This window comes from Canis lupus, chromosome 29, assembly GCF_011100685.1.
Source record: "Canis lupus familiaris isolate Mischka breed German Shepherd chromosome 29, alternate assembly UU_Cfam_GSD_1.0, whole genome shotgun sequence".
In the NCBI taxonomy this organism is placed as follows: Eukaryota; Metazoa; Chordata; class Mammalia; order Carnivora; family Canidae; genus Canis; species Canis lupus.
In genome coordinates this window covers 42,292,719-42,436,897 of record NC_049250.1, presented here as the reverse complement: position 1 = coordinate 42,436,897, position 144,179 = coordinate 42,292,719, and the positions used below count along the sequence as shown (strand labels likewise).

Genomic DNA, 144,179 nt, shown 5'->3' with positions numbered 1-144,179 from the left:
TTGAAACCCTTCATTTCGTTCTTTCGCTTAAACATTCTTCTATATCATTAATGTCTCTTTTTCTTATTAGCTGAAAGTCAGGTCTTATCTATTTTAAGCTATATAGAAAATGGCCAGTCTTCACCCATGTAACTAAATTTTAGATGTCAATAACCTTTATTGTTTCTCATATCAAAGCAAGGTAGCTGATAAATTCATACAAAAAATTCAAATTGCTGTACTATAAGAAGCCTACCTGAAACCACAAATATGAAATTTATTTTATATGTTATAAGTAAAACTGTGTATCTTAAGTAATATCTCTAAGATTTCTCCTGTCACCAAGAAAAGAAAATCTTTTGCTGTAGATTTTCCTATTTTGCCAATCATGTTTTTAAAAGGAAAACCATGGTCTATAAAGGAAAAATAAGCTACTCTGAGAAAATTCATTTTTATACTCAGATAATTTCAATTGTTAAACATGGTCTTTTCTACTGACATGAAGAAAAATGACAAAGAATCTAGAATGCTATGAGATGCAGACTTCAGAGAGTATCTTGGAAATGATGACACATGACTTATTAGCTTTCCTTTATCAGCAAATCTCCATACTGTCTTTATCTTTCCATTGACTCTTTCACAGAGGTCTTGCCTCCCTCACCCTTACTCAGGAGAGTGACTCCTGCAGGTAACATAAAAAATGTGTAACATCTGGTTCCTGTAGTCAGGGAGCCCCTCAGCAGCAATGAATCACTAAACCAAATTTTTTGTCTTAGGACAATAGTTAGGAGTCTAACTAGATGCTACTGTGGTAGCATCCATAGTCTCTCAGTGCAGACTCTTCTGGTTGCTCATAGACAAGATTCCTCCATGAGCACTCACCTGTTTCTTATCATTTTGCGTTCATGGAATGTTACACTTTTTTCAAGCAGATTTAATACAATGAAACCATGAAGGGACAGGTAAATAATCTTCTTTGATTATACATTTATCAATGGAGTAATTTGTAAAGAAATGAAACAATGAAGGTTTGTTTTTGTAAGGCTGTATCAAGTAAGCAGAAGAGCAAAAGTGAAAATCAGGAATGTGGAAAAGAATATGCAAATGTTAACTAAATGAACATATACTGTATGTGTGTGGTATATATGATAGACTGCCATGTAGGAAGACAGGATAGAGAAAGGGAAATAAGAGGGTAAAGGAAAGTTGATCCTCTTGATTGACAAAAACTTCCCTGAGGAAATTGATTCTAACATTCACATTGTCAGTAGGATGTGAAAATCCCTATAAATATTTCCAAAAAATAGTAAATGCTTAAATTGAAATATTATTTTACAGTGTTATGAAATAAAGAATTTTTTACTGCAAATGTAATTTTGGTAAGAAAAGTATGAGATATATGTTGGAGGTCATGGTTTTAGAGGCTTTGAAAAAGTATTTCTGCTCATATTTCACGCTCACACTAATATTTCAAAAATACATTTCCTTTTTTTAAAGTACTAAGCAGATTATAAATAAGCATTAATAATATTATTTTAAGTAATCCACTGATTACATAGCTGAGTGATCTATTGATTTGTAGCATTTTTAATGAGGGGCAAGTATTCCCAGTTGAGAGTAATATACAACCTGAATGAGGCAAAAGGTTGTATCATTAACCATGTTACCAGAGTCCACAATCTAATAGACTATGGCTTTCGCAAACAAATAAATGACTGAATGGATGAATAAGCAGTTGGCTCTGGCAATAATAAAAATAAACCATTTTTAGTACCATCTTTCTCTCCAGATTCCTAAGGTGCCATTCTCACTGCTATGTGCCTTGTTAGTTTCCATTTTCCAGAAGATATAGATCCACAACCATATTTATGTCTTCTGTGGTTTCACTGGCATTCCACTTCTAGAGTCTTTAATATTCTACAGTCTTTAATTGTTTAACAACAATTTACTTTGAAAATTTTCAAAAAGGACCAATGGGCAGAACTAGAGGGAGAAGCAAACTCCGCACTCACCAAGTAGCCCAATGCAGGGCTTGATCCCAGGACCCCAGGACTATGACCTGAACCAAAGACAGACACTTAACCAACTGAGCCACACAGGCACCCGATACATATTTGTATTTAAGAATATGCATATAACATATACAAATCCATACACACATATATTTGTGTTTGTGTGTATAGAATCCCAAACATTATAGAACTTGAATTAAAGCTTTATATAATATTTGAGAGCAGTATCTGTACTTGCACACATGTGTTTCTGTCAGAGTACAGCATACTTTATTGATGGTACAAGACAGGATAAGTCTCCCTGAGCCCCACTCCGTCTGCAAGGGGTCTCAATAGAAACCATGTAGGGGTCAGGAGATTCTCAGTGTGTTGGGGGATGAGTTCGGGAAAGGACTTTCCAGCAGCTGAGGGTCTATCACCTTTTCTTATGATGTCAGTGGGGCTGGTGGTCCAGGGGGTCCTTACTCTTTGGAGGCCATGTGGGCCATAATGTCCAATAGCATGTTGCTGTAGCCAAATTCACTATGGCACAAGGAAATGAGCTTGGTAAAGTCACCGTTGAGGGCAATGCCAGCCCCAGCATCAAAAGTAGAAGAGTGGGTGTCACTGTTAAAGTCACAGGAGACAACCAGGTTCTCAGTGCAGCCTAGGATATTCTTGAGGGTGCTCTGTGTTGCCTACTTCAACACTTTCCTGATGTCATAACTTTTAGCAGCTTTCTCCAGGCAGCAAGTTAGCTGCATCACTGACCCATTGAGGGTAGAGACATGAAAGACCATGCCAGTGAACTTCCCATTTGGCTAGAGATGACCCTGCCCACAGTTTTGACAGTGCCAGTAGAAGTGGGGATGATATTTTGGGCAGCTCCTCAGCTACCACACCATGTCCTCCCAGGAGGGCCGGCTATGGTTTCTGGGTGGCAATGATGACATGGATTGTGGTCGTGAGTCCCTTCATGCTGCCAAAGTGGTCATGAACGACCTTAACCAGAGGAGCCAAGTAATTGGAGGTATTTCTGACATTCTGGAGGAAATTGTCATACTTCCCATGCTTCACAACCATCACAAACACGAAGGAATCAGAAGAATGATGGGCGGAGAAGATGACACTCTTGGTGCCACGCTTCACATGAGCCCCAGCCTTCTCCATGGTAGTGAAGTGAATTCAGCAGCGTACCACCCCATTTAATGTTGGCAGGTTAGATGGAGACGGGCTTTCAATTGATTACAATTTTCTTATTCCCAGTCTTGACTGTGGCATTGCTATTGCTATGGGTGGAATCATACTGGGACATGTAGATCATGTGGTTGAGGTCAATGAAGGTGTCATTGATGGCAACGATATCCACTTGACTGTAGTTCAAAGTAGCCCTGGTGACCAAGTGCCCAATATGTCTTAGTCGGGTTACTCCAACCTTCACCATGTCTCTGAGACCTGGCACCACACAAGAAGATGTGGCTTTCTGACAGAAGAGGAGGAACAAAGACACCTTGCATTTGCATACTTTTGAAATGAATTAGGGATTTTAGTACAAAGGATGCTTCGCTTCTAAATAAGGAGAGGAACTACTCATCTGTATATTCAAAGAGTCAGTCATTGCCATGACGATAGTAAGCACAGTAATACCTTCCTCACCCCCTTGCTGAAGTTTAATATTAAAAATTACCATTCCTAATTTCAGATATAACTCCTAAAAGTATTTCCAGGCATCAGCCTGCATTTTCATCCAGTAACAAGTAGTCATAGAAGGCTTTTAGCATAGAGAAAAATAACTGCATGTGAGTAAAACCATATGAAAATTATCTTTTTTCTGATTCACTTATTTCACTCATAAGACCCTCCAGTTCCATCCATGTCGAATTAAATTGTAGGTATTCATCTTTTCTGATGGAGGAGTAATTTTCCATTGTCTCTCTCTTTCTCTCTTTCTTTCTCTCTCTTTCTCTCTCTCTCTCTCTCTCTCTCTCTCTCTCTCTCTATATATATATATATATATATATATAATATATTATGGCATATATATAACACCAAAATTCTTTATCTTTTCCTCTGTTGAAGGACATCATGGCTCCTTCCACATTTGGGCTGGTAAGGAGAGCATATGATGAGCACTGGGAGTTATACTACACCTTGGCAAATTGAATTTAATAAAAAAATAAAATTAAAAACAGAAAAACTCCTCTGGTTGCAATGCATACAATATGTTAAAGGGAAATCAGGGTTTGCAAGTTTGCATCAGACAAACAAAAAATAACAAGATCCCTTCAGTAGATGTATGGATAAATAAACTTTGATTTATTTGGTACATCTAGACAAGAAATAATTATGAATATTAGAGCAAAGGAAGAAATCATTTGAGGGGAAAATACAAAAACACTGGAAGAAAAAAAATATCTGAAAACTAATTATCGAGGAGGGGCAAGATGGCTGAAGAGTAGGGTCCCCAAGTCACCTGTCCCCACCAGATTGCCTAGATAACCTTCAAATCATCCTGAAAATCTACGAATTCGGCCTGAGATTTAAAGAGAGACCAGCTGGAACGCTACAGGGAGAAGAGTTTGCGCTTCTATCAAGGTAGGAAGATGGGGAAAAAGAAAGACACAAAAGGCCTCCAAGGGGGAGGGGCCCCGCGAGGAGCCGGGCTGAGGCCGGGGCGAGTGTCCCCAGGACAGGAGAGCCCCGTCCCGGAGGAGCAGGAGCTGCACCAACCTTCCCGGGGGAAAGGGGCTCCAGGGAGGTGGAGCAGGACCCAGGAGGGCGGGGATGCCCTCGGGCTCCCGGGGACACTAACAGGCACCTGCGCCCCGGGAGAGTGCGCCGAGCTCCCTAAGGGCTGCAGCGCGCACGGGGGGACCCGGAGCAGCTCGGGGGGGCTCGGGGGCGGCTCCGCGGAGGGGGCTGCGGGGCGGGAGCAGCTCGGGGGGGCCTCGGGGGCGACTCCGCGGAGGGGGCTGCGGGGCGGGAGCGCGAATCCAACAGCGCAGGCCCAGGAGCACAGGGCGCCTGGACACAGCCCAGGATCCGGCCTCCCCCGGGACAGGCAGAGGCCGGGAGGGCCCAGGACAGCGAGGACGCTCCTGCCCCAGCTGAGCAGATCAGCGGCCCCGCCCCGGAGCCTCCAGGCCCTGCAGACGGAGAGCTCCGGAGTTCCTGCAGGAGCTGACTCCAGGGCTGCAGAGCTGGCCCCGCCACTGCGGTTGTTCCTCCTGGGGCCTCACGGGGTGAACAGCCCCCACTGAGCCCTGCACCAGGCAGGGGCAGAGCAGCTCCCCCAAGTGCTGACACCTGAAAATCAGCAGAACAGGCCCCTCCCCCAGAAGACCAGCTAGAGGGACAAGTTCCAGGGGAAGTCAAGGGACTTAAAGTATACAGAAACAGAAGATACTCCCCCGTGGCTTTTTTTTTTATTTGTTTGCTTCCCCCACCCTTTTCTTTCCTTTCTTTCTTTTCTTTCTCTTTTTCTTCTCTTTTTTTCTTCCTTTTTTCTTTTTTCTTTTTCTCTTTTCTTTCCTTCTTTCTCTCCTTTTCCCAATACAACTCGTTTTTGGCCACTCTGCACTGAGCAAAATGACTAGAAGGAAAACTTCACCTCAAAAGAAAGAATCACGAATGGTCCTCTCTTCCACAGAGTTACAAAATGTAGATTACAATTCAATGTCAGAAAGCCAATTCAGAAGCACTATTATAAAGTGACTGGTGGCTCTAGAAAAAAGCAAAAAGGACTCAAGAAACTTCAAGACTGCAAAATTTAGATCTAATCAGGCAGAAATTAAAGATCAATTGAATGAGATGCAATCCAAACTAGAAGTCCTAACGATGAGGGTTAACGAGGTGGAAGAACGAGTGAGTGACATAGAAGACAAGTTGATAGCAAAGAGGGAAACGGAGGAAAAAAGAGACAAACAATTAAAAGGCCATGAGGATAGATTAAGGGAAATAAGTGACAGCCCGAGGAAGAAAAACCTACGTTTAATTGGGGTTCCCGAGGGTGCCCAAAGGGACAGAGGGTCAGAATATGTATTTGAACAAATCCTAGCTGAAAACTTTCCTAATCTGGGAAGGGAAACAGGCATTCAGATCCAGGAAATAGAGAGATCCCCCCAGAAAATCAATAAAAACCGTTCAACACCTCGACATTTAATAGTGAAGCTTGCAAATTCCAAAGATAAAGAGAAGATCCTTAAAGCAGCAAGAGACAAGAAAGCCCTGACTTTTATGGGGAGGAATATTAGGGTAACAGCAGACCTCTCCACAGAGACCTGGCAGGCCAGAAAGGGCTGGCAGGATACATTCAGGGTCCCAAATGAGAAGAACATGCAACCAAGAATACTTTATCCAGCAAGGCTCTCATTCACAATGGAAGGAGAGATAAAGAGCTTCCAAGACAGGCAGGAACTGAAAGAATATGTGACCTCCAAACCAGCTCTGCAAGAAATTTTAAGGGGAACTCTTAAAATTCCCCTTTAAGAAGAAGTTCAGTGCAACAATCCACAAAAACAAGGACTGAATAGATATCATGATGACACTAAACTCATATCTGTCAATAGTAACTCTGAATGTGAACGGGCTTAATGACCCCATCAAAAGACGCAGGATTTCAGACTGGATAAAAAAACAGGACCCATCTATTTGCTGTCTACAAGAGACTCATTTTAGACAGAAGGACATCTACAACCTGAAAATAAAAGGTTGGAGAACCATTTACCATTCAAATGGTCCTCAAAAGAAAGCAGGGGTAGTCATCCTTATATCAGATCAACTAAAATTTACCCCGAAGACTGTAGTGAGAGATGAAGAGGGACACTATCTCATACTTAAAGGATCTATCCAACAAGAGGACTTAACAATCCTCAATGTATATGCCCCGAATGTGGGAGCTGCCAAATATATCAATCATTTAATAACCAAAGTTAAGACATACTTAGACAATAATACATTTATACTTGGTGACTTCAATCTAGCACTTTCTACCCTCAAGAGGTTTTAAAACACAACATCTCCAAAGAAACGAGAGCTTTAAATGATACCCTGGATCAGATGGATTTCACAGATATTTACAGAACTTTACATCCAAACTCAAAGGAATACACATTCTTCCTCGAGTGCACATGGACTTTCTCCAGAATAGACCACATACTGGGTCACAAATCGGGTCTGAACTGATACCAAAAGATTGGGATCATCCCCTGCATATTCTCAGACCATAATGCCTTGAAATTAGAACTAAATCACAACAAGAAGTTTGGAAGGACCTCAAACACGTGGAGGTTAAGGACCATCCTGCTAAAAGATAAAAGGGTCAACCAGGAAATTAAGGAAGAATTAAAAAGATTCATGGAAACTAATGAGAATGAAGATACAACCGTTCAAAATCTTTGGGAAGCAGCAAAAGCAGTCCTAAGGGGGAAATACATCACAATACAAGCATCCATTCAAAAACTGGAAACAACTCAAATACAAAAGCTAACCTTACACATAAAGGAGCTAGAGAAAAAACAGCAGATTGACCCCACGCCCAGCAGAAGAAGAGAGTTAATTAAAATATGAGCAGAACTCAACGAAATCGAGACCAGAAGAACTGTGGAACAGATCAACAGAACCAGGAGTTGGTTCTTTGAAAGAATTAATAAGATAGATAAACCATTAGCCAACCTTATTAAAAAGAAGAGAGAGGAGACTCAAATTAATAAAATCATGAATGAGAAAGGAGAGATCACTACCAACACCAAGGAAATACAAACGATTTTAAAAACATATTATGAACAGCTAGCTATACGCCAATAAATTAGGCAATCTAGAAGAAATGGACGCATTCCTGGAAAGCCACAACCTACCAAAACTGGAACAGGAAGAAATAGAAAATCTGAACAGGCCAATAACCAGGGAGGAAATTGAAGCAGTCATCAAAAACCTCCCAAGACACAAGAGTCCAGGGCCAGATGGCTTCCCAGGGGAATTCTATCAAACGTTTAAAGAAGAAATCATACCTATTCTACTAAAGCTGTTGGAAGGATAGAAAAAGATGGAGTACTTCCAAATTTGTTCTATGAGGCCAGCATCACCTTAATTCCAAAACCAGACAAAGACCCCACCAAAAAGGAGAATTACAGCCCAATATCCCTGATGAACATGGATGCAAAAATTCTCAACAAGATACTAGCCAATAGGATCCAATAGCACATTAAGAAAATTATTCACCACGACCAAGTAGGATTTATCCCCGGGACACAAGGCTGGTTCAACACCCGTAAAACAATCAATGTGATTCATCATATCAGCAAGAGAAAAACCAAGAACCATAGGATCCTCTCATTAGATGCAGAGAAAGCATTTGACAAAATACAGCATCCATTCCTGATCAAAACTCTTCAGAGTGTAGGTATAGAGGGAACTTTCCTCGACATCTTAAAAGCCATCTACGAAAAGCCCACAGTAAATATCATTCTCAATGGGGAAGCACTGGGAGCCTTTCCCCTAAGATCAGGAACAAGACAGGGATGTCCACTCTCACCACTGCTATTCAACATAGTACTGGAAGTCCTATCCTCAGCAATCAAACAACAAAAAGACATTAAAGGCATTCAAATTGGTAAAGAAGAAGTCAAACTCTCCCTCTTCACCGATGACATGGTACTCTACATAGAAAACCCAAAAGCCTCCACCCCAAGATTGCTAGAACTCATACAGCAATTCGGTAGCATGGCAGGATACAAAATCAATGCCCAGAAATCAATGGCATTTCTATAACACTAACAATGAGACTGAAGAAAGAGAAATTAAGGAGTCAATCCCATTTACAATTGCACCCAAAAGCATAAGATACCTAGGAATAAACCTCACCAAAGAGGTAAAGGATCTCTACCCTAAAAACTACAGAACACTTCTGAAAGAAATTGAGGAAGACACAAAGAGATGGAAAAATATTCCATGCTCATGGATTGGCAGAATTAATATCGTGAAAATGTCAATGTTACCCAGGGCAATGTACACGTTTAATGCAATCCCTATCAAAATACCATGGACTTTCTTCAGAGAGTTAGAACAAATTATTTTAAGATTTGTGTGGAATCAGAAAAGACCCCGAATAACCAGGGGAATTTTAAAAAAGAAAACCATATCTGGGGGCATCACAATGCCAGATTTCAGGTTGTACTACAAAGCTGTGGTCATCAAGACAGTGTGGTCCTGGCACAAAAACAGACACATAGATCAATGGAACAGAATAGAGAACCCAGAAGTGGACCCTCAACTTTATGGCCAACTAATATTCTATAAAGGGGGAAAGACTATCCATTGGAAGAAAGACAGTCTCTTCAATAGATGGTGCTGGGAACATTGGACATCCACATGCAGAAGAATGAAACTAGACCACTCTCTTGCACCAGACACAAAGATAAACTCAAAATGGATGAAAGATCTTAATGTGAGACAAGATTCCATCAAAATCCTAGAGGAGAACACAGGCAACACCCTTTTTGAACTCGGCCACAGTAACTTCTTACAAGATACATCCACGAAGGCAAAAGAAACAAAAGCAAAAATGAACTATTGGGACTTCATCAAGATAAGAAGCTTTTGCACAGCAAAGGATACAGTCAACAAAACTAATGACCTGTGCAAATGCAAATGACCTATCAGATAAAGGGCTAGTTTCCAAGATCTATAAAGAACTTATGAAACTCAACACCAAAGAAACAAACAATCCAATCATGAAATGGGCAAAAGACATGAAGAGAAATCTCACAGAGGAAGACATAGACCTGGCCAACATGCACATGAGAACATGCTCTGCATCACTTGCCATCAGGGAAATATGAATCAAAACCACAATGAGATCCCACCTCACAACAGTGAGAATGGGGAAAATTAACAAGGCAGGAAAGCACAAATGCTGGAGAGGATGCGGAGAAAAGGGAACCCTCTTACACTGTTGGTGGGAATGTGAACTGGTGCAGCCACTCTGGAAAACTGTGGGAGGTTCCTCAAAGAGTTACAAATAGACCTGTCCTACGACCCAGCAATTGCACTGTTGGGGATTTACCCCAAAGATACAGATGCGATGAAACGCCGGGACACCTGCACCCCGATGTGTATAGCAGCAATGTCCACAATAGTCAATCTGTGGAAGGAGCCTCGGTGTCCATTGAAAGATGAATGGAAAAAGAGGATGTGGTCTATGTATACAATGGAATATTCCTCAGCCATTAGAAATGACAAATACCCACCATTTGCTTCAACGTGGATGGAACTGGAGGGTATTATGCTGAGTGAAGTAAGTCAATCAGAGAAGGACAAACAGTGTATGTTCTCATTCATTTGGGGAATATAAATAATAGTGAAAGGGAATATAAGGGAAGGGAGAAGAAATGTGTGGGAAATATCAGAAAGGGAGACAGAACATAAAGACTCCTAACTCTGGGAATCGAATTAGGGGTGGTGGAAGGGGAGGAGGGCGGGGGGTGGGGGTGAATGGGTGACGGGCTCTGAGGGGGACACTTGAAGGGATGAGCACTGGGTGTTATTCTGTATGTTGGTAAATTGAACACCAATAAAAATTATTTTATTTAAAAAAAGGCACTTTCCGGGGCTCCTGGGTGATTGACTCTTGGTTTCAGTTCAGGTCATGGTCTCAGGGTCTTGGGATTGAGGTCATACTCTGCCCTCAGCAGGGAGTCTGCTTGTCCTTCTCCATGCCCTTCCCCATGCTCTCTCTTGCTCGCTCGCTCGCTCTGGCTGTCTCTCAAATAAATTCTTTTAAGAGAAAAAACATTTTCTTACTTGTGGCAGTTTTACACCTATGAAAATTCACCATGATTTCTTTTTTTTAAAGATTTATTTATTTATTTGTTTATTTATTTATGATAGACATAGAGAGAGAGAGAGAAAGAGGCAGAGACACAGGAGGAGGGAGAAACAGGCTCCATGCCGGGAGCCCGACGCGGGACTCAATCCCAGGACTCCTGGATCGTGCCCTGGGCCAAAGGCAGGCGCTAAACTGCTGAGCCACCCAGGGATCCCCTCACCATGATTTCTTAACGTCAGTTTGTGCCTATTTCAAATTTAAACTTGCCATTTCTGAAAAAGAAAATGTTCTTCCACAGTTTTTTTTTTTAGTTTATTTATTCATGAGAGATATTGAGAGAGAAGCAGAGACATAGGCAGAGGGAGAGGCAGGCTTCCTGCGGGGAACCTGGACCCTGGGACCCTGGGATCATGTGCTCAGCCAAAGGCAGATGCTCAACTACTAAGCTACCCAGGGGTCCCTTGACGGTTGGTTTTATTCCCATCAAGACTCAAACGTGGTGCACACGCTGTATTTTGTTCCTGTGCCTCCTAGACCTCTCTCTCAGCCCACCCTCTCCGAGTGGAGACAGGATCTGTGCTGTCACTGCCACAAGTGACTGAGTGGTGTATCCATCCCCCAGAATTCCCCAGTTGGGACCTGGCGTCTGTGGACTGCTGTTTCACTAGACCTTCTACCTGTAGAGTAGAAGTTAGCTCTAAATGTTTGACTAGATGCAGGATCCTTTTTGTTCAAGAATATTTTTAAAACTAAATATATATATATATTTTAATGAATGACACTTGTGATGGTTAATGTTGTGCCAACTTGGCTAGGCCTATTTAGTCAAACATTGTTCTAGATTTCTCTGTGAAGGTATGTTCTAGATGTGATTAACATTTAGATCATTAGACTTTGAGTAAAGCAGATGAGGCTCTCCAGTGTGATGAGCCTCGTGCAGTCGGTTGAAGGTCTTGGTAGAGATGAGACTGACCTCTCTGAGAAAGGGGATTCTGATGGCAGACGACCTTGACCTTCGGACTCAAGCTGCAGCATGACGTCTCCTGGGTCTCCAGCCTGCGGGAGAGAGGCACGATCCACATATACAGATAGTGATGAAGGATAAATATAGAGACGCTGTAGATTGAGAGAGATGACATGGGTAGCGCAAGTAAATCCTATTGGTTCTGCTTCTCGGGAGAACCCTGACAAGACAGTACTTCTTAAGGGAGAATATTTCAGGAAATACAGTTCCCCAGAATATAAAAAGGGCAATGTGAAATGTCAAATTAACAAAAAGTAATGCTGAAAATATTGAAGTTATGCTTGCCTTCAGTTTCTCTCTTTTGTGTTCAAACTGAACTTTGATGAATTTCAGAGGTGAGCTGTTGCTCTTGGATGGAAAAGAGTAGATTGTGGCCGGCTACAGCCACGTTTTCCTAGTTAGTTTACACGTCATTTAATATTAATTATGTTCTGGCACATTAAAAACAAACACATTTATTCCTGATATGGCCCCCACTCAACCTCCACTTTTATGTATTTTTTAATATGTAGCCCATTTCTTTTTTGTAAAATTGGCACTAATACCTATTTTGGGATGCTGCATAAAGTCTGGCCCAAAATAGCAATAAATGTCAATGGTCATTATCACCAGCATCACCACCGTTTGCTTTGCTCTGAGTCCACGTGGAGCTCCCGGCATGGCAGAGAATGCATTTGCTTCCAGGGTGAGTTTATGAAATGATATTTTTAAAATGGGACTCATTTCCCAGGCCTCACTTAACAGTACTCCCAGCTGATACGGCCCGTCTCCCCCAAAAGCCGACCCTTTGCTTCCCCCAGAGGTCCCAGCTCCTCCCACATTATTCACGGCCCTCTGGGCTGTGTGCAGTGGAGCAGAACAGCTCAAATGAGGTTCGTGCATTAGGGAGAAAGCTGCAGGGCAGTGAAGAAGCCTGCCCATCCCTGCCCCTTCCCAACCCACAAGGGGCCTTCTTTTAACACACCCGAAGTCACCATCCAGTGCCTGTCACAACACATGGTCACGCCAGCACCTGCCTGGCAGCTGCATGACCTTGGGGAAACCTCTTAACCTCTTCAAGTTCCATTTATTAGTCTGTAAAAGAGGGACACTGTGATTTCAGGGCTCTGTGAGCATCTGCATGCGTGAGCGTGAATGGAAGCTCAATAAAGGCAATAAATAGACAAACAGATGGATGGATGGACAGATGGCTGGCTGGCTGGAGTGTGTCTCTTACAGATCCCAACACAGTTCCATATACCTGATCCTCGCCACATCCTTGTGATGTGAGCAGGGAAAGTAAAGTCTCCTTGAAATGAGGCAAACGACGCAAGACCCTGGCAGGATGGAAGTGGGTGTCGGTTTTCACAGTAAAGTGCAGTTTATCCTGGTTACCTCTCACCACGATGTGAAGTTGAGGACAGGTGTCTTGTGTCAGGTCACTATTTCTCGCATGAATAATGTATGGACAATTTCTAAAGAAAAAATTTCTATCCCACTATGTCAACCTAAATTATCATACACCTTAAATATAGGTTAGTGTAAACTCCAAGCAAATGCATAAACTGACTATCAATAGAGCCCTTTGCCGGTGCCTCCGGCTGCCACCAGCACCCGGGGCAGGGCTCCAGGGGGGACTCGCCCCGCCGCGGCCCCCCACCCCTTGCTCAGTCCAGGCCAGGCCCCAGGCTCCACTTGCTACTTTCCGTATTTCCTGTGGAAGCAGAGCGGCAGGGAGACCAGCTGGGGCCGGGACGCAGCAGCCATCCCAGGGGGCTTCTCTCCACGCGGGGCCATCGCAAGGCCGAGGTGCTGAGCTTCAGCTCCCCAGGGGCGGCGAGCAGACGGACCGGGGCAGCCCAGCACCCAGGCGCCCGGCGCATCCGGGCCGAGCCTTGGCTCCCTCCCGCCGTCTGCTCGCCGCCCTCCCCGCTGCTGGGACGGCGGCCCGGTGTGTGCCTGCAGGGGCGCCTGCAGGCCTCTCGGGGTGCAGCAGCAGGGACAGGGCCGGGAGGCTGCGGGGCAGCGGGCCTGGCCTAGGGCCACCCCCGCCCGGCCCCCCGCAGGCTCCCTGGGTCGCACCGGCCTCATTCCCCCTCGGTCTCCCGCTCCCGCAGCGCCTGCCACGTGCTGGACCCCGTGTTGGCCTCAGGGGGGAAGGCTGGGAACTGCTCAGAACCCGGGCTGGCCGGGCTGCGGTGGCCGGAGGCTGGAGGCTGGAGGTCAGAGGCCAGAGGCCGGAGGCTGGAGGCTGGAGGCCGGAGGCTGGAGCCTACCCTCGAGGGCCCCAAAGCTGCAGCAGGGGCAGCAGGCCGCGCTGCACGCCCACGAGTCACCCCCACCCAGTCGGCCCTGGGCGCCGCCACACATGGGCACAACACGTTTTGTAAAAAAGCAGACAGATCCAGGTCAGTCGAGGTCTTCCTGTTGCAACGATGACCTTGCCTGAGCCTCCAGGTCCACCACGGGGTCAGCTCTGGGGTGCAGAGGGCGCGGGGTTGGGCCAGGGGGTCGGCCTGGGGCTGCTCAGGGGGCTGATCCCCCCACCCCCACCCCCACAGCGGGGGCAGCCCCGGTGAGCAGATACCCCTAAAGCCACCCCACCCCGAGCACAGGCCAGCTGCCAGACCTCCAAGGGGCGCCGGGATGGGGGCTGGCAAGCTCGTGGCACTGTGAGCAGCACAGGGTGGGGCTGTGCCACAGGAGTGCCAGGAGCCCCCACAGGTGCCCCTGACATCCCCTGCCACCCCCCCATCATTCAGGTGCCCCCGACATCCCCAGAGGCCCGCTCTGCAGTGGGGGTTCCATCCCAGCACGGGGATGTCAGGGGTCACAGCAGGGCCCCGCAGTGTGACTGCGTTGCAGATCGGGGCCTTAAGGACATGGGTCAAATGAGGCCGCCGAGGTGCAGCTGTGTCCTCGGAGGCCCTGCTCCCTCCCGTGGCAGCTGCCTGAGGGGATGAGGAGGCGCAGCTGAAGCATCGGGGCCGAGCGAGCAACACGGCTGCCCGAGCCGATCCCGGCGACATGGTGGCCTCTCCATCATCCAACAGCATGACGCACATTCAAGTCCTTGTGACCTCAGGGGAGTGAGATGACTCAGGTCATCCTCTGAGCACAGTGACATTCAGCTAGAGATTAATAAGAAAAAATACCTAGAAAATTCCACCTTTGGAGATTAAGCCACAATTTCTAAATAGCCCTGGGACAGCAGAAGAACTCATAATGGGAATTAGAAAATACTTGGAACCGGAAGATACTGAAAATAAATCAAAACATGCTGTTGCCGCCGCAGCAGCTCTAGAGGAGAAAGCAAGGGTGCGCGCAGCAGGAGAGGAAAGAAGCTGCAACTCCACCGCCGGAGCAGCCACCCCTGGGGACGCGAATCCCGAGCCCGCCCAGACGGCCCGAGAGAAACCGAGGCCGGGGGCACTGAGCTGTGCGCCAGGGCGACCGACGGAGCCGTAAACGGAGAACAGATTCCTTCCACGGGACGCAGCAAGTGCATCCTTAAGGAAAATAATGTCGAATCGGACAAAATAAAACTTAAGAACTTCCGTTTATCAAAATAGAGAGAAGACTAAGCCACGGAGCAGGTGTTCGCAGAACAAGCCTATGAAGGGCTTCGAGCCGGGCCCCGCCAAGGAGCCGACACTGAGGACCCTGTGCGCACGGAAACACGCCAACACTCATTTCTTTAAAAATATTTATTGAGTATGTGCTATGCGCCAACACATAATTTACGTGGAAGACATCTCTACGACTGTACTATCCATGCAGAGTCCTGTCACATGCATCACTGCCTCCAGGCCCTGCACGGCTTTGGGGCGCCCACCTTCGCACGACAGGGAGGGGCCCGGGCAGCAAGGACACCATGACACATGATGCGTGAACAGCCACTTTCACAGGAGTACGAGGTTGATGCGCGTGTGCCCTACGAGTTGAGATCTAGACCTAGCTTAGGGACACGGTGCCACCGACTCGGCCACGAGCCAGACTGTGGACACCTGGGGACACAGCCTACTTCTAGAGCACAGACACGGGCAGTGACAGGGGTGAGGGGTCCCCGCCAAGCCCCACGCGGCGCCTGTGGAGGCCCCGGGCTCGTTCCTGCAGCACCTGCTTCCCACAACTTCAACCCTCATCTCCAGATGGGAAAGACCTTCTCTCCAACCTGAAAACAGACAAAGCAAATCAATCATAATAAACTGCTTGAGTGTGACTCACACGCAGCACCTCCTGATGACGACTCAGGATCGCACCCAAGAGCGACTTCCAGGCGGAGAAGTTTTCTTAATGACAAACATTAAGACTTTGACATAAAATTAGCACAAAGCAGGTAGGAGACCAGAGGAAAACCGTTGCATCCCCTCTGCCGTCCTGCACCACGTGTGGGAACGGCGGCCAGGCCCGCTCTCCACCGGGGCCTCCTGCACACGGGAAGGGTGGCCCTGGGCTGGGCCCCTGCCCTCAGACTCACCTTCCTGCCCCCGTTTCCTGTTCTACCAATAACAACATCCACTTCCCGTGAGGAGGGTGAGAAAGCAGCGCAGGCGCGCGAGGCCGAGGCCGTGGCACCACGACCACCAGGCCCGTCTCCCAGCACCAGCGCCCAGCACCTGCCCTGCGGCACGAGCCTTACTTTCTGCGATGTGGGGTCTTGTGTGGAAGTGACGGACCAGCTGAGTGCCACGGACATGTGCCTCCTCCACACGGGGTTTCTCTGCAACATAACCGAGCCTGTGATCACATCTCCCGAGAGCACGGACACGGGCTCGTCCATCATAAACAGCACCTGCTTCCAGTGGGTGGTTCTGCAAGACACGGGGCACGCGTCACCTCTGTGGGGCAGACCCCCAGGCTCCCCCGCGGGGCAGATGCACCAGGCCCACATGAGGCCTCTGTGGGCGCCAGGGACTGGGCCGCAGCCCAGCGAGCATGCGGCTCTAGGTGCTGCCCAGGCCCCTGCACCCTGGCACGGGGCGTCTACCGCGTCCCTGCCTGGTCCCTAGGCTGCCAACGCTGAGTTCTAGTTTCTGCAGCGCAGGAAGGCCACTGCCCCTGGGAGTCGGGCTGGAGGGGGTGTGGCAAGTGCGACATCTGGGACAAATGGTCACGCTCCGCGCTCTCCGGGTTCTGCAGGCCCTGAGGACACGGCTCCACAGCCTCGGGGTCACGCTCAGCCCTCCTGTCCCTCCGGCCCCAGGCACCGTGAGGGCCCCTGTCCCCACGTCCCAGAGCGCTGCCCGGGCTCGGCACCTGCCTGCCCCACCCCACCGTGTGCGGGCGCACGACCCCGGGGCCTGAGTTCCCACCCTCGGCGGGCGACAGCTCGCATCTGTGCGCCAGGACCGGGAAGGGCGGCCGGAGGCCTGGCCTCGCCACCTCCACGGATGCTCCGGCCAACAGCCTGGCTCCTGTGGTGCGGACGGACGCGAGGCCCCGAGGACCCCTGCTGCAGCCAGTGCTGACCTGAGCAGCGCGGCTGCCCGCCCCGGCCCGGGCACTACCGCGCAGGCCCACGGAGGCCCCATGAAGGCAGCGCTGCGCCGGGCTGCTGGGTCCAGCTCCGAGGCCGACCGCAGCGCCCGGCACGCCCGAGCAGCGAGCAGCGCCAAGATGCTACTGCACAGAAGTGTCCCAGGGGCGGCTGGGGGCTCAGTCCGGGGAGTGTCTGCCTTCGGCTCACGGATGACCCTGGGGCCTGGGATCGAGTCCCGCATCGGGCTCCCTGCTCAGCGGGGCGTCTGCCTCTCCCTCCCCTGCCCCCGCCCTCTGCTCATGTGCTCTCTCGCCCACTCTCTCCCTCAAATAAAATCTTAAAAAAAAATTTGTCTCAAGAAACACTGACCTTCCTCAAGAAAGTCTTGGGGAGTTAAAAGCCCCTACAATTCCACGGGTTGTGCTTGTATTAGACCATGGGAAGCTGAAGCAGCGTCCAGGGCAACTGAGGCAGGCAAAGTGCGCTCCGCCCGTTCATGCAGGGGTCAGAGGACAAGCAGGGCAGCCCAGGGCAGGGGCGGGTGGGGCACGGTCCCGGTCCCCTGCCCACCGCCCGCACACGCTGCTGCCTCCCCGACGGCAGCGCGGCAGGGGACCTGCACCTGCTCCTCCCGGGGCAGCGGAGCCCCTGCGGGTGCTGCACACTCACGGGTGAAACGGGCCTGTGCTCGGCACCAGCTGCGGCTCGTCCTCCTCCAGGCTCTGGAACCGGACACTGAACCAGGCCGTGAATCCATGCAGCGTGCCGGCCTTCCTGATCTCAAAGTGCAGCTCGCCTTTCACGGTCTGTTCAGGCAAACGATAAGGAAGGGACGCGGCTCCCGTGAGCGCGTGACAGCAGGCGGCGAGGGCTCCGGGGCAGGAACTAGCAGCTGTCCCCGCCAGCCCCGCTCAGATGCCGCTGCACTGCCCGGCCCCACGTCTAGTCCAGTAACTGTGGATGCAACTTGCTAGTGTCGCCAAACACAGCAAACCTGCTCCTCGGGAAAGAACTACTAAAGCTGGCAGCACAAATTCACATGCTGCAGATAATCAGAAAAGGTTTCAAGCAACGTGGGCCTCATTTGCCTCATTTTCTGGCCCCATATTTGAGTGGAATCCTTTCTTCTCAATTCTTGGCATAAAGAACCGGGCCTCTCTATACTGCGAAACTAAGTGCAGAGCCAACAGCTCAGCTCCCGGCTGAGCTCCAGGGGGTTCCAGGGACCCGCTCCCAAGCTCTGCACCTCCGAGCACACCCTTAAAATGAGACCCTCCTGAATGCACACGCGCCACCTCGTGGCAACAGGGGGAATGTAAGAGTAAGAATTAAGAATTTTGTCATCCAGGGCAGCACAACTTAGAAAAAAAATTTTTACCTTGAAATCCTTGAAGAAACTAGATATAATTTATTAGAATCTCAAGATGCTGAAAATATTAAACATAAATATAAAAATGACTGATGATATTAAAGAGGTCCGTGAAAAAATATTGTAAAAATGCAAAATCAGAGAATAAAAAAGACAAGACTCAGGGAAAATCAAAGGCAAGGTTCCTCAATCTGTGTATTCACACAGAGTCTAGTACGTGCGCCGCCCACTTAGCCTCCGGGGCTCTCACCTCCAGGTCAGCGATCTGCACGGTTCTCATGTCCAGCTGCAGGATGGTGCACGGTTCAGACAGACAGTCTTCTGGCTGCAAAATGTGGTTGTACTTGGGCTTCGAAAAAAACTCCTTAATCGCAAAAGATCTAGGGAAAAAGTCAAAGGAGTTGCTCAGAGGCGTGAACCAACAGCTCAGGTTCTGACACATGCACTCGCTTTGTCTCCAGCGTGAGCAGGAATTCCACGCCACCGTGTGCGGCACGAGGGCCCCAAGGCAGGGCCGGGGGTCCCTGGGGCGGCCCGCTGAGCGTGCACCGTGTGCGAGCACACCTACGCCCTCCTCGTGGGCGGCGCGCGGACAAATGGATAAAAATGCTCAAGCTATGGGACCACTACCTCCCCAGCGAGAAGGTGGGGCGCTGGGTGCCCCCGAGGGCTCTCCGTCCTGACGGGGCTGGGGGGCCGCCCTCAGTGTCCTCCTGCCTGGGGAGAGTCTGCTGGGAGCCCGAGCCTACCCAGGCCCTGGGACGGCGGTGAGGGAGCGTCAGGTCGCGGCCACGGTCCCTGCTCCTCGTAGGGGACGGGGCCCAGCTCCAGGGAGACCCAGCCTCTCCGCAGACACCCTGGAGCTGAAGCCGGAACCTTCTAGATGCCTCGCACCCCCTGGGCTCCAAGGGGCCGTCCTGGGCCCCTCTCACCAGCACTGCCTTCCTCCCCGCAGCTGCGACGCAGGGTCTACAAGGGGGTCCCGCCCCAGGTGCGGGGACAGGTGTGGCTGTGATTGCTGAACGTCGACCAGGTTAAGGCCAGGAATGCCGGGAAATACCAGGTGGGACCCGTCCACTCCCCGTGGACCCTCAGTCCCCTCCCTGCCCAGGGCTGACCCTCCATGTCCCCTCCCCACCCGGGCTGAACTCCTGTGTCCCCTCCCCACCAGGGCTGATCCTCCGGCACCCGCACCCCTGTGGGATTCCCGCTTTCCTCTAAGGACAGGAAGGTCTCCCAGGGGAAGGCACGCACCCTCGGCTCTGAGCCCCTGTTTGCTGTTGCAAGTTCAATAAAGTGTTGTTGTGTGAAAATGCACGGCTGGCTCGTTTCTGCGTCTCCTGGAGCTCTGTGCACGGGGTACGGAGACACCCCCAGAGAGGAGGAGGGGGCACCTCCCAGGCCCTGACCAGCCCCTGCAGGGGCGCTGCCAGGCACTCACAGCTGACATCCCCATGTGCCTTCCAGGGGTGGCCAGATGCCAGGGTCAGGACCCCACAGACTCTACTGCGACTCAGCCTGTGCCCTGGGACAGAGTGACAGCTGGGGAGCCTCAGGTCACCAGGGTCTGTGCTAAGTACCCTGGGAGGTCTGTGCCCCCTCTGTTCAGGGGGCCTGGGCTGCCCGGGCTCCGGGGCGCTTCCTCCTCTCCCTGGGGCACAGAGGGCCCATGGGGCGGTCAGCGTGGCCCCGGAGGGGATGTCAGGACAGCAGGCCCTTGCAGCTCTCACACCTGGGCCACCCTCAGCGTGCACACCTGGTGCTGCTGGATCTCTCGCACCAGAGTGTGGAGGGCACCCTGCACGCCCTAGAGAGTAGGGGCTGGGTGAGCGTGGGGCTCGGCCTGGGGGCAGGCAGCGCAGAGGACTGAAGGACCCCAGCCCCGTCCCCACCTCGACTCCCACACACAGGCAGCCCCAGGGCTCCCCCCATGGGCAGCCGGCTCCTCAGGAGCTCCCCCCAGGGCGGCCCCGAGGTCTGGATCCCCGCTGGAGAGGCATCGGGGAGAAGAGAAGCGGCCGGCGCTCGGCGGGGACCCACTGCCACCCACGGGAATGTGGCCGAGCCGGACCTTCCAGCTCAGCTGACCCTCCGGCGGGACGGCACGGCACAAGGGAGCCCGGGTCGGCCAGGAGAACCCAGCTAGCCGCCCAGCGCCAGCACCAGAAATGATGGTGTTTCAACCATTTCGGCGTCAGGACGACGCAGCCCGAGGATCAGATTGCGGCACGGCGACAGACACACACACACCCCAAACCCAACAAACGTCAGAATCCCCCATCGTTGTCAGACAGCAGCCGGACGGTTACAGACACGACGCTGGGGTCCCTGGTAGGACACACGGAGGACGCTCCAGACCACAGCTGCAGAGGCGCTGGAGGCCTGGGGATGTGCCTATGGGTGCCGACGGGGAGCGCGGGGCGGCGGGAAGCACCCTACAGAGGGGGGCCCCTCCTGGGAAAGGACGCCAGGTCCCCGCGAAGGCTCCGGATGCTGACATCTGTCCTCCTCTCCTTCGCTAGGGTGTAGAGATGACAGAAAAATAAAATCTTAAAAAGAAAATCAATCAGTCAGTCTGGGGGAGACACAGCCCCGGACCCCACAGGGGCAGGGAGCCAGCTGACGGGTCTACGCACAGTATTAGAAGCAGCAGAGCACAAAGTCAGAACTTTCAGAAGTCTGCTAGAGTGGGGGACACGCCGGCCTTGACGGTGCTCGGGAGGCGAAGTGGGGGGCGGCTCCTGGAGTGACAGGGTGGGCTCAGGGTCCCCGGGGTCCCAAGGACGGTGGCGCCAATGGTCCCCAGGCCTAGGAGTGGGGACCCCGGCCGAGAGCCGCGGGACTAGGGCCAGCTGTCTGTCCTGTGTGGCCACAAACTGCAAACCCCTGTGCAGTCACAAGGCTGCGTCCCTGGGCCGGGCCAGCAAAGGCCAGAAGTGGGAGGAGACCCTCCTGGGCGGGAGGAGCATGGGTCTCCCCCAGGGCAGCCCCTAAAATTTGGCGTTTTGAAACTCAGTCACCTGTCTGAGATCAAAAAACAAACAGAAGCTGGGACACAGGCAGGGTGAATACGGGGTCTGTAGAAGCACTGGAGGCCCGGGGCCCATGGGCTCCTCTGCGGAGGCCCCTGCAGACCGGGGAGCAGGATGCTAAGCCCCAGGCCCAGGGGACCCGGCGCCCCCGTCCGCATCCCGCCCTCAGCGCCAAGGCTCGGGTGCAGCACAGCGCCGCCCGCGGGAGGCCAGACCTCGCCTCTGACCCACGGTGCATCGCCCCCGAGGCAGGTGCATGGCTCCTGAGGCAGGTGCATCACCCTTGAGGCAGGTGCACACCTGACCATAGCGCGGCGGGCCCCGCCCCCAGAGGACCCTCACAGAGATCAAAAACTCTCAATAAGAACTAGCACAGTGAATCCAACAACATATTAAATAAATTATTCACCATGAGCAAGTGGGAGTTATTCCTGGGTTGCCAAGATGGTTCAATATTAACAAATCAATCACTGCGATATACCACTTTATCAAAAGAAAGGATAAGAACCAAGTTATCATTTCGACAGATGCAGAAAAAGCACTGACAAAACACAACATCCAGTCATGGTGAAAACCCTCAAAAGGTTAAGTTTAGAGGGGATGTATCTCAACATAAAAAAAACCTTAGATGAAAAACCCAGAATATCATCCTCAATAGGGAAAAACCAAGAACTTTTCCTCTACAGCTAGGGCCAAGACAGGGATGTCCGCCCTCATCACTCTGATTCAACACAGCCCGGAAGTCCTAGCCACAGCAATCAGACAACAAAAAGAAATCAAAGGCTTCCAAATCAGCTAGGAAGATGTCAAGCTTTCACCCTTTGACGATGAATGATTTTCTGTATAGAAAACCCACAAATCTCTGTCAAAAAACTGCAAAACTGATAAATTCAGCAAAATCACAGGACACAAATTGAACTTGCTGAAATCTGTTGTATTTCTATGCAACAATAATGAGGCAGCAGGAGGAGAAATTGAGGACTCAATCCCATTTATACTAGCACCAAAAACAATAAGATACATAGGATTAAGCCTAACCAAAGAGGTGAATGCCCTGTAAATACCATAAAACGCTGATGAAAGAAAATGAAGATGACACAAACAAAATAGGCATTTCATGCTCAAGGATTGGAAGAGCAAATATTGTTAAGAAGGTTATATACTACTCAAAGCAATCTACACATTTAATGCGATCCCTATCAACATAGCCATAGCATCTTTCACAGAGCTGGAACAAATGATCCTAAATTTGTATGGAACCACAAAACATTGAAAATAGCCAAAGTCGTGTTAAAAAAGAAAACCAAAGTTGGGCCATCGCAGTTTCAGACTTCAAGTTATATCACCGAGCTCTAGTGATCCAAAGAGTATGGTGCGGGCACAAGAAGTAGACCCTTAGATCAATAGAATAGAATGGAAAACCGGAACAAGACACACACCTGTAACTCTATGATCAATTAATCTTCAACAAAGCAGGAAAGAATACCCAATGGCAAAAAGTCTCTTCAACAAACGTGTTGGGAAAACTAGGCAGCCCCGTGCAGAAGAATGAAACAGGACCACTTTCTTACACCATATATGAAAAATAAATTAAAAATGGATTAAAGCACTGGGTGTTATTCTGTATGTTGGTAAATTGAACACCAATAAAAATTATTTTATTTAAAAAATGGATTAAAGACCTAAATGTGAGACCTGAAACCATAAAAAGAAGAAAAGATAGGCAGCAATGTCTTTGACATTGGCCATTGGATCTTCTTTCTAGATATGCCTCTGAGGCGAGGGAAACAAAAGCAAAATTAAACTATTGGGACTTCATCAAGTTGAAAAGGTTCCACACAATGAAGGAAACAACTGTAGTTAAAAGGCAACGTACAAAATGAGAGGAGATATTCGTAAACGACACATCCAATAGTTAGTGTCCAAAATATATAAAGCAAATATAAATCTCAGCATCCTAAACACAAATTGTCCAACTGAAAATGGGCAGAAGACATGAATGGACATTGTCTCTGACAGGACATCCAGATGGCCACCAGACACACGGAAAGACACTCAGCATCACCCATCAGCAGGGAAATGCAGACCCAAACCACAATGAGATGTCACCTGACAGCCGTCAGAATGGCTAAAATTAACAACATGAGAAACAACAGGTGTTGGTGAGGCTGGGGAGAAGGGGGAGCCCCTTATACTCCTGGTGGGAATGTGAACAGGTGCAGCCACTGTGTAGAACGGTGTGGAGGGGACTCAAGAAGTTAAAAATAGAACCTACCTACGATTCAGAAATTGCACAGTGAGGTATTTACCCCGAGGATACAAAAGTACAGATTCGAAGGGGGACATGCAGCCCAATGTCTGTAGCAGCGTTATCAACAGCAGCCAAACTGTGGACACAGCCCAGGTGTCCATCGACAGATGAATGGGCAGAGACGATGTGGTAAGTACACGCACTGCGACATCACTCGGTCATCAGAAGGGATGGAATGAAGCCATTTACAAGGATGTGGAGAAGCGGAAAGGAATTATGCTAAATGAACTATGTCACTCAGAGAAAGACAAATACCAGATGATTGCATTTATATGTGGATTTTAAGAAACAAGATAAACTGGCAAAGGGGGTAAATGAAAGAAGCTAACCAAGAAACACACTCTTAACCATAGAGAATAAATAAATACCAGAGGAAGGTGAGAGAGGATGGGAAACAGGTGTGGGGATGACGATGGGCACCTGTGACGAGTACCAGGCATTGTAGTCAAGGGTTGAATATGTTGTACACATGAAACTATATCATACTGTTTAACAAATGGGAATTCAAGTAAAACTTTAACAATTGCTAGTATTGATGAAATGGTGATAAAACGAGATAAAAAACGAAAGGAAACTGAAAATCCAAATGAAGAATATTTAGAGCCACAAATCCCAGCTCAGGAGATGCCTGCCATGTCTATTCAAACCCCAGCAGAAGCAAAGAGTTTGATTCTCTGAAGAGGCCTCTAAATGGATGGATGCAGGGCAAATTCCCTAACCCCAAACCTAAATAAAATACTTAAACCCATGAAGATACTGGGAGTCCCAGTGCCAAGCACACACCAGATTCAATCTCTACCTGTATACAGACAATATCCCTAACACTAACCTTAATCCTAACCTTCACCTAGCCTAACAATAGACCTATTATTAACCTATTATTTGAAAAGCAAATACTAACCACTAGCCCTTAATCCATACACCTAACCCTGGCTACAACAATAACCCTATGCTTACAACCACCCTCTAACCATAACCCTAATCCTAACCCTAACCCCTAACCCTATCCCTAACCCCTAATCCTAACCCTAAACCCTAACACCAACTGTAACCACAACCCCAACAAAAACCCTTACCATAACCCCTAAACCTAACACCTAACCCTAACCTTAACCCCTAAACCTAACCCTTAAGCCCAACTCCAACCCTAACCCTAACCCCTAACCTAACTGTAAAACTAATCCTAATCCATAACCACAACCACAACCCTAACCCCAACCCCAAACCTAACCCCTAACCCCTAACCCTAACCCCTAATCCCAAACCGAATCCTAACTCTAACCCTAACCGCTACTCCATAATCCCTAAACCTAACCCCTAACCTGAACCCGAACCTGAGCTCTAACCCAAACCCTAACCCTAAACCCGAACCCTAATCCGAACCCTAACCCAAACCCTAACCTGAACCCTCACCCAAACCAGAACCCTGACCTGAACCCTAACCCCAAACCCTAACCCGAACCCTAACCCTGAACCTTAACCCTACATCTACTCCTGTACCTAATCCAACTCTATCGTGATTCTAATCTTAACCCTACCTCAAACCTTTCCCTTCCCTACCCCTGTCCCAGGCGTACTCTACAGTCCATTTCCATTGCACCCCCTTATCTCTCATGTTCCGTTTTGCGTGAGGCTAGTTGAAAGCCTGGGTACATCCCTACTGCATATACTTGTATACCTACCCTATATACCCCACTGTAGAGATAGGATCCTCTTCCCATATGTGAGAGGAGAGATGAATGGTACCCACTGGGAGGGTTGGTTCTCAGCCTGAGGCCCACAGCCTTTCCACTGCCCAGGCTCATCCGCTGGGCTGAAAGTTTCTACTTTCCTCAGGGAAGGGGCCAGTGGAGAGCTGTACTCAAGGAGCTGAGGTGTCCCAGAGGCCCTCCAGCACTTGGTACCGCCCCTCCACACCTTCTGTGGGGATCTAACTTCCCATGTATCTAACTCCCTTATGTGAGGGGCTTGTTGAAACCCACATTCAAGAACCCCTCATTTCTCAGATTTAAGTATTTCGCATTACCATTGCGCCCCCACCCCGAGGCGTCTGAGAACATGCACAAAGCACCTACCAGAGAATCAATGTTCCATGAATTCTAGCTATTACCATGAATGAGATGTAATGTTCATGGTTATGGAATCAACTCAAAACCCATCCTACCCTGAGTAGATGTTTTGCCCAATGGCTCTTTTGTTCTAAGAACAATCGAATGTGTGGTGTACTCTTAAGGGGTCTAAATTCTAAATTGTGTGTGTGTTTTTTTTAAGATTTCTTTATTTATTTTAGAGAAAGAGAGAGAGAGCAAACACATGCGCAGGAGGTGGGAGAGGGACAGAAGGGGGACATTCTTCAATTCGACTCCTCGCTGAGCCAAAACCAAGAGTCAGCTGTTCGACCAAGTGAGCCACTCTGGGGTCCCTGAATTGTGTTTTTAAAAGTATTTTTGCTATCATCACTATTTCTCTCTGTTTCAAAATTGGTACGTGGAGGAAGTGTGATGCATTTTTCCTAAGGCAAGGTCTGGACAGTTTTAATACTACTCAAATTAACAGAGACTGGGTTAAATATTAGGAAATTCGATTTCCTATTACAAACATGCAATGAGTATAAACAACTTCCTACAACATGACATGCACTTGAGATAAGAGGAGTTGGGATATAATTAGATCGTTCTCATCCTCTGCCCAGCCCCCTTCTCAGGTGGCAAGAGGGGACTGTGAAGGGGCGTGCTCATCTTGCAGGGAGGTTGAGGAGGAACTGCCTTATGATGCTCATTGAAAGCCTCGGTGCGGGGTTTGGTCGGATGTGCTGAGTCCCATCACCTTTACCTTTGTGCTCTATGAGACAGTATGATTGGCTGAGAGCTAGTGTGTTTTGTTAGTTTGCAAAAAATACCACCACCTCACAATTTATGTGATTTATGGGACGAAATATTTTGGAGTCCACACATCCATCGATACTTTACTACACAGCATTGAAGTTAAAAGCTGTATAATATGTGATCACTAAAGTTCTCAGAAAGAGAGCTTCTTGCAAATAAAATATTTAAATTTACGATGATAATATACAGAGTAATATACCTTTTCCAGGACTCTTACACCAAACTGACTACTGTTTATATTGTTGATGTCTTCAAGCCATGTGACTCGTAATGACCTCCAGCCTCTCATCCTCATCTGGGGCTGGGGCAATGCTTTCCACCCCAGAGTCTAACATAACAGTTCAAAGATTCTCAATCATTTCTCAAGGACGTTGTTGTCAGGATCTCATCCTCTTGATTTTCATCACGGCTGTCTTAAGGATGTATTTAGTTATTACTGTGGTAAGAACACAATATGGGATCTAACCCTCTGGACAGAAGTTTTTAAGCATTTTATTTTTAAGTAATCTCTATGCCCAGTGTGAGGCTCGAACTCATGACCCCAAGGTCAAAAGCTGCTGCTCCACAGGCTGAGCCAGCCGGGCACCCCTGGACCCCTGAATGAATTTTTAAGTACACAGTGCAGTGCTGTGGAGCATGGGCGCAAGGCTGCACAGCAGACCTTGCCTCACTAAAGCTTGGTCCTCCAACAGCAACTTCTCCTTTCCCCCAGCCCCGGGCAACCACCGTCCCGCCCTTGTTTCTATGAGTTCCTGCAGGTGGGTTCAGGCGTGTTCGGGCTTCTCTGCGGGGCAGCACTGAAGCCAACAGCGCATGCACTTACCCCGAGAGGCACCTGCGTTGCTGAGCGTACCTCCTGTGCGCGCATTACCCGGACGCACTGGCCTCGCCGCAGCTCCCCGTGGGTGCGTTGGAGAGGATGCTCAGGACCTAACATTCACTTCAGTTATTCTGACTCGGTCGAACTCAGGTGATAAACCCAACCAACCGTCCGCGAGGGCATTTATGGTCTGTTAGGCATCAGCAGAATCTCATATGCAAATCAGAGCTTACCTTGGTCTAAAGCCTTACCTTGACCTAATTTACCTTAAAAAGACACATGATTTTCAGCAGAACTTGAAGTTGTTTTCGAAGAGGTCTTTATCTTGAAAGCTTTGCTTTTTGGAAATGTAAAATGGTACATCCACTTTGGAAAAAGAGTTTAGCAGTTTCTTAGTAAAACTAAGTAAGTCGTGAGCATACAATGTAGTGATTTCCTTCCAGCCGTTGTCACAGAGGGACAGAAACATGCGTCCACACAGGAAGGTGGACACAAATGCTCACTCACAGGAGCCGCAACCTGGAGAGCAAGCCCACTGCCCCTCGGCGGACGAACAGTTCAGCGGCCTTGGTGCGTGCGATCCCCGGGATGCTAGGCAGCAACAACAGTGGCAGGAAAAGGAATGAACTTTCGATACAAGAACTTGATTGATCTCAAGGGGATTATGCTCAGTGGAGAAGGCCATGCCTCGAAGGTACATACCATGTGATTCCGTTTATATAACATTTTTAAAAAAGATTTTATTTATTTATTCCTGAGAGACAGAGAGAGAGAGAGAGAGAGAGAGAGGGAGAGAGAAGCAGAGACACAGGCAGAGGGAGAAGCAGGCTCCATGCGGGGAGACGTGGGACTCGATCCCGGGATCCCAGGATCATGACCTGAGCTGAAGGCAGATGCTCAAGCACTGAGTCCCCCAGATGTCCCTATGCAATATTTTTGGAATGACAACATTATAAAGAACAGAGCACATGTTGCCATGGGGGGGCAGGGCTGGTGCCAGGAGGGCATGTGTGGTTATACAGGGCAGCGCAGGGGCCCCGTGGTGAAGGGCTGTTGCGCGCCTTCACTGCTGCTCGCTGCATGAACCTACGTGTGATAAAGTTGCACAGTAATAACCACACACAGAGGAGGGCACCTGACTCCAAGGGAATCTGAATAGTGTGGTGGATCGTATCAACATCTGTTTGCAGCTTGCAATATTGTTATCACAGTTTTGCAGGATGCTGTCTTTGAGGGAAACTGGATAAAGGGTTCTGTGTTATTTCTTACGACTGCCTGTGAACCTGGTCTGGAATGGAGTGAGTACCCTGTGAACAGGCCAGGGCCGTGAAGAGGACGCTCCGTGGCGCGTGTTAGCGATGAAGACTAAGGAGATAAGGGAAAGATTACAGGAGATGCCATTGAACTGATCTTGAAGTGATTGCCTCTGGCTCTTTAAATACAACAGAGCACAACACACCACAACACGATACGACACAATATACCATGACACGACACAACTCAACACAACACGACACGACATGACACATGATACAACACAACACAACACACCATGACACGACACAGGAGGACACAATATAAAACGACACGACATGACACGATATGACATGACACAAGACATGACATGATACGACACGACAGGACAAGACACGACACAGCATGACACAACACGAAACAATATGACAGGACACAACACGACACAAGACATGACATGACACAACACGATATGATACAAGATACGACATATGACATGACACAACACATGACACAACACATGATACGACACGACACGACACGACATGATATAAGACAATACGATAGAACTGAATTAGAAATTTAGTTCCTCACTTGCAATGGCCACATGCTAGGTCCCCGCTAACCCCGCGTGCCAGCGGCCACACAGATATAGGACATTTCTGTCACCGAGAAGGTTGTGCCGGCCTGGAAGGTGGCTCCGTGGGGATGGGGAAGACCACTCGGGGAGGAGGCAGCAAGGACCGCCGGGAGGGCCTGAGGACAGGCCAGCCGTGGGCGACACCACGGGGAAGGGAATTGGGAGAGTCTGAGGTTCAGGGGTTGGACCGCAGCACCTTTCTTTTCGTGGTTGAACGAATAGTCCCCGGTGACCCCGGGAGATCGGTGGGCAGGGGTTTCCTTCGCCTGCCCTCCAGCTGCCAGCGGGCTCTGCCCCAGGGCGTCCCGGGCCCTGGGCCGTTCCCAGTCTCACCAATACAAGCAAATGCATTAGGAATGGGGGACACACTTGGCGCTTTTGGCATCGTCCCCTGGAACCCAGCGCTTCTGGTGGTGGCCTCCTGGGGGCCAGCCTGTCACCTCCTCCAGCTCCTCCTCCCTTCGAAAATAGCAGCCGGATGGATGGGCTGGGGGTGACAGTGCTGTGTTCAAGTCACCATCTTGTGGTGGCTTCAGATTCCTCCTGAAGGTTGTCTTGTCTCTTTTCTTTCTTTTCTTTCTTTTCGTGGCTGTTGTAGTGGAGTGGAGGGGGGAGGGGGGGGTGAGGGGAGGGGAGTTGAGGGGCGGGAGCGGGTGTGGGAGGGGGGGGGCGGGGAGGTGGGTTGTGTCGGGTTGGTGAGGTGTTTCTTAGTGGGGGGCTGTTTTGGATGTTATCTTTCTTTTTTTTCTTTCGTGGCTTTCTGTTTATATTTTCTTTTTTTTTCGTTCTTTCTTTCTTTCTTTTCTTTTTTTTCTTCTTTTCTCTTTCTTTTCTTTTCCTCTTTTCCTTTCCTTTTCTTTTTTACTTTTTTCTTTTCTTTTTTAAAGGACTATTTATTTGAGAGAGAGCAAGAGAGCATGTGCGTGCACGTGAGCACAAACAAGAGGAGGGGCAAAGGGAGAGGGAGGACCGACCCCCACATCGAGTAGAGAGCTCGATGCCGGGCTGGATGCAGGGGCTCCTTCCCAGGACCCGGGACCATGACCAAAGGCAGATGCTTAACTGACTGAGCCACCCAGGGGCCTCTCCTCCTGGAAGTCTTTAAACCTGCCCCAAGGTGGGCAGCGGCAGGCAGCCGGGGCCGGAGGACCGGAGGTCAGTCAGGAGCACTTGCTGGCAAAACTGCTTGGAGTCAAGGATGCCCTCGGTACCTGCCAGCCCCATTGTCTTCTTTAGCTGTCACGTTGAATGTGACAGCCCATCTGCCACTTCCGGCCTTACCGCCGGTTGCTCCGATCTGCGTTAAGGCCCAGCCAAGGGAGCAGCATGGCCCATATTGGAGCTTAGAGTCTCAGCCAAAGTGTGTCTTTGGCTTTTCTTTCCTGCAGCATCCTCGGTTCCATTTCCCTTTGCTTCCTGCCTCAAAGGACCCATAAGATGCCCCCCTTCTAACAAGATGAGAAGACACTGTCTTGGTCCCATTCTGCAGCTCTCAGAACACTTCTGATGTCTCGTATCCCCAAAATCAATACTTATCAATACTTTGAGTTGATGGATTTGCTCATGTGATGCTATCTGTAATTTCTTTTAAAAGATGTTGAAAAGCCTTTACCTGTATCCACATTATATAGGAATTGGTCCATGTTTTCTTTAGTACTTGAACAGTTTGGTTTCTTATGTTTGGGTTACTGGTCCACTGGGGTTTATTCTGTGCCTGGGGTTTGGTTTGTCTATTTGTGTGTCGGTATCACAAATACAGACGTCTTGGCGTCTGTTACAGTACCTGGGAGGGCTAGTTTCTCTTCCTACTCTTCTTTTTCAGTGTTTTCTTATTCTTTTTTTTTTCATGCAAAATATTTTTTCATGCAAAATATTTATTTTTTGCATGAACTTCAGTATCAACTTGTCCAGCTTGTTAGGGTCACCTATAATTTTTAACTTTAAAAATGGCACCTGATTGCTCTCCTAAAGGGCTCTAGTAATATATGCTGCTAGTTGCAGTAAATGAAAACGCTATCTTCTCTGTATCCCCATTAGCAATTGGCTCTTTTTAATTCTTGCCAGTCCAATAGTTACAAAGTGAGACAGTCATTCTTACTTTAAATTTTCCTGGCATGCATTTTTGAATACGTTTGATTTTAATTTTGTATTTGCTTACTCATGAATTATATACTTATTCTTCCCCTTTGCTGCTGTTTCTTTTTTTCCTCTTTTGTCAACTGTTTTTATGTTTTATAGGTATGAGTTCATAATCTGTAAATTTTACTGCACATTTTAAAACTCCATCTGACTAGTCACTTTGTATATGCTATCTTTTACCATACAAAATTTTCTAATTTTTACATGGTTAGCCACATAGTACAGCCATTGAGCTTTGATAAAGGTACAAAAGCAATTCAGTGGAAGGATAGTCTTTTCAATAATTACTGCTGGAGCAACTGGAAATCCATAGGCAAATAAAATAATAAAATAAAAGGCACTGAGTGAATATATATGGAATTGTTGAATCACTATATTGTACACTTGAAACTAATATAACACTATAGATTAACTACACTGGGATTTAAAAAATTTCACATATTCTACAATGATTACTCAGAGTGAATTACAGATTTGAATGTAAAACATATAACTAAAAATTTTAGAAGAAAACAGGAGTCTTCAGTAGCTAGAGCTAGGCAAAGAGTTCTTAGACGTGACCCCAGAGACATGGCCCATGAAAGTCAATAAATTGGACTACATCAAAATTTAAAATGCCCACTCTTCTGTAAACAGCCCTATTAAGAAAATGAAATGACAAGCAATAGATTGCAAAAAAATATTTGCAAATCATGTACCCGGCAAAGGATTTTTCTTCTGGAAAATATGAAGGACTCTCAAAATTCGGTAGTCAAAACACACCACTGAACCAGAAAATGAGCAAAACATCAACAGACATTTCACCAAAGAAGATGCATGGGTGGCAAATGAGCAAGTGAAGAGACTATGAGCCATCAGGGAAGTGCACGTGACAACCACGCGTAGACGTGGACTTGCTGCTGCTCTCCCGGCGCTCCAGGCTTCTCCTCTTGTTCACAATTACCCGCTTACTTGTCCTCAAGGTTGGGAAGACGAGGAGCTGATTTGTCGTGGTGCTTTGTGATTTGCATCCCTGCCCCCTACGCGGAGCCTTGAACCTTGGAGGTGCTCAGACCCGGGGAGGAAAGCGCTGCTTGTTGACGGCTAACCTAGGAACACAGGCGACCCGTGTCGACACCAGGCGGTTAAGCACACCTTCTTTATAAAATGGGCGACACATTTGGCAAGGGTCCGTTGATTTATCTGCTCATCGAAAAGATGTTTTTTGAGCAGTTGAGGCTTGTAGTTCTAGGGGCCAAAGTGAGCTACACAGACACGGTGTCTACTCAGTGCTGTGTCTACAACAAATAAATCCCTGCTGGCAGATCTGAGCCTTGCTGGGCTCACCTTTTCTCCTTCAGGTGTGTTTAGTGTTATCCTTTTCATTTCTCAGGTTATTTTCTGTCCTTAAAGACTTTAGTTTTCATTTAGTCTTGTATCTTTCTTGAAATATTTATTTCTTCATACGATGCTTCTAGTTGTAATATAATTGGATTTTTCCCCATTTTTTTCTAGATTCTGATTCTAGTTCAGAAAACTCTATTAGTTTTTGTATGTCTGCTGCTTGAGTATATTCTCTTCCTAGAGATCATAGCTTTTTATTAAAAATCTCTTGAGCTTGGGACGCCTGGGTGGCTCAGCGGTTGAAGGTCTGCTCTCAGCTCAGGGTGTGACCCTTGGGGTCCTGGGATCAAGTCCCACGTTGGGGTCCCTGCACGGAGCCTGCTTCTCCCTCTGCCTGTGTCTCTTGTGAATAAATAAAATCTTAAAAAAAAAAAATCTCTTGAGCTCTGTAGGTGTACAATCAGGAAAAAATAAGTTCTCTTATGACGTTAAGCCAATTTTAAAATTTTATTATCTGTTAATATCACTCCAAAGCAATCTAGGCTAGCAGGTAACTCTGCTTTGCTCTGATTTCAATTGAGAGGACTTCAGCATTTCCCCTATTTTAAATTTTTTTGTTTAAATCTAAATTGGGAATGGCTATTGGATTTTATAAAATGTTTCTTCAGCACGGTCATGATCATAGGCCTCTTCTGCTTTAAGTTTGTGCTGACATAGGTTTTTTTTTTTTTTTTAAATTTTATTTATTTATGATAGGCACACAGTGAGAGAGAGAGAGGCAGAGACACAGGCAGAGGGAGAAGCAGGCTCCATGCACCGGGAGCCCGACGTGGGATTCGATCCCGGGTCTCCAGGATCGCGCCCTGGGACAAAGGCAGGCGCTAAACCGCTGCACCACCCAGGGATCCCCTGTGCTGACATAGGTTAATAGGTATCGGCCCACACTTGTATCTTTGTTTCACTGTTGATAAATTACCAGGTTTTGTTGGCTAATCTCAGAAATGCCCCCAGGCTTTTGGCATTTGGGTGTCCCCCTTTCTACTTCTGGCACTAAGGCAGGTTTTCTTCCGTCGCGCATTATTATGATCATTTTGATTTTGATGAGAAATGGGAATAGCTGTTAATTTCTCCAGGTGATCCTATATTTTAAAATTATTATATAGTTTCAAAGAGAAAGAAATCATTCATAATTACACTCTCTTTAAAAGTTACTCACAGCTCCTGCTGTTTGGCCACAAACCCCCTTGTTTGTCCGTCTGCAACCCCTCAACAAACTTGACAAGGAATCCTTGCCCTCAGCAGGCCACTTGCTGCTCTTCTGAATCCTGGGGCTGGGGGCGGGGATTCCCATAGGGCCTCACTACCCTCCTTCCTCACGGGAAGGCTGCCCTGTGCACTACACAGCTCTGGGGGCACCATTCACTCTCAGCCGTTGTGCCTACGTAAATTTATTACAATTTCCCAGCGGATGGCAGAGGACTGGCCCGAAGGGGGCGCCAGGAAGGCCAGGACTCCCTTCCGAGACTGGCTAAGTTACCTGGAACCCGCAGCTAGTTTGGGGCAGGGAAAAAGACCCGTGCAAGCCTGGGGGCCTGAGAGCAGCGGTCTTCATCCACGCCTTTCCCCCTTGATCCTGTTAGTGAACAACAGTGGAAGTCAGGCTCACCCCCAACATCCCCTTGGCTGATAATGTTCTATTTCTTAAGCAGAATGGTGGTTTCAGAGGCGTTCACTTTATTATGCTTTATAGTTTATGTACATGTTACATATATTCGTTCTGAATGCTTTGATACAATAAATAAAGGAAAGCACACATATACAAATAAGAATATCATTCTCATGGGGAAGATTTTGAATCTGCTGAAATTTTTCTCCAATTAGCCTTGTCACCAATCTCAGTAATGTAACTATTATGAGTTAGCAAGCATGTCACAATGCACCCCATCTTGATGCTAGAGTTAGAAATTATTCTTCCGTTAAAGCATTTAGAAAAAACAGTGATGTATTTTATTTTTAATTACTTTATACACCAGGGTAATTTTTCTATTGACACTTGTTATAGTTGCAACATAGGCATGATAGCAGGCTGCTCAGTCTCTCTCAGCCTGTCTTTGCAATTTAAAGCAGTCGAGTGGCAGGAATTTCTTACAGAAAGCTATTACATAGAAGTTTGAACATTACTAGCTACTACTCTTGAGTGGTACCCAAGAGATTTCAAAATTTTAGTTGGAAAAACTAAAACCCAACCTTAAAAGTGATGCTTGGGTGCAGGACAAACGCAGTGCACGTCCAGCCCCGTGACGGCGACTGCTAGCTGTGCTTCCTCAGTTATGAATCCTGAAATGTTAATTGGCCCGTGACAGCCGGAATAAAGACGATTATTTCCTGTTCTCTTTGTAGCTAGTGGGATCAAGTTTGAGTTGATGAGCCTATGTGGTGCTAACTTGTAAGAAGTGTTCCTAAAGGAAGAGGGCAGAAATGCTGACAGGTTTCTAGCTGTGCAGCTGCCTGCAACTTTGATGCGGAAGCCACATACTGAGTAATGGGGGGGGGACCAATGTCGAGGGAACCTGGGTTCCCGACCCCGCAGCGCTACAGCAGCCGTGGACTGCCTTCCGGACTTTTACACGCACAAGAAACAAAGTTCTATCTTGTTTAAGTCACTATTGTTTGGGGACATAGCCAAAAGTAATAAATAGTGCCAGATTTGAGTCTCAGTTCCTTAACTTAAAAACCCGATGCAAGTCATATACTGAACCTGGTGGCAGTTACAGCTACTGCTAAGATGGAAGCAGTTTCCCATAGAGAACATCATGTGTCCCAACGGCTATTTTACAGGGTGCTTAACTCCAAACATTTGACTTCCCACTAGTAAAGCCTCCAAGTGCACCCAGGCTTTTCGAAAGAAGCATCAAGAACATCAAAAAGTAATTGCCCTTAGGCTAGCTGCTTCGGATGCAAAATGACTGAAATCCCTTCCCATAAGAGAACTGTAACGAGCAATTAAACAAAAAAATGGTTTGTTTTATTTACAAAACTCAATGCATTTTACAAATAACATATTTGCATTCCCTAAGCCTTTTGGAAAGTAATTCCAGTTTGTGCAATGAGTTCACAGAAGAAAGTCTTAAGACATCTCTTAGACATCTTAAACCTAATTAATTCTCAATTTTGAAAGATATTTCACACTATGTTAATAGAGGACTGTTTTTAAATTCAGAAAACTAAACTCTGTAGTTAAATGTTGCCTTTCCATTATCTTTAACCCAAATACAAACTGGATTAGCCTGTGAAATAATTCCGTTAGATCTGGATAAATTATTTCCACTGCCCCCCACCCCCCTTCCCATGCATGCACAAAGTAAACATGGTAAATTACATTAATGACATTTTATTTCACTTTTTTTTTTTTTTTAATTTTTTTTTTTTTTTTTTTACTCTCTCAACTATTGTTTTTGCTCAATCTGGGGTACAGATAGGTAGGATTCCAGTCTGGGGAAATCCCAAGCCCCTCTACAGAATAGGGAACGACGGGTCAGGGTCGGGGGGATCTCTACATAGGAGGCCTCGTTTGCAAATCAGAACAAGGTTTCCCTTCAGGTCTCAGGACACCTAAAGGGATCAGCTACCACCCTCCTAACAGTCTGGGAAGCATCTAATCCAAGCCTCCAAAAGACAACAGGCTCCTCTCTTTCTCCTCCTCCCTGAATCACTACCTTCATTTTAGTTCCTTCTGAGGTTGATGATGGAGAACAGTTCCTGTGTTCACATTCCAGAAACTGGCAGTGCCATACAAAAATCTTCTGGAACAGGTAAAGAGCAACAAACAATGATACTTTAATTGTGCAAGAGTTTTCATCTCATGCATATGAAAGAAAATAATACTTTTATCACTCGTAGCTGCCATCTCTCAAAAACATAAAATCCACGTCCTGGCTCTTGAGCTGGAGAGGAGAGACAGAGGCATCTCCACTCCAGGTCCACCCGTTTAGCAATGCACTTCTTCATCTCCACACTAGATCTCTCCTCGAAAGACAGTGTCTCTCACGCCCGCTGTCGGTGGCTGTATGGGAGACGCTAAGCTGGAGAAATAAAGTCCAACACCTGACACGGCCAACAAAATCCTAAGCTAAAGAAATGGTGAGGTAGAGTTGAGAGAGTTCAATTTTCTGAGCATAGATCTTTTGGCACATTCTAAAAACTTATACAGACTCCTCAAATCCTCCTCTGGGACACCTTTACAAAGTGCTGGCAACTTAGGAACCCTCGGATCTATTTAAGAAACATCTATGCAAAGCTAACAGAAGAAAGTCATCTGAAGAAATGAATTCCTGGCAGGTGAGCTTATTTTACCCCAATATTGAAGCAAATAAAAACAATGCTATCCATTTGCTGAATTTATTTAAAGAAATCAATTTAGAAATATCATAGAATGAAACGAGACTTCTGACATGTAAACACACTGCCGTATTCCTGAAACAGATGTTAACACCTGATAGAAGCTAATAATCCTCGGCAGGAAAGCTGTCCGTTAGTAAGGCCGGTCTTCAGCAGTTACTAAAACCATTTTGCTTCTTCAGCTTTCCTGGTGTGACAATGCAATACTATCAAACCACAATCAGATATAATAAAGGACAAGATTGGATGGACAGGTCAGTACCATTGGTTACAGCTGTTAAACAGTTTCATTCTTGGCGCCACGTAAAAACAAGCCAATCACATCAAATAAATCATGGCTTTTTTTTTCTTTATCACAATTCACTAAGTGATGTTAATTATGGTCCTTGTCAAACACGTTTGGTAAAGGCTATTTACAGTGTACATGGCTGAGCATGCACTATTTATAGTTACAAAGATACCTGCCAGTTTATTACAATAGAATTACACAGTGCCTGAAAATGGTGAAACATCTCACACGTCATTTAAATCAATAGTCTCAAGCAGAAAACGTTCCTTATTTGACCACGATTGCAATAATTACATGAAAATTCTTATAAAAACACGAATCCCCCTCAAGAAATTGATGCATATTCTACGCACTATAGGTTAAGGCAGTAAAAAAATGTATTCCTGATAACTGGAGGTCTTGACAATGTCAATTAAAGCTGTCTGACTCTAGTTTTTCATTCTCCATCACATACTCAAAGTTCTGTCTGTATGACTAATTTGTGAGATTTCATTTTTAAAGTTGAAGTATTAGCAATGCAGAAGAGTCGATGCTGGAAAAAAGAAACTGCTAGGGGAAAGGAAAAATGTTAACGTGGATTTTGCCTGAAAGTTTTCAAATTCTAAACAAGAGCATTATTTGTGAGTCTGAACCTTACAAGTATAAAACAAATACATATAGTTTACCTTTCTTAATTTAAAATATACTGAACTTTGAACAATTCAAGTAATGTAAGACTATCAAAAATAACTTCGTAAGCCATACAAGCCATCAACTGCATGTTCAATGTTTTAATTAAGAACTTTTTAAAAACTGTAAACTAAACCAGGAGTTTAGTTAACAAATGATAAATGACCTTTATTTGCACTTGTGATTCCTTTAATACAAACGGCTACCAACATAGATGTAGGAGATGGCAGATTATGCATTTGATCAAAGCACTTGGATTTAAGCATAAACAGCCTCAGATGGTCTAAGCTCCGTGCAGAAGACTGCCCACTTGCAGACAGCCCCCTCTCCTCAGAACCCTGGATTCCTCAGCTGCAGAGGCGACAGGGACAAGCTGTTGTAAACAGGGCACTGCTGTAAAACCAGGATATATTCTTAAATTAAGATCATTCTTGTTCAGTTGAAAAGACTCTCCCCACGTGTCTTCCAGCACTGGAGTATATTCTGCTGACCTCTTGATTTCATAAATTAACTTTCCTTTGATTCCATTTTTACGGTGGTTGTGTTCACAGTTTTGTTTTAAAAATTGGTTTAAATTTATATAAAACTCTGTACATGTTCACAAATTATTGCATAAACAGCATAATCTTCCAGACAGTGTTTGCAAACACATGTCCAATTCAGGAAAAATATATTCACGTTTCCCGTCTGGCTTTTTTCTTCTTTTTTATTTGTTTGGGAGATTCCCAGTTAGTTTCAGACTTGGCTAAAGGGGGGGAAAAAAAAAGAAAAAGAAAAAGAAAAAGAAAAAAAAAGAAAGAAAAAACAGGAGTAAATACTCCAATGTCTCAAAAATACAAAAGTAGCATTAATGAAAACATGTTTTGAAATCCACTAATAATGCTTCAACCTTTAAGTTTTCAAGTTTCAGTGACAAGTTTTTAGATTATTCTATGGCTGCCTTCCTCTTTTCCTTTGAATCCCAATGTATTACTTAGTTTAATCACATGGAGGATATTTCACTGATTCTGATCTAGAAAACCCATCATTTAATATGGCTCAATCTAAGTAATAAAAGTGATAATGGGCAAAATGGACCCTGAAGGTAGCTGAAGGGACAAAAGGAGGGAAAAGGGGGCAAAGAACAATTCATAGTCCCAAGAACATGTGCACGGAAAACAAGCGGGACCAGACAGACGGACAGGCAAGCATCGAGTCCTCCGCTGTCACCGGCCACCCCTCTTGCTTGGAGTGGTGTCAGCCCACTGGCCCTCAGAGCTGAGGTCCACAAGGTTCCAAGGAGTCTAGCCTTTGCAAAGGAAGGGAGGGTTGCCCTACTAATCCATCAGACTTCTAAGATCAGAAGTCTACTATTTCAGACTTCTAAGATATTAACACTTATAAAGTGTATGAGAACATAGAAAAAAATAAAAAATGAGGATTACTTACTCTGTGAAGGAGGCACACTATTTTGCTTAGTATTGGACTTGGATTTATCTGTCTCTTGTAATATCGGTGGCACTTGGGAAGAGCTCTTGTCAGAATCACTTTTTGATAAAATAACGGATGGCTCGGTAGAAATAGCAGGTGGAAGAGTCTTGATAGGCTATTTTGGAATAAAATTATTTTAGGTTCTTTTATAAAAAGTTTCAGATAAAATTAAGTATCAGAGTAATACCAAGAGGCTGTTTAGGAATACGTAAATACACCAAGACGGTTTCCAAATAATTATCGGCAGAAACACAACTCATGCCTGCCCTCTAGCAGCATAACCAAGTAAATCTTTACCTACAATATCCATCAATAAAGGTCAAGAAAAAAAATGGATGAAAAGTATTAAAATTACAAGATGTTTACTGAAGCTCAAATAAGAGCGAATAATTCCATTTCCATGAGCTTTTATGTTCTTCTTTTGCATTACAAATATATTTTATAAGTTCTAGTGATTCAATGTTCTGTCCACTTTTCACCATCTCTCAATTCCTCAAAACTTTTTCAAATGAAAGACAAGAAGAAAATGGCTAATTTCTGAACTTCCAGTGGGTGACATTCCCTCCTCTGTTTCTTGAGAGGTAACTCAAACAGGGCAGCAAGCACTTCCGTTTCCTACCCACGGAAAAAGATGGCATCAGACAAAAGCAGACTGTAGCTACTAGTCCTATCCATTAAAGGAAGCAATAATCCAAATTTTCCAGTTCTATCCAGTCTGGTAGTGAAATTGTAAGGCTGAGGGCCTAGACTCAGACCTTGCCTCTCCTCTCCAACCTGGGAGCAGAAAGGGGGCAAGTCAACTGATTTGCCTAAGTGAGGCCTAACTGAATGGGTGGTTAGGAGAGGTAAGGATGGAAGCTCCAGTATTTGGAGTGCCCTGAGGCTGTACCAGAGGAGGAGGAGATCCATTCATCCTTTGGTGTTACTTATCAACATGATGTGAATACGGGAACAGGGCAGGTGACATCTCTCCTGCCCCTAGTTCTTCCAGGCTCTGTGGATGTTAAGAAAGCTCAACTGAGGGGCGCCTGGGAGGGGCACCTGGGCTACGTAGTTGGTTAAGCATCCGACTCTTGGCTTCAGCTCAGGTCATGGATTTGTGATTGTGGAATTGAGCCCCACATCAGGCTCTGTGCTCAGTGCACAGTCTGCTTCAGATTCTCTTTCCCTCTCATTCACTCACTCAAATAATTAATTAATTAAAATTTTAAAAAAGCTCAAAGGAAAAGGAAACCGGAGGAAGCTCTGTACATGCAGGTAATTACTTGGATTCCCTCCTATTTCACATATGCATTTGTCTTGCTCAGTTCAGCTTTCTTAATGTTCTCTATATTTACTTCATACTCAAAAGTTTTAGTATTTATTTCCAGTATTCTCCTCTCTATTGTCTCACTTAATTTATGTTAAATCCCAGAAGAACAGAAATAGTTTACCAGATGGCTTCTGAAAATGACTTCCTAATAAGTAAAACATCAAAATGTCAAATGACCCTTTGCAGCCCTACTATTAAATCTATGCTTGTACGGAGATCACATCCTTTCATCTCAAAAGGGAATTTTTCTCTTAGGGAATTAAAAGCATCAAATCCCAATAGGAAGTATTTAAGATTTTATTTTAGCACAAGACCATTACCAATTACTTCTTTTAGTGGTAACTCGGATTCTTTTCTTTTTTTTATTTTATTTTATTTTAAAATACTTTATTTTTAAGTGAGCTCTAATTCCAGTACGGGACTTCAAGTCACAACCCCAAGATCAAGAGCATATGCTTCACTGACTGGGTCAGCCGGGTGCCCCAGTAACTCAGGTTCCTATCTGAAGCTGTTTCATTAAATATGTATGCTCCACAAAGGCAGAGATGTTTTTTATCTGCTTTGCTCTTGGATATATTCTTAGAACCTCAAATAGTGGGTGGCGTGTAGTAGGTTCTCAATACATTTTTTTGAATGAGCACATAAACGAGCCATGCAACTCTAGTAGGATTTCATATATTTCTATATAATTTGCCTTTCTAGAAATCAGATTTTTAAAAACTATGACTTCTTGTGTCACTGGCCTAGACTTTTAAAATGGTCCCTTCTGACATATTAAAATTTTCTACTGAATGGCACATATTTCAAGAACCTGTCACAAGGGGGCCTGGGCGGCTCGGCTCAGTGGCTGAGAGTCTTGCCTCTGGCTCGGGTCATGATCCTGGGTGCTGGGATCAAGCTCCACACATTGGGCTCCCAGCTCAGTGAGGAGCCTGCTTTTTCCTCTGCCTGCTGTTCCCCATGCTTGTGCTCTTTCTCAAATAAATAAATTGTTTAAAAGAAAAAAGGAAAAAAAAAAAAAAAAAAAAAAACGGTCACCAAATTTTAAACAAATGTTACATTTTGAGAAGTTGGACCAGAGTCCTATTATATACTGTGTGCCTGCTTTTAGCAAGATGCAACCAGTTTCATTTCCTCTAAGCAATCTATCCTCTGTATGTTTAGATATTTAATAGGAGAAAATACATTCTTGTGATCCTGGTTTCACCACAGATAGTTATGCAGCTTGGGACAAGGTATTCAACTTCCCCAACTTCATTTATATAATAGATCTTACCTCTCTTGTGGGGCTGTGATGAGGGCTAAATTATTTAGTGTATTTAAAATGCTCAGCACTTTAGTGATTAGTGATGCTTAGCACTTAGTGCTTCAATAAAATACAAGTTATGGCACAATTCTTAAGTCATCAAAATTTTATTACTTAAATATCAAAAAATTACCTGGCTATTTTTGATGAGTGCTTCAGCTGGATCACTAGTGCTTATGGTCTTCAAAGAAAAAGCTTTTTCCTGCTTTGGACGGACTTTAGAGGTATTCACTGGAAGCTCTTCTCTAATCTCTTTTTCTAATTCTTCTGTGTCCTACAGAGAAAAGTAGTCTATTAGATGATACAAATCACTCTTTTTTTACTAATTAAAAATCTATTTGGCTTGTAATATCCAAAAGATAGTCCAAGAAAGTAATTTAACTTCAATAACTGTCCAAATAGCTTAGCAGAGCATATAAAAACAAGCATTCAAAGATTGAAAATACACAAGTTCATCTGGAACAACAGTGATCACTCCTGCTATCCCCAGGGACTTCAATCAATTGGGAATTAAAAACCAATACACTCCCATCCCCAAATGCAAACCATTCTAATTTACTAAACCAACTCAAACAAAATAAACTGTTTTTTTTTTCTTTTAAACAAAGTACACAGTGAATTAGGTGATACTTAAACCAAGACTTTAGAAATAACATTTCACTTAATGAATTGTTCAATGAACAAAATATTTGTACATATGCACATTCTGTAGATAACTGAGGCTGACATAGCAGAAAGGACATTGCGGTTTTGGCCTCCTGCAGTCTAGCTGCATATGGTCAAGGACAAATCATTTCATTCCCTGAACCTCAGTTTTCTCAACTATAAAATACAATGTGCCTAGATAATTTCTAAGGTCCTATCTAAGCTGTAACATTTCCATTCTTAGGCCTGCAGACTTTAAAAAGGAGTTCCAACAAAGTAATTCTTTTTTTTAAAATTTAATTTAATTTAATTTATGATAGTCACGGAGAGAGAGAGAGAGAGAGAGAGAGAGACAGGCAGAGGGAGAAGCAGGCTCCATGCACTGGGAGCCCGACGTGGGATTCGATCCCGGGTCTCCAAGATCGCGCCCTGGGCCAAAGGCAGGCGCCAAACTGCTGTGCCACCCAGGGATCCCCAACAAGGTAATTCTAAAGCACATTACATGCTTGGGTGTGTGAAATAAATATGAACGAGAATATATCGAACAGGACTATCACTGTTAATTGTATTGTTTTTTTAGTGTACACGTACATACAAACAACTGGCCAGGATTATCTTGAAAGTTTTCTGCCAATACTGGTAATTCATAAAACTTGTTCAGGATGGTAGTGGGTTTAGACAGCAAAACAAATTTTGTTGTGATTTTAAGTTAAATGAATAGCTTTGGAAGTATGTATGTAAGATTTGCAATCTGTACAAAATTAATGTGAACACATCAGTTAGTTCTATCCTAAGCTATACTCTTTTCTTTTTAAAAAAATATTTTATTTTGACAGAGAGAGAGAGAGCATGAGCAGGGGAAGCAAGCAGCAGGCAGAAGGAGAGGGAGTAGCAGGCTCCCCGCAGGGCAAGGAGCCCGACATGGGGCTCGATCCCAGGACCCTGGGATCATGACCTGAGCTGAAGGCAGACGTTTAACCAACTGGGCCACGCAGGTGCCCCTCTAAGCTGTACTCTAACAGTAAAGACGCCCACCAACCACGTACACACAAGTAAAATGGACAAATTCCCAAATGTATTATAGGTAGATTACTATGTTCTATATACTTGGCACAGAATTTCATGATGTCTCATTTAATTTTCAAAGCAACCTATGCAGTTAAGTCACTTTTGCAAAGTAAAACAAAAACTACTAGTTTAGTAAATGGCAAAACTGAAATTTGAATACAGATCTGACTCTAAATCCTGTATACTTACTCCTTGTGATTTATTTAAAAGATTTATTGACCTTGGGGTGGAGGGAGGGAGGGAGGGGAAGAGGGAGACAGTCTCAAGCAGACTCAGCGCACAGTGTGGAACCCCATGTGGGGCTCCATCTCACGACCCTGAGGTCATGACTCAAGCTGAAACCATGAATCGGACACCTAACCGACTGTGACACACACCTAGGTGTCCCATACTCACTATTATTTTTAAAAACAGATCAAAGGAGTATCAGAATACCAAAAGAACTTTCACAAGTTAACGACCTCTGCCAGTAAGTTGAACTTTACAGATTACATCTACTGCACAAAATTTCTTCTAAAAGGAACTCATCTAATTCACAAACCAGAAAATCACAAAAGTCCAGGAAAGTCTGGCTTAAAAGAGTTCAGACAGTATTATCAAGCTGTCAATAACATTTTTCATTAGCTCACTCAGCTAACAAGAGAAGCACCTCTATTACATAGTTTTAGTTTTTCATATCCATTGATCTCAGTTGCGTTAACCTTAATACCCAACCACTACTTGTGAGAAAAAACTAATACTGAAAATGGATTGGTGTCATTTATGATGGGCTGTGCTTCCCTTAACAAAAATGAATGCAACGCATATTTCCTTTAAAAAAGCCTTATGCAGCAACTTTTCCCAAAGAAAACAATAAACAGGAAAATTATTATGTGGGCTATCCTCTATAGAAACTCTGGCTATGTCCTACATTTATTTACTAACTTATTTTTTAAAAGATTTTATTTAGTTGACAGGGAGGGGAGAGCACAAGCAGGGAGGGGGCGGGGGAGATGCAGGCTCCCTGCTGAGCAAGAAGCCGCACATGGGCCGACTGCAGAACCGTGAAATGACCTGAGCTGAAGGCAGACACTCAAAGGACTGAGACACCCAGGTGCCCCTATCTCCTACATTTAGAGGAATAAGAACAACTAGCCGCATGTTGTAAGTAAGGAGTAAGATTTCCGTAATTTGTAATGTAATGGTTATAGAAACCCATGCATACTTCTAGTAATCTAGTATGTTTGAAATTAAAATAGCTTTGCTTTCACCCATATTATAATCTAAAAATTTTCCTAATAGGAGAGACCATGAAAAAAGAAGGAAAATGTAGGAATGACATAAACAAAGCTCCTGTCAGAAGCCAAACAAGCAGAAAATACTAAGTGAAACAGAGCAAACTCAGAGTGGATGACACTTCACTCATGATGCACACGGTTGTTCTAATTGAACTAAACTTCTAACTTGCTAATAAATTCCAGTTATTCAAAAGACATTCTGTGAGAAACACTGTTATCGCCTTTTCCATTTCACCTTAATATAAACCAAAATGTATCTTATTTTATTTTTAGTAACTTTTGGTTTTACATCTTTGGTTATGATTTTTTTAGAACAACAGTTTTTATTACAGTAGGATATAGAAGATCTTTAAAACATTCTGTGACTTTTCCAATACAAGTAAACCTGCTATCTCCTATTATGTCTTTTATTTCTACATATTCTTAGTATCTGCATATTAGCCTTTCACATTTCAGCAGTAGGTGCTTAATGAATGACGTCTGTTGTTCTGATACCCTACCTGTGCAGGAGAGTTATCTTCACTTTGCTTCTTCTTTTTCTTTTTTTTCTTTTTAGATTTTCCAGTTGGAAGAGCTCCCTCTCCCTTTTCTTTATCATCATCTGAAACCTGATGTTAAAAGCAAAATATTAAAGTGAACCAATTGGTTAAGTTTTCATTATTCAGGAATTATGGAATAATTTCATTCATTAGGCTCGGTCTTTATCTTCTAAATGCTAAGAATTAGTAATGAGTAATGAAATATATCTAAAATTACACATTAAAAAAGAACAAGTACATGGAATTTCCTTCTCCTATGTCTATGACAGACCACTTTTTCTTCTTTTTTTTTTTTTTAAAAGATTTTATTAATTTACTCATGAGAGACATAGAGAGAGAGGCAGAGGCAGAGGCAGAGGAATAAGCAGGCTCCACGCAGGGAGCCCAACGCGGGACTCAATCCCGGGACTCTGGGATCACGCCCCGAGCCCAAGGCAGACGCCTAACCACTGAGCTACCCAGGCGTCTCTCTTTTTTTTACATCTTTCATCCCCTCCACGATAAATTACTAGAGCTGTGCAAACCTTGGTTTTTAAAAACTCACTGGTTAGGTCATTCTGTTTTATTTTCATAGTTTAAATGCAGAACTATGTGCAGTAAAACAGAATCCTACCCTGTTAAAGAGAATGACAAGCTACTGAATGGGAGAAAATATTTGCAAACCATATATTCAACAAAGGACTTATGTATCTAAGACTATATAAAGAACACTCAAAATTCAATAGTAAACAATCCAATTAGAAAATGTGCAAGATATGAACAGATATTTCACGAAAGAGGACAGACAGATGGCAAAGCACATGCAGAGATAGATGTTCAATATCATTCATCATTAGGGAAATGCAATTAAAATCACAATGAGTTCACTAGACACTTATCTGCATCTAAAATAAAAAATAGTGACAAGCAAGAGCTGGCAAGGATTCAGAGAAATACGATCATTTATTTATTGTAAGTGGGAATGGGAAGTGATACAGCCACTCTGAAAAATAGTTTGACAGTTTCTTAATATGCTAAATATGTAACTATTTACAACCCAAGGATTATACTCCTAGGCATTTATCCCACAAAAATACTTATGTTCGCACAAAAACTTGTACACAAATGTATATGGCAGCTTTATTCATGGCAGCCCCAAGCTAAAAACAATCCTGATGTCCTTCACCAGGAGAATGGTTTAACAATCTGAAGCAGATCCACACTGTGACTACTCAAAAGTAAAAAAGAGCCAACTAATGAATGCATACAACGACCTGGATGAGTCTCTAGAGAATTATGCTGAGTGAAAAAAAAAAAAAAAAAAAAAACAGTATGAAAAGGTTACATGCTGTATTATTCGATTCATAGAAAATTCTTGAAATGACAGAATTATAGAGATGGAAACAGACTACTGGTTGCCAGGCATTACCATGGGGCTGGTGACAGGAGGAAGAGTGGCCGTAACAAAGGGCAACATGAGGGATTCTTGCAGGATGGGAATGTCTTCTATATCTTGATGCAGTAATGGCAACTCCCTAGTTGTGATACTGTACTGCAGTTTTTCAAGATGTTACCACTGGGGGACACTGGGTGAAGAGTCCAGGGATCTCTCTGTATCATTTCTCACAAATGCTTTTCACTCTACAGTTATCTCAAGATAAAAGGCTTAATTTAAAAAACAGAGTGAGACGGAATGTCACTGAAAATAACATCCCATATGACAAAAATAGTGACTTAGGACTTAAATTAATATTCATAGTATCCCTTCACACAAAGCATATTGTTGACTTTTCTATGACAAAGTGCTTTTTGTTTCTCCATGATAGGCAAGATTCCTACTCTACCCTTATAGGAAGAGATGATGGGGTAACTACTACTTCTCTGCTCAGCAGAACAGTCATTAGGATGATTCTGGAGGTCTCACGAACCACCAACTAGTTCACAGAAATTACTAGTAGATGGAAAAAACAAAATCCTACACAAACTTAGCTAAGAGATGTCCGGTACAAATTGGATGCCAGTTGTGGAGAAACTTCCACAGAAGTTTTTTTTAAAAGATTTTTTTTAAAGATTTCATTTCTTTATTCAGAGAGACACAGAGAGAGAAGCAGGCTCCATGCAGGGAGCCCAATGTGGGACTCGATCCCAGGACCCCGGGGTCATAAGCTGAGCTGAAGGCAGATGCTCAACCACTGAGCCAGTCAGGTGCCCCTCCACTGAAGTTTTCACATAAGCTCATAATGACTGAAATACGTGGAAAAAAAAAAAAATGCATCCTATGGGGGATATTCAGGTCACAAGGACTCTGGTCATTCTGCTTCTCAGCCAATTATAATCCAATCATAAGAGAAATTTCCTCATGGCAAAACACTATTTTTTGTTCATGGGGAAAAGGCTGAAATCAATTCCATAACATCTTTTAACTCATATCAAATTGACATTTTGCCAAATTTATTTTAGATCATTAAATGTAAAAGACATTACTCATAAAATTCCTTTACACCCCCCCTTCCCAGTCCACACCACCTTCCCTAGGGGTAAACCACTAATTACCAAGAACTTTTTTGTCTATCCAACTAAGTTTTTTAAATAAATTCTGGGGTGTCCACGCATATAAAATTTACATAAATGGTATCATACTGTATCTTTCTGCAAACCTGTCCATCATTCAGCATGTTTCTGAGTCTATTCATGTTGATATCAATGTAACTTATTTCATAAATTTCTAACTTCTAACATGTGATTGTACAAACCCATCACATTTTACTTCTCCATTCCTCCAAGGTGTCCCATTTTTTCTAAGAAAAATGAAAGACAATCTTGGAGTATACTCAGAACACGAACTGCTGTACGTGACAGTCTTTACTCCATTCAGTGGTTCTACTGTCTAATTCTGATCATCAGGCACCAGGAAGTTTCAGGTAGAGAAACAGATTTTTGGTTGCACATTCATTAAACATTCAACAAATACCAGAATGATTACTGTGTGTTACGGGACTGTACCAGGAAGCTTTTCTATCCTAACAGGGTTTATTTTTAGAGCAATTTTAGGTTCACAGCAAAGCTGAGCAGGAGGCAGAGATGTCCATGTGCTCCCCACCCCTGCCATGCTCCCTCCCCAGAGTGGTACAGGTGTTACAACTGATGAGCCTACACGGACACAGGATTATCACCCAAAGCCCCTACAGTTTACCTTAGGGTCGTACATTCTACAGCTTTGGAACAAAATGTATAATGACATCCATTCACCATGCTACAGTGTCTATATAGTTTTACTGCTCTAAAACGCCCTACGCTCTGCCCATTTATCCCTCTCTCTTCCTAACCCCTCAACCTTCGTATCACCTATTAACTGTCCCCCTCTACATTTATTTACACCTTTAGTATAAGTCCCATGGCCACCTATTCCTTTCTCTGGTCTCTATAGATCGGAGGTAATACCATCCTAACTGGATCAAAGGCCAGCCGACAATCCACTCACGCCTAAGGCTCCCCCACCTCTACTGTCAGGATCTTACTCTATGAGCCAAATCTCTCATTTATGTCTAACTTTTACTTGATTCTAGATCCCTTTTCTCTGTGTCTACAGATACATTAAATCACGGGTTGACGAACTCCAAACCTGCCCTGATGCCAGTTTTTGTAAAGAAGGTTCACTTCCTTACTGCTGATGGTTGCTTTTGCACTACCGTATGGAACTTTAAAGTTTACCCTGGGCTAAAGTCTCTATAGCAAAACTCAAACAACCCTCAACAAAACCCTTCCTGATACTACCACCTCACCTTCATTTCCATCCAAACTTAGTTAAAAGAAAAAAAACAAAACTTCTCAACCTACAGCAACATGGTTTTGAGTCTAGGATCTCTAACAAAGCTACTCTTAATCAGCAGAGCGCAAGCAGCACGCTTCTGTCACCCAGCGCTCTCTTCCTTCAGTCTTTCGTGGGCTTTCGTTTCCTCCTTAAAAGCTGGTGGTTTCCCAGATTCCATGTTCATTCCACTGCTCTTTTCAACTCTAGATTTTTCCTACATATTTCACCTACTCTCAAGGTGCTGAACCACCGTATACTAGGAACTTCCAAACAGATCTTTCTCCCTAAGCTTTAACCTGGCACAAAACCAACTTTTCTCAGGCATTTAACATATTCCAGATGGAGCCAATCATCCTTCCCCCAATTAACTAGCCTTTGGTCCTACATTTTCTCTGTTGGGAGCACCACTTCTACCTTCCCCAGTAACCCAAGCAAAAATCCTGGAAGTCATTTTGATGACTCTTCCTCCATTCAACTCTAACCACATGCTCTGTTGATTTTATTTCAACGTATTTTTCAAGTCTATTCAGTATTCCACCTACCATTCTTAGGAGTGACTGTCCTGGACTACTAAGCAACCTCTAACCTGGTCTTCCCGCCTCTATTCACATGTGCCTCTGCTCCTTTTCCTACCTACGTGGGCTGCCGGTGTAGCCCACGTCGAAAAAAACATTTTAGCTTAAAATCCTTCCATTACTTATTGGATAAAATCCAGGTTTTAAATACGTCATTCAAGAACCGCTAGCATCTGATCTCTGCCTCCTTCTCTAGTTTAATTTCTAACTGCTTTTTGCTCTACGTGCTGCCTCTATCTCTAGGATGCCTTTGCTAAAACTCCTAAGTGCTTCCCTAATACCTAATACAAACTGTAACCTTACTTTTATCTGCTGACATGCTGGTCCCCTTCCTCTCCTAACCAGACTGTAGGCTCCTTGAAGGCAGTAACTGTGTCTTATTTATCTTCTCCACTAATACCTGATTCATGGCAGATGTTCAATTAGTATTTGTTGAATACCAGTGGCTCTACTACCTTCAGAGCCTCTTTGGCTTTTCACCCTTATTCCTACAACTAGTCAAGTTTTGATCAGTAGCTTTAGGTCTCTGGTAAACACCACTTCCATTTATTTTTCGAAGCTATCAATTTAGTTCATTATCTCCTACCTGATTCATGTAATTGCCTCTTTACGACTTATCCCAAAATAGCTTCTGAAGCTTCTTGTTTTTCCACTGTATCCAGCCCAAATGTTCCTAATCCTATGAGGATTAGGTTATCCTTTGTTTAAAAGCTGTCATCAGGTTATCACTTACAGAATTTCATGAAAATGTGGCAAGGTACACATCATTCCTTTATTTACTGCATGCCAAGCATGCTGTTAGAGCTACAGACATAAACACTTCATAGTCCCTTTCTTTAAGGAATACAGCCTAATAGGGTAAGATCCTATCATCAACGGACTCCACACATGTGTACTATTTACCTCTCCACTAAACATTACCTATTTTCCTGCATCGATGTCTTTTTCATGGTGTTCTCAGTCTTGTCTGTTGCTATGAAGCCTTCCTTAATCTATCATTGGCAACTGATCTATTCTTTGCTAAACACACTCAGAGTTGATACATCACAACTATTATAATAATTCTCTTAAGAGGAAAGGAACTGTATTTCCTGATCAGTGCCTAATAATGCTTTCGACATATCTGAATCCTCAATAACTTTTGGAAAGAATAAACAGTGATATAGAGAAGGCATGCAGGCATAAGGACTGAAGCAAACAGGGTCAGAGTGGCTCAGAAGCAATTCTACCACGGGATACATTTATAATAGAGAACGTAACCCCTAATAATTCTAATGTAGTTGGGGTGCACAGAGAAACAGACATACCCGCCAATGCCTTTACTCACTTTTTGATCATCAGGAATTGGTTCCTGGGACTTTAGCAGTGAAGCTCTTTCTTCATCTACCCAATTTCCCCACTCTTCTGCTGGTGCATTCCAATCAGAGCTGGGATCAGCAGAAGACAGACCATCTAAAATTTAACAGTGTGAATTAGGTATCTATCATTTCTGCCAAAAGCTAAGATGCAAAAACTACAATTCCTTCTGTTGAACTAAGCTGCAATTTTAAACTATTGCTCTTCCTTCTTTTTCCCAAGCACATTTTAAGAGCTAGAAGAAAACCCAAAAACATGATGGTAAAAAAACCCGCTGCTCCACTTCTGCTAGGCACCTCATATGGCTGAGTAAATGGAATTTCTAAAAAAACTCCCGGAAACTTAAGAATTACCCATTTAACTCCCTAATTCCTTGGTGACCAACCTCCCGACTCAGCTCTTTGTACTGTTTATATGTCTAACTTGGTCAGGGACCTGCTCCTTTTTTTCCCTTGGTCATTCCATTTTTGTACTTGACTTTAGTTCCTAGAATTAGTTGAGCTTATTATACTCCCCCCCCCCCCCGCCACAACCCCCCGCCTGTCCCTCTACCCTCCTTAGGAGCTCCTCAAGGTTAGGGTCTTCCAATCCAAGTCATGACAGAATATTTAATGTTTTCTTTCCTCCTATTTTTTTTTAAATAATTACTTTAAGACATTTAATGGCTGTAACTTCCTCTTTAATACTTAACCTGTACTTTCTTACATTCTCCAGATTATTCAATGCTACTTTTAGAATTCCAAAATAGTCAAGTCACTTTCAGGGTTTCTATCCTCTATTCTTGAGAATCTAAGATTCCTTTCTTTCACTCTAGAAGGCCCTGAACTTTACCTCCTTTGCTCATTCTAAAAAGGAAGAAACAATCTTTGGCTTTATCCTGGTTAAGTAGCTCTCAAAGTCAATTCTCTCCTCTCCCTGGATTTCATAAATGCTTCCACATCTACTTCTGCAGCAACTACTTACAGCCAGGTTTCATTTCCAGTGGTTTAAGATGAGAAGGGTTAAGCTCTATTTCTAAATGGTTAACAAGTCATTCTACACTGCTTTGTTGAAAAATGCAATCTTTTCCCATGTCCCATTCATGCTACTTTTATTAACTAGTAAGTTCTTTCACATACACTTCAGCCTATTTCTAGAATTTCTATCCTATTTCACAAATATATTCCTGGGATGGTGCCATATATAACTGTAACTCATTTTAGTAACTAGAATGATGAATCTGCCTGCATTCTTATTTTCTTTGCTGTTCTTTTCTTGTGAACTCTCTTTTTGTTTAAAGGGGCGGTATTATTATATACCTCATGAAGGCTTTAAAACCTATGTTTTGGAAGAAAATAATCATCTGGGAAAAGGCTCACAGAAAAAAAAAAAAAAAAAGAGACAAAATTGTAAAACATGATCCCAAATTTATATGAGGAAGAGGTTGGAGAAAATAATACAGTAACGAGATATATCTTAAGAGTGGAATTACAGGAATTTCACCTTATTAAGCACTTACTATATACCAGAACTGGAGTGGGGTAGATGCTAGACATACAAAACTGAGTATAATGTACTCCCCCCGCCAACGTGGAGCTCCTGGTCTTATCTCTTCAGAGATGAAGACAGGTAAGTACAAGAGACAAGTACAGAGTGAGACAATCTGTCACAGGGGTATGTAAAGGGAGAAGAGGGGCTAAAACAGTAGAGGATGGAGAGACTGAAAACATAAGAATTTATGGTCTAGTGGGAGAAAAACATGGAACAAGTGATCACAAGTGTGAAGTCTGTTACAATAAAGGAAGTCCACTCCTAAATTTACTACCATGAGCAAGCATCCAGAGGCAGTATTAACTTAACACAGGGGTTAAGAGCATGGACCTTGGAGTCAAAACAGATCTACATCTGAATACTGATCACCTCATAACTACATGATATGGGTCAAATTTCATAATCTTAATGGGTTATACACTAACTTCACAGGACTGCTGAGAAGATTATATTAGATACATATAAAGCAGTGCACAGCAATGCAGTAAGTATTCAATGAGTGGCAGGGATTGTGTTTATGTATCACTGATGATATTAACAATAGAAAGCCCGTTTCTAAGCTATCAGGCATATATAGCTAAGAATTTATTTCTTACAAACCTGATAAATCTCTCAATAAGATACACTGAGAACCAACTGCTCATCTTATATTAAGCTTTCATTAACAACACTGTTGGGAGATCTGAATGCAGATTTGGAAAACTGCTCTCCATATGCCAGGTCTGTAAGGTCTTTTCTTATTAGAATAAAAAAGGTTAGACAAGTGGGTGGGCAATATACTGATATATAAACTATTTTCTTAATAAATATGGTGGTGTGGAGGAATAATGGGTAAAAATCTAGTATTTTAGTAACATTACTTTTTTAAAGGCTTAGATAACCAGAAAGTCTGAGGTATGACTACAGCCTATCGTTTAACTTCTGTAAGAACATTAACAGAAGCACAAAAGCTTTATGGTGATTTTTCCAGGTTTACTGATTGGAGGTTTGTTTTGTGTTAACTGAGATCAAACAGAATCACTTTATAAAACAACAGATCACCTAAACATAAAAGTTGTCACTAGGAGACTTCTCAACAATAATTCTTAAGATTTGTGGGCCTAATATGCTAACAAACCACTTTCCTTTAAGAAACTATGCAGTATAGTGTCATTCATTATATCATTTTCTCCATTTATAAACAGAGTAACTTCTCATTTCTCAAAATTCTCCCATTACTTTGCCAATATCTTTTCAAAGAGCCCTATTAGTGTCTTTTCAAAATGGTAAGGAATTTCTTTATTTACTTTGCTTAAATAATATTTTAGGTTTAAGCATCTCACAGCTAATCTCTTGTTTTACATCAGTAAAAAATTTGCTCAGATGTTTCTGGTCAGAACTTACTTTAATATTAAGTTTAATACAACAAAACAATTATGTCAGAAAGAATCTCCAGTGTTCAAACAGACAATACTAATGAACTCCACTGAGAAGGTGAATGTCGCCCCAGAAGAATATCAACAGCTCCACTGCACGTACTGGGTATTTACTGAATATATTCTTAGTGTTCTAAGTGTTCTATATGGACTTTATCATTTAATTCTCAACAACTGTGGAAGAAGAACTATTATTTTTACAGATGATGAAACTGAAGCAAACCACGCACCTGTCCAAGGGCCAAGGCTAAGATTCAAACCCAAGTAGTCTGTCCTCAAAGCTCATGCTCTCAACCCCTTTAACTATGCTGCAGCAAATTCACTCACTCTGGTATGCCAACAAGAACAGAGTTCTATTCAAAATCTGACTTTTATAGGGGTTATGATGATGTTCTTTTATGATCAAGACAATCGATAAGAGTAACATCTGTCTTAAAAAACGTTACCTTCTGTACTTTAGCATCTTAACTTTATATTCAAGTGTTTGGCTAAATCCAAGGCCTTTTGTCAGATAATGATGTTTATGCCTCAAACCAGAGGGTCGATATATTAATCATATCACACTATTAAATGTAACGCTAGTGTGTATGTATGTATCTACGTATACATACATACACACATATATACATACTCTGTGGATTAGTAATTTCAAATACTAAATCATTCATTTTGTAAATGTAGAAGGAATGATTAAGTTCATGGAGTACTAAAATAAGCCACATTAAAGATGGTAACACAAAAAATAAAAAATCACAGAAAAAAAGAGGTTAAAGAGAAACTGGATTTAACAAGACTATCAACAGCCTAATCAATGAATGATGGGGTTTCTGATACTTTAGCTTTCAGTAGAGTCCTGTGGATACATCCTTTTCCTTCAGTCTTTTATTTTAGCAGCCAATCATGTTTTCCATGTTATAAGATTCTATTCTGTGCAGAGCTGATCATTCTTCCCAAAGTACAGAGACTATATTTTCCAGCATTGTTATTTTCACATCTTGTAATACCTTGGATTTACAGGATGCTTTATAATTTGCAAAAAGCTTTCATGTTCATTTATTATCGCATTAAAACCTCACAACAATCTAGAGAAGTAATTATAAGAGATTATTTGCTCCATCTTACAGCTCAATTAATCTAGATTCCAAGATAAGTGCTGAAGTCCAAGCCATACGAGGTACTATGTTTTAAAGTGATGGCTAGAAGTAGGAAATACCTTTTCAAGTAGTACACCAATCCCACCACCCTAATCTTTAGCCAGCAATTCAAGACTTCTTATAGCCTAATCTACCTTTTCATCTCACTTCCCTTAATCTGTAAGAACTGTGCTTCAGCTAATCTACAGAGACTAAGTAGTCGACAGACTAATGTTTGTATTGCACTGCAAGTTTACCTTCATGATTACAATCATCACTAGGGTAGGACCACGTGGTGGATAAGAGCATGAACTCTGGAGCCAGACTACCATAGTTTGATACCACCACCTCCATTTAACTGGCTGTGTGATCTGAGTGAGATAACTTTCTTTGCCTCAGTTTCTTCATCTGGGAAGTGTGGGGAAAAAAAAAATCACCTACCTTTTAGAATTGTTATAGGCATTAAAATAAGTTAATAAAATGCACAAGACTTAGACTAGTGCCTGGCACATAGCCAACTGTTCGCTTTTCTTATGACTATTCCTATTGAACACCTGTATATAGTAGTGTAGTGTATAAAGCACTACACTAGGTACCCAGGATGTGAGAGTTATTGAGAGTTCCTATTTTTAGAGGGTTTCATTTCAACTCTACTTGAAGAAACAAAAGAATTTTATTTTATTTTTTGCACTGGCCAAATGGTAGAGAAGTCCACAAGGTAACATATAATTGCTAAGTAAATATTAGAAAAGGATTTCCTATGAAAATTCTGAGAAAGTAGTATAGAGGTTTGAGGTTGTGGTGGGGAAAAAAAAAAACCCTCAGGTTTTTGGATTTTTTTTTCCAAGTGAAGTATAAGTTTTCTGAACATAAAAACTGAATTCTTTTTCCCTTCCTCTTTTTTTTGCCTCCTTAAATAACTCTTGTCTTTAATTTTCCCAAGTAGATTCTACTGGGAATCAGGCTAAGAAAATGGTTTTATAATACAAAACTGGCATACCTCATAAACTGAAAGCCATTTCTATTATATTCATTCTATTATACTAAAACTAAGAAGAAAAACAGAACATTCATGTAAAACAAAAAAATTTAAAAATAAAAAATTATAGAGCAACTGTAAGAAAACAACATGTTTAAATACTGCCTGAGTCATGAAAAGTGTAAATTTAGTTAAATTCTACAGTTATTTAATAATCAGTTTACAAGTACTACACATTTGGTATTAAATTATATTATGGCCTAAGAGGTGAAAATTAGGGTTAAAATTAAAACATAAATAATGAATTTAGGGTGTTAGAAAGAAAATTCTGAAAAAACAAAACAAAAGCATAATTTTTAAAAGGACATACTTAACCCAGACCATTCATCATCGATATAGGGTTGATTACGGCTAACATCCCACTGATAATCAGAAGTGGTAGAATGAGAAACTGGCTCAGCAGTAGACCCTTAAATGAAAACGAATGCAATAAAATTAAAAATGGAATTTTCTAATGATGTTTCATAACAATAGTTCTATACTTTGCACACGGAGTCTAAATTATTTATTTCCCCTAAAAGGAAAAATGCAGACATTAGAAGAGTTAAGGAAAAGTAGAGTTGAGGGTAATTTCAGATTAAGCGTGATAATCACTTGACTGAATTCACTGATCAGAACTATATTTTGTCCTTAGTACCAATCCATTAGTGTTTGTCATTTAAAATACAGATTTGAAACTGATTATCTACAAATTTCAAGAAGTTGGAAAAAAGTCATTTTATTTTTGTTCTTAATGAAAAATAGTAAAGCACAAAAGAAATCCTGAAGGTTTCAGGATATGCCTATAACCTGAGACCCTTGAAAGAGAGCTAGAAAATGTCTGAGTTTTCTGAAACCTTCTGCCTAAGAAAAAGTTAAAAAAACATGATTATCTAGAGAGGTGAGACAGAGGGAAGCTGGTGGTTTAGAGGCCAAGTTAAGTTCAGGTGCACTTAGAGAGAAGAGACTATTATCTTCTAAGTTTCTTCTGTTTTCTTTTTTGGGGAGGAGGCGGGGGTGAGAATGGGGTCACACAGTCTTTAGGATCTGATGAAAACTGTGATGGACTATATCATCTAGAACTTACATAAAATTTTGCATATAATTTTGGTGGCACAGAAATTCATGGGTGCCAGGTCTAAAACCTCTGTTCTTTAGCTATTAATTCATTTTAGAATGTGAACATAAAGCAGGGATTCTCCATGTGGGATACATACACCCCAGACCTTCTGAATCAGAATTTCCACATGTACTAGAATCCTTGGGAGACTCTGATACTCACTCTGGACTCAGGGCCACTGATATAAAGAAATGGTTAAAAGAATCTGTTAGTGTAAAACACTTATATGCAATCAAGTCCTCTTATAAAAGTCCTTCCTAGCTTACACATTTTCACCTGGTTGTAGATGATCTTAACAGCCGTCCACTAATATAATGGCTTGATACATACTCAAAATAGTTATGTATTTTTAATATAAATTTTAACAAGTAGAATAACCCTATAAATTCACATATAATCAGCATATTAGCTGCTTATAAGCACCACAACAACACTACTGCTATTTCTTTAGCAGCCCATGCTGCTTTCTCTTTCTCTGAATATAAGAAGAGAACAGTATCTGTGTTGTACCAAGTCACCAAATAAAAGAGGCAATTAATTTCTATCTCTGGAACTGAAATGTAGTCTATGAGAGCAGGGGTTGGCAAACGACACATAGGCCAAATGCAAACACTCTCTTTTTGTATGACCTATGAGTCAAGATCACTTTTTATATTTACAAATGATTTAAAAAATCCAGAGAATAGGATTTCAAAACCAGATACAGTTATCTATGTATCCTCTCTGGCTGCCTTCTGGCTACAATGTCAGAATTACATAGTTCCACAGAGACAGTATGACCCACAAAGCCTAAAATATTTATTATTGTGCCCTTTACAGAAAAAGTCTGCTGACCTATAATTCTAGGGACTCCAGACGCTGTGGAGCTACATAATTAGTACAGTGGGTCCATGGATTCCAACGTGAAAAAAATGTTGTCAACAACACCTCCCACGTTTATGTAATATTTGTTAAGTAGATATGACTTCTATGTGATTAATAAAAGGCATATCCATTTTTAATGCTGAATTCATAATAGTTTATTAGTAATAATGTATTTTCTAAATCAACAGATACTCTTAAGTTATTATGTGATGGTCTACATAACCGAAAAGGATTAGTTGTAAACTCATGATAATGGGGGCAAATAGAAAGGAAACAGCAAACTGCAAGTAGAAGTATGGTAGAAATATGTGAGTAACAGAAAAGTATCATGAGCCTGAAGGGAAGGCCTTCTATTTGCATTTGTCTGCCTGCCAAGGAACTTTCAGTTATGTTAGGCCACAGAATCTTCTATCTTCACTACAGAAAGGAACCAAGCTACTGACAGATAAGAATTTAGGTCTTCCTTTCTCCCCTTTTATTAATGCCTCTGCTAATTTATATATCTATTATTTATGTTGATAGCAGTACTTGACTCGATTAATTTTCAAATAGCGAGAGCTAAAAAGAATTGAAACAGAAATTCTTTTGTTAACTAAATGAAAGACTGTTTTCACATACCAGAAACAGCAGAGTTAAGTGTGAGAGATGCAAAAGAAGCAGAATTCTGTTCAGAGGTATTCATTCCCCTATCCACACTAGACCAAGCAGCTGTTAAAATAAAGAACGTCACTTGGAACCTTCAATTTGCAAAAGAAAAGTTGAAAGATATGTACAGGCTTAAACTATGATAATAATATTTAAAGATAACCTTAGAGATTAGGACAATACAGCAATAGCTACTATTTATTGAATGTCTAATATAGGCCAAACTTTTCATACCAGTGCCTCTAATCCGTAGGGTAACCCTGCTAAGGCTCAATTTCAGAGTACTTAAGTGACTAGCTGACAGCCAGAAAACAGCTGGGCCTTGACTGGAACTTAAGTTTATCTTCAAAACCTTTCTCCACTTTAACAAGCTACCTTATTATTTACCATCATTCTGCTACTACTTTGGGACAGGCACTGAACTTGGTTCTTGACCTTCATTATAGCCAATCCTCATAACTACTGAAACTAGGAAATTCACACAGGTTAAAGAACTAGCCTGATTTCCACAGAAGTTAGTATGTGGGAAAATAGGGACTCATGCCAAATAGGTCTGTTTCAACTAGTCCACACTCATTCTACTATACTTACTATTTCCTCAACATTTTCAAGATATTTCTTACTTGTAAATGAGTATTTTAAAGAACATATACATCCATGAGACCAGTCACACCAGTCTCTTCTTAGTGATTTACTACAAATCCAGTTTAATATAGTTCTTTCAATTTCAACAAAGGTCCTAATCCACCTAGACAGGAACTCTAACCTGCTGCTTAATTTTATCTGCAGCAAACATTAAGCAAGTACCATCTAATTTATGTCCTAACTATAAAAATGCTACATAGTTTTTATAAGTAAATTGCAAATATCTGAAAAGGCCATAGTTTTTAACATTACTCCATAAAATTTGACTATCTTTTGTTAAATATGGAAAGATGCTTTACAGCATTTATGCTTTCTTCATTATTGAAAATGAGGCTTTCTTCTTCTTCCAAGCCAATTTTGATATTTCTACACAATTTCTTGACATTGTATGGAAGAATGAGCTTAAAAATAATTATCAGTAAATGCTACTAACTGCATTCTCGGGGACAAGAGTCAACAGGAGTTTCTAGGCTTAAAAATGATGGGAAAAGCAAATAACATTGGAAGAAAGTTTTTTTCTACTTAAACACTAAACACTCTGTAGTGTCTATTGCTCTTTCAAATAAAAGAAATAAAACAAAAGTATCTGCAACAAGCACAACAGAAAAAAGTGTATGTTTAATGTATGGAGTTACAACTTGATTAAAAAAAAAAACAACAAACAATAACAGGCCATTAGACAAATGGGCAAAGAACATAGACAATTCATAACATAGCAATGATCAAGAAAGTCGTGAAAAATACTCAACCTCATTAGTGATTTAAAAAGTTAACCAGAACACTTTATGTATTTTTTTGTTTATCAAGTTAGAAAAGATGTATAAATACCAATCTTGGTCAGCACATGATAATTGGCCCTCATACTGATGCTGACTGTATAAATTAGAACTACTCTCTTAGAAAATATCTTGACAATGTGTCACAGAGCACCGTATGTTTATACTCCCTTTAACCCAATAACCTCACTCCAAATAAGCCAAAAACAAATATATTCAATGCAATGTCATTTACAATGTTTTTTAAAAAAATTATCTTTATAATATAGGAATAGTTGAATAATTTATATGCTATGTTTATACAATATATCATAGGGTCTTCAAATAAAAATACTTACAAAGAGGAAAATGTTTATGTTACAAGTGGGGACATAAAAATGCATATCCAAATTGTATTATGTAAAAAAAACAAAACAAAAAAAAAACCAAAAACAAAAACAAAAAACAACTGTACACAGAAAAAAAATAAAAGGTCATTAAAGATTTATAAAAAACAGTGAAAAAAAAACAGTGGTTGTCATTGGGTGATGTGGTAACAGTGGCTTTTTCCTTCTCTTTTTGTAGTTTTCCATATTAAACATGGATTTCTTTTCCATCACACACACACACACACACACACACACACACCCCGGAATTAAGTTGCTTTTAATTTGATTGCTTTCAACAAGAATAAGCTTTCTCAACTACTGGTCTGTATTTTTAAAATTGAGGGGGGAAATTAATTATAAATAGTCATTTTGCGGACTGCAAAACAGCATCAAAGTAGATGCTGTAAACCGCTTTCATTATTTTTAATTAAACTCAGTAGAACTGTTGAAATTAATCAAAAAACCTACTCACATGTTACATTTATAACATCACTAAAAATACACAATTATACCCCTTAGCTACACTGATAATCAGATGTGATAAGTGTGAGAGCACTAAGAGGAAGTATTACATGCTATTATTGACTTTTTTAGTTTCCCCTTTGCTCTCCATGAAGGTTAAGATGAATTAATTATTACTATTATTTCTGTATAGCTTCACTCATTTTTCTACTTTTTCTTTTTGCATTCCTTGAAAATTCAAAATGTACCAGAAATAAACAACTGTAAGTGAACTTAAAATTTTCTAACACTTCTTACCAATGCCAGAAAATATCGAACGGTCACTCCAACTCCTTCCCCAGTCTTTTCCATTTGCATTAGCATCTCCAGTGTCTTGACCCCAGGCAGATGGCTCACTTTTCCTCTTGCCTGCGGAAGCAGGGGACACGGAGTTCCACTTCTCCTCACCTGCACTGATCTGTGAGGAGAGTTTGACAGACTTTTCATTCCAGCCTCCTCCGTTTACAGTGAGGTTTTCGTTCAATCCTGAAGAAACTTAAAGAAAAGAAAAGAAGATTAAAAACCGATACATGACTCCTTATTCTAAAACTGGGATATTTTCAAATTTCTATGACTGCTTGGTTTATACTTATCACTCATTTTCCCCCCTACTGTCCTGTCCTCTAAACAGCCTGAGCTTTAAAGATAAAAATGAAAACTCTTCAAAGTGACATGACCATCATGGATGACTTTTAATTTAAAAACTAAGGGTAGGCTTGAACTTTATATGTTAATGATGTTTTCAACAGCAGAATGACTTGCTCAAAGAAAGTACAACAGAGCAAACAGGAAAACAACACATATTCTGCTATATTCAGAATACTCACCCACTAAAAATATGAACACTTCTCTTTAGTTATATGTTTTTACACACACACACACACACGCACACACACACACATAATGTATAATAAGGCAGTGATTCTAAAACCTGGCTGCACATTAAAATCAACTGAAAAATTTCTTGAAAATAGACACTAGAGCCTCAGCCCAGACTAATTAGAATCAGAATCTCTAGGAATGCCTCACTGGCTTGTCAGTAGATCATGTGACTCTTAAATCTTGGGGTTGTGAGTTCAAGACCCACATTGGGCATAGCGATTACTTAAGAAAATAAAAATCAAATCAAATCAGAATATTTGTATGCAGGTATATGTACATATGTGTGTATGCTGTTTTTCTAAGCTTCCTAGACAACTGTAAAGTGTAGCCAGGATTAAGAACCATGGGAATGAAGGAAGCTGACAAGGTGAAAACAAACCTGAAACAAGAAAGTGCTTTTTCATTTCTCAATTTATATTTTACAACAACACTTTTAGTTTCTAGGTAAGGTATACCACTCTACTTAATTCAATCTTTACCATAAACGAGTAAATAAAGTATTTTCTAATTGTGAAGCACAGTACAACTTTAGATTGCAGTCCATTTATTGTAAAATATTTGATTTTGCTAAGGAATCAATTTAAATGATTATAGGTATTAAGGATTTTTCCCTAATAAACAGGGGTAAAGTCTTTTATCCCATATATGCCTATATTAAAACCGAGTCCTCCCCAACCCCAAATTTTTTTTTTCTGTATTGGCTTACACAATGCAAGCTAGAATAAAAATTGCGTATAAACTATTACTAAAAAAATGTTTTTACATATGGGGAGAGGGAGAAACAACTAGAACATACCAAAGACTGTTAGAAGTGGGAATGATTTTTCTTTTTATCCATTTTCCAAAATCTCTGGATTGTGATTATGTTACTTTAGTAATTAAAAATCATTTCTAAGTCTTTTTTTTCCTTCTGTATCATTCATGTGAGGAAAGAGACATGTATGTAAGTTTCTATTTTGATGGGCCTTCAATTTAAGTTACATGTAATTTCTCTCACCCTGAAGTGTAGAATCTCCTTTTCCAGACTTAAAGTTGCTAACTTGAACATTTAGATGAGAATCACCTGGTTGAAATAGAAATAAAATTTATTTAATACTAAATAGGCCACACTATGCACATTAAATTAGGAGTTAACAAACACATTAATTTTTACTTGTTAATTTTAATAACTTGCTTCTTCAAGTACTAAATTCTTACACTGGAAAAGAGTCAGTTTTACAACATATCTAACATGTCCTTAAGGAATTGAGTTCTATAGTTACCCTATTCTTAGTCAACTAAAATGGCAACATAGGACCTGGAAAACTGTTCAAGTATACATAGAGTCTGCTGTTCTGTAAGGCTTATCAAGATTCTTTTAAGTAGGAACTGGAGAACTGGGGCTCTGTAATTGGATTCAACTTTGCCACCTCTCAACAATACCAGCTGCCTTTTCAATAATCCTGGAAGCAAACACATCCAACTTAAGAACACTGCCAGTATTTGGGACCAGGACTTAGGAAATACAGCAAGAGGTACGACGTTACAAACAAAGATACCATTTCTCTGACACTAAAAAGCATAATGATTACAATGTATCAAAAAACCAGCATGACAAAGGATTGTGCTAGCAAGGAAGGCATGCACCAAGACAGTGAAAGAGGGCCACCAACAGAAAGAAGCACTAAAGCATGGCTAATATGTAACGATGAAAATGCATAAATAGAAGCCACTGCTATACCAAAGCAATAAATTCTGGCAAGTCATCAAGCAAAAAAAGTAAAAGATAACAAGGCTAAGAAAGTGGTCTGGAGACAAATGCAGGGTAGGCAATTAATAAAAAGGAGGAAGAAAAGTCCATGTGCAAGTTGAACAGTACCCTGACTGATGTCTCCAGGGTAAAAGTGATGGCAATGTAAAGAGCTACTAAGAAGCCATCAGTATTGGATAGTGTGAGCACTTTAAATACATGGGAAGAACATTAGCTCAACAACCTCTGAAGTTCCAGTCTAGTTTATCAAACACCTATGGCATTCTCAAAAAGTCAGGGTGATAAGAAGTCCAGATAGAGCCTGCACTATCCAGAACATGCTTGTTTCATCTTGGAATGAAAGCACTCAACATGCAGAACGGTGACAAATAATTTTATTTAGTAAATGTCTCATCCACTATAAGAAATGGAGATGTAAGAGAGTTGGGGCAAAGCAATGCACACAAGAAAAAAAGGCAACATCATTTTCTCATGTGACTCAAGGCAGAAAGGCAATTTTAATTTAGCAGGCCATTCATTAGGCAGTAGTAAGTAACAAGTAACACTGCTGGTTTTCAGGTAAACCAATACGTGGTCCACAGTGCTCTCACGAAGAAGGGTATATCAGCACAATCATGTAAGCAGTTCAAAATAGCCAAATTTTGACGTAATCATATTTTGTACATCTGATTAAAAGGAGCTGGATTTGATGTATGACTCTTATGTTCCACTAATATACCTTTATTCTTCTTGGAACCAACAGGAAATGATGCAGTTGTAAGTTGCTCGGTGGTAACTGTGATGGTATTTTCTATCCCAGGGATAGTTGAATCCAATGAACCAGAATCAGTCTGCACCTTATCACGTTTACGCTGCTGTCGTTTCTCTCTGTGACTAATTTTAGTTTCCCAGGCTCCTGACATAGCCCCAGAAAAAAAAGTGTTATTCAGTAAAGGGGAAGACAAAAAAAGCTGTAGTTTTGAGGAGGGAAATGGGGCGGGGCACATAAAATATCATGATAAATTTAGAGAGTAAACTAAAAGCCAAGAGTATTGATTATATTAATTTATCCTAAGAATTTATTCTAATTCCAGTATGTTGTTTTAGGCAGCTAACTGCCATTATTATTTATTCTGGTCATTTTTATCAACTCTGTCATCTATGAATTAGGAAAAATAATAGGTAGGTCATCTTGTATATCTTTTTATCCTGCTGGAGAGAACTGAAAGTGTTATAAATAGTTACTAATAAATGGGTTTACTTGGTGATGACAATAAAGGGCTTCCTCAAGAATTTTGTACACAGCCTTCTAGGGATAGTATATTTATAATAAACAAGAAGGAAAAAGTCCAAACCATATTTCTAAGAAACAAAGACAAAACAATTGCTCAAAATATTGAGCTAGACCTTAAATTTCAAGGTGGTTCCCTTCAGGAAAAACACTATTAGATCCTTAAATAATTTAGATTTTTTAAAAAAGTGTTTTCTAACAAGGTCACAGATCTACACAGTAAAATCTGTAATTATTAAAAGAAAAGCTAGATACAAGATCAAGCGACACAAATGCAGCTTTTATATAATGCACCATGGTAAAAAAGGATTTAAAATTTCACTATAGTCCTTTCACTTGCTCAAGTACCTTCATCAACTTCCTTTCCATCATGGCGTGAACTGTTTTGCACTGCTTTAGCATCTGATTTTGATTTCTTCTTATTTTTCTTTGACTGAAAGTAAAATAGAATGTTACTTAATATTTCATTATGTTTTTGAAAAGGTAGGAGTCAGTAAAATACATAATGAAATGTATGATGCTGACAACCAAAAAATTTAATGTTTGATTAAAAACCTTAACATTAAATGGCAATAATAATATGAGGTCACCATGTATTGAGTGGGTTACTCTGTGCTAAGTACTTTACACTCATTTTCTTCTTTATTCCCTAAAAAAAAAAAAAAAACAAAAAACCCACTAGAGAAGGTATTATTCCCATTTTAGAGATGAGGAAACAGAGACTTAGAGCTGTTAAAAAATATTAAACAGGCTGTCTGGGGTCACATTAAGAGTTAGTAAATGGTAGAGTCAAATTAGGAAATAGGTCTATCTGGCTCCAAAGTCTGTGCCCTTAGAAACATGCTACCCTAACATATCATAAAACAAGGTACTATAATATAATGGGTTCAGAACAATAAAATAAAAATCTACTGCTAATGTTCAAAAATAAAATGATGCACTGATTATTGGTGTTGGGATTTTATAAAACACTTGTTGGAATCCCTATGGTATAACAAATTAGCGAGTCAACTATACAAAGCAGGCAATATTTTGTCAGTTTCAGAGCAATGTGAAAATACCTAGGATTTGCATATGGTAGATATTTAATAATTCATTAAAGAAAAAAAATACCTACACGCATGCAAGATATGGATATTCTGAAATAGCCTTCCAATTCCCTTCTGCTAATATTTTCTCCTTTCAAAAGTTCATTAAAACTTTATAAAGCCATGATTTCTATACTTAGATTAGTGCTTCCTGAAGAGTATTAACATTCATAAAATAGTGATTTTATTATTTATTTATTTATTTATTTATTTATTCATTCATTCATTCATTCATTCATTCATTCATTCAACTATTTATTGAGATTGGCTACATATGTATTCTTCTACACTATCTCTAAGTTTACCACCAAAAAAATTATATCTTGATAATTAAGTCTTTTTTTATGAGTAAAGCAGTAAATGCTAGTTTGAATAAGCAATAAACGACAGCTCTGAAGAGTGATTAAAAATTCTTTGACAACAGGAGTATGTAAGAAACAATTCAAAAACAATTTTTTTTTATATTCCCCACAGTTGACTTGTACTTGTTTCTTTGCATGTTCTCATCAACACATATCATGTTTCATGTACTGCTTTATTACATCTACCACGCCAGGCTCACATTCACTTTACAAAAATTGAGATATCATCTACATACCATAGTATTTACCCTCTTTAAATTCAGTAGTTTTTGTATTCAAGGTTATTCAATAGTTGTACAACTATCACCATTATCTAATTCCAGAATGCTTTCATCATCACCAAAGAGAAACGTGGTTCCTATTATCAGTCATTCCTCACCACCTTTCTCCCAGTGGCGTCCACCACCAATCTACTTTCTGTATGTCTGTCTCTCATAACCACTCTCAAGTAAAGATAATACACTGAGCACTTTTCAATTACAGCCTAGCGTAGGGGTCAGCAAACTTTTTCAATAATGGACTAAATAGTAAATATTTTAGGCTATGCAAAGCATATATAGTTCTACACGTAGCAATTAATTGTACAACTCTGCTGCTATAGCATAGAAGTAGCTATGTGCAATATATAATTGAATGGGTATGACTTGTGTACCCACAACATTTTATTTACAAAAACAGGCACCTGGCTGGATTTCGGGAGCCAGAGTTTGCCAACCCCTGGTCTAGAACAGCACTGTCCAAAACAGAAATATAATACAAGCCATGTTTGTAACTTAAAACTTCCTAGCACACAGGTTAGAAAGTTAAAAGAAATAAGTAACATTAATTTTAATAATATATGTAAAACCAACAAGTCCAAAATACTATTCCAAAATGTAATTAATATAAAAAACTATTAAGAAGATAGTATGAGAAAGAGTGCTAAGTAGCCATGCAAGTAGCTGCTACATTGAATAGTACAGACCTATAGAAACTAACTAAAGTACCCCCTTTTTACAGATAAGAGAATTGAGACCATAAAAAGATTATATAAATTGCCTGAGATCACAGGGTTATTAAGTGGTAAAACTGGAACTAAAATTCAGTTCTGACCCTAGATCCTGCCTTCACAAATACTCTGCTATGCTGTCTCTCTATATTGAACTCTAAATACAAACTTAATCATGTATTAGCTATGTGAGATTTTAGGCCAAGTAGTTCTAAACCCTCTTTCCCAACTGCCTTATGCGACAAAAATTCCTAACCTCACATAAGGTTCTTTTAAGGATTAAATAAGATATGAAAGCAGACTGCTAACTATGAAGCAGTATACATAAATAAGACTTTTTCAAGGAGAGAGCAACTATGATAAAAGGATAGAAATTATATTCACACTGAAATACTGCCATTTGTCTCTAAAGTGAAATCTGCAGAAAAATAAAGACAACTATCTTGGTTTTAGGCTAGGTATTGTTTGATTTTTAGTTACCTTTAAAAGTCACTAATCAAAAAAATCACGCTTACTCAGATGAGACTTAAGAACGTATTATAAAAAGCGTTAAAATAAATATGCATACATGCTACTATTTGACCAAGCCATCCTACTGAGATAAAACACCTTACTACAGTTAACACTTTTGAAGAAAACTGCAAATACAAAGTCCTGGCTCCCTTGTTAAACACAGTTCTTTCCCCCCATTTTTTGTCAGACTACCATGGAGCTGGCCTTAGCCTTTCTTGATTGGGCAGCATGCAAGAAAAATTTATTAAATATCTACAATATGCAAGACATACATTCCAAAATGTTTATTTGTATATTCTGGAAGGCTATTACACATATCCTACTACAATAATGTATTTTAAGATTTTATTTATTTACTCATGAGAGACAAAGGCAGAGGGAGAAGCAGGCTTCACACAAAGGGCCTGATGCAGGACTTGATCTCCGACTCCAGGATCATGCCCTGAGCTGAAGGCAGATGCACAACCACTTAGCTACCCAAGTGCCCAAAACCTAACTATTTTTAGTGGAAGCAGTATAACTGAATATGCTTCATTACTTTTTAATAATCTTCTAAATTCATGCATTTTAATACTTTAATATTTTTAATATTAAAAACTATCATACCTGACAAAGGTACTGAGATCCATTTAAATTAAGGCCATGTTTACTATAAAACATGACAGTAATTTTTCCACCTTACCTTCTAATTCTAAGTATGCAAAGGTTTTTGTGGATATGCAGTCAACATACAGTTGTTGTGTATGGAGTACATACATCAGTGGATATGTACTCAACACCAATATTTCCTGCAATTGAATCTGATGGTTTTACTTTATTTTGGCATTTTTAACAAATGGATTCACTAAAAAGACTTAAAATTTTTTTTTTTAAACTGGTTGTATTGGGGCGCCTGAGTGGCTCAGTCTGGTTAAGCAAGTGCCATTGGCTCAGGTCATGATCCTAGAGTCCTGGGATTGAGACTGGCTTCCTGCTCAGTGAGGAGTCTCCTTCTCCCTCTGCCACTCACCCTGCTTGTGCGCTCTCTCTCTCTCTCGCTCTCTCAAATAAATAAAATCTTAAAAATCTCCTCCATTAAAAAAAAATAAAAAACTGGTTGTATTGCTATCACTTTTTAAAAAATTTTTATTTATTTTTTAATTTATGATAGCCACACACGAGAGAGAGAGAGAGAGAGAGAGAGAGAGAGAGAGAGGCAGAGACACAGGCAGAGGGAGAAGCAGGCTCCATGCACCGGGAGCCCGACATGGGACTCGATCCCGGGTCTCCAGGATCGCGCCCTGGGCCAAAGACAGGCGCTAAACCGCTGCGCCACCCAGGGATCCCTGTATTGCTATCGTTTATATGGATCTTTCTAATTAACCCAGTCAAGTCTCAAAATAACTCTATGAGGCAGATATTATTATTTCCACCTTACAGATGAGAAAGGGGAGGCACTGAGTGATCAACTAACCAACCCCAAGATCACATAATTATTACATGCCAGAGCTGGGATTTGATAAGCATGCTCCAGAACCTTTCTGTTAGAAAACTACTCCAAAGCTATTAAATTATGCAGATATGAGAATTTTCACAACAAATAATTTTTAATAACAAAACACACAATGATGTAAACTTCTCAGAATATACTTTTTTTTTCTCAGAATATACTCTTGATTGCATGAGTTTCTTAAAAAAAAAAAAAAAATCAGCTACCTTGTGACACATCTGTTAAAGTTTCCTTAACACTGAAGGGACAGATTAGTAAGCACAAATTTTTCCCAAAAAGATCTGCTAAGTAGACAATCACTTGTTATTGTAAAAAAGATCAACACATTTAAAATGCTTGAATTTTAATAAAAAAAATGTGTGGTTCATTTTTTAAGTTGGTCAACTTTATAAAAGTATTTTGAGAAATATAGTCAATGAATCTCTTCTTTGTACAATAAAAGATGATGACTTCCACTTTGCCCTTACTATAACTTAAAGGCCTTGTTTTCCAATTTGTAGTCTGGCTTTATACCTTTTTTGCCATCATTGATTTATAGAAATAATGTAGTAAATGAATTTCATGCATGGTACTATCTCTATAATTCTATTTCCCTACTCCCCAAATTTTATTTTTTTTTAAATTTCATTCCAGTTCACACAGGCCCTTCATCAGTGGTTTTTATTTACTTTTTCCACACTAAAAAATTTAAATTAAGTGATCTATTCTTGAGAATCTACCTTTGTAGGTATTTTTTTAATCTTTAGTAGTTCACAAAAATAGTTCTTATGCGTTTCATTACTGAAATAGAATATACCAAGTTCTCCAATGTCAGAATAATCTGTACATTTTTCCAATTTGAATTTTGCTCTGCTACTGATTTACTCAATTCATCAGCAATGTTTTTATGCTGTACCCAACAGTAAATACTGATAAAGAATGTGTTCTGGTTGATTGTCATATTGTTTTTTTGCGAATTCTATTCATGGCAGAAAAGAAAAAGTGTTTTTCCCCCACGTATGTTTTTCCTCCTGTAAGTAACAAACCTAGAGAATGCCTTCTAAGCATTCATAATTATATTTAGTTAAATTCTGTCTTATTGGGTACTGCATAAATAATCATCTTTAAAAATCTTCACATTCTGAATGCTTAGATATCCTGCTGATTTAGACAGTTTCAGAATATTATTAGCTAAAATCTCAAGGCACAGTATAAATGGGCAAGGTTTTCTACCAGAAGTAGAAATATATTTCTATTTCAAAACTCTTCCTTGATGATTGGAATTTTTTGTGACCAATTTCTCACCAGGTATGATTAAATGATCTTAACCTTATGATATGGTTGACAAAGGTCTTGGTAGGCATAGCAATGCCCATTCAATTTTTCTAACTGTTTATTTGCATTCTTATCATCCACAATTTGCAGCTTCTTAGCAGCCTGTTCACTAAAGGTTAGTCTAGTTTAAACTGGGTAACACAATCAAGTAACTCATGGAGTTGAGCACACATCAAATGCAATCTGTCAAAATATGTTAAGAGAAAAGAACAAATGAGAGTAGTCTTTTCATTACCACTTCCCATTCTTCTCAGGATCTGGCCCATGTAGTGTCTTACTACCCTCTAATATTCCAAATGAGGATGCCAATGACTAGCCATACACTAATATGGATAAAGCTTAATTTCTTTTAATAAAAAATGAAGTATAAATACAAAGCCAATATTTTCCTCCTTCACATCCCAATGGATATCTTCTTGTGTACTCCAGTGTGGAGACAACAGTCTTAAAAAAGCACATGCTTCTAGTTCTAGGACTACAAGTAATATGCATTCAAATTCACAGAACTTAAAATATCAAAACCTTATAAACTGGCTATTAAAAAAAGACACAAAAATGACTTCCACAGATTAGCTCATCTTTTACCTTTGACTTTTTAAGATTTTATTTATTCATGAGAGACACACAGAGAGAGAGGCAGAGACACAGGCAGAGGCAGAAGCAGGCTCCATGCAGGGAGCCCAACGTGGGACTCAATTGCGGGTCTCCAGGATCACACCCTGGGCTGAAGGCAGTGCTAAATCGCTGAGCCACCCAGGCTGCCCTACCTTTGACTTCTTAACATGAATGAATATTTCTAATATTACACAATACCCAGAAATAAGTGATATCACTTATTAGAGCAACAAAGGTATATAGTAGCAGCAAAAGTAAATCTACTGAAATGGCTAACTGCTTTTTTGGCAGATCTTGCTATTTTAAGAAACTGCAAAGTGTGTGTGTGTGTGTGTGTGTATATATATATATATATATATATATATATATATATAAAGCAGAGCATAGCTAAATTCATGCTGAAAAGATCAACTTAGGGAGTATAACTTAATATTTGTATACAGTCATAAACTAACATTAAGAGAGACACTACAAATTTTAAGGGAAAGAATACTTTATTTTGCAATTAGTTATTTATACCAAGGTAAGCAGTCAGATTCTAAGTGTAATCCTTACTCAATTTCTTAATTCTCTATTCTGGGAAATACTGGTCCTTAAAATTTTGGCAAACTGACATATCTAATATTTAAAGCCCTATAATTATCTAAAGCCACTGTTGGTAATGTCAGGATTGGTAAAGGAAATAAAGCCTGGAAAAGAGGAATGCTGAGTATTTCCTAAAGGTTAGATGCAGATACTGTGATGCTTTTGTGTGCAGACAAGTGGCTAGTATGTAAGATTTTCCACTAACTCATGGCAAAAACTCTTGTTTTCTGAGATTTTTGTTCTTTCTCTTTCCATTGTGTCAAAATTCCTTTTTTTCTGGTAATGATGACAGTGGTGGTTTTAAAAATGTATGTACCTAACAAAATTAAAAGCTGTTAGTCAAATTTGTTTTGAAAACTTGAAACAATCGTGACTTGAAAAATCTAAAACTACTGCATTAGGATCAATTTCATCCACTTTGTGCCTAAACAAATACGGCAAATCCCTATACTGCTGCACATTTAGTACTATTTATTTTTCTCACTTGTCTCAAACATGTAAACAAGCTCAGCGTGGTTAAATGGCAAAGGATAGATGGTCCAAAGAGCATATTACTTACATTTATCTATACCAGCAGTTCCTAATCTTAGTAACTTGGTGACACAATGTAAGGATGAGATTTAATTATAAAAAGTGTCACAAATCTGTTTAAAAGGAAAGTTGCAATTGATGTTCCCCCTTTTCTGGGGCAGGTGGTGGTGGTGGTGATGGCTAGTGTTCATGTAATTTAAACTAGAGCCAAGACTAGTCAACTCACTACCATTCTGATGCATTTTCCTGAATGCAAGGAAGCAGCAGGATTGCAGGTGCAGGAAAGTGCCCACGACTTGCACTTGACCTCTTTCTCCTTACCCTGTTGAGGTATATTTTTGTTCACAGCTCTTAGCACAACCTGACATGAGAGAATATATTTGCTTGTTTTTAGTTCTCCACCCGCCCCCGTTTTATCTACTATATTCCTAGTGCCTAGAATAGTGCACCCTGCAGACAGAAGATATTCAATTAATAGTTGGTTAATCAATCAAAGAGCCTAAAAGTAGACTACATTACATATGGCCTTGTCTGTCCAACTCTGTCCCCAAAATAAAACCCCTGGGCTATTATATTTGTGTACTCGATCCATCATCCAAACCATCCATATTTAAAGTATTTAAATATGTTTAGTGTGAGCACATGAATTATGGTACACCATGTAAGTAGCATGGCTATCAACCCAGAATCTTAAAAATTTACAAGAAACCTTTCTTAAGAACTTCTTAAATCTAGTCCTGAACTCTTTTCCCAGATATGGTTCTTGTATTTCCAACAGCCTAATAAATTAATTCCACTTGGAGACCCCATTTTTACCTCAATCTTAGTGTTTTAAAACCAAATTCATTATTTCACTGAATTTCCATCCCCTCTTGCCTCATAGAATTACAGCATCATGGAAAAATGATGGGCTAGTGTAGAAGTCTTGGTTCTGGTCTCACTCCTGTTGGTTGTCAGGAGTTTAGACAGAAAATTCTAGGCGCAGAAATGAGGTTTCTCTGGTAAGATACTCCCTCCTTTATAGAAAATACTGTATTTACCTTAAAGAAATTGAAAAGTAATTCCTTAGATAGGAACCCAAGAATCATGAAGCTACAGATTTTGGGCGTAAGGAGCCCAAAAGGTCAAGAGTCCAAGACCTACACAATTAGACTGAAAGCATTCCAGATAATGAAAACACTTGAAGGAATCCAAAAACACTACTTTAGGAGTTTAAAACAGGGTTTCAGCAAAAAAATAAGTCAGGCAGTAAATATTTTAAGCCTCTGTTGCAACCATTCAACTTTGCTGTTTTGTTACAAAAGCAGCCAAAGACAGTAAGTAAGTAAATAAGTGTGGCTGCCTTACAATACATTTTTAAAAATAGGCAGAGAACTAGACATGTTAAAAGGGTCATGGTTTGCCAATCCCTGGTTTTAAATTAGTTTCTAAGATGTATTTTAGAAGGTAAACCATAAATGTATGTAAGCTCACTGGCGTGCAGGTGTTCTCTGTTTTCCTAAGAGCTGCTATACCTTACACTTGCTTAAAACCTATGAGGTCTTGGAATAAGTTTGTGTTTGGTCTTCTAAACACTGATTCCTCCTAGAGTAGTGGTTCTAAAACTGCTTGATTCATAGGATACTCTTAAAACTGACTGAGGATGTCAAAGAGCCTTTGTTTACATGGGTTATACCTACTGATATCTACCATATTATAAATTTAAACAAAGATATTATTTAGATATATATTAACTTCTTTCAAAATAATAAGACTAATTACATATTGTATAATTGCACCTACATTAAAAAAATTACACCTATATAAATATTTTCCACAACAACAACAAAAAAAACACTTTGGTGAGAACAGTGCTATGCTTTACGTTTTGCAAATATCTTTATTGTCTGGCTTCATAAAAGACAGCTGAGTTCGCGTACCTGCTTTTGCATTTAATTTTACTGCGTGATACATTATTTGAAGCATATGAAGGAAATCTGGCTACATACACATACATATGTAACAGGAAAAAGGAGGACTGTCTTAATAATTTTCCAAATAACTGCATCATTCTTTAATATTACACCAAAGATTAGTGATTAACAGGGACTGGGGCTAGGGGAAAAGGGGAATATGGGGCATGACTGGTAATGGGCACAAGAATTCTTTTTGGAAAGAGGAAACGTTCAAACACACTGTGGTAAGAGCCGTACAACTCTGCAGGTACACTAAAATCATACACTTCAACAAAGTAAAATTTTATAGTATATCTTAAAACTGTTTAACAAAACAAAAGACAGAAAACCAATGTGTGTGTCCTTAGGGAGGGTAGGGGTAGGAAAAGAGACCTGAATCACAGGCAGGGCCTTTAGGTTATGATTAAGATTGTGGAAGAAGAGGGGCACCCGAGTGGCTCTGGTAGTTAAGTGTCTGCCTTCAGCTCAGGTCATTATCCCAGAGTCTGGGATCAAGGGTCTTGGGATCCAGGCTCGTGTTAGGTTCCCTGCTCAGCAGCGAATATGCTTCTCTCTCTGCTCCTCCCTCCTACTTGTGCTCTCTTTCTCAAATAAATAAATAAAATCTTAAAACACACACACACACACAGATTGTGGAGCAAGAGCAATGGGAAGTCTTGAAGGGTTTTAAGAGAAGAAGGAAAAAAATATTACGCCAAAATTTGTCAAGTGGGAGTTTCTTAAAAACTGTTGCAATGTGGAATCCGTATTGGTGAAGTTTCCCATACTCTATTGGTCTATCTTGCACCTTGAATGAATCTTTTACACTTGCCTGATTTTGTAACATGCAAGCATTGCTCATTTGGAAAATACTGGTTCAGTGAGTTACACACATCTTCTACAATGTTAAAATATTCCACTGTATAAAGTATTTTTAAAAATCATGTTTGGTTGGCGCTCCCTTCGGCCCAGGGCGTGACCCTGGAGACCCGGGATCGAGTCCCAGGTCGGGCTCCCTGCATGGAGCCTGCTTCTCCCTCTGCCTGTGTCTCTGCCTCTCTCTCTCTCTCTGTCTCTCATGAATAAATAAATAAAAATCTTTAAAAAATAAAAATCATGTTTTTAATATCCTAACTGATCTCATCAGAAATTCTTTAAGCACTGGGATGCTGTCAAACTCATGGTGACAGATACAAATTTTCCAAATTTCTAATGTTCACTTGGAAATATATCATTGTATCATTTGCAACAAATACTGTTATTTTCCTTGAAGTGACAGGATCACCTTGTTTTTAAGAACACAAATACCCTAAGTCTAAATAACCACAGCCTATCAGCTCTTCTTTCAAGTTAAGATGGAGCAACATGAAATAAATGGCTAGTCCAGACTGTAACTCAATTGTACAGGTGTTTTTCCTCAAGACAACCACTCTTCTTCAGTACACAGCATGCTGTATGTATACTTCCCATTTCATCATACGAAATAATTAAAAAGCATGTGTTTAAAGGTCAAGATTTAATTAAACCAATAATGATCATTTTTGCAACCTTATTAAGGACACTCTTAAGTGAAATTGGCTTTTTTCTTCTTTTTTAACTGCGAGTGGATTGCAATAAAGATTACAGCTACTAGTAATTTGTAGTAGTTACTATAGTAAACTGTCATGATTTGTGCTACAAGTCAGCAGTTTTACCTGCTATTGCTCTTGTACCATTCACGCATATATCAACACAGTGAAAAAGGCAAATAATGTCTCAATTATTATGAAAACAGTTTTGTCTTCCAGGACTCAGCAAAAGGTCCCCTGGACTCCTTCTCAGGGGTCCACAAACTACACTTTAAGAGAAATGCTGCCGCAGCAAAATTGAGGGATCATTATTTACTAGCTATGTGATCTTGGGCAATCCATTAAACTCTTTTTAATGAGATTGGTTTAAAAAAATGATAATATTCCCCTCCTTCCCCAACCAAGAGTTATTTATCAGTGTTAAGAGATGTGAAAATATTTGTATTATATAGCATCAAAAAAAGTAGGAGCGTATCAATACTTACAATGAGTGATATTAGTATTTCAGCAGGACACCACTGCATCCTGAAAACCTGGTGACCAAATTTCATATATTTTTGTTTCTGTTGTTTCTCTTACAACCTTTGCACTTCATCTTAATTCAGACTCTCATAAATCACTGATACAAGCCTGATTTGCTTTCATAAGTGTTGTTGCTAGCTGTATCTATTTTTATCATACTCCCACCCGACCCTGACCGGTCAAACTCGTTTAGGGTTGGCTTTCCATTGAGTATGTCTGAATACGTTCTTTTGTTTTAGCTGAATAATGTCTGATTGTGTTCATTTGTTTCTTTCACCTGCCAGAACTGGCCTCCTCACTTCTAGTTACTGAAATACCATCCTCATCCTTAGAAGTCCAATTAAGTCAATCTTTTCTGGCCACCCAAACAGGACAATCTTACTTCTCTGAATAATTGGCACTCAATTGTTACCAGTTATCTTCTCTTGTGCTTGCATTTCCTTAACTAGACTGCAACCTCTCTGAGGGTTAGGTACATCTTCCATTCTCCTCTGCATCTACTAGCACAATGCATTAAGCCTAGCTAATGGTCCTATGTATACTCCACCAGAGACCAGTACCAATGAAGCACTGACCTTCAGAGCCAAATAAAGACCTAGAAAACTATGGTAAGTTTAACTTGCTTTACAGGCCCAAGATCTAGAATTCCTGTCATATATGGTTCTTAGACAATGTCTGTCTTCATAAGGTTTATTCAAGTGACAAAGCAAGGATTCAACATTACAGCTTAGAGTGTAATTATTCCATAGGCAAAGTGTACTTCTCAAAGTGCCCAAGATATAGCTCTGAGAGGAAAACAAATGTACAATAATGTATATGAAAGTTCTTAAGAAGATCTATGGTAAGCATCTTTACAATAAAAGCACTAAAAAGTCTTTAAAAACACATATTTAAAACACACAAAAACACACACAGTGCAAGAGCATAAAAAATTAATTGAAATGAGGTCTCTTGGATGGAACCAAGTTAAAAAAGCATAAATCCAAGATGCAGATGGCAAAAAGAAACACTAGCTGTGAGTTGCAGCATTTACTATTTTGCCAAAAGTCAAATCAAATAGGCAGCAAACCAAAGGCAGAAGCTCCGTCCTGAAAAAGCAACAGCAACTGAAAGGAGGAGGTACCATCAAGTTAACAAGTACATGGGCTTTGGCATCAGAATGAGCTGGATTCAAATCCTACCTCAGAAACTATGAAACGAATGAAATCACAAAATCCCTCTATGTCTCAGAGCCCTTATCTGTACAATGGGGCTCTTACTGTCTGTCTGGTAGAGTTTATAAAAGGATCAGAGATCATTCAGAGCAGTAAAAAGCACAGACTTTGAAGTCAGATGGGTCTGGGTTACAAGTGACTACTTTCAATAGGTTTGATTAACTTTTGCCTCAGATTTCTTTTTTTTTTTTTTAAGACTTTTTATTTCTATTTATTAGAAACACAGAGAGAGAGAGAGAGAGAGAGACAGACAGACAGACACAGGCAGAGGGAGAAGCAGGCTCCATGCAGGGAGCCCGACGTAGGACTCCATCCCAGGTCTCCAGGATCACGCCCTGGGCTGAAGGTGGCGCTAAACCGCTGAGTCACCACAGCTGCCCCAGATTTCTTATTTGTAAGATAGGTATAATACCACCTCCTCAGTGCCCTGGTAGAGCATACATAGAGTAACGTATAGATATTCTGTGACGTATAGATATTCTGTGAAGTCTTAAAAGTACACCCAGTAAGTACCCAATAACTTGTCTCTACTAGACATACATAAATATATTCATACATATACACATACCTCACCTTGCAACGTGCCTGCCATGTTACAGATATTTAACAAATGTCAATTATTATCATTAATTCCTATCAAAAATTTCAGAATGATTATAAACTCAACTGTGGTTTTATAGCCTAATATACCCAATCTACATATGATTCATCAATCAGAGATGAATGGTAGTTCATCGGTTATTCCAGCTATGAATTCTTCAAGACAATTCAGCAAGTGCAAGCAAGAATAAACATAAAATGCTCACTACTACACAGAAAGCCCAGAAACAAGGAAACTTTATATTTTTTCATTTTTATTTATTTATTTATTTATTTATTTATTTATTTATTTATTTATTTATTTATTATTTACGATAGTCACACAGAGAGAGAGAGAGAGAGAGGCAGAGACACAGGCAGAGGGAGAAGCAGGCTCCATGCACCGGGAGCCCTGATGCGGGATTCGATCCCGGGTCTCCAGGATCGCGCCCTGGGCCAAAGGCAGGCGCCAAACCGCTGTGCCACCCAGGGATCCCACAAGGAAACTTTAGATGGAAGAAGTATAAATCCATATTAGACATATAAGATATGCATTCTGTAAATTCGCAATCCCGAAATCATATGCTTATTTGCTGATACAAATCATTTACTATTTTATTTTTCTGCTAAAGGCAAAATAAAGGCATAAATTTAACTCTTTTCTATAATTACCCTTCATTTTAAGCCATCCTACCTGGAGCTGTCTCGGCCCTAGACCAATTTTACTGGGCTACAGAGGGAGAATTATCTTGCCAATTCTTCAAAGACATTTTGAAATTGTAAGCATGGGATGCCTGGGTGGCTCAGCGGTTTACTGCCTGCCTTTGACCCAGGGCATGATCCTGGAGTCCCAGGATCGGGTCCCATATCAGGCTCTCCACAAGGAGCCTGCTTCTCCCTCTGCCTCTCTCTCTCTCTCTCTCTCTCTCTCTGTGTCTCTCATAAATAAATAAATACAATCTTTAAAAATAATAAAATTGCAAGCATTAAGAAACTGCAGCAACCATTTCTTACTAGTATTCTGTAGGACTGCAACTGCTGTATTCCAGTTACTGGAAAACACTTACCTATCTCTGGTTATCTTTTGTTTTGTCTGTCTTTCTTGAAAAGGAGTTATGCATGCGTAGGGTTTTAAAAAGGGGAGGGGGGGGCAGGGCACAAGTATTCAATGTACCAAAAAGACTTAAATGAAAAGTCTTTCTCCTATAGCAGGACAACCCACTGTTAACAGTTTTTTACATTTTGCCTACTTACAAACTAAATTGAGTAAAAAAGAAAAAAGAAAAAAAAAAGGGTCAATTCTAACACTGAAAACTGAATAAAATCCCAGGAATGTATCATTTATGAGGTATGATAGATTGTCTTATTTGAAAACTTAAGAGTGCACATCCAAACATTTTAATAATGACCTGAGTATAGAATATTCCCTTTTGTCAAACAAAGTCAAACTGTCTACAGTAAATAGACAATTATGTCTCCATGAGAACAGCAATCTGTTTCAACACTGAATATTACAGAACAATTGTGGTAAGCTTTTTATGTCAGAAGTGCACTATTAACAAAGATAACACAATTCTGTTTTCAAATAAGAGGCATGTCACATACCTGGAACCTTACTCATACAAAAGATGTTCAAGTCATGAATAAACTTTTGGCAAAATGAATAGTAATGTCACATGATATTTAAAATACTTAGTGATATCCTTCCTTTTAAAAGTTAAAAGACAAAACAACTTACTTAAACCTTCACCACCTATATGCTATGAAAAATCCAGATTTTCAGTTATCCTTAAATGGGCTCTATAGGTACACTTTTGTGAAACAGAAAAGCATCATTTTTATATGTTACTCTCTTATTAAGAGCCTTGCATATAATTTCATATGTTCCCAAACTTACCTTTTCATTTTTCTTATCTGTCTCTAAGGGCTGCTTTGCTGTAATATTTCGAGGAGTTCGGACAACTTCCTCATCAGCCACTTCAACAGTCCGTCCATTTGGCTGCATGAGCAATATACAAGAATCTTGTTATCAAACTGCTTGATAGATCAAACAAAGATTTGTACTCAGGAAACAGAATATACTACAACCAAATTCCACCGCCCGACCCAAATTTAAAAGGTTTTTGTATAGCCATGTTATCTAACACCTGGACTACTGTTCATGGTAACTGTGTTTCATAATATAATTAATAATGAACCTATAAATAAAATACTGTACCACAAATATATTTTCCGATCTTACCCATATATCAGTTCCTCCAACAAAAAATAATGGAACAAAAGCAGGAAAAAAGGGAACCAAACGGTATTTGCGCTCTAACCACCAATTAGTTGTATAATCTCAGAATGTTTCACTCATTATCTTTGAATCTTATTTCCATATAGATAAAATGATAGGTCTGATCTACTCAAAAGTTGGCATACTTTGTCAGTAAAGGGACAGGAAATATTTACACTCTGTAGGCCACATCATCTCTGTTGCACTACAAAACTCTGCTATTGTAGTACAATGGCAGCCACAGATCTAAATTAATGAGTGTGGCTGTGTTCCAATAAAGCTTTATTTATAAAACAGTGGTAGGGGGCCAGATTTGGTCCATGTACTTACCACAGTTTGTTATACTATCTTTAGTGTCTCTTGTAATTCTATTGCCTAAATCTCTACTGTTGTGGGATTAAGAAATTTACCAATCTGCTGCTACAACTTAAAAAGTCCACCTCAGCTTTAATACTTCTAAAATAAAATTATAGCTCTTAGAGGTGCTCATGAATAAATTAAGTCTGTGAATTCTTCTAAATCTGACTTTTAATCAGAATCACTAAGTTTTGGGGGTTAACCTCCCCCCCCCCCCCCGCCCCCCAGTAACATTTCTGAGCCCTATCACCAGAGATGTATTGCGAATTAGGAGTTTGAAGAATGAGGTCCAGGTATCTGTATTCTCACCTCTTCTTTCTGGATCCTACTACTACTACTTTTTTTTTTTTTTTAAGATTTTTATTTATTTGAGAGAACGAGAGCATGTGTGTGCACACATGCGTATACACACACACACATGGGGGAGGGCAGAGGGAGAGAGAAAAACAGACCCCCAACTGAGCAGGGAGCCAGACACAGGCTGGATCCCAGGACCCTGGGATCATGACCAGAGCCGAAGGCAGCCACTTAACTGACTGAGCCACCCAGGCGTCCCTGGATCCTACTTCTGCTCACTTGCCTATCCTCATATTCCAACACAGTGAGTCAGTAAATCAATATACGAGTTTCAGTTGCCTTATCTTCCAGTTCTTGCAGGATAGATTTCCACCAGATTACTCTTTATAGTAGAGCCATACTCAAGAGAACAATATGAATGTTCAAGTTTCTATAATGTAACTTCTGTTCGTTCAAAATTATCAGGTATATACAATTAGAGAGACTACTAATATTCTAAATCCCAATTGGTAGGCTTCCTCAGATTAATGGCAGAAAAACTAAAACAAAAGCAGTCTTCTAGCTGATGGATTGCGTACTTAATCCCAATGCAATCTGCTGGCTCTTAACAAACTTGTGGAAGTCAGATGCCAAACGCAGGTCTCCTTACTCTTCGTCTGGTTTTCTCTCTCCCGTGTTGTTCTGTCACTTTCATGCTGCTTCCTCTAGCTGACCTTTCTGTACAGGTATATGCCTGTGTGGCAGGGGTTACTACACAGAAAAAGGTAAGAAAACCCTTAGCGGAATCTGGACTTAGAGCCATAACCACAGCAGGAATATAAAACTGCTTAATTCTACTTTCTAACATCACCATCTTACCTGTCAATTCTCATATGCTAGTTTTAGTTCATACTGTCCTCTTTAGCCAAACTTGTCCCGATTTCCTATGGTTGGCTTTACCTTTCTATACAAGCCTTATGCCATCTGAGTAATCCTGCAGCTCTAATTCCAGTTTCCCATCCCGAACTGGCAGCTCACAGGTTTACCTTTCTAAAATTTAACTTAAACCCTTCAGGAAACTTTCCATCATAGTCACTTATACAGCACTTCCATTCTATTCATGTAAATGACTACACTGAGTCATTTTAATTTATTTATTAAGTGCTAAAAGGTGAGAAATTAAGTGGTTAAAAGTGAATAAAAAGTTCAATGCAATTCCTTTGAGACCAACTGCAAACACTGTGATATAGCCTCCCAGATGAAAGATGAAATAATCTTTCCTCTTGAACAAATAGGAAATCTGGAGTCCTCTAATCAGCGACCCCGTTTCCATTTCATAGACTCTGAAATGACCACCAAGCCAGAGGTGGTCCCACACCAACCTGTGACCATTTTACTTCCTTCTTTGCAACAAAAACAAGCAATTGCTGTAACTGCAGCTGTTCCTTTGGTCCGTGCAGATTTCCCACTGTTCCGCTAACTCTTGGGCTTTCTATAGCTCTTACTACTACTGGGAGTCCGTAAGTCAGCAACAACTCCCCCAAAATGCCTGATAACATGAAACAATAAGCATCCTATCCCAAGAATAAAGTCAACAGAGCTCTTGGCAGCAGGAGAAAAGGACACATTATGGTGGCTGTGCCTCTTCTACCCAGCAACACCAATCTGTCCTTACTCTGCCACTAGCTGGTCAAGAAGGCCTGGTCCCGGAAAATCGTTAACCATGCTTACTTAAATCAGCAAATCCAGAAATGGAAGCATATTATGTAGATCTGCTCACATGAAAACTAACTGCAAACCAACACTTTAAATACAACCTGACTGCCAATCTGGGTTTTACACAAAGGTATTATCTTCTCTCATCATAAAGCCTTAATATATATGGTGTGTTTCTACAGATTAACCATTACACGGGCCTCTAATTGTACCCTAGTATAAAATTTTCTAGAAAACTCCGAGGGTCCCTTCCAGGACTAACCAAAGTTAATTTCATATACAGCATACAATCTGTATTTTAAATTAGACAAGAACATCCTCCAACTCTGATGAAAATCAACTAGTAACAGAAAAGTAATATAATCATTTCTTATATGGATAAACTCCTTGTAGGCAATGCTCTATCTGCCTTATTATTATACATTTCCCAACTCCTACGCCACGTTCTTTTAAAAACTCATTCATGAAAGAACACTGTGTGTGTTTGGAGGGGTGGTGATATATCAGAATGAAAATACCTAGCTGACAATCAAGAAAATAAAATGCAGGAGGGGGACACATAGCAGTGGAGTAGGAGCTCTTATTTAATAATGCTTGATTTAAAGACATTAAAATTCTTCATGTTAGTAAACCTTCAAATTATTAATTCTATACAATTCCATAAACATTTATTAAGTACTCCAATACCAGGCACTGGGCTAGGGACCTCAGTAACAAGGATAAATAAAAGACTTTACCCTCCAGGAGTTTTTTTTAAAGATTTTATTTATTTATTCACAAGAGACACAGAGAGAGGCAGAGACAAAGGCAGAGGGAGAAGCAGGGTCCCTGTGGAGAGCCCAGTGTGCGACTCCATCCCAGGACCCGAGGATCACGACCCCAGCCAAAGGCAGTGAGCCACCCAAATGCCCCCTCCTCCAGCAGGAGTTTTGAGGTTCAGAATAAGATGATGTGCTTAATAACAAACCATCTACTCCATCTGAACAGCCTATACATATTTGTTAAACTGATTATAAACTGCAAAAAAATCTACATCTAAGATAAGCATATATAAAGTTTAACATTTGACTTCTAAAATGAAACCAATTAGAACACTATTTTCATTTACCTATGTAAATTTTATTTCTATATATAAAATATATAAAAACCCTAACATCAAATTACTTGGAAACATCTTAAGTTTAGAAACTAGAGGGGCAGTCTACCAACTACCAAAAAAAAAAAAAAAAAAAAAAGAAAAGAAAAGAAAAGAAAAAACGAGTATGAAAAGACCATGGGCTTTGGAATTGCACAAAGCTGGCATTAAGACTTAACTTCTAATATAAATAAATAAGACTTGACTTCTAGGGGTGCCTGGGTGGCTCAGTGGTTGAGTGTCTGCCTTTGGCTCAGGTCATAATCCCAGGGTCCTGGGATAGAGTCCCACATCAGGCTCCCCTGCATGGAGCCTGCTTCCCCCTATATCGGTGTTTCTGCCTCTCTGTGTGCCTCTCATGAATAAATAAAATCTTAAAAAAAAACTTCTATACTGTGATTATAATAAGCATTTTCCTTGACTTAACCTTTGATTTCATTATCTATAATATAAATGAAATATGTTCATGTCTTTTTTTTAAAAAAAACCTGCTTATAGTTGAAAATTACATTATATTCACTATGTTCATTCACTCGACATACAGTAAGTGAACATAATAGAGTAATATGTAGAACCCTTAAAATCTTGAAACAAAGACAAGTGAGGCACAATCTCTGCCTTCAAAAAGCCTAGAACCTAGCAAAAGAAGGAGGCAACATTAAAATACAAGACAAAAGGTATACTCTTACCTCTTCTCCCTACCCCTCCAACCTCACCCCTTAAAGGAAAACAGTATGGGATCTGAAGGCAAGCTGAAATCAGGGCTGAATTCCCAAATGTGCGCCACCTTGGACAAGTTACTACTTCACTGGAGTTTCAACCTTCCTAGCTCAAAGTTATACTGAACACATAGAAGGCATACGTATATACATATTACTCCCTTCATACAAAAGATTAAAACATCTTTCCGCAAGATGTTACGGAAATTCAAGGAATATCACTGATAGCTGATAGATCAGTCTATAACAATTTCCAAGTATCTGCCAAGTGCCAAGCACCTTGCCAGATGCTTTACATGACTAACACTTAATCTAATGAACTGAGACCTTGTCTCAGTTTACTTTAGGTTTGAAGAGTTCTGATACAAATTCATGATAGAACAATTCCTTGTCATTTATTTGAAAGCATAAAACTGTGTCTTTTTCTGTCAAATGTCAATATATCAATTACGTAAACTAAACATACAATAAATTACAGTTTCAGTGACAGTAGTTTACCAAATTATTTTTAAATTCAACTCCAATTTTAAACTCTGAATAACTGAGAACAATCTTACAAATATGGCCTATAATTCAAATTTGCGAAATCCTGGTTGTATACCCTAAGATATTTCCTTTAGTGGTAAAGATCCCTCTTGCCTTCTAAGCATCCAGCCAAAGACTCAACTCTTCAGGGATTCCAAACTATCTACTTGTTGACTGCATCACTGACGTTCAGAGCTACTTTCACAAGATAGACCTGACACTCCACATCTGTCACCTGGCCAAATTATGCTAAGAGGATTTCTGAAAAATTCAATACAGTATTGATTTTCAAGATTTTACCTCTGATGGGTACTGAGATAAGGGCTACACATGATACAGCAGATACACAGCCAAATACTTTCTTGGATCCTGTTGGATGCTCTCTGGTATAATAGCAAGCAAACTTTAAAAGTGGTCAAATAACCCCAATTCCTCACTTAGAGCTCTTGATTTTGCCTGAATAATAATATTAATTTAAAAATATTTTCAAAGCTTTCATGACCTTGAAAAGTAGTACATTAATCAGGAATGCCCAAGTGTAAAAGAAACCCAGATGTTCAGAGGGCTTACTGCTTGCTGCTCTTGGTATCTAAGATAAGCAGAACTATTAAAGGTCTTCTCTACTAGGCCACTGGCTGGATAAAATGACAAGATGAAAAAGTCCTGTCATAAAACCAAACAAGCCAAAATGCTGGAGCTTTGGTAAAAGTCTTCACAATTTTCAGCACAAATTTCTGATTCTAAAAGTAAATTTTAAAAGAAATACAGAGAGCTTCAAATCACTGGGAAAACTGGATTTGTTCTATGAATGAAACATCCTTGAACATGCTACGGAAACCACAGTGGAAATAACAGCCCAGTCAGTAGACTAAAAAATAGGATGCTGTTTATTTAGCCTTTGAAACTCCTTTGCTCTGTGACTTTGAGTAAGTTATTTAATCTTTATGAATCTCAGGATTCCTTTTCTGTAAAATCGGGAATATTTGTTTTAACTATGACTTACGATTTTTTAACCGAATGATTATTCTTTTATTACTTAAAACTAAGAGGGCTAAGTCCAAACTCCAAACATTAGGAACTGTCAAACTCCTAATCATAAAGTTATGAAACTACAATAAACTTTGTGTTTAAATTTAAAAAAACAATTGTCAAATTTTCCCTTGAATAATCCTGCAAGTCACCATAAAAAAGAATGTTGATCACTTTAAAGTGTATTATGACTTATTTTAGGAAGTTCAACACACTCAAAACAGCCAGCTTGTCCTGACATTGGAGTAAGTGGCTGTTTTTCAGCTGGGAAACATAGGAGATACTTGGCTTATTTTCAGAAGCCATGCTACATGAAAAATATATTTCCACTCATTAAAAAAAAAAAAAAAAAAAAAAAAACCAACTAAGAGGGCTAGTGATTTAAAGGTAAAAAGAAAATCCTGTATGTAGGTGGCAAGTGATATAATTTACACCTTTACTAATACCTGAAATAATATAGCAAAACTACTACCTAAGAAAAAAAGATATAATTCTTTAGGAATATCTTAAAAGACAAATTTATTTAATGAAATAAATTATCCAATTATAAAAAAAAAAAAATCCAATTGAACTGTGAGATATCACTATAGTACTTCATTCAGAATTTAGTCCAACAGAAAGTTATCAAAGGCTCTTACATGCCAGGCACTGTTTTGCAACTGCATAGCAAGGTGAGCAAGGCTTTTCCCCAGTGGAAGCAAAAGACCTCAAAAAAATTAATAGGCAAGTACACAGTTTACAAACTGTGATAATTACAAAAAAACCAAAAACCAAAAAACCCACATATAAAAGGTTGAGACAAAATAAAAGAGGATGCCTATTTCAAATAGGGTGATCAGAAAATGATTTCCTAGGATGGTGAGAGTTTTAAGGTGCGATCTATAGGCTGATGAAAACGGGGGGGGGGGGGGGGGGGGGGGGAGGGAGTATTCCAGAAGTGTTAATAATAGTTCATGTAAAGGCACTGGGTTGTGAAAGAGTCTGCAGAACTGAAAAAAAGATCACCATTGCTGGAGGTTATAATGAGAGGAAATTAACTTAAAATCAGCTTAGAAAGAAAACCAGGTGCTGAGCCACTTAGGAAAGAAGTTTAGATTTTAAATGCGAAAGCTACTGAAGTGTTGATTTTAGATCAGTGTTGGCTTTAGGACTGGAGGCAGCCTTGCAGAAGCTACTGCTATGTAAGTGAGCTAAGGTGCCAGACAAAAGAATGAGAGTTGTCAGACTGAATATACACATCTTGGAAATAAAATGGATGGTATTTGCTCATAGATTAGACATGAGGTAGGGAAGATATAAAGAGGTGAGGAAAAGGGAAGAATCAAGAATGATTCTTAGATTTCTGGCTTGAATAACTGAATGGGTGGCAGTCTTTTACCATTTACAGAAATGAGGAAGACAAGGAGAGAAAGCAGGGAATCGTATCGTGAATTGTTTTGCAGATATTAAAATTTGAGGCAAATGTCAGATTTCCAAGTGGAGAAGTTAAGTATACACACCTACATATGAGGAGATGAGAGGAATGGTCCAATTATAGATAAATACAAAGTTGATGCCCATTATTCAGAGATTCCCCATTGGCAAGTTCACCTACTAAGATTAATTTCTAATCTCAAAATCAATACTCGAGGTGCTTTCCTGATCACTCAGGGGCATGCACAGAGCTAGGAAAAAAAAATGTGGAATTGTCCTACAGGTACATTCCTAGACCATGCTCTATCTTCTTGTTTTAGAGATCGTAACAGAACATAAAATAAACATACAAAACACAGAGACTAACTCTAGCTAGGGAAGGCTTTATGGTAGAGATAGTTGGGCCTTGAAGGATAAGTAGAACGTGTAGAAAAATACAGAAAGACAGACTTTCTAATGGAACAAAATAGTGTGAATAAAGAGATACTGTAGTCTAGCTAATGAGAATGCATTTGGCATAATGGTTAGGAGATAAATCTAAGATGGGGTTCCATTGTGGCCATGTCATAGACTGGATTTTACTCAACATATGATGGAAAAACTACTGACAAGATATGAACATGAAACTCATGATCAGAACTGGGCTTTAAGAGATTTAACTGGCAGGAGTTGGTAGAAAGGAATGGCAACAAAGAGACTAGAAGCAGGAAAACCAGTCAGGATGCTGTTAGTATAGTCTAAGCAAAAGACAAAAAAGTCCAAAAGTAGGGCAGTAGCAATAAAACTGGAATAGAAGTAATAACTACAAAAGACACCACCCACTATCAGAATGATTTATTGGCTGTAGAATGACGGGACTTCACAGGATTTTAGCCAGAAGAGGCAAAGATAGCCATCGTCCACCGTAAAAATAAAACGGTGGCTCATATGGCTACTTACCAGGCATGAAGAATGGGAACGGTAGGACATCTGACTACTTTACGCATTCAGTAATTATTTACTGAATGCCACTTACGATGCAAGGTTACACAGAACAAACGAGACAAAACACTATTCAGCAAGCTTACAGCTATCGACAACTGCATGGCTAATTCTGATGAGAAGTCTTATGCTAATATAAAAATAACTTTTTCACTAAGATGAATTTTCGTCAAAGTTGATCCTGAGTTAAAGGCTTCCAGCTAAAATTCAGAGCAATTGTTCAAGACCAGTTATCTGAGATTTTACATATACCTAAATCACTGCTCAGATTAAGTCAAGTTAAAAATACTTACTGAGTGCCCATTGAATATTCACATTGTACTAGGTGTCACTGGAAATAATTATCAGTAATTTCCAAAAATGCCAAGAAATAAGCCCAGCAAAAAGTGCCACCTCCGTCACTTTCAATAGGGAAACAACCTGCAATTCATACCCTAAAAGACCTATGCCAGGATACTCTTAGGGGATAAAAACCAAAATGATATAAAAAAAAGTGCTTATGGGTAGATTTTAAAGAACTAAATACCAGCCACTCTACAGATAAAAATAAGCCACTAGAAACAAACTTTAAAAACTTGAGTTGCAAAATTTGGAATGACTTAAGAGAGAACTAAAAATAATGGGATAAAAAGATGAAAATAAAATATTTAAGTAAATATGCAATATCCTTTCACAAAACTAGTAGTTTAGCTGGCTCAGAGTAAGGTAGATCCTAAAATGTGTATCAGAATGATGTGGTAATGAGGAGATGGAGTCTAAGATTAAACATGACTCAACTTAGAAAGCTCTCCTATACTAAGGATATTATGGTCCGACACCAGTGAGTGATTTTTAAACTAATAGCAAGGATTTACCAAGGGAGTTCATTCAAAATGCAGGTTCCCTGGACTCAGTCCCAGAGCTTCTGAATTTTAAAGATCTATTCTGGTGCTCAGGAATCTGTAAATTTTAATAAGCATTCAAAGTAACTCTATCCCAAGTAGTTGGAGGTAACATTTTGAGGAATTCTGCAGTATTTTAACGCAATTAAGAACCCCAATTTATAAAGCTAACCACCAGAGCAAGGTTAAATGCCTTACTTGACTGTGGTTCTCCATTCCTGCCAGGCTGACAGAATTAAGTCTTCCTCTACTTGCTTTTCTGCTACTTGAGCCTCTTTCACGACCTTGCTCCCACCCACTTTCAAAGCCAGATTGTGTGATAAGGTCATACACAGCCTCCTGGGCCCACACTGGGTTTGCACTGTCAACTTTCTGTTTTTTAGTGTTATCTTTTTCCACAACTGGAATAAAAAGCTCCCTGGGGAGCAAATGAGCTTTTACTTTTGTAACCCCTTCACAATGAGACATACAAATACTGTATTCCTTTTTACTGCCTTTAGTTCTCAAGCAGTGTGCTTTTCTCCAAGTAAATACTTAGCACTCGCAGTACAAAGCATCTAAGCAGGACACAAATGGGTGCTTTCGCTTCTCAGTCCCATAGGCAGGACTGTTCTGTGGGTCACGCCTCGCGATGAAACGTGAAGCTAATCCGACGGGTCACAAATATCATTAAAGAAAAACAGAATGGTCTGATATGTGGGGTGGAGGGCAGGTACTGTAGTGTAAAATGTGTTTCTTACTTTAAGTTGCCGTCAAAAGTCTGAAAGCTAGAATTTTGTTAATGTCGGCAAACTTCTCCAACACCTCTGCAGCACAGGAGAGGCAGAGTATTTTCTCACTCAGCACTCAACCATTTGCTTAGTGGTCTCATTCTCCATTCCCCGAAGCTCGATGTTAGATTTATTTATTCATTCACTGCCCCACTTCTTAACTAAAGTGAAAAAGAGAAGGAGCGAGTCCTAAGTCTGATGAGTATTCTTCACAGTGCAAGTTTTCACAGGCGTCTGTTCCTTCTGCGGAGGGTCGTCTGAGTGTTACGAGGCGCTCCGGCTGGGCTCCTGGAGCACCTGTCTCTCCGCTCAAGTCTATCTGAAATTCTAGACCTCCCAAACAGGGCTTGGAAATTTTCACAACCTGCTTCACCCACGCAGCGTCTGGCCTTACTAATGCATGTAGTTTTTCCAAGATCACCTTCTTTGCTTACTTTGGAGCCAAGTTCTCTATGTCGACCATAGCGTTACTTTCCGGTAACCTCAATGAATTTAATCATATCATGTTCCACATCGTTCTAGTTCCTCTCCTAATCAAGGTAGAATAATTCATGTTGATAAAGCTGTACGGTCTTCTAGCTTTTGTAAGCTTCTTCCGTCCTCGTAATCAGCAGGCAGAGCGTCACCACTTAGGTGGGCCTCAGGGTGCACTGACCGCGACCTGTCCCTTCTTCAGTACCGACTTCAGTCTTGGTCGTGGCATCGACAACACACTCACTGCTTTAGCTTGAACTCAAATCGCACTTTCCCCAGCGCCTTTCCTCGATCCCTTCAATGCAATCAGTCCGCCCGGGTCCAGGCCTCATCAGCACCCTCGCCGTCCGGTCCGTGCACTGTGCGCTGCGGCGTTGAGCGTTACTCCCCGAGGTCTCCAGGGCTGGCTCCACCTCCTACGCGCGAGCCTCTCACCGCCGACACACACCAGCGCGTCCCACGCAGCACGGCCGGGGTCACACTTACTTTACCCGGCTGCGGGGCGGAGAGCTTACTGCGGTGCGTATAAAAATAGGCCAGGGGCGGCTTGTGGCTGTGCACGGCCTCCGAACTCTGCGCGGCGGTAAGGCCCGGAACACACCGCTACGGGGGACACCACGCGAAGACGGCGAGCGCGGCAGGACGGCGCGGCCCGGCGGTGCCCGACCCTGGGGCGGCCCCGTTCTGCTCCGTCATCCCCGCCGCACCCGCCCCCCCTCCGGGCCCGGCCGCGACCGCGACCGCGAGGGCGGGCGGGCCCCCGGGCGGGGGCGGGGCGGGGGCGCGAGTCGGCCCGGGCAGCCCCCCCCACCGCGGCCCGTAACCCCGCTGCCGGCCGGCCCCGCGCCGCCCCACCGCGGCTCACCTTGGGCTTGTCGGGCGCTTTCTTGCGGCTCCGCTTCTTCGGCTCGTCGCCCCGCAGGCTCCGCGGCAGGCCCGCGTCGTCGGGGCCCGGGGCGGGGGCCGGGGCCGGGGCCGCCTCCTCCCGCCGGCGGGGCGGGCTCCTCCGCTTCCTGCGGGCGCCGGCGCACGCCGCGGCCCAGCCGTAGCACAGCAGCAGCGGCAGCAGCAGCCCGAGCGCGGCGGTGCCCACCAGGATCACCCAGCCCGGGTACCGCCGCGGCTCCAGCCCCAGGTCGAGGCCCAGCTCGCTGCGCAGGAAGCCCAGGCCGAGCGACAGCACCTCGCGCAGCCGGGCCGAGCCCTCCTCGGCGCGCCGCGCCAGCTCGTCCTGCCAGCCCTGCGCGGCCATGTTCCCCCGCTCGCGGGCGCGCGGACGCCGGGCCGGGGCCTCAGGCCCAGCGCATCGCGGCCGCCCCTCGCGCCGGGGCCGGGGCCGGGGCCGGGGCCGGGGCCGGGGGTCGGCAGCCGCCGCCGGGACAGGGGCTCGCAGCCGCGCCGCGTCCGCCTCGCTCGGCCGCCGGGGGCACGGGGCGGCGGGACGGCGTGTCTCCAGCGGCGGCCGCTAAGCGGCGTCTCGGCGCCAGGGCCGGGCCCCGCAGCCGGCGCTCGCGGAACAATGGCGGCTCGGGCCGCGATCCACGCCGCGCGCGGGGACGGCCGCGGGTCACGTGGGCGCCCTGGGCGGGGCGCGCGGGTCACGTGGGCCCCGGGCGGGTCACGTGGGCGGGGCTCCTGCGGGGGGCGGAGTCCGGGCGCGGGGATCGCGGAGCGGGGCGGGGCCTGGGAGCGGGAGACGTGACGCTCTGCGGGGGGCGGGGGCGGGGCTTCGGCGGGGGGCGGAGCCCGGGGCGAGGGGAGCGCAGGGAGGGGCGGGGCCTGGGAGGGGCTTCGCGCGGGAAGCCGCTGGGGCCTGGAAGCGGGAGACGTGGCGCTCTGCGGGGGCGGGGGCGGGGGCGGGGGCGGGGCTTCGGCGGGGGGCGGAGTCCGGGGCGCGGGGATCGCAGGGAGGGGCGGGGCCTGGAAGGGGCTTCGCGCCGGAAGTCTTGCGGGCCGCTGGGGCCTGGGCGCGGGGAGACGTGGCGCTCGGCGCTCGGCGGGGGCGGGGCCTCGGGGCGGGGGCGGGGCCTCGGCCTCGGGGGCGGGGCTGCGCCCTCCTCTCTCCCTGGGGAGCGGCGCTGGGCGGGCTCGGCCGCTGCCCTGGGTCCCGGGGTGCGGGGGTCCCGGGGTCCAGCACCGGCGCGTCGCTGGCCGGCCTCTGCCGGGCCCCGGAGGCTGGGAAGCCCGGGGCGGCGCCGTCCTGCGGCTGCGGAGCGGGGGGGACCCGGGGCGGCGGCTGCTCACGGGTCGGGCCGCTGCCTCCCCGCGGGTCGGGTTAAGCTTTCGTGCAGCTCTGCACGAGGAGTTTGCAAAAGCGCCGTTGTTCTGACCGGTGTTGACCATCTCTGGGTGCTTAGGAAGAAGTGAAGTGCCTCTTTTTTTCTTTTCTTTTTTTTTTTTAGCAGCATGTGAGTTTATTTATCTATATCGGAGGTCAGTTGGCCCCCACCCTGCACAGCCCCAGCGCTCTCCCAGTGCCCCCTGCGACGGGGTACAGAGGCGGGGTCGGCCGGGGTTGGCCGGGCTTGAGCAACCAACAGCGGGTAAGCAAGGGCCGAGAGTGGCCTGGACACTGATGACGCTCCAACAACTCGGGGGTCGGGGCACCGCCGCCTGGACAGCGGGTGGAAGAGCCTGCTGATGCCTCGAGGCCTTCCCAAGAACAGGAGCCGTCGCCTAACGCATGCTGTGTGTTACATGCATTATGCACTATATTCTTATAATGAAGTAAGCTGCAGAAAAAAATGCGATTGAGGAAATCCTAAGGGAAATGCACTTGCAGCACTGTACTTACTGATAGCAATCCTTGTGTAAGTGGGCCCAGGCATCCCAGGCATTTCAAACTCACGTTCTTCAAGCGTCAATTGTACAGGCTCTCTCAACAGAAAAAGGGGGTAAGATATAATAAGCACCCAAGGCCAAAAAAGGTATTAAAGAGTATTTTGACCTACTTTGCAACAGTGCTGTAATGCATGTTGTGATTAATGGGTGGAAGGGAGTTTTGTAAGTGATGAATAATAAAAATGAACCACTACTCTTGCTGAGCTTTATAGAGACTTATAATTAAAGACAGTGTAAATTACAAGGCCAAAAACTTAGCAGATGACATTGGGATCTGCTTTAACTCTAAAAGGTTCCCAATTCCATTTGTATGTATGAAAATAAACAGTTTGTCTCCAGAGACAGGAAAGATGATGACTGTCCTAAGAAGTTCAGCTGCCCATTCTAGGTTTACACCTGTGGATCTGTGAACTAAGCTATTATACAAATGGTAGTAGCAGGGCTTGCCTGTTCCTTTGACAGCGTAGCAAGTATTGGTTAATGTAAAATAATGTCACCTTTCCTTTTTTGCTGTGACTGTCCCTAAAAATACCTTTTTAAAAAAAGGTGAAAATATATTTAAAAATATAGTTAGTAATACAAGTATCATTTTTCATATATGATTTTGTAGTCATTCCTCCAAGTATTTATATTTTATTTTATTATCATTTTTTTTTAGATTTTATTTATTTATTCATGAGAGACACACAGAAAGAGAGAGGCAGAGACACAGGCAGAGAGAGAAGCAGGCTCCACGCAGGGAGCCCAACATGGGACTCCATCCCGGGTCTCCAGGATCAGGCCCTGGGCTGAAGGTGGCACTAAACCACTGAGCCACCCGGGCTGCCCGTATATTTATATTTTAAAAACAGAAATAAGGTCATACACTATTTACTGTTTTGCACTTACTGTAGTCATGAACATTCATGTCACTTGATAAAGCCCATCTATTCAGAATCCTAATTCCTCGGAAAATGAAGATAAATGTGGAATTTTTCTGAAACCTTTTACCTGAAACGTGGGTTGGAATTAAAGACTGCTTTTTCTAAGTGTCAAAGTGACTCATACAATGGAATGTCACTCAGAAATAAAAAGGAACGACTTATAAATACATGCAACAACACAGATGAATCTCAACATAATTATACCAGGCAAAAAAAAAAAAGTATATATAATATGATTCCATTTATATAAAACCAGAAAATGCAAACTGTAGTGACAGCAAATCAAGGGTTACTCAGGGGAAGGGATGAGAGCGAGAAGTGGGAGGGAAGGATGACAAAGGGGGTACCAGGAAACCTCAGGGAGTCAGTGATGGTTTGACGGTTATATATATATGTATGTGAAAACTTATAAAATTGTATACTTTAAATATTATAGTTTATGTTGCTGTACCTCAATAAAGCAGTTCAAAGAACTTTTTTTTTTAAAAGATTTTTTTAAATTTTTATTTATTTATGATAGTCACACAGAGAGAGAGAGAGGCAGAGACATAGGCAGAGGGAGAAGCAGGCTCCATGCACCTGGAGCCCGACGTGGGATTCGATCCAGGGTCTCCAGGATCGCGCCCTGGGCCAAAGGCAGGCGCTAAACCGCTGCGCCACCCAGGGATCCCTACTTCAAAGAACTTTATAAAAAGTGACCTGCATAGCCCAGATCCTTATAACAGTGGGATGTTCTATTCTTATTGAGAAGACTTCTAACTAAATTTTGCCAATCTATGATTTTATTTTACTTTAAAGATTTTATTTATTTATTTGGGATAGCAAGAGAGCACCAGTGGGGACCCTGAGCAGGGAGCACAAGGGGGAGCAGAGGGAGAAGCAGGCTCCCTGCTGAGCAGGGAGCATTATGTGCTACTCAATCTAAGGACCCTGGGATCATGACCCGAGCTGAAGGCAGACACTTAACCGACTGAGCCACCCAGGCACCCTCAATCTATAATTCTGAAAAACAAGTTTTCTCAATACTATATCCTTGATACTTCTTTGTTAACTAGGCTCCACACTGAGCATGGAGCCTAATACAGGCCTTGAACTCAAGACCCTGAGATGAAGACCTGTGCTGAGATTAAGAGCCACCCAGGCACCCCTATCCTTGATGTTTATAAACAAAAGCACAATAAGTATTCAGTTATTCTATCATCTGGCTCTACTGTAATTTAACATACTTTATTGTTGGATAGTTAGATTACAGGGTCTAGTGTATGTTTTTGTTTTATGCTATTGATGGCAACTCTGGTATGAACATACTTATAACTAAATCTTTGTGACTATCCATAATTACTTCTTAAGCATAGCATCCTGGCAGTGTAATTGCCTGAGTCATAGCCCACAATATGTAATCTAACCCTTTTAATTAGGAAGTTTCAAGGGACCTGAAGAGGTTCTACTTAAAGTCTCTCATTTCATAGAAAAAGAAAAAGGAGGCTTTAAAAGGTTGTCATACCCTAGAGTTGGAGTGGCCAAGCTCAGATTTGAGCCCAGTCTTCCCATTGCCTTTGACCCTTTGGCTTCTCCTCTTTTTCAGTATACTGTGTGATGGGTTCTTGGGATTAGAATGTGTATTTGTCTGCTCAGGCTGCTATAATAAAAGTCCATAAACTAGGGACGTAAAACAAAAGATTTATCTTCTTACGGTTCTGGAGGCTGGAAATCCAGGATCAAGGTTCCGTCGTGGTCAGTTTCTGGTAAGGACTCTCTTCCTGGCTTGTGGATGGTCACTTTCCTGCTGTGTCCCAAGAGGTGAATAAAAGGCCGGTGAGCTCTCTTGTGTCTCATAAAGATACTAATCCTATCAGATCAGAGCCCTACCCTATAACTTCACTTAGCCTTAATTATTTCTTTAAAGGCCTTATCTCCAATTACAGTCACATTGCGGGTTAGGGCTTCAACATATGAATTTGAAGCAGGGACACAAACATTCAGTCTATAACAGGGCATGAAGCTTCCATTCAAGTAACTTATCTTTGAGGGCTGATGAAAGGATGATGTAGACTTGGGTCTTCAAAATGTAGATGGTTGCCATTATAAACTCCTGGCCCACAGGATTGTATACCTAGGAGGGTGATTTTATGGTAAACCAGGAAACTACAGTTGAGTGTGCCAAGACTTTGGAACTATAGTTAGGAAAGGGTTATCCTCAGGATAAATTGGTCATAATTAGTAAATAGTGAAATTATCTGCAGAAGTGTCCTAAACTGAGGGGCCGCCTGGATGGCTCAGTCAGTTGGGCATCTGCCTTTGACTCCGGTTGTGATCCCAGGGTCCTGGAATCGAGCCCCATATCAGGCCCCCTGCTCAGCAAGGAGTCTGCTTATTCCTCTCCCGTCACTCCCCCTGCTTGTGCTCTTTCTCTCTGTCAAATGAATAAATAAAATCTTAAGGGAAAAAGTTGTCCTAAGCTGAAAGATGATTTATAAATGCATTGCTCAAAGGGCCAGGATATATCAAAGTCTCTTTAAAAGATCAGAAGATATGCTAAGAACCTGTGTGAAAGTAAAAACTGATTGAGGCATGGATGTAGTGGCCAGGGAAGCAGAGAAGACTGAACAAGATAACAAACGCCAAAGGTTCACCCAGTGAGATGCCATGCCACAATAAACGTAGCAAAGGAATTTACATTCTGATAACATGTATGATGTAAAGTTCAAAAAACAGGTTTATAGATAAAAATGTAAAACCATGCATGGGAATAATGAACAACAAATTCAGGATAGTGGTTATTTCTAGGGAGAGTGAGAGAAAAATGAGACTGGGTTGAGGTATACAGGGTGTGGGGGGCACACCAAATGTATCTATAATGTTTTATCTCAAACTAGGTTATGGGTACAAGAGTCTCCTTATATTATCCCTACTTTTTATTTGCCAGAAATACTTTATAATTAAATATAAGTGACAAAAATTAAATGACTAAAGCAATAATTTGCACAGAAGCTTGACAAAATAATGGGGGCTCCCTTGACTACTCAACTCTTGGGTCACTATCATCTTACAGTGAGGGAACAGGGTATCAGACCATCTTAGCTCCACGAGTAACTGCTAAGGTCACCTAACTTCCTTTGCACTGATTTCATGCCTGCACAGCACACCCGTGTGGCCTCTTATATAGACTCTGCTACATAACAGAGAATGGATTGAAGAGCTGATGTAAATACTCTCTGATCCTCTTAAGTTACACTTATTGGTATAAATCATGCATTCTTAAAGGACCAATGTTGCTCCCATGGGGGTGAAAATGACTGGTTCTCAGGGCAAAAAAATACTTTTAAGAATGTATAACACAGAGATAAAATATACTAGATGCATAGATATGCAATGTATCTATAGCATTAAAATTTCATAGGTGGTAATTAGGGAAAAATATCTAAAAAGGCATTTGGAGAAATGATAATTAAGAAGTTGAAAAATCCTGGTGTATAGGAAGAAATTGGCATTTGGTTTCATCAATCAGGCTCACATGTTTTTGGGTCGTTTCTTTAATCGTATCTTCACTGTACTTTCATGAAATCACAACTCTGATTTAAATGTGTATTGTCTTCAGAAATCTCAGAACCTAGTGAGTATGATGGTCCCTTTATTAAATAGTCTTAATACAAGAGAATATTGGGGCACCTGGGTGGCTCCATTGGTTAAGTCTATGCCTTCAGCTCAGATCGTGATTCCGGGGTCCTAGACCCCCTGCTCAAAGGGGAGTCTGCTTCCCCCTCTCCCTCTGCCATACTCCCCACTTGTGCTCTCTGGCTCTATTTCTCTCAAATTGCTTTGAAATAAACTTAAACATAAATAAAATCTTTAAAAAAATACAAGAGAGTATTGCTGTAGTAAGTCGATTTGAGCATTGGGATTATACTGGATGTTGTGATGCCTTCCCAGATGCCCCTTCAATAATGAGGGACTTATTCCTCAACTCTGGGAGCATTAACAGAAGACATCTGTTAGGTGTCCGACTTTTGGGAAGATTACTAAGGAAAACCTGCTGGGGGACGCCTGGGTGGCTCAGTGGTTGAGCATCTACCTTTGGCCCAGGTTGTGGTCCTGAGGTCCTGGGGCCGAGTCCCATATTAGGCTCCCCGCGGGGAGCCTGCTTCTCCCTCTGCCTGTGCCTCTCCCTCATGAATAGAAAACTAAAATCTGAAAGAAAGAAGAAAGAAAGAAAGAAAGAAAGAAAGAAAGAAAGAAAGAAAGAAAGAGAACAAAAGATCCTCAGCCATGGTCATGTCTCCTTCCAGGGATGGCCCATATCCAGTCACTCAGCAGCCTGGGGGATATCAAGTCCTGGCCTTCTTGCTCTGACTTGGAACAATTTTAAAGACTATCCCAGCCCCAGAGCACTCCATGGCTCGACTGAGAATTGTTAGCACTGCATCACAGCTCAGTTTTTCCTCTGCCCAGTCCTACTTCCTTCTCTCCCTTCCACAGGCATTGTTCCCAAGAGCACCTCCTTATATGCTGATCTATCTCAAAGTCTGCTTCCCAGAGATCCTAACCTGTAACAGGGGTGATGAGGTACACAAAGTGTTTGGTATCACCAAGGAGAGGGAGATTATTTCTGCACAGAAGTGGTGGAAGGTGGAACGTCCACGGCAGTTATGTTTAGGGCAAGTCTTGGAGGACGAGTAGGATGTTGCTAAGAAGAGAAGGGAGGGGGTGGAGATGAATTTCTAAGCATGGACACCAGCAAAAGTAAAGGCTTGGGACATAAGAGAATATGGGATATCTGGATTGTGGTGAGGCTGCTGTGATTAGTGATCAAGTCCTTCAGATTTTGGTGAGGGGCTGAGGAAGATGGAATGGTCAGGAGTGACTCCTAGGTTCCCCACTTCCAGCAGGACACATGGTGATGCCATTCACTGAACTAGAGAATATTGGGAAAGAGCTAAGTTTGGCAAGCCAAAATCAGTAGCATGGTTTTATATGCATTGATTTTGAGGAGTGCAAAATATCCAGATGAAGATATCAAATAATCAGGTGGATATATAGGTGTAAATTCCAAAGGACAGATGAGAATTTGGAGGTGACTCTTGGTTTCTTTGCTCTAATCACACTTTTCGTTGCTTAATCACTTGATGCTTTCTGCTCTTATAAGCCCCTTTTATCTGCTCTTCATTGGGCTTTCCCTGGTTAATTCCTGCTCATTCTTCGTATCTCGAAACATCCTCCTACAGGCTGTGCCCAACCACCAGATTGGGTCACTTCCTCATGTTACATATTTTCATAGCACCACAAATTCTCATAGCATTTGTCAAAATTGTAATTTCACATTTATTCATAGAATTATTTTCTCTCTTCCTCTGACTATGATTTTCGTGAGAACAGGAAACTTTGCTCATTATTGAACTTCCACCTTATAACTAGTATAATGCCTAGCACATGGTAAATGTCAGGACTTATTTATTTATTTAGAAAGATTTATTTATTTATTTGAGGGGGAGGAGAGAGAGAGAGAGAGAGTGAGCACAAATGAAGAGAGGGGCAGAGGGAGAGAACCTTCAGGCCAGCTCCCTGTTGAGAGCAGAGCCTACACAGAGTTTGATCTCAGGACCCATGGGATCATGACTTGAGCTGAAATCAGGAGTCAGATGTTTAACCAACTAAATCATGGAGTTTTGTTTGTTTGTTTCTGTGGGTTTTGTTTATTTATTTATTTATTTATTTATTTATTTGAGAGGGAGAGAATGTGTGTGTGCACGCGCGCAGGCAGGAGGTGGGGTGGGGAGAGGGGAAGAGACAAAGAGAGACAGACTCTTAAGCAGGTTCCATGCACAGCATGGAGCCTGGTGAGGACTGGATCTCATGGCCCTGAGGTCAAATCAAGAGTCAGATGCTTAACCAACTGAGCCATCCAGGTGCCCCAATACTCAGGTTAATGTGAATGAAAACACAATAGACATTTATTCATGATGCAAATGTCTCCCTAATTGAAGGCATAAGTATTTGGTGGATGAAAGACTCTAAGATGCCCCCCAGTTATCCTGACTCCTGGTATGCATATCCTTGTGTAAGTGTAATCCCCTGCCCTTGAGCTTGGGAGAAACCCATGACCTACTTTTAACAAGTGGAATATGGTAAAGGATGATCATATTACACAAGCTATAGCTGCCATCTTGCTAGAAGATACTCTTTTCTCTTTGCTTGCTAGTTTGGTAAAGTGAATTTCCCTGAGAAAGCTCTTCCTATGGGGCAAGAAACTGAGGGTGGCCTCCTACCAGCAGTCAGCAGGAAAACAAGACCTTCAGTTTTAAGAACCAGAAAGAACTAAGTCTGCCAAGAACCACATGAATTTGGAAACAGAGGGATGCCTGGGTGGCTCAGTGGTTGAGCACCTGTCTTCGGCTCAGGGTGTGACCCGGGGGTCCTGGGATCGAGTCCCACATCGGGATTCCTGCAGGGAGCCTGCTTCTCCCTCTGCCTATGTCTCTGCCTCTCTCTGTGTCTCTCATGAATAAATAAAATCTTAAACAAAACAACAACAACAACAGACCCTCAGAAAGATCAAGAGATCAGAAAATTCAGTCACATAAAGGAGATTTGGGAGAGATTAAAGGTAAGCTTCAAGAAACCTCTCAACCCGTAGGTCCTCTAGGAAGTTCATGGGCATTTTTTCTTCAGCAACATCAACAGGGGCCCAAAGTAGAGAAGGTCTTACCCTGAAGAGATTTTGGATTGACTTTTGTCCAGTGGAATCAACTCCACAGAAATTCACAGCTGACCCACACAGTTTTTGAGAAAATTACATCACCCAAAACACTGCCATTTTGGACCGAATGGGACAGAGAGAAGATGGACAAGATGAAGAGAAGGTGTTGGGCTTCCGAAACTCTACTGGCAGGAGGCAGGCTGACAAAAATTATGTACACGGCAAACTTGTACTATCTTTCATGAAAAGGAACAGAGAAATTCAGAATATGGAACCAAGAGTCTAGAGGGTGGAGCCGAGAACCACAGAGAATTATACCTAGACCTTGAAGCCTAATCAGAGAACATCTAGCATTCGCAGAGATGTATTTCTGAATTGCTCTGCACCACTGCGGCCCTCATACCTACATTTCCCCCATATTGATTGGGAATGCCAAGAGCTGTTTTCCTTTGCCTGTCACACCATTGTATGATAGGTGTTGAGGAGGAAGAAAAATCATCTCTTTCAGAGTTTCCCCAAATTAAAAAGAGTCATGCTCCAGGAGGTATAATTAACAAAACTATACCTAAGTAGCTTCATCTGTAGCTGTACCTAATTTAGATAAAAAGATTCTGGACTTTGAGCAGATGCTGTAATGGGATGATGCTCATGAGGACCTTAGGAGAGGGTGATGTGTTTTGCACGTGGAAGTGATGTGAATCATTGGGGAACAGAGGGTGGACCATGGTAGACATTTTCCAAGATGGTCCCTAATGATCTCTGCCTTCTGGTATTTATGGCTTTGTATAATCCCATCTTCTTAAATAACTTGGTTCTAAGAACAAATAGACGATCTCAACATTGAGGTAATGTTCTTTCTTTCTTTCTTTCTTTCTTTCTTTCTTTCTTTCTTTCTTTCTTTTTTCTTTTTCTTTCTCTTTCTTTCTCTCTTTTTTGAGACAGAGAGGAGGGGGAGAGGGGCAGAATGAGAGGGAGAGAGGAATCTCAAGCAGTCACCGCACCCAGCATGTAGCCTCACTCAGGGCTTGATCTCACAACCCTGAGATCATCACCTGAGCCAAAAATCAAGTCAGAAGCTTAAGCCACTGAGCCACCCAGGTGCCCCAAGGGAATGTCATTTCTATGATCATATTACAAAAGATTCTGAATTCCATCTGTCTAGTTGACTTACTCCCTTGATGGTTTTGATGAAGTGAGTTGCCATGTTGGAGAGGCACATGTGGCAAGGAACTGAGGGCAGCCTCTGGCCGATAGTCAGCTGCAAACTGCAGCCCTCAATCCAACAACCCCAAAGGATTTGAATCTTGCCAACAACCATGTAAGTGAGCTTAAAAGCAAACCTTTCCTTACTTAAACCTTCAGACGAGACCCCAGCCCTGGCTCATGCCTTGATTGCAGTGAAAATTGTGAGGGAACTTAGGGGGCCCAGTGAAACTGTGCCTGAACCCCCAATTCACAGACCCCAAGAGAAAATGTATGTGTTTTAAGTTGCTGTGTTTATGGTAATTTGTTAGACAGAAATAGAACTAATAGACTTATTACATTGCCGGAGTTGGAGAGATGGACAAAACTTAGTGTTTGCAAGGCTGTGGGGGAACACACATTCTCACAAAGTGTTGGTGAGAGTGCAAACTTTTTTTTTTTTTTGAGAGTGCATACTTCTTGAAGGCAATTTGGCAATATGGATTTAAGAAAAATCAAAAGCTTGAAGGGTGGATATGTTTGATCCAGCAAAGTTTATTGCTAGGAAATTGTCCAAAGGAAATAATTGGACAGGTACACAAAAGTGAAATCACATAGTCATTACCTTGTAGTTTATTCTCTCAAAAAATTAGAAGCAACCCAAAGAAGGATTATTTGAATACATTGTGACATATACGAGGATAGGAATGCTATGCAGCCATTAAAGAAAATAACATATCTATGCATATCAATTATCCACTGACATGGAAAGCCACATGCTAAGTGAAAAAAACCAGGTTACAAACTAATATGCTTAATATTAGCTCATCAATATTTTAGAATGTGTATTTGTGTATACATGAATAGAAAGACATCTGGAAAAATAGTCCCCAAAATCTTTACAAGAGTTTACAACAGTCACATTTAGGAACTAGAGTTTTTAGGTGGTTCCTACATTTTTCTATATAATCTTCAGAATTGTTTGAATATTTTATATGGACATATATTACCCTTTTAATCAGAATAAAATAAGTTCTTTTTTTCTTTGTTGAAGCTTAACCTACAGAATGATTGTGCACCACATCAGATATATAATCTCAAAAATCATAGAAACAGAATAGCATAGCTGTGTCAATATGCTCAGAGAAGCCATTGAGTTTTGGTGACATTTAAAACCTGAACAGTGACTAAGAATGGAAACAAACTCTGAATCACACAAAATCATTCATTGTCTCTCTACCCAATAGGGCTGAAGCAGTGGGAACTCTTTTATATGGCACATGTTTGGGCTTCACACATGAGCAGGATCACAGGAGGAATCTGTCCAGAGAGGCCAACCTCTGAAATATTCTTTTCTTCTTTCTTCCTAAAAGAAGTTTTCATTTACCTTTTAAAAATTGGAAAGAAGTTTATCATTAACCCCTAGAAAATTTTTCCCAAGAGGATGATCTTTTCTGGGTAATATATATTAGTTAGTATAATTTACATTTAAAAAGCCTTCTTGGGAAATGCTTCATAAAAGCTAGAATATTTATTTAGAATATTTATTTAATAAATATTTAGAATATTTATTATGTTTCATTGAGGCCCACTTTGCTGAATAATGCCAGTACTAAATTTGAAGATATGCCAGCCCATGTCATTTATTAATATAACCAGTGGCTACTAAAGTTCCAGTTAAATTTTAAGATTTATTTCTGAACCTGCGAAACGTTTCTTACTTAAAGGAAAACTTCTTTAGAAGGTGATGAGTAGCCTCTGCCGGAAGAGAGGAAAAAGATATAATACCTCAAACCTCATTTGAGACCTCATGTCCATAAAAATGAGTAGCTATTCTGGTGGCTGAGCAGAAAGGAAAGACACAGGTGTGCTTGCTGGGAAAGGCCAAAGTGTTTATGTAAATTAGGAACCTCAAATACTCAAAAGCTCACAAAGGAACCGATACTGTAATCTAAAAAAACAAAACAAAACTTTGTCAGTTAGTAAGTTTACTACTCCAATGTGGCCTTACTAACATCTAATAAGTCCTAAAGTTGATGACTTATTTGAAGTCAGTGTGCGTGTGTGTGGGATTGTGTGAGCACGCTATGCTTTGTTAAAGATTAGAATATGGGGATCCCTGGGGGGCTCAGCGGTGGAGCGGCTGCCTTCAGCTCAGATGGTGATCCCTGGGGTCCCGAGATCGAGTCCCACATCGGGCTCCCCGCAGGGAGCCTGCTTCTCCTCTGCTGTGTCTCTGCCTCTCTCTGTGTCTCTCATGAATAAATAAATAAAATCTTAAAAAAAAAAAAAAGTTTAGAATATAGTGCAAGTGAATTGCAAATGTGAAGTATGGTTGCTATTTGGAGAAATTCCTTTTGTCCATGTTGTGACCCTTAATCCTCATCACCCTGTTGTGTCACGTTGTGACTATATGACAACGTCAACCACTTCAGTACAAAAAAGAATATTTTTTGATAAATAACATATCTTTTTCAGATAAATATTTTATGGCATTATTTTCCTGGAAAATAAAAACAAAAAGTTGTAAAATGGAATACGTAATCACTTTAAAATACTATTTCATAGTTGTATCTAGTTTGTCCAAAATAACGATCAGCTTCTTGCTCTTCTGTTGGCATCGAATGAATCTACGTTTGTGAAAGGGATGGACATCTGCCAACTTACCAAGCAGGCAACCACCTTCGGGTTCCTGCCCTTAAGAGGTTCTCCAGTTGCCTTTGTGCGCTCTGTCTGCCTCGAGAGTGGGAAAACCCCCACTAGTGCTTTAGTTACAGCTTCCTCTTCTGAAGACACTTCAGTCACTGGCCGGAAGCGCTAAGGGAGAGATTAACGAACTTTGCCCACAACTGCGCCTTAAGAAATGATGAAATTCTTTATTAAAACAGTCGAGTAGAGTGATGATGAGGACCTACATGAACAAAGGCTTAAAATAGAGAAATGGGGTATCTTTGGAGGCTTTTCCTTAACTGGAGAGGAGACCTGGCGTTTAAGAACAATGCCTGTGCGGTGGGGAAAAGAGTGACAGGATGTCTTTAGTCAGCTTGGGCCGCCATAAATAATTACCACAGATGAGTGGCTTAAACAACAGAAATTAATTTCCTTATAGTTCTGGCGACTGGAAGTCTATGACCAAGGTGGCGGCAGGATTGGTTTGTCTTGGGGCCTCCCTCCTTGGCTTGTAGATGGCTGCCTTCTCCTGATGTCTTCACATGACCTTTCTGTCTGTGTGTGCGTGGAGGGAGAGACAGCTCTGGCGCCTCTTCCTCTTTTTATTCTCTATTCTATTTACTTATTTATACTTTCATTTATTCATTTAATGTAAGCACTATGTCCAATGTGGGTCTTGAACTCACGACCCTGAGATCAAGAGTTGCATGCTTTACCACTGAGCCAGCTAGGTACCCCTCTTCTTTATAAGGCCATCAGTTCTACAGGATCGTGGCCACCCTTATGACCTCATTTAACCTCAGTTACCTCCTTAAAGGCCCTATCTCCAAATATAGGGCTTCAACATAGGAATTTGGAGTGGGGCAGGGGTGTGTGTGAGTGTGTGTGGTGAATTCAGTTCAAAACACAAAAGATCTGGGATTGTTCTGTAGAGTCTTGGAGGACAAGATACCATAAGTTGATTTACTCTCTCCCCTTGCTGGAACATAAGCCCGATGGGGTTGGAACGAATGTCCGACTTGTGTCCTGTGATACCCCAGCACGTACTGCAGTGCCTATTAGTATAAATACTTGTTCCATTAATGAATTAATGAACATAGTGACTGGAGAAAAAAGTGGAAGGGACGCTGTTTCAATGGTCTGATGCATGAAGTACCAAATGCCTATCTTAGTGGTGGTAGAAATAAAGGGAAAGGGAGACAATGAGTGTGACAATAAGAAGATGGGATAAAGGGGAGGCAAGAATCATAGAGGACTGACATCCAGTGATTAAGTGACATGGTGATCACTATCCCATTGGTGAAAATAGAGAAATTGAGAGACTTTATTACTATGAATCCTCATTTTGAAATGAGATGCCTCTTAGGATTTGCTCACAGTTTGTGAAACTGAAAGCTATTGTAGCTTCTCCCAGGTGTCCCTTAAGGTTTCCCTGGAGGCCATGTGATTCCTTTCTCTTCCAGCAACATTCATGGCTTTTATTTTCTGACTTAGCACTCTCACCCCATTTTTGGTAGCCCAAAGTGAATTGGAAAGACTGGAGACACACATTTCTTCTCCTTTTTTAATAATCCTACTTCTCCCTTTACTGCTTTATTTGTGGGAGCTACAATAGAAAATAGAAATTATAGTCATAGTGGGCATCACAGTGAATAAAATTTCTAGTCCTGAGTGCCTTTTGCTTTAAGATGATTCCTCTTTTCCTGACTGCTTTCTTATCTTCATAATTCTAATAGAAATGACTCATAATGTCCTTTCACACCTAGTTCTCTTTCTAGCTGAGTTATTGGGAGTGGAAATTTGCATCGAAAAGCAATCTACCTTCTGAAATTGCTGGTAGTTACAGTAGCTCAGTTTAGGTCTGAGACTTTTTGAACATATTCATTACCTCTTCTGAACCAACTACTCTTAGCCAACTTCACAACTGAAACTCAACAGGTTGTTAAATATAGAATTAGAGTAATTTGTTTACATCTACTAAGAGGATTTAGCAACAGGATATTATCTCAGATAATGGAAACACAGTCTTTTAGCTTTTACCCTAATTCCACCAAAAGTAAAATGTTTCAGTGCATCCCCCCCATAACCTATGTTCATTTTCTTCATGAATAAACAGTATTGTGCATAACTTTTAGCATAGGATTTGTTCACTGGATGTGGACTTTTATAATCAGCCAATAAAATGATCCTTTTGAATTATTAGATGATATCAATGTCCGTCAATTTTAGCAAAGTTATCACCTTTCTTTGTACAGAAATTTGTATAATTCTTTGAATGTGTTGTTGCTCCTTAACTTAAATACTCTCAACAACTAGTGAACATGAAATAGCAATGAGTCACCAAAAGCAAAAATTCTAAATGTAATCTAATTGAAATTGAAATTGTAGGGTGTTTCAATTAAAGATACACATTGATCTGTTTTAACAAAGACTTACAGAGGTTTAAACAATATAGAATTTTATTTTCGTTTAATAGTCTGATTTATTTCTCACCTAATATTGATGTGTTGGCTCCTTCCATCCTGCGGTACCACAAGTATCCATCAAGTATTAGCCCCATCTGCTTGTTCTAGACGGCTTGCCGCCATGTCCAGGCACCAGGATGGCAGAAGAGGAGACAGAATGAAAAGACATATTTTCCATTTAAGAACAACTCAGAAGTTGTCGCTTCTGCTCACATTGCATTGGTCAGAAATTAGTCATATGGCCACACTTAGCTACAAGAGAGGGTGTGAATACCGAGGCAAAACTTGGGATTCCATCGCCTGAGGGAATATGGGAAGACAGATATGACATGCCAAAGGTTGTGACTCTTCAGTCTCAGATGAACGCTCATTGGATTAAGCTGGTTGGACGTGGATTCAATGGTGAGGGGAGAAAAAAGAAACAGAGGCAGAAGTAAGCATCCTGAGCAAAATGTTGAAAATACGTTGTCAAATACCAAGTCCCAAAGATGTACTATAAATATTTTATAAAATTTATGGGTCTCGGTAATGGAAGCTCTGCTTATAACTCGCAAGTTTATTGTTTGACTTTCAAAGATTGGCTTTTGGCTTTATTTAGAGTAACACCCTTTGAGAACAATTAGGAACATATCTGAGTGATAATTTCTGCCTTATCCTTTGTTTGCGAATTTATGGTTGAATTAGTGTTACTGTAAAAACTAGATGCTTTGAGTATCCAAGTTTTCAGTAAAGAGTGTAATGTGGTGGGTGTCAAGGCTTTCTAGATGAAGCTTCTCTATTTTTTTTTTTTTTTGAAGCTTCTCTATTGAACCTTAGAAAGTGCTTTTGAGTTTGTTTACAAGGAAGACTTGGTCATCGGGCATCATCAGCGTCCAGCTTAGCCACAGCTTCTCTAAAGGGAAGCAGTGTTTTCTAGTATCCGGGCAGGTGCTCTGGTGTGGGACGGTTCGCCTGCCTGGGAAAGGGAGAAGAACACAGCATGAGGACAAGTGAAGTGTCAGGAAGCGTGGAGGGCCCATGCACCAGCCTGGGTTCTGGTGGCCTGAAGAGAAAGACTATGGGAAAGGTCAGGAAGAGATTGTGCCAACTTAGTAGGGAGAAGAATCACATGATGCTCTTCTGCTCTGGTCCATTTGAGAGCCTCAGAACCTCTCAGCCGGTGGTAAGGAATCAGTGGCCACTGGGATGGCCATCTTGTTCGACTCCAGCGCCACTATGGCTGAGGGGTTTAATATACCAGACCAGGTTTAAATAGCTATCTGCTTGGGATCCTTTGAGGGGTCTTCCACGTGTCCCCCAGCCATTTCATATTTCATTTGGTAGTCTGCTACAGTCCTTAGGGATGCTAACAAATGTGAGATACCAAAACTTCCTTCTGGCTCTAGGGACATGAATTCTCTACTACTGAAAGCAATCCTTCAGGTTGAGCAAAAGAAGTGAAGACACTGTCTCTAGAAGCCACAGTCTGTTATATTTTCTGGGAGGACAAAGGAGTGGGATGTTGTAGCTCTAGTTTTCTTTAGTTCATAGTCATGTATAACTGACCTGTTTATCCAGTTAACCGCTTGCCACACTGGAAGTAAGAGAAGTTTAAACAAGTCTGTCTGCAACTATCCAGTCTGACCGGCCAGGAGCTGTTTGGCGGGGGGTGAGCTAAGGAGGGCAGGGCCTGGGAATTGCCTTGTACAGAGGTGATACCTTGTGGCTGTGGGCCAGAAAAGTAGGAATGACACACAAGTGTCATCCAGCAAGACATCCTCCAAGGCTGTTCCTGCTCGGACTTCTTCTAGGCTTAGAATGTCTGGATTGGGAGCAGCATACATTATTATGGTTGTCCAATTCACTGTGGTTTATAAAGCGGGATATTTTTTCCTCTAAGGATTCATAATTTTTTAGCTAGTCATACCGCTGCATTTTAATACTGTGATCTTTAAATAGATATATTATGGTGAATCACAAATTTGGATTAAAGCTTTTTACTATAGTCTTCAATGAGCTTAATGTATCTCTATGTGATCTGTATCTTATGAATAGTATAGATCTCTTTTTTTCTTTAAAGATTTTATTTATTTATTCATGACAGACACACAGAGAGGGAGAGAGAGAGGCAGAGACACAGGCAGAGGGAGAAGCAGGCCCCATGCAGGGAGCCCGATGTAGGACTCAATCCTGGTTCTCCAGGATCACACCCTGGGCTGAAAGCGGCGCTAAACTGCTGAGCCCCCGGGGCTGCCCAATAGTACAGATCTTTAATGATATTATGTCTCTTTATCTAAGTTAAACAAGTTTTAAAAAACTACATTTCTTTAAGTATAAATATTCTTATAAGCCTTTGTGGGACTGAAGATAGTTCCTTTAATAATGGAAGAGAGACTGTCAACAGGGAAAGAGCCCTGCACCTGCACCCAGAGGTCCTAGGTTGTTGTCACAGGTCCTGCTGAAATGACCTGTTGTATTTTTAATCAACTGGATACCTAGCTATTAACTTACAATGAGAGATACACCTTCCCCATGATCAGAACAATCATCTCGGGGTCTATGACCAATGACTGAGGGTCTAATCCCAGTATTAAGGGCATTGGGAAATTGGTATAGTATTTCTGATGTAATTGGTCTTGATCTTTTTTTAAAAAAATTTTTTTTTATGATAGTCACAGAGAGAGAGAGAGAGAGGCAGAGACATAGGCAGAGGGAGAAGCAGGCTCCATGCACCGGGAGCCGGACGTGGGATTCGATCCCCGGTCTCCAGGACCGCGCCCTGGGCCAAAGGCAGGCGCTAAACTGCTGCGCCACCCAGGGATCCCTGGTCTTGATCTTAATTTATCTTTTGTAATGTTAGAGGTTTGGATAAGACAACTTTTTAAGTTCCTTTTAATTTTGAAAATTCCTATTGCATGGTCTGCATCGGGGCGAAGGGAAGCCTTTGGAAAGTAGATGAGTTCAGTGGCAGGCACAGTGATGAACACTTACTGTGCATTATTTCGTTTACTCCTCGCAATCCATGAGGTAGGTATTGTTATCATCCCCTTTTTACAAGATGAAGAAACTGAGACCTATAGGCGTTAGGGAACTTGCTCAATGTCCTACAACTGGTGAGTGGTGGAGTTGAGATTCTGAACACGGCACGTGAAGCTCCAGGGTTTGGGGGCTGAAGACTGCTTCTTAACTGTCAAGCAGTAGTGGTTTTGAGGAATGAACCCAAGAGCAATAAACAGTCCAATCAACAATGTTTCCTTTTTTTTTTTTTTTTTTAAGATTTTATTTACTTATTCATGAGAGACACACAGAGAGAGGCAGAGACACAGGCAGAGGGAGAAGCAGGCTCCATGCAGGGAGCTCGATGCGGGACTCGATCCCGGGACCCAGGATCACGCCCTGGGCCCAAGGCAGACGCTCAACCCCTGAGCTCCCCAGGTGCCCCCAACAATGTTTACTTTTAACAAATTGTGTAGTGGCAATATTTCTCCAGATATTTTCTGTATGCCTATTATTATAAGTTTATAAGGTTTGAAAACAGAAGGGCACAGTGACCTCTGAATACAAATGGCCAAACAAAGCCAGATTAAATGATCTTAAAAAAAGGCAACAATGCATGAATGAACAAAGGACAACTTTAGGGCCTAAACTTCTAAGGTGATGGCTAAGGATGGTGCGAGGGGTTGTGCTGTAGCCCCTTTCTTCGCACTCGCTCAGCAGGAGCGGCACTGAGCACTCTGAGGACGGGGACTGGTGTCACCAGTCGGGTAGCAGCAAGCAGAGGGGGCACGTGGTCAGCCCTGGAAAAGTACAGGAGATCCTCGGGTGTCGCCGGCTCTGCTCCCTGCGGGGCCTGGCCCGAGGCAGGCAGGGCTTCCAAGGCCCTGGCCTTCCGGGTCCCTGGGCGGGGGAGGCGGTGACCGGAGGGGATGTCCCCACGGCTGGCGGGCGGGCACAGGTGCAAGGTGTTCACGGGACTTCAAGGGAGAAGTCAGAGGTCCCCTCAGTAGGACGGCCGGCCCTCCCTCACGCGCCTCCCAAGTGCCCTCGGTGGGCAAGTGGATCTTACCCACTAAAGTCAGTGGCTCCAAAGCGACTCCAACACGTTGGAGCTCCAAATGGGGTAGACAGACTGGCCCTAAACAGGATGGAAGCATTATATGAGATCAGATTGGAAGTCCGGGAGGAGCTGTCTGATGAAACATCAAAAGAAATGGCATGGCAGTATGCAAACCCCTTGGAACCAGGAGAAGAAAGGGGAGAAGGAAAAGAAAAATGAGAAGAAAATGACAGAAAGAACACGGTACAAAAAAGCAGATGTTTTAAGGGGGGAGAATGGGTTTTAAAATAATAAAAACATAGCTTCTCCAAACAAACAGGACTCCCCAAGGAAGCTTTAAGGTACAGAATTGCTTTATGATACTATTATTCTATAAAACCCAGGCCTTAAAATGAGATAATAATACAACTGAATAAAACGAACGAGGCCATGGCAGAGCTAAGAAAACTCGTTGAAACTCCAAAGGGCGCCATCATAGATCTAGTAAATTATTTAGGAAGAGCAGGGAACAAGAGGGCAGTGGTTGAAAATAAAATTAGTGGAATGGAGGAAATGCTTGAACTAATCAGCTAATGCAGAGAAAAGGGACAAAGAAATTAAAGTATGTAGAAGGCAGTCAGGACGGAGGACAGAGTCCAGCCAACATAGACAACAAATGGAATAGGCAAAGTAGTTAGATATGTTAAAAGAAACTTCCCTGAAATTAAGAAACTAAGTCTTTAGCTAAAAGTGCACTCAGTACCCTAAAAAAATTGATACAGCACAATAAACATGCAGATATACTTTGGTTGAAGTATTGAAATTAAAGAAGAAGAAAAATCCTTAGCTGTACAGGAAGAAAAAGCAAGTTACCCGTAAGGAGCAAAATTAGGGTTGCCTTAGATTTCTCAGCAATATTCAAAGCCAGAACATGATAGCACAATGTTTACAAACTTCTGGGGATGAGAAAGTGTCATTTTGACCCAGTCAGAAATTATTTAGTCATAAAGTCAGCAGGCAGGGTTTTTCAAACCTGAAAAAAAAAAAAAACACACAGGAAAAGTCATATTTAGAATCTGGTGTATAAGAGATACAAAACCTGAGAGTCTTTCTGAAAAACAAGAACAAACCCCAAAAAACAAAAACACATTTGACAGTGAAATTCTGCCAAAGAAACAAATGAAGATCAAGATCAAGAATTTAGGAGTGGTGAGAGAAAAATGAGCACTGAATCCGTTTTTAAAAAGAACAAAGATTAAATAACTCTGAGAATCCCAATTACGGAACACAACGTGATGCTTTACAACCTGGCAAAGTGAAAATATGAGCAATGAAAAACGGAACCGGGCAAAGCGTAGGTGGGAGGAATAACAAAATTGTGTCCCTTCATCTTGGGAGCGGAGAGTCAGTTCATGCTACCTAAAATTAAGCTACGTAGTTAGGGAAAAAAAAACAAAAAACAAAAAACAAACAAACCAGCAGCAGGATTTCCAAGGCTTTGATGATCTTTATAATCTCTGCTTAACCGAAGAGCGGGCGGGGAGGGCAGCGTGGGTGCCAGATTGGCCTGCAGCTGTGTTTGGGTTTTGTAGGGCCAGTTCAGGGTTTTATGATCTTTTACAATGTGAATGCTTCGAGGTGGGGGTGAACTTGGCAGTCACCCCCTCCCGCGCGTGGCCCGGCCTTCGGAGGGCTCCTTGGGGTTTAAGGTCTGCTGTGTGAAGGGTCCCATGTCCCAAGCTCCACAATCCCTAGCATCAGATGAAGTAATAATCCATCACTGGGGACATCCCTCTCCCTGTTTTTCTCCGGCCTAACGAATGGCATTTTCCTGTGCAGCCTGGGCGGGGGGAGGCCCCGCTGCCCACCGTTGGCTTAACTCGGCTGCCACCTGCCACGGGGCCCGGAGTCCAGTGCAGCCCAAGTGGTGACAGAGGGACTTTCCTGAAAGATCCCTCCCTCCGCATGGGAACACTACCCGGCGGCTCCTCGGGCGGTTGGTGTCTTATTCTATTTAAAGCCTCAAGGGCTTAGCTGCTGTCACCTGCTATTTTTCTGGGTCAGTTTTAACCTTCAGCCCCTTAACTAGAGTGCAGGTGGGGACCCAAATGGAGCCCAAAGAATGCCCTGTGGGCGGTTCCGACACAGGCCTTGAGGCTGAGCTGGTCATGCTAAGAAAGACTGCGTGGGCCACCCGGGGCCTACCCTGCTGCCTTCAGGAGGGGCACCCGGGGCACCGGCAGGAGCCCAGCGGCGGGGCACTGCGGCGAGAACTGCAGGACTCTTAAATTAGCACTTCCGCATACCCCACTGCATTCATCCTTCAACGATTTATGGTGACAAAGGACCTACCTTGGGCCAAACCAGCCTTTTGTTTCAATTAAATCCCGCAATAATCGAGAGAGAGATGCCTCTCGCACTCAGGGTTTGAATTTGTAAGTATTTCCCCAGTTAGAAGACGTGCCATAGAGAGAGCGAAGGCTGGACCGTGTGGTGGTGGCCGTGAGAGTAGGGGGTGGCCGGCGGGAGGGCGCGCTCCCACCCTCCCCGTCCCACGTCATTGCCAGTATCCTACAGTCAGGACCGCAGGAAAGCAAGAGCAGTGTTTGATCCTGCTTGGATATGGGAACAGGAAAGGGGTTAGTTAGGCTCTAGAGCTCGAATGGCAGGTAACACGAACGATGGACAAGTGAAGGCCTTTACACACTTTACACAAGGCGTGGTCACTCGCACACTTACTGCTTTGGTAGATACTATCATTACAGTCAGAGCATCGCCTCTAGTGAGACGACGTCCCTCCGTGTTAGCGGTGCTCACAGTGACAACGCTCTTGGGGTAACCTCTGAAAGCACCACGACGTAGTGCAAATGGACTCCTTGCACAGAATATTTTTGTTATGGAGAAAAGTTCCTGAGTTTGTGTAAAGCTGATCACATTAACCTATTGGTTGACTTCAAACATTTTTTTTCAAGGATTTTATTTATTCATTTGAGAGAGAGAGAGTGAGAGAAAGAGAACGAACGAGGGGAGGAGGAGGGAGAAGCAGACTCCCCACCAAGCAGGGAGCCTGACGTGGGGCTTGATCCCAGGACCCTGGGATCATGACCTGAGCCGAAGGCAGATGCCCAACCGACTGAGCCACCCAGGTGCCCCCCCGTTGATTGACTTCAAAGTCCACACTGAGAACGGTAATTGGTCGCTACTAAGATATTTCAGGTATATACAGCCAACGATATATATATTTTTAACCCTTTGGATGGAGATTGTTATTCTCATTCTGCATGCCTTTCGTGATGTCCTTTGAGTTTGGTTGCATTTTGTTGAGTGTGATTGTCCTGGGCGGTGGTTGTATTAGAAAAACAAAAAACAAAAAACAAAAAACAACCAGTTCCTTTTCCTCTGTGTTCCATTTACTACTTACACAGAACTCTTGGCTTCTGACACTTGCGGTCACCAACGTGTGGAGGCTTTCTCCCACCAAGCAATTCTCTGTGACATCAGCTAGGTGTCCCACAAATGAATTTAATTCTGGGACTATCTTCCTGGAAATAGCATCAGCTCCCACAGGTTAGGGGCCTCAGATGCCAATCAGAGGTAGAAGGTCCCCAGGTCACGCATAACTTCTGTCAGATATGGCTACAAGTTGGAGGTTTCCATGAAGTCCTCCTCCTTGGGTTTGGCTATTTGCTAGAGAGGCTTTCAGAGTTCAGGGAAACACTTCACCTACCATTTACCAGTTTATTAACAAATGTGATCAAGGATAGAGAAGAACAGCCTAGATGCAGAGATATGCTGGGTGAAGTCTGGGAGGATCCTGAGGACAGGAGCTTCTGTCCTCATGGAGTTAGTGTCACCCTCCTGGTACATGGATTTGTCCACCAATCTAGCAGCTCACTGAATCTCATATTTTGGGGGATTTATAGAGACTTCATCACTTAAGCATGGTCAATCATTAATCCCATTTCCAGCCCTTCTCCCCTCTCTAGACAAGTGTGTGTAGGGGAGTAGAATTGAACATTTCAAGCTTCTTTTTTTTTTTTTTTTAAGATTTATTTATTTATTCATGATAGACACACACACACACACACACACACACACACACACACAGAGGCAGAGACACAGGCAGAGGGAGAAGCAGGCTCCACGCAGGGAGCCCGATGAAGGACTCGATCCCGGGACCCCAGAATCACGCCCTGGGCCAAAGGCAGGCGCCAAACCGCTGAGCCACCCAGGGATCCCCGAACATTTCAAGCTTCTAATCATGGCTTGGTCTGTCTGGTGACCAGCCCCTATCAGGAGCCCCAGAGTCACCTCATTAGAACAAAAGATGCTCCTAGTGCTCTTACGGCTTAGGAATTTACAAGGCGTTCAGGAGCCCTTTGCCAGGAACTGGGGCAGAGGCCAGTATATGTATTTTTTATTATCTAACGTGGTATTGTGCATGGGAAGGACTGCCTAGATTTGTTGCATTGAATTAATGTCTAATTTATTAGGATTATAAACTGGATGGGGCACCTGGATGGCTGAGTGGGTTAAGTGTCCACCTTCGGCTCAAGTCACGATCTCAGATCCTGGGATGGAGCTCGGAGCCGGGCTCTCTGCTCAGCAAGGAGTCTGCTTCTCCTTCTCTGCTGCCCCTTCTTCCTGCTCATGGTCTTTCTCTCTGTGTCTCAAATAAATAAATAAATAAATAAACAAACAAATAAATAAGCAAATAAATGAATAAATATCTTTAAAAAACTGGAAGTATTTGTTTTTTTAAGCCTTGTTATTTTTAAATATATCTTGTGAATTTTTGTAAAAATGGAGGAAAATTGGTTTCACTTGCTTTTAAAATCAATGTTCCATTGATTTGTAAATTCGACAGATTAAACTCTCCTCAATAAAACTAGTTTACTGTGTTTCCCTAAACGTTTCAAACCAATATTACAAGTGTGATGTCATAGTGTCCAATCTAAGATGCCAGCAGTTGTAAGAGGCACCACTAGCTTCTGTACTGCCAAGGAAGGGAAAACACTACCAACGCTATCTCATCACATTGATTGTAAGACTCTCAGGTTGTAGGTTTGTTAAAATGAGAAAAAAGTGTGCATCTTGGCATTGATAAACTACTGTATATACATGTGAATATCTCAAGCAATGCAAATGCAGGGCATTTTGCTTTGTTAGGTTTGAATCAAAATCTAAGCATTTAAGCAACTCTTATAAATCTAAATACACTTAAATTAATACACATGCTATGGAATGATTATACGTATCCCCCCATAATTCACCATGTTGAAATCCTCAATCCCAAGGTGATGATATCAGGTGGGACTCTGGTAGCTGCGGAGGCGAACGGGATTGAATGAATGGGATTGGCGCTTTTATAAAAGAGGCTAGAGAGAAAGACTCCTACCCCCTCCACCGTGCGAGGACACAGCAAACGATGGCTCTCTGTGACCCAGGAAGCCGGCTCTCACTAGACGCTGAGTTCGTTAGCGACTCGATTCTGGACTTCTCAGCCTCTCGAACTGCGAGAAATAAATTTCTGCTGTTTATAAGCTCTCCAGCGTATGGTATTCTTGTCTTTGCAGGCTGAATGAACTAAGACAATACAGATTTCTAAACGTAGTATATCTTAAGTGTTTCAATACTATTTATAAACGTAATCAAATTCAGTTACACATTCTAAAATCAGGGGGAAAAAAGAAAGTTTCAATAAATCACAGGGTTAATATGTCAATTTCTGTAATATGCCAGATCCTCTTAAGCATTTCACTTTAAATTCAAACAGACAAAGATTTTCTCAATGTTTATAAAACTTATTCCCAAACTTACCATAAAAGAATTAATAATATATTTGGTCACTTTATCATCCTTGTTCTTATTTCAGTGACTTCTAAGTATTACAAGAGTCACTTATCCCATGAGCAGATTTACCATCCCAGCTGGGCTGGGGTTACTGGTCCTCAACCCCCCCCCCCCCCCCCCCGTCTGCAATTGGATTATGAATTAGAGCAGTGGTTCTCAAACGTTTTGGTGTCAGAATCCTTTAATACGTCTAGAAATTATGGAGAACTGCAGAAAGCTTTTGCTTATGTGGTTATAACTACTGATATTTACTGTAATAGAAGTTAAATCTGAGAAATCTAAAAAAATATTTTCATTGATTCCTTTAAACCCATTCCATTAAACCCATTCCATTTTAACATAAATAATATGATTTTATGGGAGAAAAACCCTATTTTTTCTAATGCCAAAGGAATTAAAAAAAAAATTAAAGTGCCATTATTTTACAATTTTGCAAATCTCTTCCTGGCAAATTTTACAGTATACTAGTAACAGAATGAGAGAGGAAAAAGGCCAATAATTTGTTAGTAGTATTGTGAAAATAGGTTGACCTAATGGAGCCCCTTGAAAGTGTCTGAGACGCCCCCAGAAGTCCCTGGAACACACTTTGACTGGGTGGGAATCTTTTTATTGCATGATTGGGACTCGCTGAACATTGCACTGCCTCCCCTGGACTGTAGAACTCCCCTTCATTGTCTGGTTGGACTGTGCATTGTTTCTTCTATTTTTCTTTTCTGGCTCTCGACCACAGTTCTCTAGGCAATTTATTGCTAGGATGCTTAGCCTAGTTTTTGCACATGTTACAGTTAAGCATCCGGACGCTGCATACGTTGTTTGTTTTCACAGAAGCTGGATGACCATTTGTTAGAGAATCTGTAGAAGGGGTTCCTTCGTTAGGCAGGAAATCAGACTAGATCAATGATCTCGAAGTTCTTTCCACTTGAAGATTCTATGCTATTTCTGTGTTCTTCTTGCAATCCTGAAAAAACTATGGGCCGCTCTGAGGATCCCTGGAGGACCTCTGCTGGCTTTTTTCGTGTTCAAGTCTCTCCTTTCTCCTTCATTGTGGAAACTCAGTGGCGTTAGAGCATTACTGCTCCCAGTTGAAAAGTCATAATTCTGTGGATTCTTTGCAACGAGGGATGGCCTGATGACCTAGTTCCGGCGACCCCTAGTTGCAAACGATCCAGAGAATCCAGAATGAAATGTAAGCAAAAGTCCACAGGATGATGGTTCTGGGACAATGATTATTTCTCTTATCAGAAAGGAGCACACTTAGAAGATAAGCGTCTTCTTACTTCTATCTCTCTGGAACATAGATGCAACACCTGGAGGTGGGGTGGCCCTCGTATGCCTGTCAAGAAGAAAGTCACGTGCTGAAGACTGAGGAGCCGAAGGCTGAAGGAGGCTGGGACCTTGAGAACTTCCTCAGGTGTGGTGCCCTGTCTGATCGGCCTCCTTCTGGATTTCTTGATACACGAGCAAAAAAGAATCTGTTAGACACCGTAATTGGGTTTCCATTACAGCAGGCTAAGTTTGATCGTGGTTATCCAATGCATCCGTTCCTGGTTAGTTGTGGCAGCCAGTGCCTTAGCCGGTCGTCTTACCACCTGGGCCTGCTTGCCGAGGTTAACATCTCGGTGAGTGCAAACAACCCTGGCCTTGTACCGCGAGCTATATGGCCTCGGGCAAGTTCCTTAATCTCTTTGAGCTTTAGTTTTCTTATCCATTGAACTGAGACTAATATTTAATGCGTCCAGGTTATTGCGAGGATCAAAAGAGGTAACAGACAAAACGCCCAACACAATATGCCACATGAGTCAAAGTAAATACTCAACAAATGCAGGTTCCTTTTCTCTTTTCCTGTTACAGAAGAAAATTAGTTCTGTTCCTTCTCAATGGCAAATATTCCAAATCTATCTCCCGCTAGTCTGAAGTTGAATAACAAAGATATACCAGGATTGTCGTATGTAATGCTTGGGCAGGTAAGCGTACAATAAGCCAGGTAAGGTAAGGTTGCCTGCGGCAGGCTGTGCAGGTGGGAAAGGCGGTGGCTGATCATCTACCAAAGCACTGAATGGTGACCCCTGAAGTGATTAACAAAGATGATGGTGATGATGATAGTGGCTAATATTTCTTTCTATCTTTTTCTTTTTTTAGGAAGAAAGAGAGAGTGGGCGTGAGTGTGCAACAGAGAGGCAGGGGGAGAGAGGGAGAGTGGCAAGCAGGCTCCACGTCCAGCGCAGAGCCTGATGTGAGACTGACCTCATGACCCTGAGATCATGACCTAGGCCAAAATCAAAAGTCTGATGCGTAACTGACTGAGCCGCCCAGGAGCCCCAGGGGCTAATATGCTATCTATGATATACGAGCCCTACCTATGTGCTAGTCACTATGATGAGCACTTTATACGCATTATCTTCTTTCCAACACTCAAGAACCAGGAAGTAGCTACTGTTATTACTTCCAGCTTATGGATAAAGAATGGAAGCTTAGAGAGGTTAAATATGCTGCCCAAAGTCACCCAGCGCTAGAGTTAGGAGACATTCCAGCTCTGTCCAACTCCAAGATCATGCTGACGACTGGCCTATTGATGAGACGTAAACCAGAGGTGAGCTGGAGTTGGTCGTGAGAGCCGATTATGTGCATTTCTCCTCAATCCCGAGCTCAGCGGGGTTGCATCGGCAGCTTGGAATCAGCTGCACGGAGAGTATTTACACCACAGAAATTGGCAAGTGCTACACAGCAGGTCTCCCTCCCTGCTTTCCTGCCCTGATAACTGGTTGTCAAACATTTACCAGCACACCCCTGGATGGAAGAGAGCCACCTTAGAAAGGCTACGGGTCAGGTGCATGGCAGATATTAAAAGGTATTGAGGAAATGACGGCGGGGAAAACCCTTGGACGTTCATCTTGTGTTGTTTGCCAGGCACGATAGAAGGACCGACCCCTGGGGCTCTCGAAAGGGGGGTCAAGCTGCAGTGAGGGTCTGAGGACCTCAAAAAAGGATATAATGTACATTTCCCCATTATTTTCTTAAGTCCCTTTTCTGTGTGGCTACTTCTGTCACATAGAGACGCGGAAATAAAATAGAATCTTTTCTGTTGGTGAAGCACACATACACAATCAACAATGGAATGCGGGGAAAAGGTAATAAAAATCTGAGCACATACATTTGTAGTGAGGTGGCAATTTGCTGTAACTATGGCAAATAACCCTTTGGAGCTTCCTGGATCTTCTGAGGGGAAAAGTCTTTTATTATGATGGATCATGTTAATAAAGAAAGGCTCAGGGTGCACACCATCAAGCCGTGGGGTAAACGTGCACCTCTACGGGGGGAAAGGCACCCTAATAGCATCTGTTGTCCAGGCCGGTTGGTACGGGGGGCCAGCTTTAGCTCTTGGAGGTTGACTGTCCGCCCTTTTCAGTAGCCTTCGTGTGTCCCAGGGTTCTCTTTGGGTGGTCAGAGAGGAAAGATCTGGGGCTTTAAGTCCCTCTGTCACTTCCTGTTTATTGATGCCCCACGTGCTTATACACGCGGACTATGCCCAACGCTGTGTCACTTGAACGCATTTTTCATCTTTTCTTTCATGAGATATGATTGCCGTGACGTGGTATTAGTCCCAGGTGACAACACAGCGATTCTGTGTTTGTGCGTGTTGCAACATGATCACCACGGTAAGTTTTTATTTATTTATTTATTTTTTATTTTTTATTTTTTTTGATCACCACGGTAAGTTAACATCCGACACGACGCCCTTACAATTCTTTCTCTTGTGATGAGAACTTTCAAGGTTTGGTCTCTTAGAAACTTCCACACCTGCCAGCCAGTATCATGAACTGCAGTCACTCCGCTGTGTATTATCACATCCCCATGACTGACGTATTTTATACCCGGAAATTTGTACCTTTTGACCTTCTTCGCCCATTTTGCCCATCTCCACCGCCCACCTCTGACAACCTCCAAGCCCTTCTCTGCCTCTGTGAGGTTGCTTTTCTCCTTTGGGCGTTTCAACAGCTCTTGTTCCTCAGACCGTGTACAAGGTATTGACACGTTCTCTTTAGTGGAAGAAAATGATTAAAACAGAAAATCTAGGACAATAATTTCAGATTTCCTAATTTACCTACATTTATATTACTACATATTTTTTTCAAATTTTATTGTTCTCTTTTTTTAAAACCCCTTTAGGTATTAGAAGAGAATCTATGTGGGTTTTTTTCGCCCCCCCTAAGGTTTTCATTTTTTACCAGAGCATTTGCATTAAACAGCAATTGATTCTGAATTTTCTGTACTCCCTCTCTCTCTCTCTCTTTTAACCGTTTATTACCATGTGACAGGCTTGAAATACCATTGTGATAAGACAACTCTGGTTGTATATCTTTCAAGATGGGGAAAGGGCTATTGAAAATCCATTCCACACTCACTTCCCTCATGAATCTAGTAAGATTTAAAACTCTCCTTTTTTTATGATCACGTATTTTATCTCTGGTGTCTGAAGGATCCTTGTAAATACTGGATCATTGTTTCTGAGAAAAGAGGAAAGCATTAGGCTGGCCTCTTGCTGTATAAAAAGCGATTTCCTCCCAGAACAGAATGTTTAGAGGAGATAACGGTTTTCACCCTCAAAGCTGTATATCCACGTCGGAGCCGTCACGTCTGGGTTCTCAGATACCAGCGGAGCGGTAAGGATGGCTGTCCTGGTTGCGTCCGGGGGCACGTAACGCTGCCCTTAAATTAGACCTGGGATGCTCTCCAGGCGAATTTTTAAAAACTTGGTAATAAGTCATTCTAAGTCTGACTCATTCTGTTGCTGAAAAGTCCCCTTTACGGTCTCACGGAGACATTTAATCTCTTTGCAGCTGTGGATGGTTGGAGGTGGTGCCGCTCCTCTTCAGCTCTCCTCCTGGTCGCCCAGGTCCCCTAAGGGCCAGCAAAGCCACCAGGTGGCCCCGCAGGTGGCCGCAGCTCTGCTCGCTCCTGGAAACGGACCTGACTTCACAGTCGGGGGATCTAAGAAGCAGACTGCTCGCCATTGTTCAGATTTTTATATTCGAATTCGTACCCCCATAAGGACCAGTTGTCTTCTTGCCTGTGTCTAAGTATCACGCTTGCTTTTTCATTCCTTGGAAGCTCAGTAAATACTTTTGGGGGATAATGTGTTGGTTTACTTATTTTTTAATTTTTATTTATTTTTTAAAGATTTTATTTATTCATGAGAGACACAGCAAGAGAGACAGAGACCCAGGCAGAGGGAGAAGCAGGCTTCATGCAGGGACTCGATCCCAGGACCCCAGGGTCACGCCCTGAGCCAAAGGCAGAGCAATGTGCTGGTTTAAATGGCCTTTTATTATGAATAGAAGTCGAGATCCACTTTTTCCTTGACGTGGCTTAGACTAGCTGCTCTTATCCCTAATGACTTTTGTTATGTATTTTGGAGATTTAACAGTTTTTAAATGACTGAAATCCAGATACCAACTGTCCCCAAGGACAGCTTCTGTTTTCGGTGAAAATCTAGACCCGGAACTCAGCACCATTATGAAGTCTCCAGAAAACCTACTTACAGGATGGTGGTTAATATGGTGAATTTGAATCTTTTTGTCTCAGCTGTGGAATCTTCAATACCTTCATTAGCCTCTCTGCCTCAGTTTCTTTATCTCTAAAATGGACATGATAGTAATAGTGCCTACCCCACACATTTGTTGTCTGGGTCAAATAAAAAAATTCATATTAAGTGTTCAATACATTGCAGCTGTTTATTAGTGGGCAATATAGATTTCAAAAACTTTTTATTAAAGAAAATTTCAAACATGTATAAATGTAGAGAGGAAAGCCAATGACCCCCTTGCCCCCCTGTACTCATTTCCCAGCTTCAACAATGATCACTTTATGGTCATTCTGTTTTCATCTTATTTCTTACACCTCTCCCCCATATTCATTTGAAACAAATCTCAGATTTTGTATTTTCTTCCTTCTTTCCATACCAAGAATCCCATTTCTCAGTAACATTGGGAATGAGGGAATTGGAACATCACATTGTTACTCATTTGTTTTATCCCAAGTGATAATCTCAGATATGAACAGCATAAACTCAAAATTTCCAAGACTTCCTTATTAGTTTTTTTTTTTTTTTTTCAATAGCCTCTCACATCTGTAGGCTGTATCTCACAGAGGACGCCACTGAAATTACTGTTTTTAAGTCACTTAGAATGGTTTCTCTTTGGTGGTTTTGCCACCAACTGGATACACATTTACACTCATTTGTTTCCTTTCATTTTTTAAATTTTGAGTATTGCTTTTCCTTATGAATTATTTAAACATTCACATGATCTTGAAGTTAAATCTACCAAATAAGACCCATCTTAGGAAGTCTAGTTACTGTCTGTTTCTTCTCTACCTTATTTCTTCCCCCACTTCCCCAGGTAGATATTACTATTCTTACTTTGTGGTGGTCCTTCTGTTGTTTAAAAAACATACATATTTATTAAATAGAAGCAAATATATTTGTGTCCTCTGTTTTCATATAAGCTGTAGCATAGTCTACAACATTCCCAGATCTTGTTTTCTTCACTTAACCATATATTCTGGAGCTTTTAACAGATTTTTAGAAATGAGCAGATAGGTACAGGAAATACAGATTTTTTTTTAAAGATGTTATTTTATTTATTCATAGAGAGAGAGAGAGAGAGAGAGAGAGAGGCAGAGACACAGGCAGAGGGAGAAGCAGGCTCCATGCAGGGAGCCCGATGTGGGACTCGGTCCCGGGACCCCAGGGTCACGCCCTGAGCCAAAGGCAGATGCTCAACCACTGAGCCACCCAGGTGCCCCTATAAAGCTTATTTTTAAGTTATTTTATAAACCAACCTTAATCACTAAGGCTGATTAGAGTACAATCAGAAGTTATTATTGTATTTTCTCCTTACGAAATTGTTCCATTATCTTAGCTGCAATATACATTTTTATTAATTAAATTTTGTAGCTGCTTCTTACTTCACTTAGAAAAAAATTATGGGACACCCAGGTGGCTCAGCAGTGGAGCATCTGCCTCTAGCCCAGGGCATGACCCCGGGGTCCTGGGATCGAGTCCCACGTCAGGCTCCCCGCACGGAGCCTGCTTCTCCCTCTGCCTGGGTCTCTGCCTCTCTCTGTGTCTTTCATGAATGAATGAATAAATAAATATTTTTTTTAAAGAAAAGAAGTGTAGCAGTAGTTGCTTCCAATGGCTCTAACGAGGAAGCCGCCGTGGGTGCCGCAGCCTGCGGGCAGAACTCAGACCTTTGCACGGGCAGAGGGGTCTGCTGTGGGGCTTCTGCTGCAGCTGCGAGTCTCTGCCTCCGAGGCCCAAGTGCTGAGGCTGCTCCTGGGGCGCTTACTGGGCCCCGGTGTTGGGGCGCGGGCTGCAGCTACGGGCCAGGAGCTCAGTAACCGGGTCAGGTTTTGTGTTGAGAGCGGGCGGGGTGCAGTTGCCTTGGTCCCTGGGGTTGCGGTCGTAAATGCACAATTTGCTGCTAATTCTCCAAACAAAATGCTCTGCTCTACATCAGGGTTTTGACATTTAAATTGTGGGTTTCGAAGGAATCAGCAAGGTTGCAAAGAAAAGACGTAAGGAGTGGGGGGAGGAGTGGGGGTCCCTGCGACAAGGACACAGGCTGATGAAAAATTAAGAGGAAGGGCGCTTGAAGAGGCTGTTCCTTGGTCCAGAAGGAGCTGGAGGGAAGTGGGGTGGGAAGGGGGAGAGATGCTGGGCCGGGGAGCCTCGCGGGGGCCTTCGGAGCCGGGAGGACTTTGGGGAGGGCTTTGGGGCAGTGCAAGGAGTGGGGCCGGGCTGGGGTGGCTGGGGCCCACAGGGGACCCGCTGGCCTATGGGGCACACACACGCTGCCCGGAGCAGCTCTGGCAAGGGGAGCGATGGAATCGAGAAGAGGGAACAAGGGAAATTATTAGGGTTACAGTGTAGAATCTATTTTAAAACAATGATTTACTTGTTCCTTCATAAGAAATTCTAAAAATCTTTCAGTTTGTCTTAGAAATACGGTTAGGGAGGCTCTCACTAGAGATCTCTTACATTGGGGCCTATAGGGCCGCCAACAGAATTGTCTCCTCAAACTATTAAGCGCTTTACCGAAAGTACCAGCTGTGATCTCACCACCCAGATATCAGAGCCTTGTAACACTCTGATCCTTGGCCTCTGGCAAGTGCAAGTGTCCGCTATGGACATAAGGGACACGTAGAGGCAGTGGGGTCAACTGTACGTGGTAAGGGTTGCCGACACCCGCTAGGAGCTTAATATATGCCGGGCCCTGTTCTCAGGGCTTTCCCCGTAACACCTGACAGAAACTCAGTGAGGCCACCTTATGCACGAAGCCCAGAGAGGTTAAGACGCTTGCTCAAGATCCCACAGCTAATAGGGACTTGACCCCAGACCACCTGACTCCGGATGTGCTTTTATAACAAATTATCGTTCATATTAGTGCTCTTTCTTTCCACATAAAGTAACATATAACGGACATCTTCCATGTCGATGTAGAGCCTCACCTTAAATACCAAATGTTTGCCCTCAACGCTCTTCCGATGGGCATTGGGGTTGTCTCACGTGTTTTGCTACGGTGTGCATTCACCTTTGTTCATTTACTTTTAAAAATCATTTATTTCTAAAAGCGGGATGTGTTTTGGCGGGGCCGGGGAGGGGTAACATGGTGAATTGAGCGTGAGGAAGATTCCCGGTGGCCAGTCCCACAGCCCTGGGCTGGGGTCGGCGCGGAGCCGGACTCACCAGTCGGGGATTCCCGAGTGCCACCTGGTGGTGCGATCTCTAAATCCCAGTAGCAGCATCTAGGAAGGATGTTGAGCAAAATGCTGTCCATTCTTCACTATGATAACACTGTAATCCTCAAATTTATTCATAGTTAAGGTCATTTCTTTAGGGAATAGGAATAGGGAATTTTCATAAAAATTCTATACATTGTCAAAAGGTATAAACACTAATTATTTGGTCTCACTAGCCTACAATTTCACTTATATGTGGAGCCTAAAAAAACAAAACAAGTAGAACAAAACCCAGGCTCGTCAATACAGGAAATAGAATGGTGGTTGCCAGAAACGGGAGGTTTGGGGGGCGGTGGGCAAAATGGGTGAAGGGAATCAAGAAATACAAACTTTCAGTTTTAAAATAAGTCACAGGGAGGTAATGTAGAGTCAATAATATTGTCTTAGCTTTGCATGGGGGTGGATTGCAACGAGGCTCACTGGGGTGATCATTTTGCAATGCGTACAGCGGTTGAGTCACTAGGGTGTACACCTGAAAATAATAATGTCTGTGGATTACATAAATAATAAATAAAGGTGTGTCAAAAAAATCAGAAAACACAGCTTGTTAGTGATGAAAATAAACAGTTTAAAACAAAAATTTTTTGGTCTCACAAATGTATGTATGTATTACAAGTGTAATAAAGAATGAAAATTACATTAAAAGATAAGAACCATAAAATGACCTGCTATTTCATGAGCCAGCGAAGCCACTTTTTAGGGCTGACTTAGGTAAATTTCATTGCACTATTTTTAGAGACACAATTAAGGTTACAGGTATACACAATTTAATAGCCTGCCTTTTTTTTTTTAAAAAATGCTTTTTTTTGTTATACTTTATACTCTAACTTCCTCAAGGGGCCCTTAAGATCAGGAACTTCGCCTTACTTACTGTTGTATCATTAATATCCGCAACGGTGTCTGGCAAATACCGGTTTAGCAAGCAAAATTTCGCAAGAGCTAAAATCTGCATGTTTTTTTTCTTACCACCGTTCTCCCTCCATTTCTACAAGGCGGTGTCCCCTGGGCTGTGCAACTCCTGGCCCTACCTTATGGGGAAGCAGATTCAATATCGCAATTGGCTTATTTAAGACTATTTCTGTCTCTGGGCTTTGTCTTCTTTTCCCTTAGTGTTTTCTGCAGTCAGGTGGAGTGGGAGACCGAAGGAACCCCTCCTCGGATGGGTTTAATTAGCAAAGTTGTGGAATTGAGGAGGGAACAGGTGGTGATTCCATGTGGGGGGGCTGCAGGCCGGTGGGCAGGAAGACAAGGAGCCATCCGTGTGCCCCCGTGATCCCCCTTTCACAAGCGTGGAGAGCAGAGTGGCTGGCCTCAGGGTTTTCCGTAGCCCTGATCATCCTGGGTTCTGGAATCCGAATGTCTGCATGGGGGGGGGGGGCGGGGGGCGGGGGGCGGGGGGATGTCATCTGGAAGAGAGAGTCGGATGCCTGGAAACGGGGCGCAGGGGAGGCGGGCAGGCAGGGCCTGCTGCAGGGATGCGGACCCACGCAGCGGCCCTGGCCCCGCTTGCTGTTCTGCTTTGGCCATCTTGACGATTTTTGGTGACCTCTGAACAAGGGATCTCCCGGTCTTCACTCTGCTCTGCGTCCCACACATTATTAGGTGGTCCTGGGGTGGAGAACAGAAGGGAGGTGTGAGGGAGAGGAGTGCCGCAGGTGGAAGAAAGAGCGGGGTGTGAAGGGGGCTCCGTCCCCCTCCCAGCCAGTGCTGCTGGGGCGCCCCAAGCCCACTGCCTGAATCCTGGGGATCCCCTCCGCCTCCTTCACGTAGCCCACGGCCCGAAGTAGACACACTTCCCGGATCTACCGCTCTCCTCCTTCGCAGGTAATTACCGTGTTGGGAACCTTTTTGAGGCTTAGTTGGGTTTGTCTTTTTCTTCTGTGAATTCAGCCGAAGTTTCCCCTTAACACCCTGAGGATTTCCAAGTCTGGCTCACGTCTCACTTGCCTGCGCTGACGCAGAGGCCTGCAGAGCAAGAGAGGATGGGGGGCTCCTCCGGCAGGCGTGCGCCTTGGGTGACGGTGGTGAGTGGCCCCCCCTGCCCAACCTGGGTGTTCCTGTGTCTTCCCAGACGCAAAAAAGCCGTGAGAATCCAAAGGCGTTCTTTTTTTTTTTTCTTTTAAAGATTTATTTATTTTGGAGAGAGAGAGAGCGTGCACATGAGTGAGGGAGGGAGGGAGGCCAGTAGACTGCTCGGTGGGGAGCTGGATGTGGGCCTCAGTCCCACCCCGGAGATCATGACCCCAGCTGACATCAAGGGCCCAGGGCTGGGGCGCCTGGTGGCTCGCGGGACCCTGGGGCTCCCAGGTCGGGTCCCCGCAGGGAGCCTGCTTCTCCCTCTGCCTGTGTCTCTCTTGAGTAAATAAATAACAACTTTACAAAGAAATAGAAAGAGCCCAACACTGTCCCGGCGGAGCCACCCGGGACCCGTCTTTTATGGGTCTGTGGCGCCTCGGCCTTTGCCCAGGGGATGAGGCTGCTCAAGCGTCACCAAGTGTTAAAAACATCTTGATGGCTGTATTTGATGTAATCGGTTTCCCCGTGATTGTGCTTGTTTAGATTATACGTTTGAAAGCATTAGTCTCAGGAGAGGTTCCATGCTTCATCGGACTCGTCGAGGGCTCCGGGACACATAAAGATTAAGATGCCTTCACTTATAAGGTCTTTCTCCTTTAACATTCTATGATTATATGATTCTAAGCCAACCCAACTTTTTTTTTTTTTTTTTAGGCGGCCTGCTTCCCCTGCAGTGCTCCCAGGTGGACCCCGTTACCTGGAGGGTATGTCTCACCCACCAAGACATTTGAGGCTAGAGATGCCAGGCAAAGGGACCTGTGCAAAGGTCCTGAGGCAGGAGCACACAAGGCACATTTAAGAAACACCGAGGTCACTATGGCTGGAGCTGAGGTGTGTGGTGGAGAGGATACCCCTGGTTATAGGATCCGGAGGCCCCTCCAGGGCGCTGGGCTTTTACTTTGAGAACGGTAGGGAGCTATTGGAGCGTTCTCAGTAGCTGACAAACCATCTGCTTTACGTTTTTACAAGATCAATGGGAGGACAAGGTCTGAAACTGCAGAGGCTGATAGAGGCTGTTGCAACAATTCAGGAGCGTGGACGGTGGCTCAGATCAGGATGGGGATGGCGGACGCGGCAGGAAGTGGTCAGATCCTGCGTATGTTTAAAGGTGGGATTTGCTGATGTTAGATGGGATGTGATAGGGAGAGCAGAACAAAGGACGATTCCAAGGTTTTGGCCTGAGCAACGTGAAAGACGGACTTATTTGGTGGGTGTCCAGCATACGGCAGGCGAGGGTTAAATCTCAAGGGACAACAGTGAGGGGAACACAGCCCCTGCCTTTGAGTGGCTTAGAGTCCAGGGGACAGGGTGGCGAGGGGCAGGTGAAGGAGAAACGCAGTGGCCATCGGACACCACTGGAGCCTGGGGGGGACTCCCCGTACCATCTCCCTAAGTTACTGGATACCCTGCGACTCTTGTCCTCATCTAGGTCATAGTAGCACGTTTCATGGGTTTCGATGCTGAATAAATGAAATGAACCCATGGCCCCTCCCCACCCACAGCACCTGTCAGGCCCCAGAGCCCCCAGCGCCCCTGACTCTATGTAAAGCCCCGCGGTACTCAAAGTGTCGCCCGCCACTGCATCCCGGTGTCAACCTTCATGAACCCGCCCAGTGGTGGGCTCGACAGGCAGGGCCTGGGAACAGTGGGCTGCCTGGAAATGACAGTCATTACTGCACCACACAGAGCCTGTCTTCACTTTTTTTTGAATTTTTATTTATTTATGATAGTCACAGAGAGAGAGAGAGGCACAGACTCAGGCAGAGGGAGAAGTAGGCTCCATGCAGGGAGCCCGACGTGGGACTCGATCCCGGGTCTCCAGGGTCACGCCCTGGGCCAAAGGCAGGCGTTAAACCGCTGCACCACCCAGGGATCCCGAGCCTGTCTTCATTTAAAAATGTTGCTATTTTGCCCACCGTGGATTTTTTGACATTCATTTTGATTTTTGAAAATTTGCAATACAATTTTATTTTTGGATAATGAGGGTTTTGGGCACCCCCTAAAATTGTGTGCTCCAGGCAAGTGCCTCAGTTGCTCTGTGCGGCCCCCAGCCCTGCCCGTCCCTTGCAGCCGGGCCTCCCTTCTCGGTGGTCCTTTATCACCATAACAGTCAACCCACCTCCTCCCGTGCTGCGCACCTCCTCTCGTGATTTCTCAGTCTCTGTCCTCCCTCCTTGTTCTGTAGCTACTCAGCTCTGGGTCGTCCGCATCCATCCTCCTTCCCGGCACGCTCTTCATTGTGTTCGGGCCTTGTGCGCAAATTCCTCAACATCTCCCATATTTCCAGACTTGCTTTTCCGAGTCCTGGTCCTCATGAAACTGGCTCAAGGCCCACGGATGCCACTTCTGCAGTCCCGCCCCCCCCCCCCCCCACCTCGTCTCCTGCCCGAGGACCGCTGCTGGAGAAGGGGCGGGAGGACGACTGGCTTCCTCCCGACTCCCCTCTGCCGGTCCTTGGTTGCCAGGTCCCTCTTGTCATGTAAAAGGACATTTTCCTTTGAGACTCAGGTATCCAGATGGACGCCCCTCTCCGCCCCAGAGAGACCCACTGGTAAGCGGGAGCTCACCGGCCTTCCTCGCTAAAGACCCAAATGGAGCTTAGTCATCGTGCTAAAGGCAAAGCCCACCACAACCCGGGATATTTGAGGTCCTGTAGCTTTCCTGTCCCAAATTTGGCCTTGCTCCTGAACTTCCCCGGACTTTTCACTTCTAGTTCTCTAAAGCTGCCCGCTTTACAGGCGTCTTTACATCTGGGTCACATCTTCCATTGTTTGTCGCTGGAAACAGCTCCCACATTTAGCCTTAATTTTCTACCCTTTTACCCCAAACATCTGTTGTTTTTTCTTTCCCGTGGCCTCCCTCCTGCTTGGCCTCCTTCTCTACGTCTTCTGCTCTTTTCTGACCCTGGTCACCCTCTCTCAGCCTTTCAACCCTTTCCAGTCCCCGCCCCCCCCCCCCTTCCTGGCCATGCCGTGCATCTTCACCTGAACTGCTCTGCCCATTCCTCTGCCCACTGACCCCCTCCATCGTTTACCCGTAGAATTCAAACCCTAAGCTCATTGGTCTCCTCTCTTTCTATAGACGTTGGGTTGGGAATTGTTGGAGAAAGCCACACGGTGTTGTAGCCTCTTGCTCCGACGTGAGCTTTCTCCTCAGCTGGAACCCCCTCCCCAGAGCGGACTCATGGCCCCATTAAAAGGGTTTGGGGTGGGGGTGGGGGGTGTCCAAGTAGACTCAGAGAGTTTGTAACTTGTACCTTTGCCACTGTTTGCAAGGCCTCGTCCTCGGTGGTCCAGGGGTGACCTTCTTTTCTTCGGAGTTCTCTATATTCTGTGGGATTTAGCATGGACAAAATTCCTCAGATGGATCTTGGGATCATGGATCACTTTGAACCTTATAAATCTTTAAGTCCAATAAATCCAAAATTCCATAAATCTTAAACCTCTCACATGGGAATATACCCAAGTATATGCCAGTTGAAAGGACACTAGGACATGTTTTGGGCTAAAGAGAATGTTAGACACCCTTAAGGCGTGAATTACTACCACAAAACTGACGTCTAAAGGAAAAACAGGCCAAGTTGGAAAGAACTACCGACAGATCTGTGCCCCGGAAGCCATGGGGCTGGTGTAAGGCCTCCCTGTGTCTCCCTGCGGCGGCCCCCACCTTCACACCGTGCACTGAGCTGAGAGCTGGGGGGTGGCCCCGGGCCCACCATTGCAAAGGCAAGGGGCCCCCGAGTCCAGTGGAGAATCACTTGGAAGGTGCGGCGGAAAGTCGGGGCATCTCCAGGTGTTAGCCGGCCGCCTGCGTCGGACCAGCGCCTGGGACGCAGGGCGAGAGCGAGGAACGAGGACCGGCCACACCAGGTAGGTGAGGACCGACCAACCGGCCTGTCCTGGGCGCATAGATGAGAGGGTCTCTGCCTCGGCCGCCGGGGTCTCGACGATTCGCACAGAGGCCCTCACGGCCACCCGTCTACTTTCTGGGCAGCCCCAGCAACACACCCTCACCTCCAGGCTCTGCCCCCCAGGGCCTGGATCCTGGGTAGACCGGGGGGGGGGGGCCCACCCCTCTCCAGGGCCTCCCCCAACCTCAGGTGCCAGGGAGCAGTCTCACATGGCCCTCACGGAAGGAGGGGCCAGCCTAGGGACCAGCCTACTTGCAGGAATAGGAAGCAGTGACCAGCTGGTAAAAAAAAAGTCCAATTCATAGTATTTGCTGATTTCTGAGCTATAAATACGTCTGCGAGGACTGATTGCAACTTATCTACATGCTCTTACTGAACACAGGGTGACGAAGGGGTGTCTGCTCGGTTCCTGGCAGCCCCTACGAGCTGGCTCCAGCACACCCTTCCCTTTAGCACAGGCAGTGACCCGAGGGACGAGGGCCCCCTCCGGAGCCCGTGCCTGCACCCTCTTACCTGCTCGTGAGGCTGCCTTAGCCGTAGTTCCAAAGCCCACATTGTCTCTGCATGTCTGACTGAGTTGAACTAAGGAGACTTGGAGCCATCCTACAAGTGGGGTAAAATCTAAGCTCATTTATGCAGCGTTTGGGGCTAAACGATCTGCTCCTGCCTATTTCCAGATTCATTTCATTTCATTTCATTTTTATTTTTTAAACTTACAGTTTAGTTACTGAACATACAGTGCAATACTAGTTTCTGGAGTAGAATTCAGTGATTCATCACTTGCACACCACACCCAGTGCTCGGCACAAGTGCCCTCCTCAGTATCCATCACCCAGCTAGCCCCCCCCCCCCCCCCGCCCCCTTCATCAACCTTCAGTTTGTTCTCTATCCTTAGGAATCTCTTCTGGTTTGTTTCCTCTCTCCTTTTTTTTTCTTTTCCCCCTTCCCATATGCTCATCTGTTCTTTCTTACATTTCACATAAGCGAGATTATATGGTATTCGTCTTCGACAGACTTATTTTGCCTGGTGTTAATATACTCTAGCTCCATTCATGACATAACAAATGGCAAGATTTCATTCTTTAGGATGGCTGAGGAATAGCCCGTATCATGGAACATATCTATATCTATATCATCTATATCAATATCGATATCTATTTATCTATCTCTCTATCTATCTATCTATCTATCTATCTATCTATCTATCTATCTATACATCTATCCCATATCTTTTTTATCCATTCATCAGGTGATGGACACTTGGGCTCTCTCCATAGTTTGGCTACTGTTGATAATGCTGCTACGAACCTCAGGGTGCACGCATTCCTTTGAATCTGCATCCTTAATTTTTGTACCCTTTGGGTAAATCCCTAGTAGTGCAATTGCTGGGTCGTGGGGTAGCTCTATTTTGAACTTTTTGAGGAACCTCCACACTGTTTCCCAGAGTGGCTGCACCAGCCTGCGTTCCCACCAGCAGTGCAAAAGGATTTTCCTTTCTCAGCATCCTCACCAATAGGTGTTGTTAATTTTAGCCACAGATTGATTTCTTACTTTTTGCTCTGTGCATTTTTTTTTTTTTGCCTACCTGACTTCTATACATTTTTAAAGACTTAACTTAGACATCAAAAAACCTTCTCTGAATTCTTTAGGATTTAGTGCTGTCCAGAAGAATTTCTGCCACCGTGGCAGTATTCTATATTTACATTGTCTCATATGGTAGCCATTGGCCACATGTGGCTTTTGAGCATTTGAAATGTGGCTAGTGTGACTAAGGAACTGAATTTTCAATTTTAGTTAATTTTAATTAATTTAAATTTAAGTAGCCACATGTGGTTAATGGCTAACATATGGGGGAGTGCAGCTCTGTATAGACGTGGGTGCCTCTTCATGTTCATGAAATACATTTTGAGTTGTTCTAGTTTTTTTTTTTAATTTTTTTTTGAGTTGCTCTAGTTTTGCATGTACCTTAGTGTGTCGCCTTTGTTGTTTTCCTTTGCCTGCCTCTCTCTGCCAGATGCTGTCCTTGTTGAGAGAAAGGAATGTGCTTGCACCGTGGCAGATGCTCCATAAACGTCATCAACCGTGTGAATAGTGCTGGATCTTTCCAACGCCAGGGTCTGCCTCTGGGACCTCTCCCTGCAGGCTCAGCTGCCTGAACGGGCCTTTACCTGCAGGCTACCAGCTAGATTTGGTGTTTTCCTAGCCTCACTTCATTGCTGTTGAATTCCTACCGATGTGGTTGGCTCTCCTGGCACAGTAACTCACTTTCCACTCTCCTGCCTCTACCTACATTAGCCTCTAAGGCTTCACTTGGACTGTTGCTAAGGTAGCATCTCTCCTTCTCTGGGCTGATGTGATGGCTTATCCTCTGATTCGTGCTTCTACGCTGGCCCTTAGGGTTCTAGCCCCTGACTGGACGTTCACATGGCACTGCTCTAACCTACATCAAAAGTATACCTACATTTGGCCTGAGTCTTGCCTCCTCTCAATCTTTTCCAACCTGCCATTTTTTGAAGAATTGGTTTTGCCTCACTGGTTTATGAGATAAATGCATTTTCTTTTATGACCGTCGTTGTTACTTTTGGTATAGATATGCCCATTCAAGAGGTTCCTCCAGGCCCTTTAAAGATTTTATTTATTTATTCATGAGAGACACAGAGAGAGGCAGAGACACAGGCAGAGGGAACAGCAGGCTCCATACAGGGAGCCCGACGCGGGACTTGATCCTCGGACCCGGGGTCACGCCCTGGGCCAAAGGCAGGTGCCCAATCACTGAGCCCCCCAGATGTCCCAAGGCCCCTTAAAGCTTGATCTTATAATTACTGTAAGTCTCTCTTCTACCCTGGACACTTTCACCTAATTATAAGATTTAAAATGAGCCACATAATTAGCTGAGTGGAAATTAACATGTATTGTTTGCTCTTTGCTCCTTTAAAAAATAAAAATATGGTTAATTAATATCCAAACTGAATATTAAATAACATTTTTAATGAATGGTCATATCTTCTCCTTTATTCTGTTCGTGGGATAAATTACACTGATTGATTTTCATATGGAAACCAGTCTTATCTGCTTGGAATAAACTCAACTTGGATGTGATATATTATCCTCTTATAGTTAGATTTGGGTGATAATATTTTGTTTTGGATTTTGGTAGCTATGTTCACAAGAGAGATCGGTCTACAATTTTTCTTTCTTGTAATATCATTGTCGATTTTTGGTATTATGGGGTCATGAAGGTCTAATAAAGTATAGTTGGAGTGTCTATACTCCAGCTGTCTCGCTGTTTGGGAGGGAGCTCGGAGACGTAAGGTATTCCACATTTCCCTTATGGACTCGAGCTTTAGATAATCACTGCGTGACAACTGCTCATTCTGGGGCTGCCTTCACTTCCTTGTCTCGGTTCCCCACTACCCTACTAATGTTTCCTCTAATCACTTCCTTAGACTCAAATGATACTCTTGGCAGCTGCTTCTGGAAGGAACATAAACTAAGGATTGTGGCTCTCAATTCCTGACCCTTTTGCTAGCTTTTGAATGCCTTCAAACAGATTCACGGTGAATTCTATCCCACTTTTCTAGTGGTTCTTGGCGAGATAGTTGGTTGAGTATAACCTAGTCCATCATGGCTGAAGGCCATGTTACTGATACCGTGTTCACACATTGTGTATCTAACATAAAAAAGAAGGTGCCTATGTACAATTTGGTAACTTTCCTAATAGTTGGATCCAGTCTTTAGTATCTGTGAGTTCTGATTTAAAGTAACCCTGAAACTAATAATATACTATATGTTAATTAATTGAATTTAAATAAAATGAAACGCAAAAATAAATAAAATGAAATGCAATATCCCCTTGGAGTGGCATCCCTCCTCCCCAAAAGTAACCCTGGTGACATAGCCAGTCTTTATCTTCATTATTCACTCTGAAGGCTTATCCTGGAGTCGGGGCCTCCTGAGAAAGGTTCTGGGATTCAGGCCAGTTTGGGGCTCCTCTGCTCCCTCCAGTCCCCTGGGCTCTCATCTGTAGGTGACATTACCCAGGTTCTGAAAGGTAAGCCTCAGTTCATCCTTCTAGCTTCCTTATTGCCTTGAAGGTTGCTGGGCCCCTGATTCCCCTACATCTCTTCAAGGCAGAAAAAGAGACATTAGACAATGAAGCTCATGCTCGCTAGGACGACGACAAAAGCTTGTTTCCCTGAGCAACAAGAACTCAATTTCCACTTTATCTAAAAAGAGGGACACATTTCTGTTCTCAGCCATTCTTGCATCTCCAGCTTCTCGCAGGTTGCTAAATTTTAAGAGGAGAACATTCCACTCGTTGTTGGAGAGCGGTCCCCTCTCAGCTACGTTTATAAATAGCTCTTCTTAAAAGGGACACCTACCTTTTCACGGGATATTTTTAAAAACAGCTTTGAAACAATATTTAGCATTTTCAGAAGCAGAACAATAGCCATTAGGTGGGGTCGAGCAGGTCGGTGACCTTGTGGGAGGAGGGGTCAGTGACCCGAAGTGGGCGTCAGAGCTTGAATGAGTTAAGGCAGATGCACATGCAGGGAGGCAGGCCAGCTTGATTTGCCTTTTTTTCCCCTCACGATTCGGTCAACCCACCAGTATTCTCATCTTTGCCTCTAAAAATAGATCCTAAATCTGATCACCTTTCGTGTCCCCAATGTTGCAGCCCTGGTTCAAGACCCCTAGACTATAGCAATAGCCTCTCAGCTAGTCTCCAGGCCTTCACTCTTTGTCTACATAGCAACGGGAACAGAAGCTAGAAATTATCGCTCCTCTATTATCACTCCCATGGCTTCCCATAGCAACCAGAATAAAACCCAAGCTCTGCTAAGACCTACAGGGGCCCACAGAATTGGGCCCTTACCACACTCTTGGGCCTCACCTCCTCACCCCCTCTTGTTTCCTATTAGTTTCCTATCGCTGCTGGAGCAACTGACCACGAGCTTTAGTGGCCTGAACACCACATCTATTCTCCTACGGTTTTGGAGGTTAGAGGCCCTGAAGTCAAGGTGTTGGCAGGACTGTGTTCTTGCTGGAAGCTCCAAGTAAGAATCCACGTCTGTGTCTCTTCCAGCTCTCAGAGGCCACTGTATTCCTTGGCTCGTGATTCCATCTCCAAAGTGGGCAGTGGAGCATCTTATTCTCTGTCTCTCTGACACTCCTGCCTCCCTCTTATAGGAACTCCTGTGGTTACAGTGGGCCCTGCTGGATCGTTCAGGACACTCTCCCCATTTCAAGAGCCTTTGATTAATCACACCTGCAAAGTCCCTTTTGTCATTAGGGTGATGTGTTCACAGGTCCCAGGGATTAGGATATGGGCATCTGCGTTGGGGGGCATTATTCATTATTGAGCTGACCTCACTGCCCTAGTCTCCCTGGTCTTCCGTCCCCTCCCCTCCCCTCCCCTCCCCTCCCCTCCCCTCCCCTCCCCTTCCCTCCCCTCCCTTCCCCTCTCCTCTCCTCTCCTCCCTTCTCCTCTCCTCTCCTCTCTCCTCCACTCTCCTCTCTTTCCCTGTCCCTTTCCTTTTTCCTTCCTAATGTGACCAGGTGGAGGCACAGAGGGGGAGAGAGAGAATCTCAAGCTGACTCTGAGCTGTGTTCAGAGCTCGATGTGGGGCTCAATCCCAGGACCCTGAGATCATGACCTGAGCTGAAACCAAGAGTCAGGTGTTCAACAGACTGAACCACCCAGGTGCCCCTCCCTGGTCTTCCTTCGGTCCCTGATCCCACCCAATTTATTCCCATCTCAGAGCCTTGCTTAGATTGTCCTCCCAGTGGGCTGAGGTCGACTCAACTGCCACTCCTTGGAGAGGCCTTCATCGAACATCCCGGACGGGGAAGGTCCTTCCCCTCCTACCCTTTCTGATACGCCTGATGTGATGTTCTCCACACTTTGACTTTTCCCGAAAGCATCTGCTTCGTTGTTAAGGGGAACATTTTTCTCTGCTCTTCTGATGTTCAGTGGAGGGCATTATCCCCAACACTCTTGGCCTTTGGCTTCACTCCTTTCTCCACCTTACAAATGGGAAGTGGGCTGAGAAGTGAGTCCAAGGAGCAACTGGGCAGGCAGCAGAGACCTCCTACTGTCTTCTCTGTTGACGTCTGCCTCACGGCAGCGGGTCCCTAATCATTCTCAGTCCCGTAGAAGCTGTGGGGCCTGTGGTGTGGGGGGTGCTGCCGTGGTGAGTCTGCGCTCCTGTCTTCCACGGATACGTCTCCAGGGCCACTGTGCGTGGAAAGCTCACTTGGCTCCTATATCTGATGCCAGGCGCTCTGTGTCAGCTGGGTCTGTACTAAAGGTGATATTTTGGTCTCCACATGCAGATTCTTTTATATTTCTTTCCTTTTTTTTTATTTTAAAGATTTTATTTATTTATTCATGAGAGACACAGAGAGAGGCAGAGACACAGGCAGAGGGAGAAGCAGGTTCCCCACGGGGAGCCTGATGGGGACTCGGTCCTGGGACCCCGGGATCACGACCTGAGCTGAAGGCAGATACTCAGCCACTGAGCCACCCAGGTCTCTCTCTTTTATCTTATTTATTTTTTAATTAATTAATTAATTAATTAATTTTTATTTTTTTAATCTTATTTCTTAATTGGTTTAGAATGCTATGTATTGGGATCTCCTCAACTCTTTCAACACTTCCGCATTTGAGTTTTTGGTGCTTTCCTTCCCTCCTGAATGTGAGTCCTCCAGGATCAGAAGAGTGTTGGCTCTCTCCTCTGCATAGGCTATTCCGACCACGCAGGGTAGGGTGCCGCACAGGGAATATACTCAGTAAATCGTTATTTACTAGATAAGCTTCATGTTAAAATACAATAGCCACTGAACTTTGGGTGTTCGGACTTATTGGAGATTTACTGCGCTGTAGGTCAAACTAATTATAAGGGCAAAGGATTTTTTTTTTTTTTTTTGGTCTAAAGTTGCCCCTGTTAACCTACTACTTATTTAAAGGAATAACAATGCTTTCCATGGAACATAAAACAAGCCTTTAGACATTATTAAATCCATTCTAAAGAGAAGCATATTAGGTGATATTTTTCTACACAACTCAGGTTAACTTGACAGCTTCCACAATTAGCATTAACACCATGATTTACTTGTTAAGCCTAAGATGAGTCAGTATTTAAGATTTCCACCATCGTAGTATTTCGTCTATCCTGAAATGTAAAATAGTACATGTGATATTGCAAGACCTTCAGATATTTGACAACCAATATTAGCAGACATCCTGAAACTACTGCATGAGGCACACTGCTTGGTACGGGCTTACAGAGGTGAATGATACACCCTCACCCACTTACCTATTGGAGAATAGGGCCATGAAACAATATTAGTGCTTATTCTGTGCCTAAGAGATACTAAATACTAAGAGCTTTAGTATTTTTATTTTTATTTTTTATTTATTTATTTTTTTGGCTTTAGTATTTTTAAAACACATTTAATATCCATGACAACTGGTGGGTCAGCTATTATAACATTTTTCATTTTATTGAACATATAAGCAAACAACCTTGGGAGATACACCGTCTCCCTTTGGAGCAGAAAGCAGTTTCCCTAAACTCAGAGCTGCTTTCCTGTAACGACACTGCATGTGCAGATATAATCTGGCCCTTTTTGCATCTCCCTGTGGGGAATGGGATTCCAGGAACCAGAGCAATATATGCTGATACCCTGGCTACTGTGACTGCTGTCAGTAACGAGCTCTCCTTCATCTCTGACCCAAGGGTTTCATATCTTCTACCAAGGTCTGTGAAACTATGGCAGACAAACTTGCTTATTTGCAAGTTAGTAGGTAACGTCTCAGACTTTTTACAGTTTTCAAGTAAACTGAAGGGCAAAATGGTTCAATAACTTGCCCAGAGTCACTTGGGCAGGAAGTGGTGGAAGTGAGACCCAAACTCTTGTAGTGTGGCCTAGTTGATGGGTTCAGTTCCAGGCATACGAGGTTTAAGGTATCTTGGGGCATCCATGTGGTGATATATCCAGTAGGGCTTTGCTCATATATGGAGGAACCTAGGGCATAGAGTCATATTTGGTAACCAATTATGTTAATGCTGCTGAGATGACAAAGTGGCAATAGAATGTGGAGATTCCTCTTTCTAGAAGTGGCTACAGAGAGACAAAGAACCACCAGCAAGGATGAGAATAAAGATAAGAGAGAGGGGAAAGCTGGTGAAGACCCCTAAGGAAATAGAAATGGATGGAACCATGTTATACTTTTTCTACTGAGGTGGGAAGAAGGAAGGAAAGCTAGATAAGGGGCTGATGTGCATATAGATGTCAGGATGTCAGGGAAAGCTAAAGGAATCCTTCTCTAAAATTGTGTACATCACTGCCAATAGGAATAAGAGAGGTGTTGGGGCTGGAGGCTCCAGGGGAACAGTGTAGGTTAGGAATAGCCGTAGGAGGAACAGAAGATGGAGCTGTCAGTAAACATTGAGTCAGTCTCTCGTGTGTGGACCAAGGCTTTGTACATAGTAGATGCTCAGTAAAATAAATTGAATTAATGAAAGGACACACTAGAAAGATTCTTGGGTAGCACTGAAGTGTCAGTTGAGGTTGAGATGTTGGGTCAGATGGTATTATGGGCAGAGAGGAGTATCCTATTTGGTGACTGCTCGTGGCCACTAAATGGGTGAGTTCAGCCCACCTGTTAAGAGATGGGAGGATGGTTTATCCTGAGGCACAGGCAGGACCAAAGCTCGAATCAGCTGTGATGAGGAAGGAATAGTACAACTTGAGTGCTCCTCACTGGGAGCCACTAGGAATGCCAGGAAGTTAAAGCTTGGCCACACATGAATTCTATCCATAATCAGAGTAAACAAGAATTGTTTACTCTGCAATCTGAGAATAAATTCCATAATATGACCTCATTCCAAAGGGGATTGGTTTTTATTTTTAATGTATTTACAGAACTGGGGTTCAAGCTTCCAATAGAATGAGAGAAAGGGGTAGAGGTCAATGAAGGGGATGAGAAAAATAGCTCAAAATGAGCCACGGGACAAAAAAAAAAAAAATGAGCCATGGGACATTCCATTTAAAAAGTTTGTGGGCAGCCATAAAATGATCCTAATGGTTGTATAAACAGGCAACAGTCATAAGAGAGGATTCAAGTAACTTTCCATTACTTGGCAATGTTTTAAATTTGGCTTATCTGACGCTAACAAGCGAGGGAGAAAGCCAGCCCACAACTCTAAAACCAAATTAAAACTGCTCTTGAGGCATCTGAAGATTTTGAATTGGTTTCTGTTTTGTTCATGCAAGTCAGCAGGCAGGGTGAGAAAAGCGCTGACCTGCAGCAAAGCGTCCGCCTTCCCAGCAAGGCCTCGGCTTCCCCAGTGCGGTTCAGAAATCAGCTCTACAAACCTTCCGCATCCCAAGTGAACGGTGGAGGAAACAAACAAACAACTGAACAGTGTCGTACAATTTAAACGTGTAGGAAACTGCCCCCGTATGCGTCCGGCAGGTGTCCACGGATGCCGTGGCTCACAGTGGTGACTCACGGCGAAGGCTGGCGTGATGCTGCACCCCAGAGAGCCATTTACAGGACACGGGCGCATGTCGCTTTCTTTAACTATCATCTGATTGGTCTTGACGTTTTGGGGCTCTGCCGTTTATTTCAATATTAAATTACAGGTTTTTAAAACCAGACCATTGTGCCTGGCCATCCAGCAGCTTCCTATTACTCACCTGCCACAGCTTGGGAAAGTCATCTGAGGAAATGTAATGAGATCAGTGGGGCAACCCCTTTCCAAGGCTAATTATTCCAGCACACTCTGTATTGCATTGTTATTTTTAACTCACTAACATTAGCTTTTTTTCTTCCTAAGGAGACTTGAGTCCACTCGATTTCTCTGTCAAAAAATGCAGATTGCAATTTTATTTTTTCCTTGTTTCCTGGGAAACTAGAACTCTCATGTCCAGCTTCATTTTCCCGTCTCTCCTTTTTGATGTTCTCACAGAGCAGGGATTAAAACTGGTCACTACAAGGTGACGGACACGTTTTCAAGTGGCCTGACCTTTGGAGGTGATGGAGGTTGGGAAGAGCGGTTTCCAGCCACAGGGATGGAACTCATCTTCGTGTTTTGCCCCGACCCCTCTCAACCTGTGGATCCACGGCCCGGTGATCCTGGGAAGACCCCCAGGGGTCAGATCAGCCCTCTACCCCAAACTGAACCCCGTCTACTCGCCCCCTCTATCCCAGTCCTCACAACTTTTCCCTCACTCATACCATTGGCTCCAGGGACTTTCTTACTATCCCTGCACACACACCAGCTGCACTGCTGCCTCTGGGTGCCTGCCGTCCTTGCTCTTTTCCTAGAATGTGCTCTCCCCAGATACCTTATCACTGACTCTCTCATGTCCTTAAAGCCTGTACTTGGTGAGGCCATCCTCGACCATCCTATTTGCAATCCCAAGCTCCTTCCCAATCCCCGCCTGGGATTCCCTCTTCCCCGCTCCTTCTCCACAGCATGCATCACCCTCTATCTTACTGTGTGCATTGCTGTTTTATTTTTCCATGTCTTGTTTTTCCCTAGTAGCACCTGAACTCCAAGATGGCAAGACACGTCGTGCGTTTTGTTTACTGCTGTATCCCCACTACTCAGAAGAATGCCTCGAAAAAGTCATTATGTTCCTCATTCGTGCCTCATTTCGGGAAGCCTATCGATATTGGATCACGCGGACCCTTAAAACTGCCTCGGGGTGCCCTTACCCAATGGTGTGCTCGTGGAATCCTTTCACAAATAGAAACTGTAAATGCTCATGACGACCCCAGAAAAGAAACACAGAAAAATGCAATGGGTTTTTAATGTATGTTTCCATTTTTGAACACTTGAAAAATAGGTCATTCATGGTCTTTCTTGTATAATTAAGAACTCCATTGACACCATTAGCAAGTTATTAGCAGTGACTTGGAACTAAGTATGTGTGTCATAATCCTTCCCCAAATAAAGAAAATAACTTTAATAGCTTTGAAAGATGTTCAATGGAATTGGTTCAGCTTGGTTTTATTTTTCGCAGAAGTGATTTCTCTGCATCGGGGGCAAGTTTTTGACTTGTTAAATATTTACTAAGCAGCTTCTATATTGCAAGTGACAGTGCATTCCAATGATGCGCCGTGTCGTAGTTATTTCATTTATGAATTTCTCTTAGTGGACTTGAGTTGGGGTACTTGGTGTGCGCTGAACCGGGCTATTGGTACAACGGATC

The 144,179-nt window shown here is 42.8% G+C and overlaps 3 protein-coding genes, 2 long non-coding RNA genes and 1 pseudogene across 16 annotated transcripts; 1 reads left to right on the top strand and 5 right to left on the bottom strand.

The window, feature by feature from the left end:
- Positions 1 to 2,452: 2,452 nt before the first annotated feature.
- On the bottom strand, positions 2,453 to 3,414 carry LOC119866662 (annotated as a pseudogene).
- Positions 3,415 to 15,938: 12,524 nt separating this feature from the next.
- LOC119877714 (protein arginine N-methyltransferase 2-like) lies at positions 15,939 to 19,090 on the bottom strand. The gene is made up of 4 exons (XM_038579262.1): positions 18,899 to 19,090; positions 17,949 to 18,085; positions 16,278 to 16,611; positions 15,939 to 15,971 (listed from the first exon to the last, which is right to left on the bottom strand). Exons 1-4 carry the CDS (start codon positions 19,088 to 19,090, stop codon positions 15,939 to 15,941), a joined length of 696 nt encoding a protein of 231 aa, XP_038435190.1.
- A 16,965-nt stretch (positions 19,091 to 36,055) lies between these two features.
- Positions 36,056 to 92,771, bottom strand: MTDH (metadherin). 5 transcript variants are annotated; one of them, XM_038579834.1, is made up of 13 exons: positions 92,385 to 92,771; positions 80,863 to 80,964; positions 66,012 to 66,096; positions 65,112 to 65,288; positions 63,641 to 63,706; positions 62,020 to 62,256; positions 59,445 to 59,534; positions 57,174 to 57,272; positions 51,718 to 51,842; positions 45,987 to 46,094; positions 42,630 to 42,770; positions 39,837 to 39,993; positions 36,056 to 39,153 (listed from the first exon to the last, which is right to left on the bottom strand). In XM_038579834.1, the coding sequence occupies exons 1-13, from the start codon at positions 92,769 to 92,771 to the stop codon at positions 39,083 to 39,085; spliced, it is 1,845 nt and encodes a 614-aa protein (XP_038435762.1). In that variant the 3' UTR covers positions 36,056 to 39,082. The 5 variants fall into 5 exon arrangements, with proteins under 5 accessions (XP_038435762.1, XP_038435763.1, XP_038435765.1 ...); XM_038579835.1 differs by lacking the exon at positions 59,445 to 59,534; XM_038579837.1 differs by lacking the exons at positions 57,174 to 57,272; positions 59,445 to 59,534.
- A 10,923-nt stretch (positions 92,772 to 103,694) lies between these two features.
- On the bottom strand, positions 103,695 to 108,563 carry LOC119866766. Of its 2 annotated transcripts, XR_005381295.1 has the most exons (3): positions 108,323 to 108,563; positions 105,827 to 105,976; positions 103,695 to 104,546 (listed from the first exon to the last, which is right to left on the bottom strand). It is a non-coding gene; the product is annotated as an uncharacterized LOC119866766 (long non-coding RNA). The 2 variants fall into 2 exon arrangements; XR_005381294.1 differs by lacking the exon at positions 105,827 to 105,976 and having other exon boundaries at positions 108,323 to 108,558.
- A 3,036-nt stretch (positions 108,564 to 111,599) lies between these two features.
- On the bottom strand, positions 111,600 to 114,311 carry LOC119866765. 2 transcript variants are annotated; one of them, XR_005381293.1, is made up of 4 exons: positions 113,786 to 114,311; positions 113,183 to 113,342; positions 112,340 to 112,408; positions 111,600 to 112,247 (listed from the first exon to the last, which is right to left on the bottom strand). It is a non-coding gene; the product is annotated as an uncharacterized LOC119866765 (long non-coding RNA). The 2 variants fall into 2 exon arrangements; XR_005381292.1 differs by having other exon boundaries at positions 111,600 to 112,408; positions 113,786 to 114,309.
- A 6,054-nt stretch (positions 114,312 to 120,365) lies between these two features.
- On the top strand, positions 120,366 to 143,947 carry LOC119866764. 6 transcript variants are annotated; one of them, XM_038579839.1, is made up of 5 exons: positions 120,366 to 120,752; positions 121,736 to 121,818; positions 128,855 to 128,988; positions 129,695 to 129,744; positions 142,931 to 143,947. In XM_038579839.1, exons 3-5 carry the CDS (start codon positions 128,947 to 128,949, stop codon positions 143,514 to 143,516), a joined length of 678 nt encoding a protein of 225 aa, XP_038435767.1. In that variant the 5' UTR covers positions 120,366 to 120,752; positions 121,736 to 121,818; positions 128,855 to 128,946; the 3' UTR covers positions 143,517 to 143,947. The 6 variants fall into 6 exon arrangements, with proteins under 6 accessions (XP_038435767.1, XP_038435771.1, XP_038435772.1 ...); XM_038579843.1 differs by having other exon boundaries at positions 120,366 to 121,818; positions 142,931 to 143,115; positions 143,507 to 143,947; XM_038579844.1 differs by adding an exon at positions 130,010 to 130,148 and having other exon boundaries at positions 120,366 to 121,818; positions 143,510 to 143,947.
- Positions 143,948 to 144,179: the final 232 nt, after the last annotated feature.

What these genes read in the sequence shown, in the direction of transcription:
- LOC119866764 (XM_038579839.1), top strand. Translation starts at nt 128,947, where the DNA reads ATGGGGGGCTCCTCCGGCAGGCGTGCGCCTTGGGTGACGGTG. An exon ending in GTGCGCCTTGGGTGACGGTG is followed by an intron (nt 128,989 to 129,694) that starts GTGAGTGGCCCC and finishes TTTTTTTTTTAG; the next exon opens with GCGGCCTGCTTCCCCTGCAG. An exon ending in TGGACCCCGTTACCTGGAGG is followed by an intron (nt 129,745 to 142,930) that starts GTATGTCTCACC and finishes ATGTTCTCACAG; the next exon opens with AGCAGGGATTAAAACTGGTC.
- LOC119877714 (XM_038579262.1), bottom strand. Translation starts at nt 19,090, where the DNA reads ATGTGTCAGAACCTGAGCTGTTGGTTCACGCCTCTGAGCAACTCCTTT. An exon ending in AGCACAGGCCCGTTTCACCC is followed by an intron (nt 16,612 to 17,948) that starts GTGAGTGTGCAG and finishes CGTGTCTTGCAG; the next exon opens with AACCACCCACTGGAAGCAGG. An exon ending in CAGGAAACGGGGGCAGGAAG is followed by an intron (nt 15,972 to 16,277) that starts GTGAGTCTGAGG and finishes GTCTGTTTTCAG; the next exon opens with GTTGGAGAGAAGGTCTTTCC.
- MTDH (XM_038579834.1), bottom strand. Translation starts at nt 92,771, where the DNA reads ATGGCCGCGCAGGGCTGGCAGGACGAGCTGGCGCGGCGCGCCGAGGAG. An exon ending in ACTTAACTCTGCTGTTTCTG is followed by an intron (nt 57,273 to 59,444) that starts GTATGTGAAAAC and finishes TTTTCATTTAAG; the next exon opens with GGTCTACTGCTGAGCCAGTT. An exon ending in TAGTGTGCCTCCTTCACAGA is followed by an intron (nt 39,154 to 39,836) that starts GTAAGTAATCCT and finishes CCCCCCCTTTAG; the next exon opens with CCAAGTCTGAAACTAACTGG.